Source organism: Anastrepha obliqua, chromosome 1 (genome assembly GCF_027943255.1).
Source record: "Anastrepha obliqua isolate idAnaObli1 chromosome 1, idAnaObli1_1.0, whole genome shotgun sequence".
Classification (NCBI taxonomy): domain Eukaryota; kingdom Metazoa; phylum Arthropoda; class Insecta; order Diptera; family Tephritidae; genus Anastrepha; species Anastrepha obliqua.
In genome coordinates, this window is record NC_072892.1 from 134,742,367 (window position 1) to 134,854,668 (window position 112,302).

Consider the following 112,302-nt stretch of genomic DNA (forward strand, 5'->3'; position numbering starts at 1 on the left):
CTGGGTTGATCAGCTAGACAGGCGATGCTGGAGAGGGTTGCAGCGCAAAATTGGATTGGGGTTCCTTTAAATACTTGTGGTTTGTTACTGGAAAGATAGGCGTAGGTGCCCATGCGGTGAGACTTGGGATTCTTCAAGTCTTTTCTGCAGATGCTGTCTGGAGGACGAGAAGGAATCATCTCAGTACTTTCTCATCAGCTGCCCTGCTTTCATCGGGCAAAGGTTTAGACATCTGGGCTCTCACTTTTTCGCTACACCTGCGAATATTGCGGGTTTAAATATCACACATCTGGTGAAATTCATCACTAGCTTGAAGCGGCTAATACGAACGTAAATCGCCCCTGAAGGAAACCGATAAAATGGAATAGAATTTTCCAGATTCTTTGATGAATCTGAAAATATCCTCCAGTTTGAGAGAACGAATTTTACCTGTTTCTCATGACATCGGAACCCAAAATTCGTAACCTTTCTCTAGCAAATGCGGGACACTCACTGAGAAAATGCTCAGTGCCATCCGCCCATGGATTGTGTCCTGTAATAATATCGAACCTAAAGCGAACATCTTTTCTTCCAAATTTTAGAAGAAAGTTCGACAGTTTTCTGTTCGGGCTTGTCATAAACCACTTTGCAGTTCTGCAGCGTGCGGGGAAGGGGACTGAATTGGTCTCAGAGACCTCTTACCCGGTCATCAACATCTCTTTGACTGTTGTTAAAGACTGTGTTTACCGGTCACTGGACGATCGGCACATATGCGGTAAAGCGAGGGTTACCATTTAACATTCATTGCAGAAGCTGTGGGGACCTTTCAGAGAAGGAGACTGCAGAGAATTTTCTCTGTTAATGTCTGGGTTTGGCAGCTAGACGACTAAGGTCACTGGACGCCTCTTTCTTCGACAGCCTGGGGCTTTGCTCCCACCAACCTTCTCCGTTACACTACAACTCTGGTTGGCTGTAGATATCTGCCCGTTGGAGGTCCTATAATGGTATCAAAACGGCGCTTTAATGCTACTTGGGGAGTACCAGAGTGATACTTCAACCATTTCACCTACCTACCTACCTCAGTGCGGGACGCCGTCAACTTGTTTCAGGTTGGGATTTATATTTTAATAATTTACAAATCATTGTCGGTGCATAACCCATAATATCCTCACGTTCTTTGAAAGATTTTCAAACAGTTTTTCACAAAATGATATCGAAACACATCAGAAAATGCTGTACTTACCTTTTTATAAATTTTTTACACAAATAAATATTTTATATGACTTCTTGCACTACTATTATTTTGACTTACTCATCAATGAAAATAAATCAAATTACGACAGCAAGCTCTGACGTATACAGTTATAACGACACTTTTTTTATTGAACTCTGTCTATTAGATTAGATTCTTTATAAGGTTTGCACTTCGACCTCTTGGTCTTTTGTGCCGTTGAACTCTGTCTATGCAACAGTGTTTTAAGGACGACACACCACAAAGAAGACAACGAAGGAAATAGAAATATCGAACTATGTTCGGTCCTGCCACTACTATTATTTTGACTGCAACTGCATTTGAAATAGAACGAAATTATCCCGAATAGCTTAACAAGATTGTATTTTATGGTTAGCAGTTAAGCGGGCTCAACTGCACATAGAATAATTGTTTCCTGAATGTAGCTGGAGGCGAATGACGGCGCACATACTCGTATATACAAATGTATGGGTGTATACACGATATCTATTTATATACATACATACATACATACATCAATATTTTGACGGTAAATGAATGATGATTATTCTCAACAGTACAATATTCACCTGAAAAGTTTTCAAATTAAAGTTTCTGTTTAATAAGAACAAAGTTAATAAATAGTAAATATAAGAAAAAAAATTGCTACATACATACATTACATACACATATATACATAGAAACAGGCGTGTGAATACGTATAAATGAATATAGTATTATTAAAAGATTTATTAGCTTAGAATAATTAGCATACAGTGCTTGAATAAGTCACAAGTACGGAGCTACATAAGTTCAAAATTAATGAATAGTGATTTTTAAGTGAAGTGTAAACTTGTTTGTATGTAACGCTCTTGCCAACCTGATTATTTTTCTCAATTTTTATTTAAGTATTTTATATATTTTTTTATATAATTATATGTATTTTTATATATTTTGTATTTTTTTATATATTTTTATATATTTTTTGTGTTTTTTATATATTTTTATCTATTTTTATATATAATATTTTATATATTTTCTCTATTTTTTTATATAGTTTTATATATTTTTTATATGTTTTTTATATATTATATTTTTATGCATTTTAATTTATTTTAACTTTTTTTTATATTTTGTTAATATTTTTTATGTATCTTTTATGTATTTTTATATATTTTTTATATATTTTTTGTGTATTTTATATATTTTTTTCTTTATTTTTTCTATTTTATATTTTATATTTTTTATATATTTTTATGTATTTTTATATCTTTTTTTTTTCTATATGTTTTTTATATAATATATTTTTTATGTTTTATAGAAGTTTGAAAAAATTGATCTCTGCGAGCGATTCGTCAAGATGAAATGATCAGAAACGACTCAAGTATTTTTGTTTTTAGTTAGAGATGTTTAGTGCATTTGTCTTCATTTGTCTTTCCTATTTTATCGCTAATTAATTGCATTAACAGATAAATAGGCATTTTATTATACTTTATATTAACATTATATAAGAGAAATAGAAGATACGAGTTTACATACAAACATTTTTGCAAATATGTGGAATTATTTTCTTCATCTACTCGCAGTTGCCTGCTTTTGTTTCGAATAGTTTGGCCTGAAAAGAAGCTACGAAAAACAAAAAAATTAAAAATAATAATAATTATTAAATAAAAATACATATGCACACATCTACAGTCTTGACCAAAACTTAAATATTATCTTAGTACAATTTTTAAGAAAATCCTAATATTGAGGAAAGAGCAAAGAAGGCCAACGTTGCATAGGTATATACTTCCAAACAACTGTCGGTATTAAATAGGGGTTAAAACCTCGTGTTACTCTTTGGCTCTATACTTCGGTAGTCAGAGCAATCTTAATATATGGAATACTTGTATAGTGGCTATACACTAAATCTTCTAGGGCCTCGGCGCTTACACTTAATAGTATGGCGCTTGATATTAGGTTGGGGAATAAGTTCGTGGTGTTTTTACCGAAAACTTTTATATAAACAAAAAAACATTAATTATATCAATAAGTTAATCAATTATACATATATTCACCGTTGCTGGAAGAGATTGTAGTCCCACTTCCCGGCATCAACAACGTTTTGCCAAAAATTGCCTGGTCTGATGTCAAAGAAGTTGTTGAGCCAGTTTTTATGAACCTCTTTGGTATTGAAGGTAACGCCCTGCATATGGTTTGACAGGGAGCGGAAAAAATGGTACGGCGGATACTGAAGAGCCTCCCATTTCAGCTCTTGGAGTGGAGCTTTGACGACTTGTGCAACATGGGGCTAGACGTTGTCGTGAAGGAGTAGGTCGATGATGTCTTTTCAGTGGAATAGGCTCATTGACGCAGTGTAGCTGAACAATGTAGAGCTCCTTGTTGATCCTGACATTCTTTCGAGTATTTCCCAGTGCATCATGCCCGAGTTCGACCAAACTCACATCACGATCTTCTTTGGATGAAGATCCGGCTTGACTCTCGACTTTGGTATTTTTCCTGGATCCACCCACTCCATTCTTTGCTTCATATTGATGTATAGGCACCATTTCTCATCTCCCGTGATGATTCGGTACAAAAAGCACAGTTTATGACCGCGTGTTGCTCGATGGCGAGCGAGTTGCTGAGAAGTAATATGAAGGCGAGCTCGTGAGGCACCCTGGCATCCACTTTTTCGGTAAATCCCATTGAATGAAGGTAATTGAGAATCGTTTTTTTCCGCGACCGTCCTCCTTCAAAAGAGATTGGAGACCTTCTTCATCGAGTTCAGAAGGCCTTATGCTGCGTGACATGTCATCGACGTCAAAGTCACCATTTTTGAATCTTGCAAACCATTTCTGTGCTGTAGACTCGCCTATGACACCTTCTCCATACACATCGCAAATGTCCCGAGCTGCTTCTGCAATTTTTTGACCTCGATGAAAAGCAAAGAAGAGCAGGTGTCGAAAATGTTGATTTTTGCCTGCTGGTTATTACATTTCTAAGCCTCAGAACTAATAAATAATTAAATAACTCAAAAATACAATTAACATATTATAGTTTTGTAAAGCAAAAAGTGTTCTATCGAATTCTCGAATAAATACTTAGCCTTTACCGAACAGCAAAGAAATCGTTGTAAAATAAAAGAAAATATAAAACCGCTATGAACTTATTCTCCAACCCAATAGTATTGGCTGTGCCCCTATTTAGTCACAAACAAGAAATGACTAACAAGACTACCCCGTTCCTAGACTCACATTCGACAGACTCTTCGAGACGAGCATATGAAGAGAGTGGCAAACACCAAGACCATGGAGAAGGGGGGAATTAAATTTCTATACTTCGATGGTTCCAAGCGAGACGATAAGGTTGGCTATGTAGTACTTTCGAAGGAATTAGGACTTGAACTATCCGTTCGACTACCAGACTACTGCAGCGTTCATCAAGCGGAAGCTCTAGCTATAAAAGAAGTGGCTACATATCTGAATATGTATGCGGTGACAAAAAGTACTATAAATATATTTTCGTATAGCCAGGCGGCCACTAAATCAATGAATGAGGTTATCCTTAAGATCAAAGGTTGCACAAGAATGCCGGGCCGCTTTTAATGTTATTAGTGTCGTATTCAAGGTCAGCCTTATTTCGGTTCCGGGGCACAGAGAGATTTAGGGAAATTGTAAAGGCGAGGAAGTAGCCAAGAAAGGTACTACTCTTCAACTGCTCAGTGATAGAAGTACCATTTGGATACCTATGGCTACGAGCAAACTTATAATTCAAAACAACATTGTCCAAAGACCAATAAATTTTGGAGAGATGAAGATACATGCGTCACAGCTAAGCTATTGTGACCGCAAATAAATGAAAAAAAAACAAAGGAACTGCTTAGCCTGTCAAGAGAGGATATCTCGAAGGTCGTGGCTTGTATAACCAGTCATTGGCCATTTGGCAGGAGTTCTTTGAGAATAGGAGATTTCTTGGTAGAAAGAGTTGGGTACTTCCTTTGCAACTTGAGCACTTAATTAATTAAATTCCGAGCAGGTTTTTAAGGCACATACTTTTTCAATTCTCTTACAGAACTGTCTGGCGTGAGATGGGGCCAATGCTGCGCTTATTCCTAAGAGCCACAAAATGGTTCCGCGAAGAAACATATTATAAATGAGGTTCCCATGTCGCCCAGTGGTATCACAACAGGATCTGTACGGTCTAAGTGAGTTGGTTGTATAGACTGACTGCCAGCATACATAAACTAACCTAATCTAGATGAGGGAAATGGCAAGTAATAAGTGCTCTAATTAATTTAAAAATAAAATTATCAACGAATGGATGAATGGCTCATCATGAAATCTATTCAATCGAAAATATTCAATCAATAGATTGATTTCAAAGATTTTGTGGGGAGGACGGGCATTGACTGTATATTCCATAAGAAGAGTAAAACTAAGCTCACCATATACTTCTTAATCGAAAAGATTTTACAACCTGTTCTAGCTAAGTAAAAAAAGTCGACGGCCCTTCATATGTTTAGTCAAAGGACAGGAATGCCAGACAGAATTCGTCAAAGCCTACCTAAACTGGAATATCTGATGATGGAAGACTTCAATGTCGTCTGGCGAGTCCAAATACAATGTGGAGGTTTGGGATGTAACACTCTTAAGGCGGGACATATAAGCAGAAAAGAACTTTTTTCGTTTCTTTGCTGTCATCTTTTAAGATATGAAATTCTGAAAAAATATGACTTTATAAAATTGTTTTCGTAAAAAATATACTAAATGGAGCTTATGCTTTGGTCAATATTGTATGTGCATACATAGCATATAATTATTGCTTAATGCAATGTAATTAAAATTTAAGAATAATGATTTAGTGCAAATAATCTTTAAAGCAAATTATTTATGGCAATGCTAATATACCTGATTTATTTACAAAATACTTACGCAATACGCAATACGCATATACCATAATTACATACATACATACATACGCATATGCAGTTCAAAATAAGTTGAGTTCATAAGTATATAAAGGGTGGTCCAAATGCAATATTATTTTTGAAAACGAAGTAAAATAAACATAAACTATTTATAGCTTTTCGGTACATACAGGCTTTGCTAGCAAGATTTCTTTCAAGTGGACACCTGGGCTGATTTCGTAATTACGCATCGTGTTGCCCACTTGGATGTTTTCTGTCCCAACTGTTCATAAGCCTGAACTTGCTAGGAACCTGAGGGTATTCTCTGTAGCCAAATTTTGATGCTAAATAGTAAATTAATCTATTCATTCGAGATGCCCACAATACTAGCAAACTCACGCACCTTCACTCTTTTGTCGTGCATCACCGTATCATATACATATATATTTATTCCTTCCACTCCATAGTGAAGCATAATGGCCCCTCCACAGCTCGTCATCGAAGATGCTGGCCGATTTCTTTGTGTTGTTGCAATTTCAGTAATCAGCACTGATTTAAAGGTTGCTCTTAACCTGGAGGCAGACGCCTATCTGGGGGCTTCATCATGGATTTATCAATGATTTCTGGAGTAGTAACCTCAACAGGGCGTCTAGAACGTTCAACGCCACTTGCGCGCAAATGGCCAATCCGAAATCGTTGAACCCACGTAAAAACTGTTCCAATCGAAGGTGCAGAGTCCTCATAATGTTTATCAAACTTTTTTTGAGTCTCTTGTGGTGCTTTGCCCCTCATAAAGTGTTGTTTAATCACCACACGAAATTCTTTTTCATCCATTTTTTGAAAATCACTCGACTTCCTCGTTTCATACGAATGCCAAACTCAAAGAAATAGATCAAGCTGGCTGAAACTTGGCGAGTGTTCTTCCAAGAGATGCTACTAACCAAACATTAGCTTGATACGCGCCAGTAGTTGGATCTATCTGACTTTGTACGGACTTTTCAAACGATCTTCGTATTTCATTATTTCATTCAATTTTTTGCTAAAAAAGTTATAAAACACAGTGGGCCATTCTACTGAATTTAAAATTCACAAAAAGTCGGTAATCGTGGCTCTAATTCACCGAAATAATTTTCGTGAAAAAAAAATTAATCAAATTAATTAATACAAAATCCACCTCAAACAGTAACTCTGCGGATGCATTGCCCTCCCGACAGTCGCGTGCGAACAAATTTGTTTGCTACCAAAGTCGCTGAGATGAAAAGCCAAAGCCGTAGCCCAGACTTCTAACTGGAAGGGGTGCAGTACTAAAACATATATTTGGACCACCCTTTACATACTTATAAATGTACATATGTATTTGTATCTAATCAAATCTAATGATGGTGCTGAAATATTAGTTGCAAACTTCTATTTACGTGGAATGAGTTGGAAAACAGTAATGGAATATAAAATCAAAATCGCTTGAAGAAAAAGCAAAAAACAAAAAAAAAAACAAAAAAAAATTATTACATATGGGAAAAGCAAGAGAAATGGAGCTTCTTAAGGTTGTTTGCCTAAAGCAAACCTACGTACGAGTATAACGCAAACTTGTTTTTGGAATATTTCAAATACTTCTATTATCATTTCTTATTTATTTATTAAGGTTATGTTTTTTTTTCGATAGCGAACCAATTGAATTGACCTCCGCGTTAGATTGTTATTTAACATATCACTTACATGTAATGGAAAAAATCATATATTTTTAAAGTGGTATACGTACATACATACAGATATCGATTAGAAACACATTTTAGTTACTCGAAAAAGATTCGTATGTGTACTAATAATTACATTCTGCAGTATTGAATAATTGAAAATTATATTTTTTATAAATCTTCACACATGCATCACATCGCACGTGCGTGTGCACAAATAAAATTTTTACAAAAAACAAAAAAATAAAACAAAAATCATAATAAATGAAATTATTCATAAGGTGACATGTAAACAAATTAAATAGAAAATAGTAAACTTCTAAGGATCACTTTTGCATTGTACAATATTTAGAAGTTCTTTTTTAAGTGCAAATCATTAGGCCAGTTTAAGAAAAAAACAATGTAATGAAATTGTAAAATTAAATTTTTGATGAAATTTTAAAATTGAAATAAATTCATATGCATATACACTCACACACACAGGTACACATACAGAAATGTAAAGTTGTACAGTATTCAATTTTCATAGATGCACTTTTGAGACACAGCAGTTCGCAGAAGCAGTTGTGGTGCTCACTTTCACCAACGTAAACGTACGCCAATACGCCCGTGTCAACTGACACAATGAAACAACGATCTACGTTACTACGGAACGGAACGATGGTTGGAAATCATTTACATGGGGCTCTCATATCTTTCATCGTATGTTTACGTTGGTGTGTATGAGCACCATTGGTTGGACTTTTTCACAACGCTGAGGTGATGAGTACTGGGAATGAGTTTGTGGATTGCGACGGCGTACGAAATTTTTAAATTAATATAAGAGGACATTTTTGAAATGCTGCGAATGAGGCGAGCACATTCAATAACACATTTTATTGGTGGGAAACTTATTGTTGGATTGCAAATACGCGTATGCTGACGATATTACGATAATCAGCACAAATATAATAAAGGGTGATCAGATTGGAGGTACTTTTTCCAATAGGGTTTTTTCGATAGATCACACGAGACTACTGTCAAACTATTGGGTTGGTAACTAAGTAATTAAGGATTTTTTTTTAGAAAATCAAAGACAATTTTATCATGGAACTAAATAGCTTTATTCTGTAATGTATTCCCCATTTTGATCATCTTTAAGGCAGCATCATAATCCCACGTTCACAAAACTTCTGGTTTTTATTAGCAAAAAACTAAATCAGGTATGATTTCACATCATGATCACAATTGAAATTTTTACCATTCAAGGAGTTTTGTAAAGATCGAAATAAAAAGTAATCAGATAGTGGAAGGTGAGGACAATATGGTGGATGTGGCAAAACATCCCAACCCAGCTCTAATATTTTTTGCCGAGATGTGCGAAAGATGCCAAAGATGTGCATGACCTTGCATTGTCATGATGGAATACAATACTTTTTCGATTTGTCAATTGATCAATTAGAAACAACTTTTTCTTCGCTTCACCGAGATTCGAACATACGATTATCTGAACTCTGAATGGTAGTCACGCACCAACGCATTTGGCTACGGTGGCCGCTGATTTTCTTCAACTGCATTGTTTAATTTCATTACTTGTTCAATGTAGACAGCAGAATTGATCGTTCGGTTGGGTGGTAAGAGTTCAAAGTAGATAATTCCTTTGTAATCCCATCAAACTGATAACAAAACCTTCTTTTGGTGAATAGCAGCTTTTGATGTTGTTTGAGTTGGTTCACCTGGCCTGCTCCACGATCTTTTCCGCTTGATATTGTTGTAAACAACCCATTTTTCAGGTCGTTTTAAAAATGGTTTTACGTTTCTTTAGCAAATCGCAGCTGTTAATGTGTTGCGTTAAATGCGTTTCTTTCAGTTCGTGAGGAACCCATGTATCGAGTTGTTTTAAGTGATTTTCAATGCATGTATGTGATACATGAAGCTTCTCTGCAATCTCACGTGTTGTACTGTGATGATCCGAATCGATTATTGCTTTGATTAGGGCGTCATCAACTTCAACTGGACGACCAGAGCGTTTTTCACCTTTGAGTGAAAAATCACCAGAACGAAATTTGGGAAACCAATTTTGACACTGTCATTCTTTGAAGGCTTCGTCACCATGAACAGCACATAACTTTTTATGAGCTTGCGATGCGGTTTTCCCTTTGCGGAAATAAAAAAGCAAAATATGACGAAAATGTTCCTTTTGATTTTCAATTTTTCAACGAACGCCAAACGAAAACTACGCAACTGATCAAAAAACTTCTTTTACTGATTGACAGCTGAATTACCAACTATCAAATAACAAAATATGTTTTACATTTGTACTACGTCTGCAAACCTAAAAATTCAACTGCATTTTTTTGAAAATTTCCCATTCCTCTGCTACTAACAGCAGGTACCGCATCGAACACTTTTAGAGCCGGATCGTTTGTATCCATTCGGAGGACATTATTCGCTGCTCTATGTTTATGTCGTCGTAAAGCTCATACAGCCCATAGTTGCATCACCTCCGAATCTTTCTCTCAAACACTCCAAGCGACGCTTTATCGGATGTTTTCATCGCCCACGCTTCTGCGCCATACGTTAGAACGGGCATGGTGAGAGTCTTGTAGAGTGTTAGTTTTGTTCGTCGAAAGAGGACTTTACTACTCAATTGTCTACTGAGCCTAAAGTAGCACTTGTTCGCAAGAAAGATTCTTAGTTGGACTTTCAGGCTGACATTATTATTGGTGTTAATGCTGGTTCCTAAATATACGAAGTCTTTAACTTCGAGGTTGTTCATAACTGTTAACAGTGACGTGGGTGCCGATACGCGAGTTAGTAGACCGTTTGTTTGATGTCAGGAGGTTTTTCGTTTTGTCCTCGTTCACCACCAGATTCATTGGTTTATTACACTTTGACTTTTTTTAAAATTCAGCAACGACTTTTCTATATACCTCAGCGCCACCGAGGATGCATTTATTCCAAAACTATCTCTTCTCAGAGGCTGCCGTAGCCGAGTGGGTGTATTCGTGAATATCATTCGGTTAGCCTGAAGTCATAGCGATCGCCCTCAACTTCCGTTCATAATTGTAAACTAAATTAAAGACTTTAGACGATTCCACCAAGAGCCTTTCAGTTAAGGTTCTATCTACGAAAAATGCATATTTTCTATGGTTCTAAATAGATGGTTCTATCATTGTTTCATACTTAAAAAAAATTTAATTTAAAGTCGATATTTAAATTTCGAAATTATCCAAATTTAAAAGCGCATCGAACGAAATCAGCACGTAAACCCCTAAAAGAAAGTGAATTTCTTTAGATCGAGCAGGCCGCTTACAAATGGTTTATGACTCAAAGTCGAAAATATATGTCTGCTACTGGGAAAAAGTTTCATTATAAATTTTTCGAGGTCAATTTTTTTTGCCAGTGATGGTTGGTGGGACTAAATTCAAAAAACGCTTCGGAAAACACCTTCTTAAGGGGTAACACCACTGTAGAAATTTCAAAAAATTGATTTTTTTTTATAAGCTTAAAACCTTTTAAAATACAGAACAAAAAGTTTTATACGTTACCGAAGTCTATTTCATAAATATTTTAAGCTTTTAACCAAGCGTTAGTGACTGCTACCTAACGATTTCTCCAAATTTCCAAGTTTAGAAGCGTTTTTCTCAAAACACGTTTTCTGAAATTGGCACGCAGCATAACTCAAACAATTTTAAATATTTTTAATCAGGTTTCTCACTACGTCTGTATAATAACCTTCTTAAGAGAAGAGCGTAGGGGATTTTCGATAGATTAATTTAAACGATTGTTATAATTATTTAAGTGCCGTTTTTTAAGTCCAAAATAGAGTTTTTTCTTTCAAATGCTTGCTAATTCCACAAAAATAAATATTTTTTAAATTTTAAGGATATTGAGTCCAAACAGATAGCTCTATGTGCATTTATTGACATATCAGGAGCTTTTGATAACACCTCCTATGAGGCAATCTATAATGCCCTATATCTAAAGGAGGTACCTGAACCCATCACTAGATGGATAATATTCATGCTGAAATCTAGGACGATCAGCACCGAACTAGGAGGAACAATCAAATCTATTAAAGCCACAAGAGGTTGCCCTCAAGGTGGCGTACTCTCACCTCTTCTGTGGACTCTAGTCATAGATGAACTTCTCCACAAACTGAATAACCTAGGATTTCACACTCAGGGTTACGCTGATGACCTAGTAGTTTATGTATTAGGCTGGCATGAGGAAACCATTTCGGATCGCATGCAGCAAGCCCTTACAATAATAAACAAATGGTGCACGGAAAAAGGGCTCTCCATCAACCCATCCAAAACAACACTTGTACCGTTTACTAGGAGAAGGAACATAAATCTCAAATGTCCGACCCTTAATAGAACAACACTTGAACTCTCGACAGAAGCGAACTATCTTGGCGTTAGTCTTGACAAAACGCTTACGTGGAACTCCCATATTGAGAGGTATGTGTTGGTATTACAGGGGCTATGAAAACGTGTCCCACGGATGCATTGGGTGTGCTCCTGAACATACCACCGCTTCCAATTCTAATTGAAAGGGAAGCTCGCTCGAGTGCATTAAGACTAAAAGGTATATCTGAACTTAAAAGTGGGGATATGAAAGGACATTTAAAGATCTTAGAAGACTTCCTACATAGTCCCATTCTTCATAGGGATGATATACTATCACCCAAACCAATACTCTTCAGGAACTTCCAAGTTATAATCAATAAACGAACAGACTGGAGAACTAACTCTATCACCTTCAAACCTGGCTCCTAGCTATGGTTTACTGATGGGTCCAAATTGGAAAATGGTAGAACAGGGGCAGGAATCAAAAAATCGATTCCGATGAGATCCTACCCAACAATATTCCAGGCAGAAATACATGCCATTGAAATATGTGCGAGAGAATGCCTTAGAAGGAAAATGAGAGGTACTCACATCTACATACTTTCAGATAGCCAAGCGGCTTTAAAAGCCCTTCTATCAACAACCATCACCTCTAAATTGGTAAACGATTGCCTAAACCTCCTAAACACGTTAGGAAACCTCAACACAGTAACACTATGTTGGATTCCGGGACATGAAGGACATGAGGGAAATGAAATGGCTGACGACCTTGCAAAACAAGGAGCAAATATGCAACTTACTGGTCCTGAGCCTTTCTGTGGACTGAAAAAAGGCCACATTAATGAATTCCTTAGGAAATGGGAGGAAAGAAAACTTGCCGCACACTGGCTAAACTGTGCCGGTCAGCGTCAAGCCAAACTATTCCTAAGTCCCAACAAAGGAATATCTGACAAACTTCTCTCACTAAACAGAGTAGATCTGCGTCTTTTAACCGGATACCTTAAAGGTCACTGCAGCCTGAGGTACCATCTAAACAATATTGGTCTATCCAAGACCAATGTCTGCCGCTTTTGCGAAATGGACATAGAAAGCTCAGAGCATGTGCTTTGTGAATGTCCTGCGTTGGGCAGACAAAGACATCACCACCTTGGTGGTATCGTAGTATCTCCATGCAATCTTTGGAACAACAAACCCAAAACTGTGCTAAAATTTCTAAAAAGCCTAAAACTCTAGGGTTACAAAATGGGCCTTTCACAATAGATCAACTCTGGTCGCAGTGCGTAATGGCCTTCTAATAATAATAATAAATCCCCTACGTGTTTCTCTAGCTATTCTTATCTAGATTAAGAAAAAAAATGTTTCTTTGTTCCAGATTAAAATTTGCACCCTCTGTGCTGCGTGCCGCGGAGCTCCTTCAAGAGAAACCACATTACAAAAATGTCTCCAATGCCGCCATTTTGTAAAATTTTTCGATCAAACTTTGTAGTTTTGTATTTTAGTATATAAGTAATAACTTCCCAAATCAGAGTGATTGTTTTCCCTTTCCTTCTATACAAAAAAATTCTTTAAAAATCGTGTTTATTTTACGCGTGTACAGTGGTGTTACCCCTTAAAGAATTTGCTGAAAAGCTGCCATCTAATTTGTGTGGAAATAGTTTGGATCCACTTATAGGAAAGCTAGTGGACGTAATAAAACATAATGAACTTTCGAGCTGATTAGGTGAAAACGTCATTGAATCGACATTGACTTTGACAGCAGCAGTTTTTCCTGATGTAAGACTTTGACGTTGGTTGTATTAAAAGTAATCAGTTTTTTTTTACAAATTAATTTTTCAGTGCTCAGTTGGAATCGCAGATATTCATGATGTGCGGATGGTTTCTCATATTCCGATGAAAGTAAAAATGAAGATGAGACGGTGAATTACGTTATCAAAAAGTTATTAATAAAAGCTCGAATATGTCTTTCGAGTATTTGGCTTATTATTTAACGCGTGGAGAAGAGATACTGATCCCTCAAACAATGGATCCACGCTTGCTTCGGGATAAGGGCAATACTTTACATTTGGCTGCAGGGGAGTCCCAAAACCTATTCCGTTTAACTCCAGACTTGGCTGAGAGTATAATTTGTCAGCTTCACAGTAAATTTTGAGGTTCCAGAACAACAACGATTGAAAGTGGAAAACAGGTGAATCTTGTAACCTGGAAGCTAATTTAATTATAAATTCTGCCTTTATATTATATGACTGGGTTTTAGCTGCATTGCGACTTTTTGCAACTGGATGTTATCACCGACCCGTGGGAGAGCAAATGGGGAATAACCATGATTCAGATGTCCGTTAGCCGTAGCATACGTCGTGTAACAGAAGCAATCAACTGATCCATGTTTTGCGCAAAGGTGGGGTATCTTATGACCCAGCTGAGCGATTACAATGTATGGCCAAAATACACAAGACTGAGCTAAAATAGAAACCACAGGAGTTTTGTCCTGATAAATTCGAGTTTATTTATTCAAAATAGTCCCCTCTGGCCTCGATACACTGTTTTGCGCGATATAAAAGTTTTTCGAAAGAGTGTTTCAAGTCATTGACCGGAATGTCATTCAGGATGTCGGTACAAGCCACTGCGGACGCAAAATGTTTTTCTTGATTGGCCAAATTCAATTTTCGGAATAGGTAGAAGTCACAAAGAGCAATATCAGGCGAATACGGTGAGTGATTGATAGTTAAAATGCGATTTCTAGTCAAAAAATCAGTTACAGGAGTGGATCGATGAGCTCGCGTATTATCATGCAATAAGCGCCAGCTTCCTTCTTAGCGGTATTCAAGCGAATTTGACGAATGCGATGCAACAAACATTCAAAACGTCATGTTGGAAAACTGCATTGACGGTTTGGCCCGTTGGTACAAACTCCTTGCGGTACAAATGAGCATCGACTTGATTTGTGACTTCTCCAAACGCGATTATTTGGGTGGTGGCTCATCTGGGACATTCCATTCGGCACTTTGACGCTTAGTTTCAGGTTCATGTTGGAAACACCACGTTTTGTCACCAGTTACAATGTTGTAAAAGAAGTTCTCGAGTTTTCTCGCCTCTTTAATGAGGTCTTTCGAATGTGGAATTCTGCGCAATTTTTGGTCCTCAGTTAACTTGTGCGGAATGAAACGTGCACATACCTTTCCTAAGCCTAAATGATCAATTAATATGCGTAAATCGATGTTTTGGAGATATTCAACTCCGATTTCATGAATTTCAACGATGATTTCTGTTCATTTTTTTATAAATTTAAGAAAAAATTCGATGGAGTTTTCGTTGATTACTGATTTTGATTACTGATACTGAACATACAGGCTGTTCATTGTCATTTATGTCCTCACAACCTTCTCTGAAACGTGTAAACCACTCATGAACTCTGGCACAAGATAGGCAATCATCGCTATAAACTTTTTTCATCATTTCAAATGTTTCAGTAAACGTTTTACCGAATCCGATTCTTTGTTCGAAACTCATTTTTGTACTGATGACACAAACATACTGACACTTTAGACGCAATAACTTCGCTTCCACTGAACCGAAAGTCTCCAAGCTTTCTGTGGAAGTCAGTTAGGGATGTAACTTCCAACGCATTAACTCATTAAAAAGATGGCGCCATCAAAAATAGTCTTGCTTATTTTGGACTTCACCTTGTATAATATATTTGGAGAAAATACTAAAAGCTGAATTTAGGTTTTTACTATTCAGATGCCACTCTCTATCAGTTTGAATAAATAGAAGAAGACAGCTGTTAATGGGTTGTTCAATTCATTCTTTGCTTACAAGCCATTTAGTATTGACGTGTCACAGGATTTTCTACAATGGAAAAAATCAAGTATCGGCCAGTGATTGAAGTTTAATTTGGAAGGTTTAAAAGCAAAGAAAATTGATGAACGAATGTTAAAAGTGTAGAAGACTTTTCGCCATCAATTAGTACAGCAGAAAGAATAGCAACACATAAACGTGGTCGTATAAACCTTTAAGACGATACACGCCAAGGACGTCCAAAAACAGCAACAACACCAAAAATCGTAGACAAAATACAGGTTATCGTATTGGAAAATCGTCGAGTGACTGAAAGAGATTGGGCAGTGTAAGCAATATTTTGATTGAAGTATTGGGCTTCAGAAAGCTGTATGCACAATGGGTGCCGTATTCGCTAACGATAGAACAAAAACACATTCGAATGCGATTTTCTCCGTAACATTTAGAGCGTTTTTGAATAGTTAAAGTAGATTTTGTGCGTCAATTCATCACCATGGATGAGACTTGGGTCGATTACCGTCATCCTAAATCAAAACAAGAGAATAAAAAGTGGTGTGAACCTGGTTATTCGGCTCTGAAATGAGTTCGAGTGCAGAAATCGATCCAAAAGATTTTAGCATAAATTTTCTTTGGGATGCGAAAGAAATTTTGTTTGTGGATTACTTGCAAACTGGTAGAACTATGTTCTGAGTATTATTGTACCTTTTTATAATAGTTAAAGGAACAAATTCGTGAAAAAGACACAGTTTGCACAAGAAACCAAATTTTTCTTCAGGGCAATGCAGGGGTGTCACAAGAGCATTTTGGCAATGGCTAAAATGCATGAATTAAAATATGAATTGTTGGAACGTGTACAGTATTTACCAGATTTGACCCCAAGCGACTTTCATCTCTTTCTAGACATAAAAAATACATGAGAGTAATCCTAGATTGTAAGATGACCTGGAAGAAACACGTCGAGCAGAAGGTCTCTCGAAAACTAAAAGTCTTCTGGCAGTGTAAGAGAACCTTTGGCAAGACATGGGGTCTAAGAGCGGCGATAGTACACTGGTTGCACATCACCCTGATTAGACCCATTATTACATACGCCTCTGTTGTACGGTGGAAGTTTACAATAGTTAATTCCAGAGTAAAACCCCTTAACAGATTACAAAGAGTGTGCGCTTGAGTACGACACATGGCGATGCCTTTAATGCCATCAAGAACTTGCAACCTCTAGGCGGCGTACAGGTTTAAGGGGGGACCCTCATTTAGACGGTCGAAAAATGCATCATTTTTGGGAATTTTTTTCTCAGGTAAAATAACTTCAAACGTTTTGTAATTCATAAAGTACTTTAATAAATGTCTTGACTGTCTACAAAAATTTTCGGAGAAGAAAAAAAACATTTTAAGTATGGAAATATACACCTCGTCCATGGCACCTCATTCTATCTGTGTACATTCTAGCGCTCTGAATTTTTTTCTGAAATAAAAAAACCAAATTTTTTTTAAAACTTTAGGATAATACCTTCGATGTGACATTTTGATTTAAAAAAAAAATGTCGAAATTGATATTTTTTACCCAGTTTTATGTTAAAAGTGATTTTTCATGCATAAAAATTGACTTTAAAATTACAAAAAAATATGAAAATCTTTTTTTTAAAAAAACACTTAATGTCACATTGAAAACAATTTAATTATCTTTAAAATGAGCTATTGTAAAGCCTGATTGGTTCAATACAGCGTTCTCAATTGTGTACACAAAATCGAAAAATGATGTTTCGAGAAAAACGCGTTTAAAGTTTTGGATACAGGCGATCAGGCCACCCGTCGCGTCCTGTTAAAAATTTTGTCACTCCTTCAAAAATACAGATATCGACTTGAAATTTTGAAAGTATATTCTTAAATAGTTGTAGAATAGATTAAAATTATTTTATAAATGAGGGTCCCCCCTTAAGCTAAATATAGTCTGGAGAAATGAAGAAAGCACTGGCCACTGTCAGATATACCACCAGTTGTCGGAGCGGAGCGTACTGCCCTCGATACCAGTGGACAATCGGGTGCCTTTCGTTAGCTTCGGTAGGAAGTATGATGTTTTGATCCTAGATAGAGATCAATGGTTAAGTCCCAGAGAACCTATTAACGGGATATCAGCACAGTTTCTACACCGACGCATCCAAAGCCAGTGATGGTAGCGCCTCTGGATGGTGTTTAGACGAAGACACTAAGTACTCCTATGCCACAGGACAGATGGCCACGGTATTCTTTACGGAAGTTTATGCCATCTTGAACGTGGCATACTGGTTAATTGAGAAAAAGTGGCGGGGCAACAGTATTGGAATTTGTAGTGCACTGAAAGCCCTTGCTAAACCACGCTGCTCTTCGAAGTTAGTCGGTGAATGTAAGACAAAACTGAACAGTGTTGCAAAACAACACAACAATGTTTGTCTTATTTGGGTGCCTGAACATTGTGGTATTATAGGGAGTAAGTTAGCTGATAAACTGGCTAATGAAGGCTCTGCAAGTATGCCACAAGGCCCTGAACCCTTTCTAGGTTTCAATTCTGCAGCGATTCAATTATGGATTGACGATTTCATGAGGTCTACCCATAGAGGACGTTGGTCTGAGTTGAACTCGTGCAGAGTAGCCAAGTGCTTGTGCCTGTCTCCTAAAACTCAGCAGAAAGGACCTGAGCGTACTGGTGGGTGTAATCACTGGACACAACGCCTGTAGTCACCATATGGCTGCCATAGGGTCGTCGACAGCCCGTCTTGTGCTATCCTGTCTTGAGGATGACGACACTGCAGAGTATTTTCTCTGTAGCTGTCCGGTGTTTTACAGAATCAGACTTAGGATATTGGGTTGCGATATACTTAGTATGCATAAAGTTCATACTCTTCCTCTTCCGGAACTCTTAAGATTCATCAATGAATCCAAGAGATTTGTGGAAGAGTGACCTCAAAATAATTTTTCCGTCTTACCATCCACATTTTACTACATCTACTAAAATCTCTCCGGGTGTCGTACAACGGTCTCCTGACTGAATGCTTGGACTTGTCCAACCCCTTACAAAGCTAATCTAATCCAATCTAACTACTCACTTGCCAAATATTTCTTGAAAATTTTCCATAATCCCTATTTAATAAGACAAACACAAGTTTCCTGCTTCCTTCTGCATGTTTACGAAATGTTTTTTTTTTTTTAATTTTTGATTTTTATATATATTTTTATTAATACGAAATATGCTTGTACGCACTTGCGGTATATGTTTATAAGTATGTTTTATATCGTTTATGTTTCAGAAAAAATCCTATCATATTTACTCGCACCTGAATATTACAATAAATACTTTCTTTATAGTTATACTAAGTTGTTAAGTAGTAACAAATATGTTTACAGGAAAACTACGTTCTATAAATACATACAATGCATAATATGTATGCTTATATACGCCTCTAAGTCGAGTATATGGTTTAGTATAAAGAGTAAATAGTAGTGGTTATAACTTATTTTTCGAAACAAATTTTTAATAATCCATTTCCTCTTAATTTCTGAAGTCTCTCTTATATCGAAGTCTTTACATTGTTAGCTTTCTTTTACAAGTAGTTATGCTTTTAAAAATGTTCTTTTTTTGTTTTCGTTTTTTGGTATTAATGATTTTAAATCAACTTTAATGGTTAGTAAATTTTCTTTTGTTAAATGTTTGGTCGTTCAAAACAAAATAGATTTCCGTTGAAGATTATTGTACCTAAACTGGTGGAGTAACTGAGTATCTCTCGTTATTATGATGAAATTGAATTTTATGCATAAGTAAGTCTGTATGGATATTGATTAGTGCCTTAATGCTAATGAAATAAATTTACATTTTGTGTATTTTCTTGCTGTTTAAATATTAGCAGAAGTATCTAGTTTTTGTACGATATGTTCTTCTAGTACCTTCGAGATAATACAAAAAAAAATTTCACTGCCGTCAAACCAATCACATATTCTACGTATATTTGAGGAATCATTCCATAAATAATTACAACTTCTTCAATTTACGATACGAGACCGCTTAGTTTGTTGTAGCAAATCGCTCTGATATACGCGCATTATTTTGCTCCTAATGAAGCTGATTTTCAACTTAGAAATTGTAAAATTTTCCAGCTGAAAAAAGAATTATATTTATGCGAACCCCTTAAGGGGTTAGGGGTAGTCAGAGGCCCGAAAAAATGATGATTTTCACGAATTTTTTTTTGCTACTTAATTAATTTATTTAACAAAAATAAAAACATAGCATAAAAACATCATGTTTTAACTTGACTTCACCAAAATTTCAAAAAAAAAATTAATAATTGCAAAAGTTATCGCTGTTTGTGTGAAGCCCGTTTCTCCAGAAGTCCCTTGCGGTGAACATCACAAGTCCTTGCAGATTCATCCAAAACCAATCGGACAAGAAAAATTAGTTTTATTAATAGATAATCTTGTGCCTGATCGAAGCTTTTTTTTTTTCAAAATGAACAAAATGGCGGCCTCAGAAAATTTTTTTCAGATTTTAGAGCAAAAAACCAACAGTTAATTGTTAAAAAAAAATCGAAATTTTTGAAAAAAAAAAAAAATCCTTCGATCAGGCACAAGTTTTTTATGTTTTTCAAAAGCTGTATAAATTTTATTGAAATCTACGTAGCGGTTTTTAAGTTACAGTGTTCACCAGTTTGAAAAACATAGTTTTGAGAAAAACGCATTTAAAGTTTTGCTATCGGCTCCGGAGCGGCTGAGCGCCCTTTGTTAATTGTTGAATAACTTGAAAAGTATTTGTCGTATTCACTTCAAATTTTTACACAATATTTTTAAAACATTATACTTTAAGAAAATGCAAAAAAAAAAATCAATTTTTTGAAAATTCTGACTACCCCTAACCCCTTAAGAAAGCACCACATTTCTATCAGTATCTCAAGCACAAAAAAATTGTTTAAGTATTAAGATCTAAACGAATAATTGATAAACATTTTAGCACATAATTTTCAGCGCCCGATTTCATAATACCAAGTTAAGGGGTTACATACATCCAGAATTTTCAAAAAATCGATTTTTGGTTCATTCGGTATTTCGAAAGTATAGTATCTTATGAATATATTGTGAAATTTTCATGCGGAAACTCTCAAAATTATAGCTTCTACAGCCCATTAACTAGGTAGAGAGCGGTCCGCGCGCTCCTGTACGTCAAACTTTAAACTTGTTTTTCGCGAAACTACTTTTTCCGGCACGGTCTGGAGGATAACTCATACAGTTTCTAATAGTTTTTGAAGCGGTTTTTTTTTTAATATTCGAAAGTGTTTTCTCTATAAATCTGATTTTTGATATTTTTATTAAAAATTTTGGTAAACATAATTAAAGTGTGACATTTATGACGTGAAACACATACTTTTTTTAAATGCCGTAAATTGCAAAATTTTTCGAAATACAAAAATCTGGCTCGACTTCAACTTTATTTTACAAGATTTTTTTTACAGATCCATCAACATTTCATGGAGAAATGATGCAGACCGTGTAGCAACTCTTTTCTCATTGTACATACTTTGGGTCACGTGATTTTTTAAATACAAATTTTTGTAAAGAAAAATTAAAATAAATGTTTTTATAAAGTTTAAGTACTAATAAACAATGTATGAAATTTTTTATATTTATTTCTATTGTTATTCCTTCTAAAAACAGTTTTTCGTTTAGCGCATTTTTTACGCTGCTGGACGTATGTAACCCCTTAAGTTAATTATCGGCAGGCAAAAGTGGTTTTAAATTTTACAGCAACCAATTAACTTATGATTATTTCCTTTTAATATTCGTAACATTATCTGCAGTTAAGTGAGAGTAGAAATTAGCTGATTTTGAAATGTTCGTTGAAATTAGGCCCGTTCATGAAGCGAATATTACGTTTTGGAGTTTATGCACTCTAAAAACTTGCAGGTAGGGGAAAGTGAGAGAGCAAAATGACACTATATTTTGAGGGGAAGTACAAGTTTTTACTGGACAAATTTGTACTTGTAAGAATTTGCAAGTGAGAAAAACAGCTGATCGCAAAGTAAAAATAAACACGAATTAAAATTTGCGAATTGAGTGGAAACTCTAAATTCAAATAAAAAAGGTAATTAAAATGGAGAATGTAAGTAAATGTTGTATATTTTAGATGAAATTTATAAAGTTTATTTGAAGTCATACATTAAATAGGAATCGGCCAATTATATACATAAGTACCTGTACATTCGTTTAAGTACTTCTGCCACCAGCCTCCAGTTACTGTTGCTGCAGTTTCCCATATACAAATCGAAAGCATTGGTTATTAACTAATTGGCAATAGGAAGCAAGGAAAATATGAAGAAAGCTGTGATTGCCACAACAACGCAATTGCTTATGGAATTATTTTCAACTGACAGCGATGATGAAATGGAACACATCAAAGAAAAATCATGTGATCTTAAGGTCATTATTTTGCATTTTGTTTGCTTCGTTGTTTTGTTTTTTTGAATTTAAGGTAGCTCAACGGAAAATATTTTTAATTTTTGTGAATTTTCGCGCCAAAAATTCAATCAGCTGTTCGTAAAACTTGCAAATTGTTACTGGTTTTGCGTTCATGTACTTTTTTGCTATTTTTCTCTTTGAGAGCGAATTCTCGGAAATTAAGTCACTGGCATATTTTTATTACTGGATAATTTTTACATGAGGAAACCTATTGAAATACAAGAAGTTGTGAAGAGATATTTTAAAATTTTTCGCTACGTGTATTTTCATTAAAATGAATTATTAGCGCCATTTTCTAATCTGAACGGAGCACACCTGCCAACATCCTAACTTATTTCGAATTCACAAATTGAAAACGTTGCCCGAATTCTGAAGCTTAATAAAAAAGTTGTTTCACAACAGGATTTGATGAAAAATATTTTTTCCGTTGCTCCTCAGAGTTTAACGTTTAGTTTTTACGTTGCCTGATAAATAATAAGCAAGAGAATCTTTTTTTTTCGTTGCCAATCTGTATCCATATCTATATACGTATATAATATGATATATATACTTATATATTTTGTGATTTAATTTTTCCCTTCAAAACTGATCGCGACGTTGTGAAGTTTCGCCAAAGTAACGTTATTTTTGTATATAATTTATTATAATAAAAGTTATCAAGCAATAGAGAAAACAAAAGTTGGTACGAGTATAAAACTCTTATTGGCGAAATCATATAATTACAAAAGAATATTAATTGTACGTTATCTCAATACTACAGGGTCCGGCACTCGAAGCGTAACCAACTTCAGGCAGCTGTCTGTAGTTGACAAAATGACAGTCCAGAATATTGTTGACAAGCGCGCGAAGCATTTTCCCGAGAGTAAACGCGAAAAAAGAAAATAATTAATGGATTTCAAAAGTAATTTTTTTTTTCCTTGTTCACTCATGTCGGGAGCATAGCGCCTCGGCAAGACGTGTCTTGTGTTGGTTTCGTTGATCTATTTAATTTCTGACAGGGTAGGTGATTAGCCTGCCGCTACTAATCCTAAAAAGTGGGAATGCCCACCTGTCGTTGCTTACGAACAACGCCTGCTTACTGCTTGAAGCACCATCTGTGTGACACATGTTTCTGGCAGAAGGATCACACAGATGGTTGAAGACTTCGCTAAATTTGGTGTGTCTGCGCTATTATCGCGATTGCCCGCTTCCTCTTGCTGGCGCCACTGATGCATTGTGTAACTATGTCTTTTTCTTTGTTTTTTTGCTTGTTTTAGCAGCTACAATGCAAGTAATGCGCTGACTTTTGTGCGGAAGTAAGGATTGGAAGGATAAGGATTTTGGGGTTGAGGAATGATTTTTTTATTATCTTATAGAAACTAGGAAAGTAGGTAAGTTTGAAAAAGTGTGAGGAACGTGGTTTACGTGGGATTCGAACCCACAACCTCTGGGATGGCAGGTTAGTGCACTTACGCTAGACTACCGAGGCCGCAAACTTAATAGTGTGATTGAGTTATATTTACTTGAAAATCACAGTCAGCGATTGTTCGTGAGCTCGAGCACCTTAAAGTAAATAAAATTTTTGTTTATCGCACCATTACTCGTTTCTATGATACTGGTAGCTTTGCGAAACGTCATGGAGGTGGTCATCAAAAGACTGCAACGCCACGTGAAATGGTTCAAAAAGTGAAGAAGCGACTTGAGCGAAATCCCCGACGAAGTGCCCATCAAATGGCGAAAGAACTGAAAATATCTGACTGTAGCATCCGCCGTATACTGAAAAATGATCTCAAAGTCAAGCCTTACAAGATCCAAAGGGCACATGATCTCACAACAAAGCAGCAAGAAGTCAGACTTGAGAGAGCGAAGCAGTTGGTTCGCTTGGCCGAAAGCGGTCAATTTCCGAACATTGTGTTTTCTGACGAGAAAATTTTTCAAATTGAGCAATTCATAAACTCCCAAAACGTTTATTTGGCCGACCGTTCGTAGGAGAATTTGGGTCATCGATTGACCGCCAGGAAGCAGCACCCGCCACCGGTAATGGTTTGGGCCGCTGTAACCACAGATGGGCGCTCACAAAACTCGAGTGAACCAAGAATGGCTAAAAAACAACGTTCCAAAATACCTGCAAGTCACATAAGGGCAGCTTGCGATTCGCTTCTGGACCGTCTCGAGGCCATAGTCAAGGCAAAAGGCGGTCATATCGAGCAAAAGTAAATTGATTCTAAATTTGTATTATTTTCATTTTTTACTTTGAATGGAATAAAAATAATTTTCCAAAATAAATTTATGGCTTTTTTAACTGGTTACACTTTGAGTGCCGGACCCTGTCCATATACTTATATACAAGTATATATATTTGCTTGAGCGTTTTCGTTTTGACATTTTGACCGCTAATAATAATTAAGTTGTGATATATATATATGTAATTAATAAAGTACATTAATATGCATATTTTATATGCTTCATTATTAACCTAAGCCTAACAGATTGCCAAAAATATTTCCTACCATCGCATTTTAGCATAAAAGAAAATCTATACCGTAAGTATACCAATTCAGAGTTTACTACAACAATGCTGAATTCGGTAGGTTTTGAGAAACTAAGTGCTAATCTCAAAAGCTTTCCGAATAAATAAAAAAAAATCACAAAGAAAAGTTATTAAAAACACACAAAATCAATTTGCACCACAAAAAAAAATCATTAAAAAAAAATTTACAAAAAAAAATTAAGATCTACAATTCATATAGATTTTTTATCCGCCCCAATGCATCATTTGGAGACATACGAATATCGAAATGATTTCTAAAGTCTAACTGTCGTTTGATAATTATAATTATACCTATAAAAATTCTTGTATGTATGTATGTGTGTATATATTATACTAAATATATGTATCGTTTTTCTTATGTATAAGAATCGTATTCGTATTTTGCAGAGTGAGTATTAATTTTACAAAGTATACAGTTACATATCATCAAATTACACATCCTTGAGCTGAATGGCTTAATCCAAAATATAATATAATATATATTTGCATGTACGCAGAGCTCAATAACTAAATGGAGTTGTGAGTGACGACGGGCAAGTTTGAATGGGTCGCACCAGTTTTTTGTAACATACTGTAGTATAACTGTTTATAATCGAGAAAATCACCTATACAATTGCTACATATACATACATACTATAAATACATTGTTTAATAGATTCACGAAGGTCAATATACATATAATTGTGTGTGTGGTTTCGATTATATGCAAGAATATAAACACGCCGATACATATGCAACACCTCAACACATACAAGTGATTACATGAAAAATATATATTCATCTATGGTTCATATAAATTTTATTATTACATAGTATGCATTTGCAGCTATTTTTGTTTGTTTGCCATTTTCCTTCCTGATAACAATGCGATCTCTGCATGCTTGTCCCTGCTTTAGCCTGCATATCTTCCTTTCCCCTACCTTTAGTAGTTGTCACCAGTGCTGGACACACCACATTTGGAGCGCAAAATTGCTGCGAGTCGCTGCGTCAACGGTTCCGTTGGTGATTCAGAGTCGCTGCACGATGTTGATGGCAGTTTGTTGCCTACCATTAAAATATAAATAAAAAAACCAATACACATACACATTAAAACACCGTAATGTAATATGCTTTAGTTCACCTACCATTGCTGACATCCAAGTCGGGTGATGACAGTTCTTTGGTGAATATCAAATTAACCGGCGCTATGTCGTCCTCTTCCTCGAGCAACAAACTCGAATAGGAGTGCGTTGTATTGTCGCTTCGACTGCGTCCACCGCCACCGCCACCGCTCGACGAGTTACGCGATGAGAGTGAATTGTTGCCGGTGCCAGCTGCAGCGCCAATCGAATTTGGATCATCGATTGGCAAATCATCACCGCTACTGCTAATGGCATCTTCCACATCATCGTCGTCATCATCGTCGTCATCGTCATCGTCATCTTCATCCACATCGTCATCGTCATCGTCATCATCGATTTCACCAACATCCTCATCATCCACCTCCTCAACTTCATCATCTACTGATTCACTCAAACTACCACCCGCGGAATCGCTACTGTCACTTTGACTGCTCACATTCAGCTCATGGCTGTTCGTTTCACCCAATGAATTGCAATTGTCCTCAGGCAATCCGTACTCATCAAGCCCATCGTCCATTAAACCAATCGGTTGGTCCTCAAAGGCCGCCTCATCACTTTCGCCTGCTGAAGGATCCGAGGATTGCAGTTCTAAAACTGGTTCGGGTGAAGAAGATTTATTATAATTTTCATCACTGTCGCTGGCTGCAGCACCTACGTGTGCGAGTGTGCATGTGTGTGTGTGTGTTTGTGAGGATAGTGGAAAGCAAAATTTAATTCGCAATTCAATAAACTTGACACCATTTCAAAATTATACTTGCCAAACTTACCTCGTAATTTTTCGATTATAAGCGGATAGAATTCTTTGGCTGTTGCGTTGTTTGGCTCGTATTGTAAAACTGTTGAATGGTTTGTGCGTTGTCCACCGTTCACCGTTCACCATTGACAGTTGCCAGTTTGTTAGTGGGAGAGAAGTAGAGATGTTGGTAAAAGTTTACGAGTTAATTAAAAGTTTTGATTTATAGGTGCGTCTTTCTTTTCTGAAATGCAAATATGACTTACTCAGTTTGCAGTATTTCAAGGCCTTTTTGTAATCTTTAAGCATCACTGCTGAGAGAAACTGTAAATGAACGGAGATTGAAATAGAAATGTAATGCATTATTTAAATGAAACTCAAATAATAATTAGGGAACAGCTTATTTTTTTTTAGTTAGGTGAATTATTTGGTTAGAATTTTCAAAAAATTGTTTTTTTTAATTTTATTTTATTAATGTACGTATATCTAAGAATACACACAGAAAATTTAATATCGTTCCGGTGAATATTTTCGAAGTTACACGCAAATTTGAAAAGGCGTTTCAGAGTGCTTGAAAGTATAAGACCGGAGCAGCAGCGCGTTTTTCTCAAAATGGTGTTTTCAAACTCGGTGACCAACATTACTCGCAAATGGCTAAACTGAATATATTTATAAGTAATAAGATTTTTTCTCACCATTTTGTTTTTTATAAACAATTTAAGGCCGAAATTTTGGTCAAAAATCGATTTGTTTTTTGAGAAACCGTCATTTTGTCAAAAAACAGTTATTTTGCTTATTCCTTCAATTAATTGCTAGATTTAACATTACTTTAACGAAATCTGCTTGGTTTTTTAATTTCAGAAGATTCAGCTCAGAGATATAGTGGTCGCCGCAAAATGTCTCTTTTGAGAGAAGCACCCGGAGATCAACTATATCTTCTTTTCAAATAAATATTTTTACTAATACTAAGTCCTAAAATACAGTTAAAAACAACATAATATGTATACAAATTTTTAGATCAATAAATTTAAAAGTTTTCTCAGAAATGTTTTCGGAAAAATCGTTTTTTTCGACTTTCTAACTGTATATAACCCCTTAATACAATTTATAAATTTTTCACTTTTTTCTACCCACTTGTTTTTTTTCTAACACCGTTTTGTCCTATTTCAAATTGTAGGTAAATCTTATTTGATTTAAAACTATAGCCCAGAAAAGATTTATTACACTTCCCATAAAAATTAAGGGAGCAGAAAAATTTCCTAAATTTCTTAGTTATTTTTGAAAAGCTGTATCTCGATGAAAAAAAGGTCGCACGGTGATCGTAGCAAGAATTCCAAAAAAGCGAATTGAAGCTAAATAATCAAGCTAATTGACTGAATGGCTAGTTTTGGTCAAAAAAAAGGAAAAAATTTCGAAAATTTTTGTGTCGCCCTTTAACTGACGATTACAAAATAACCGTTGAATAAAAAAAAAATTTCCTCAAAGATCTTAAAACTAGAAGTTTAAAGCTTCTAAATGATTTTTGTCGGAACTCCGTGCGACCATTTTTCACCGAGATACAGCTTTTCAAAAATCACTAAGAAATTTAGGAAATTTTACTGTTCCTTTAATTTTTGTGAGAAGTGTATATTTGTTAACAGGCGTGGGAGCCTCAAGGCTTTATATCCAAAGATTTGTTGTATGGATACAATTTCCGTGTAAATGTGACCACACTTGATACCTGTTTCTAAATGAATAGCAAAAGTAGGCGAACAGCTTGGGAGCTTAAAAAATTTCTTTGCGAATTACAGTTCTAATTTGTCAACCTTCTCAATTGCGCCGTTGTTTCTTTTTTATAGTAAAGTATGTTGTATAATTGGCGCGTACACCATTTCTGGGTAGCGTTTGGCTTGATGTTGTCACACAAATGGAGGGACCTACAGTTTCCAGCCGATTCCGAACGGCAGATATTTTTTATAAGGAGCTTTTTCATGGTAGAAATACACTCGGAGGTTTGCCATTTGACTGCCGAGTGGCGACCATATTAGAAAAAAACTTTTTCTTCATTCTGGTGTTGCACCGAGATTCGAACCTACGTTCTCTCTGAATTCCGAAAGGCAGTCACGCACCAATCATTCGGCTACGGCGGCCGCCTAGTAAAGCACTCATCTGTGTATAGGTATGAATAACCGACTGATTCGCACTTTTCAATGAGTGCTGCACAGTGAAATCAGTGAAATCATTAGCCCGCATTCTGGTTTTCGTCCGAATCAAGAATTTTATAACGTACATATTTTTTGCTATGAACGATATACGACATTTTCGATACCTACGAAAACAAGTATACGGCCTATTAATTTAATAAAATAAAATAAATCATATTTTCCTGTAATTTTTAGCACTACTTAGCCTCATTAGGGCATTTTGCTTTTTTCAAGTGTTTTGTCAATGAGTTCACAAATATTTCTCTCGTGCCAATTTAGATCACCCATTCATTACTACTGCGCATCATACTTTACATACATACATACATATTACTGAATGACTGTTTCTTTTGTAATTTGTATTGAATAGAATTTGTATTGAATTGAATTGAACAAAAAAAAAAAATGCTAACATTTTGGAGCCTTATACTCGTACATATATATATCTATATATATATATATATATATACATACATATGTATGTATATTGCAATCATTTTATTTGTGAACTCATTTTCTCATTTTTCATTATCCTCTTAAAATCTTGAATTGAAAGAATCAGCTCAACGACCTGTAATTTCCTGACTGCACATAATTTCGTATTCATGTCCTGTTTCGTATACATGTATGTGTATGTGTGCATGTATGTATGTATGTACACACTTATGTATTAATGACAAAGAAGCTGTTAAGTAGGATACGAAAGAAAATTGGAAATTGGCACGCATCAATTTTTATCATGACAAACATACACAAACATAACTATACGAAAAATGAGGTCTGACAACATGGAGAGGTTGCTTATGATATTCGTATAAGTGCGGCTGAACATATTATATATTATATTATATGTATGTGAGTGTGTTTAGAATTGTATTGACATAAGGATGCAGTGCACACTATGTTGGAACTGTGACAAAGGCGTGCGAAATACGGTCAAACGGATGGTATTGCATCTCTTCCTGATCCTTCAAATTCCCCTTTGCTTTTTGGTACATTGACCGTAACAATGGATGACATTCAAAAATCGTTACGAGGGATATTGACGACGAATATTGACAAATATGTTGGAAAACACCAAAAAAAATGAAGTAGTTTGTTAAGAAAAGTAGAGAGAGAGATTCTGGTGCAACGTTCGACTGTTTCATTAACAGCACTAGTTCTTGATGTATTTCACATGTCAAACGGTACAGAAATAATTTGAACAAATTATAGAAAAGTCTAAACGAATAAACTATTAAAAATAAATCTGTCAAACAGTTCTTTTTAGAACTATTATCGCCTAAAAAATGTCGGGAAAATCCAGAAGAGATCGAAATTTTTTTTATAAAAACTGTTCTGGGCAGATGGGGGTGTCCGGTTGGCGAAGAATGCCCCATATATATATACATATATATATATATATATATATATATATATACAAGGTGAAGTCCAAAATAAACAAGACTGAGCTTAAGTAGAAACGACAGGAGCTTTGTTCTGATAACTTCGAGTTTATTTATTCAAAATAGTCCCCTCTGGTCTCGATACACTGTTTTGCGCGATCTAAAAGCTTTTCGAAAGAGTGCTTCAAGTCATCGATCGGAATGTCCTTCAAGCTTTTTGGATGGCCTCTAGGGACACTAAACCTTTTCCTTTCATGGCCAAATACAATTTTCAGAATGGGTAGAAGTCACATATCAGGCGAATACGATGAGTGATTCTTGGCAAAAATGCGATTTCTATTCAAAAAATCAATCCCAAGAGGATGTGGATGAGATGGTAATTTTCATGCAATAAGCGTCGCGAATTCGACGAATGCGATGCAACAAACGCTTCAAAATGCCAAGATAGAAGAATTGCATTGACGGTTTGGCCCATTGGCACGAAGTCCTTGTCGACTGTTCTCTTGGAATCGTAAAAACAAATGAGTCGAGCCGATGAATTTTGGCTTATCCAAACGCGATTATTTGGGTGGTGGCTCATCTGGGGCATTCCATTCGGCACTTTGACGCTTAGTTTCAGGTTCATGTTGGAAACACCACGTTCATCACCAGTTACAATGTTGTAAAAGACGTTCTCGACTTTCTCGCCTCTTTAATGAGGTCTTTCGAATATTGAATACTGAGCAATATTTGGTCCTCAGTCAACTTGAGCAAAATGAAACGTGCACATACCTTTCATAAGCCCAAATAATCAGTTAAAATGCGATAAATCGATGTTTTGGAGATATTCAACTCCGATTCCATGAATTTCAACGATGGTTTCGGTTCATTTTTTATAAATTTACGATAAATTTCGATGGAGTTTTCGGTGATTACTGACTGTTCATTGACATTTATGCCTTCACAACCATCTCTGAAACGTGTAAACCACTCATGAACTCTGGCACAAGATAGGCAATCATCGTCATAAACTTTTTTCATCAATTCAAATGTTTCGGTAAACGTTTTACCGACTCCGATTCTTTGCTAGAAACTCATTTTTGTACTGATGACCCAAACATACTGACACTTTAGACGCAATAACTTCGCTTCCGGATGTAACCAAGCTTTCATTGGAAGTCAGCTAGGGATGTAACTTTCAACGCACTAACTAATAAAAAAGATGGCGCAATCAAAAACATTTTTATGACGCCAGTCTTGTTCATTTTGGTCTTCACTTTGTATATCCCAACGAGCTATAGCTTGCAACATCAGAGAGACCGACCAACATCAGAGACCGAAATTTAGTCTTAATACCACACACAAAAGGTTGGGGAGGTTTTTTTCGATCCCAATAAAATTATGTCGGATCTAAATAGGTAGACATAAGAAAACGTAGGCTATGCTCTTTCATTTATATCCCTACACAGGTTTATACTGTTCTCGGTATCTATAATGCGATCTCAAAGACCTTGACAACTCAATTTATTTCTCAAGCTACGTAAACACTCTGTCATTAATTTTTCTCTAAGCTTTTGTTACAAGGTTATTTTCATTGGTTCGAAATCTCAGGCATGAAACACCAAATTATACAAAAGTGTTTTCTAATAGCGGTCGCACCTCGGCGGGAAGTGGCAAACCTGCGATTGTATTTATGTGTAGGTATATATGGTATGTACAGCTGTGCTCACAATAATAGTAACGCGACATATTGCAAGGAGTTGATGATTTATTTATTTCTTATTGAACTTCTTTTATTTTTTACAATATAAAAACACAGCTCATACTATAAAAAAACCATTAACTTAAAAGGTTTCAAACTTTGTATAAACATAAACTTAGAAAAAAGTCAACGAGTCTTGAATTCTCGTATAATAAAATGCAAGTATAAAGTGGCGTTGATTCCTTTCGATCAATCGTTATAGGAAGAAATTGCATAGCAGCGTCAAATAAAATATAACCAAAAATCATACCAAATCTTGAGCCATTTCAAACTTATACAGTAATATACCATATTAATAGGGATACACATTTGCATGGAATCCGATCAGTATGGAGCTGTTAGACGACCTTGACTACGCCGATGTCATCACAGTCTTATCACGGAATGGCGGATACATGCAGAGCAAACGTAATGACCTAAGCTCCCAAGCCAAAAACGTTGGACTGCGAATCAATGTCAAGAAAACTAAGTCCAAGGAAATCAACACCTTGTTACAAATCCGTCCTACTATATGGCTGTGAAACATGGTTGGGTTCTGTATCTGCAACGCGGAAGCTCCAGACATTTGTGAACCGATGTCTAGGACAATTCTACATATCTGGTGGCCCGACAATTGGATTTCAAACGGATAACTCTAAAATCGAAGCAGAGAAAAACCAATTGACATTGAAATACGGAGCGCAAATGGAATTGGATAGGCTACACGATGCGCAAGCCAGCACCCGACATAAGTATCTAGAATTGCAGTGGACTGGAACCCACAAGGATCGCGCTCTAAGGGATCTTGGCGACGAGGCCTTAATGAAGAATTTTTATAACTTGACGAATCTTCCTTATGGACCCAAGTTAAGACGAAAGCGAGAAGTAGACAACATTGGAAAGCATTTGTTTCCTCACTATGCGTCCAAAGACAGCGCGATAGCAACTAATGTACCCATATTTTTAATAAAAAGAAAAAAAAATTCTTTGAAAAGTTTTAGACTTTTTTTTAAATTTTATACAAAGTTTGAAGCTTTAATTTATAGGGTTTTTGTTGTAGTATGAACTATATTTTTTGTAAAAAAATCAACAAAATCAAATAAAAATAAATAAATAGGCTAAACTGTGCAATTTGTCGTGCTGCTGTTATTTGAACATAGGTGTAGGTATAAACATAAGCACTGCAGCTGATCTATGTACATATGCAGTTATTTGTTGTTGGGAACTTTATTTTGCCTTTATCTCATATCTTGCAAATAGCAAAGTGGTAGAGGGCAATTGGCAGCAAACCACTATATATTCGCTACAGTGAATAGACTTGGCAATCAGTGGAGAAAATTGTGATGCTGCAGACATTACACCCCCCTCTTCACTACCCCTCTTTTTAACTACGTTCTACTCGCACTTACATACCTCAGCAAGAAACTCGGTCGGTGCTGATATGCTTTCGTCGGCATCCGTGTACTCCGATAAACTCTGGCTTAGATCCTCATTGGACACGGATGTGGGTAGTGTGGCTGACACGATGCCGGTGCCGGCGGCATTGGCGTTAGCGTTGACGTTGACGTTGGCGTTAGCGTTGGCAACCGCTGCTGTCATTGTCACAGTCGAGGCCGCCACATTCATGATGTTAATGTTGTTGATATTATTTGTATTTGTGTTGCTTATGATGTTAGCAGTGCTGTTGTTGCTGTTATTACTATTGCTCATACTAATATTTCCTGCCAGTATAATATTGTTGCCGTTACTGATGATGTTGTTGCTTGCTGATGTTAGTGTTGTTGTCACACTGTTGACTTTGGATGCGTATACGCCATTACAATTCGTTTCATCCATGTAGAGCAGCTAGGCGTTTGCAAGTGTGTGTGTGTATGTGGAACAGGAAATTGGCAATGGCATTGAGTAAGCGGATTATTGCAATTAGAAATGAAAATAAATAGAAAAAAGTATTTGCAATAAGTAAGGTAATAAATATTGATTTTTTAATCTTTTATCGGGCGGTAGTGGATGCTAGCGGCGGATTTGATATACAGAATAAGCGTTTTCAAGAGAGACAATTTAAAAAAGTAAAGCATAAAAATTGCTTGCTAGCAAGAAAATATTATTCAGCTAAGCTTTATATATATATTCACATTAGCTTCTATATTTAATAGTCGACGGTGAATTTGCTTTCAGCTCTTTGCAGCTGCAATGAATGTGCAAATACTTATGTACTTATGTGTATATTCATGTATTTGAAACTCTATTTTATGCATCACCAAAGGGCCTTTGGGGTCCGTTGCGGCACTTTCTCTCTTTTTTAGCATTGAATGAAACTGGTACCCAAAACGCTAATGAAAAACTAAAACAAACCTAACTAGCCTAGCCGGAGGGCCCTCAAACTGAGAACTAATGAAATTAAAATTGTGCAAGTTCAGCGTTCAACGTCAATGCGATACATATTTGCCATTTGTAATATATTATTCAGCTAAGCTTTATATATAGATTCACATTAGCTTCTATATTTAATAGTCGACGCATCCAAAGGCGCACTGTTTTTCGTGATGATTTACTTATTGTAGTTTTCGCTTTAAAGTGAGAATTCGTTGTCTTCTCTGTACCAGTTCATACAATTTATGTAATTGTGATGCATATAGCAGAAAATATCTTAAACTTTGCTACTACTTTTTCAATTTATCTCCCGTGAAAACGGCTATTATTGACGAATATTATTATCTCTTCGTGTTTTTGATTTTGGTGAATTTTTTCCGCTTTACCTAGCGGACATTTTCTATGCTACTTACATTCGACATTTTGTTTTCCGATAGTGTTCTGCGACTCTCTGTCAGCTGCAGTCAAACCCTTCACAGTAAAAACTTTAAAATAATAGTGAAATTCTCCTTTGCTCTTACGACAGCTTTCCTAACCGCTTAGCACTTTGATAAGTTTTTGAAGGATGTTTGGAGTCTTTGAAAAAAGTTTGTATATGTACATATGTATATTGTGGTTGCTTTGCTGTTTGCGATTTCGGTTTAGGTGCGTTTTTTGCATTTATTGCATTTTTGGACAGAAACGAGTTTCATTTGGTAGATTGTCTGAAAAGAAAGGCATTTAAAATTAAAAATCTTTGTTTAAGCTCATGAATTATGTACACAAAACTTTAATAAATCTCAAAAAATTATCATAAAAATTGAAACGTTTTCTTAGAAGCGAATTTTACGAGGAATTTTAGAGAGCTTCCGAATATGCATTTAAGTGAAATAAAGTGCGGGTTTGAAGTCGCTTAATGGTAGAAAAATCTCAACATCGTTTGCAAAAAGAATTCTTAAAAAATCAACGGGACTTTTAAGCTACTTCAGATCTACACTTTCTTCTTCTTCTTAATTGGCGCGATAACCGCTTACGCGATTTTGGCCGAGTTTAACAAAGCCCGCCAGTCGTTTCTTTCTCGTGCTAACCGGCACCAGTTGAACACACCAAGTGAAGCCAAGTCCTTCTCCACGTGTCCTTTCCAACGCAAAGGGGGCTTTCCTCTTCCTCTGCTACCACCAGCTGGTACCGCATCAAATACTTTCAGAGCCGGAGCGTTTGTATCCTTTCGGACAACATGACCCACCGTAGCCGCTGGATCTTTATTCGCTGCGCTATGTCTATGTCGCCGTAAAGCTCATACAGCTCATCGTTCCATCGCCTGCGATATTCGCTGTTGCCAATGTGCAAAGGTCCAAAAATCTTACGCAGAATCTTTCTCTCGAACACTCCAAGCGTCGCTTCATCGGATGTTGTCATCGTCCAAGCTTCTGCGCCATACGTTAGGACGGAGAACGAAGTCTTTTACAACCTCGAAATCATACTACTCAATTGTCTACTGAGCTCAAAGTATCTCTTGTTGGCAAGAGAGATTCTCCGTTGTATTTGAAGGCTGACATTATTATTGGTGTTAATGCTGGTTTCTAAATAAACGAAGTCTTTTACACCCTCGAAATCATAACTGTTAACAGTGACGTGGGTGCCGATACACGAGTGCGCCGACTGCTTGTTTGATGACAGGAGGTACTTCGTTTTGTCTTCGCTTTCCTTCTTTATACAGTTTGGAAAAGGCAGAACTAAGGTCGATGATGTCATATCATCGGCATACGCCAACAATTGTAAATAAATTGTGCCTGAGCGATTAAGTTCTGCGGCTCGCACGATCTTTTCCAGCATCAGTTTAAACAAGTCACACGACAGCAAGTGGCCCTGTCTGAAACCTCGTTTGGTATCAAACGGCTCTGACGGGGCTGCTGGTATTGAGCAACGTCATCTTGCATAGCCGTATTAGTTTTGAGGGGATACCAAAGTCAGACATCGCGGTATAGAGGCAACTACTTTTCGTGCCTATAGCCATATTGATAAAATTCAATCAATTGATTGTTGGGCTTGAGCTTTTCTTGCTAGGACCTTATATGCGATATTTAGAAAACTAATCCCGCGGTAATTGGAACAGATTGCAGAATCACCCTTCTTGTGGATTGGGTACAGCACACTTAAATTCCAATCGGCAGACATGCTTTCCTTCGACCATACTTTGCATAGAAGCTGATGCATGCACCTTACCAGCTCCTCGCCGTCATGTTTGAAAAGCTCAGCTGGCAGTTTCAGTAGCGTAAAAATGCATAAGAGTTTAAAAAAAGAGCGAACAACTTTCTCATAACAGGACGCGTATACTTTTTCCCCCGCCAAAAACATTTCAATCCCCTTACAAGCAAAGAGTGAAAAATTGTTTCAGGAAAGCGTGATTTGGTTTTCTTTATACTACAGCGATCTCAAAGGCGTTGAATTGCTTACAAATCTTCAAAGACACAATCAAGATATTGAAATTAAAGGAGAAACTCACCAAACCTATGTGAATACTTTGCGTAACAAAACTTTTTTCAACATTTCTCGTATTAAAACTGATTAAAACTTAAGATCATTAATAATTTATTATTTATCTTTTTACAGTTTCCTCGCAAGCGGACAAATTTTACACTTCCTTAAGTGTCCACTTAGGAGAGAGTAGACTGTATACAGTGAAACCTGTGTGGACACCTCTATTAGCCCGACATCTCCCTTGAGCGGACATTTATACGAAATCTTATTTATCAGAAGAAGTTACCCTCTTTTGAGCGAACGGGCAACAGCTGACTGACAGTGAGTGTTCGCCCAAGAGAGGTTTCACTGCATAGATGTTGCTTCAGAAATGGAGAATCCTATTGTTTTATGCCGTAGAAAGCCATGCGAAAGCTTGTCGAGGAACACCTGCATTTTCTCATGGAACTGGTAGTGCTGCTAAATGTAAATTTAAGCAGCCCAACGACCGAATCTTTCACACACTGCGCTCGATAGAACTTAATATTTGTTCAGAAGACTAATTTTGTGGTCGTCTTAACCGAGTAAGTTTGTGCGTGACTGTTACTTGATTCTTCCCGGACTCGATGTCCGGGACATATGAACATGATACATCAAACGATAGAGAAATGTGTGCAGGCGACTACTACATTCATTTATCCCTTTGTAGAACAGCATCAAGGTGAGCCATACCAAACAAAGGTTCTGCGTGCCCTTCATGACTTAGGGGTGTAGGTACGTGTTTTATATTTCTTTATGTGTATATTACACATACACACATGCATACATGTGACGTGCTCAGTCACCATTCTATAATTATGGCACTCTAAAGCTCTCCTAAATATAAAGTTTGGCCAACATTTTGTTTCGCTTCTCACCGAATAAAAACGCTACGCCTTCTCACATGACGGTGTATTTGTTTTCAGCTCTTTGCAGCTGCAATGAATGTGCAAATACTTATGTACTTATGTGTGTATGCATGTATTTGAAATTCTATTTTATGCATCACCAAAGGGCCTTTGGGGTCCGTTGCGGCACTTTCTCTTTTTGTAGCATTCAATGAAACTGGTATCCAAAACGCTAATGGAAAACTAAAACAAAGCTAACTAGCCTAGCCGGAGGTCCCTCAAACTGAGAACTAATGAAATTAAAATTGTGCAAGTTCAGCGTTCAGCGTTCAACGTCAATGCGATACATATTTGCCATTTGTATTTCATGGTTCACTGAGTTTCAAAGGTTTCGTCGACCATTTGCGCAAATCCAATTAATGATAAGCATTTTTTGCTCGCATTGCGAATAGGCTAGTAAAGAGACGTGAGAGGCCAGTTTGACGGGTGAGTGAGTGAATAGAATTTACTAACAATCGATTGCGAAAGGGTATTAGCAAAAGGATAAGTAGCTCAGAGTCAAGTGTTCTCAAGGTGAGAGGTAGACGGACCGGAAAAGACTATCCTAGCAACAATTGGCCCAACGACGCGTGAACTTACAGAAGTAGAAATGTATGTGGCACTTTTTATTACATACTTATAGACAAACAATTGAACGCTTCGGTTAGCTACAAACAATTCAAAATGGAAAGTCAAGACGTGGAAGGAATTTAAAGTAATATTTTTAAACTTGTAATACTATAAATGTGAAAATATACTCGCATTCAAAATAATAAGAGCGGGACGAATTACCAAGTCTTAACTAATTTCTGTGTACAAAATTTATAATATATTTATATTTAATTAGGTATTTAATTGTTTTTTAATTATAATTTGTTTTTTTTTATTTCATATTTTTATATTATGTATTTCATATTTTTTATTTTCTATTTTATTTATTTTGTTATTTTTTATACTTCGTTTTTTTGTTTTAATTTTATTTATTCTTTTTATTGTAGTTTTTAATATTTCAAATTTTTATATTTTATTTATTTTTTATATTTTAAATATTTTTATACAATATATTTGTGTTATTTAGGTTTTTTTATTTTCATAATTTTTTATTTTTATTTTATTTATTCATTTTTTATGTATCATTTTTTTCATGTTTTTATTTTATCTATTTTTTGATTTTTTATATTTTATCGTTCATATTTTTCTTAATTTTAAATTTTAAATTTATTTATTTTTTTTTGTATTTTATGTATTTATATTTTATTCTTTTTTAGTATTTCTTATATTGAAAATTTTTTTATATTCTTGTTTCATTTATTTTTTTTATTTCAAATTTTTTATTTTTTTTTTTATTTTTATTTTATTATTTATTTTTGTGTATTATTATTTAATTTATAATTTTAGTTCATTTATATTTTATATTTTATATTTTATATTTCATATTTTGTTTATGTTTTATATTTCATATTTTTTTGTGTTTTTGTATTTCATATTTAACATTTTCAATTTTTTTATATTTGGTAATTTTTCGTTTATTTATTTTTTATTTCATGTTTCTTTATTTTAATTTTTTTTATATTTCGTATTTTTTTATAGGTTTATTTTATTTTTTTATATTATTTGATTTATATTTTTTTATTTTGTTATATTTGTTTATATTTTTTTTAATATTTCGTATTTTTTTATATTTTTTAATTTTTATTTTATTTATTTATTTTAATTTTTTATAATTCATATTTTTTAATTTTATTTGAATTATATTTAAAACTGTAAATGAAAAAAAATTCTAATTAAATTAAATTACAGCTTAAAAAGATCACTCTTGCATTTAAATCTAATGAAGAGAAGATTTCAGGGCTATTGAAAATTCGTTGATTCTTAATATTTTTTTTGTTTGAAACTGCAGGTCTAATTTTTTGCTCCTTTTGAGGTTATGCAAGAATATGGGGTCTATTTCTTGTCAACTCTTCTTAACATTTAAAAACTTTTTCTATATTTTAAAAAGTCTGAGGAAACCACAACGACCTTTTTGAAAAAGAAGCCTCTTTTCTTTTTTATAACCTCAAAAACTGTTTTTCGGCCTTTTTTTTAAAGAAATTCGCGTAACATAAGTTTTAAATACAAGGATGGATTTTTAAAACTCTTTTTTTTCAGAACAGTTTATTGTACAGAACCATAACAAATTTATTTAAAAATACAGAAACAGTAAATTTGTTACGCATACACAATTCTTTAAGGAATTCAGTAAAAATTTGGTATTTTCTTTTCTTTAATTAGGCATTTTAATGCTTTTTCATATCCAAAACTAGGCAACCCTGCAGCTGCGAGAGAAGATTTGACTGCTCGACAGAGAAGAACAAACTTGCGCGGAAATGTCATAAGAAAATAAAGCAGGCCGCAGACGGGAAACTAATCGAAACAATCGGTTGAAACTCATTTTGCCACACAGAATTTTTTTTTAATTTGCGTAATTCATCACGCTCCTATTATTTTGCACTCTATGTAAATTCCACTTGCGCCTTAGATACTACCGTTGCTGTACACTCTACTATGCAAGCCACCGGACTCGGGCACAATTTGCTTTCCAGCTAAGCAGTACTCGACCTCAAATCGTTTGGGATATTCATTGCCAAGTTAGTGTTTGTAGTCAGTTATTCGCGCATTTTGCAGTCTCACTCATATCTACAAACATTCCTACACACACTGAATATAAAAGTATCACTTCCTTTCAGTTGAAGCGACTGGCTAACCCATTTTGGCTTTGTACATTTCAACAGTATTTAAAAATTTATGACTAGGATTTTCTAGGGTTTGTTGAAAAGTGCTGGTAAATTATTATATTGGGTGCCATTTATTTCAAAGCACATTCCGGCCATGCCACACTTTATACATTTTTAATCACTCAAGCTCACAAAAAAAAAAAACACAAATGAAGTATAACAAAATGAGGTATGAGAAAAGTTGGATTTGCCATTTTGAAGGACATTTTTGGTGTAGTTCCAGTTAATGTTAATTTATATTACTAAAAAAAATTTATTACGATTACTCTGGTATAATAAGTTCTTGAAGTTGTGCATAGAGAATGCAAAATTGTCGGCATTAAATCACAAAAGCGAAAATATACGCAGATACATACATTTGCTCATTTGTGTAATAAAATAGGACGTACAGAAATTTTTATGTTGTAAAAGTAAAAATATAAATAATGAAGAGCTAAAAGGTGAAAAGTACATACGAGGGCGTTTCAATAAGTATCCGTGTTCGATGATAGAGTTTCTGAGGGATGTTGGTGTTAACATCGTGTGCTGCTATATATCAAACGACAACAAAACAAATTTCAGACTGATTGATAGGTTAGTTTGGATTTGGCAGCTATTCGAGTAAGACGTGTTTCGTAATTTTCGCTAAGATGGAAGAAGAGTGGTATAGTTCGGTGATAAAAGCGAGCAGATAAAAGCAAAGTTGGATGCTGTCTATGGGGAGGCTTCGCCATCTTTGCCCACAGTTAGATATTGGTTCAACGAATTTAAACGTGGGCGAATATCCGTTTTTGATGAGGAGTGACCAGGACGCCCGGCAGACGAGGTTACCACGGAAATCACTTAAAAAGTCTAAGACATGTTTGTTGCTGATCGACGTGTGAAAGTGCGCCAAGTAAGAAAGGCCATAGCTGTGTCGGCCGGAACGGCAATTAATATTTTAAATTGTCGCACCGATGGGTGCCGCGATTGCTCACATCGGACAACAAACGGATGCGGCTGTTAACTTGGTGTTTGGAGCAATTTAAGCGAGATCCGAAGGAATTTTTGCGTTCAGTTCTCACCGTTGGTAAAACCTGGGTTCATCATTACACATCAGAAACTAAGCAACAAGCAAAACAATGGATTTCTCCTAGTGAATCTGCTCCAAAGAAGACGAAGACAGTCCCATCGGCCGGAAAGATCGTAGCGACGATTTTTTGGAAGAACGATAACTGGACAATACTATCGTTAGTATTGGACCGCTTTCACAAAAAATTGAAGGAGACACGGCCGCATTTGGCATAAAGAAGGTGCTGTTTCATCACGATATCGCACCAGCACATTCATCCGGAGTTGTTGCCGGCAAACTGCATGAATTGCCTTATCAATTCATCCGGTCAGAGTCCCTGCGACGCTTTCTTGTTCTCTAACATTAGGAATTGGCTCGTCGGAAAAAAATGTAGTTCAAACGAGAGTTTGATATTTTGGAGAGTTTGACAAATCCTATTTTTCGGAGTGCCTAAAAAATGGCCCGAGCGTTGGGAGAAGTGTATCTTTCTAAAACTGGACTATGGTGAAAAATACAATTTTTGATTTTAAATGCTCTTCATTTCTAACACGGGTACTTATTGAACCCTTCTGGTACGCCACCGTGACCAAATTGAAAGATTTTTTAGGTTATAAATTTGAATTTTTTATTTTCTTCTGAATCTACATACGCATACATATTTTAGGTTTGGAACACTTGCAGTCTGCCTAAAGAAAGCGTGATCACCTAGCTTACAAACTATTTGACCAATTCGATTCTAACAAACTTCTAATATTAGTTTGTGGAAAAAGAAATCCATTAAAAAAAGAGAAAATTCGGTACAATGTACAGTTAATGTACAGTTTTTTTTGATAATTGCGAAAATGCAAGTTTAATTTTAAACAAAATTTAATGAAACTTCAGGATTTTTTTACACAACATTAACTTATTATAAATCTATAAACTCATTCAATAAAATTTCCATTAGATTGCATGTCCGATTCAAATGCTTCTTATTCATATTGACCATAACGATATTAAGTGCAGCCTTCAGAGAAGAAATGGTGTTATGGTGATGCTTATAGGTTTCACGCTCAACTGCGCCCCATACGTAGTATTTCAGGAGATTGAGGCGGCCATAAGTTCGATGTTCTAAGGCGCTTCAGGGTCTTTAAGTTTGTTTCGAAGGCTTTTCTCGTGTTTGCTCCGACATAAACTGTCTTCTGCGCATAACGTAGGTTTTATACCGGAGATTTTCAAGTGCAATAGAGTTCCTCAGTTAGGTCAAATTGTGGCTAAGGGGGAAGCTCTCAAGATTTCGGAAGACCCTAAGTACTTGGGACCAACTATGGATAGGACATTGACTTGGAAGTCAAACATCTTAGGAAGAGTTAGAAAAGCTAGACTAGCTTTTTCTGTATGTAAGAGAGCTTTATGTAAGGCCTGAGGAATTACACCTAAGGTTGCTCATTGGCTTTATACTTCAGTTGTCAGGCCCATTATTTTAAAGGGTGGTTAAGTTTCAAGGGCCGGTATTGATTTTGAATAAAATATATTTTTTTATTTATTGTCATTTCTCTCTTTTATGATAATATTGGTATGGCTCAATTACGTATGGAACAAAATATTGGTCAAATGGTCGCCGCGGACTCAGCGGCACACCTCCATCCGATGGTCCAAAAATTCGATGACGCTCAGGCATAATTCAGGTTCTATGCCGTTAATGTGCTGAATTATCTCATCCTTTAGTTCTTGAATTGTTGCTGGCTTATCGACGTACACCTTTTCTTTCAAATAACTCCAAAGAAAGAAGTCCAACAGTGTCAGATCTTGGCGGCCAATTGACATCGCCGCGACGTGAGATTATTCGGCCATCAAATCTTTCGCGCAAAAGAGCTATTGTTCCGTTAGCTGTGTGACAAGTGGGACCGTCCTATTGAAACCACATATCGTCCACATACATATCTTCCAATTCGGGCCATAAAAAGTTCGTTATCATCTCACGATAGCGAACACTATTCACCGAAAATTGGCCATTCACTGTTGCCATTTCCTGCCACCATTCTGACCATTGACGACGCTTGAAATAGTCAAAAGGCTTTAGTTCTTGAGTCAATTGCACCTTGTAAGCGTGTAAATGCAAGTCTTGGGTACGACGACGAGTTGAGGCGGACGGCTCTTCAACCACACTACGAGCTGTACGAGCATGCACTGGTGTTTTCACATCTCCTACAGGCCCGATTTGCTCAAACTTTTGCGCAATTTTTCTGATTGTTCGCACATTTGGACGATTAAATTGACCGAAAAAGTCACGAAGTGCGCGATATGCATTTTGATTTGAACGCCCGTTTTCATAATAAACCTGAATAACTTTAACGCGTTGCTCGATTGTGTATCTTTCCATGGCTAAAATTGAGTTAGTCTGAAATTGAAAAACGTCAAATGAAATGCAGAAAAAACTTGACGTTTAGGTGTGGTTCACATTCTACATCGGGCCTTGAAATTTAACCACCCTTTATATGGGAATGGCCTGATGGTGTGCTTTGCAGAAAAATACCTATTCTAATTTATTGAGTAAGGTGCAGAGATCAGCGGAGCTTTTTATCAGTGAATACTTTAAACTATCGTATTACTGTAGTGTATTCATGAAGCCTTAAGATGGTTAGAGATAAACAGAATACAGGTGTATACCTATTAAATGAGAGTTTCAGCTATTAGTCCATAGATATCGCTAGGAGTATTTTTAAATCTTCCCAAATATCTTGTTTTTTCGTCTGTCATCTGTCAACAATATTCAGTTCATTGTTTGTTACGTTTCATAGAACAATGCATTTTTGTCGCTCTTAAAAATGTCGAATTTCGTGCCTTCAAACTACGATTTGCGGACATCGAAAAACCACTTGTGAAATGCTGTCTTTTTTGCATCGAATCGTAATGGGTGATGAAAACTTGGTGTATTTCTCCAATCCCAAGCGTAAACGATCGTATGGCCCGCCCGGCCATAAGCCAAAAACAACGGCCAAACCAACGCAAGGCAATGTTGTGTGTTTTCTGGGATCAGCGTGGTATGATTTGCTACGAGCTATTAAAACCAGGTGAAACAGTTGACGGTGCACGCTACCAACGACAATTGGCCGATTTGAACAGCGCTATACACCGAAAACGCCCAGAATATGCCTATCAGCCCAAGGTTTCAAGCCCGGGCACTACCGAACGGTAGTCACGCTCTAAGCCTTCTGGCTACAGCGGCTACGTCTACTTTGTAAAAATAATCTACAAAAATGCATCTAAAATTTAACCGCAACTTCGCCAACACTGTGTTATGAATATCGCGTTGTTTCCCTTACAATGCAGCTAATTTAAATGCAAATCAATTCAATTTCTTTTTTTGTTTTATTCTTCGTGGCAAGAGGAATAAAGCAAGTAAGAAAATAATAGCCGCAAAATAGAAAAGTATTTTTACTAAGCTTTCTAAAATTCCATGCGGAAGTATTTCCGCATTGTTTCCAAGTAATTTATTGCACTGAATTAAAAAAAAACAAAACAACTTACAAGTTCTTTTATTATCACCGCGCAGATTGGACCAGCGATGAAAAAAACAAAACGAACAGCTACGTAGGAAGAAATAATGCAATTTTTATGGGTATCCATTTACGTAAATAGTACAAAAACATTCGAACAAACTCAGAAATCTATACACATACATACTCATGTCTCTACAGACATGTAAATACAGACAAATGTCAATGCAAATAGTGATTTATTATAAGAAATTTTGCAAAAGCGCAATAATGAGCTTTTTGATCCTTGAATGTCACAACTACAAGCGCGATTCTATTTGTAGCTGAGTGCACTTTTTGTTCGCAAATATCACATAAGAAAATTACGGAAATGACCTGCTTTTTGATTTTGCTAGTTTGCAAATTTTATGGTATTTAGTTTTTATAAACTGTTTCGGGCAAAGGGCTATAACGGCTGGGCATTGCGGAGAGCTCTTCAACTCTGTTGCATTTTCCTGTACAACCAGCCTTATTTCGTTAACAATGCACTCGGCGCATTTTACTGGCTTTCAAGTTTTTGTTGTAGGCCTATCAGCGCAGACCAGTGATTAACAGAGTACAACTACTTGGTCTAGACCAACTGACAAGTCATTTCTTAAGATGACTGGGAGCTATTTATCACTGAGGCAATTTTCTCTGATGGAGGATGGTTCCATATGTAGAAGACCACGCAAGTGGGGAAAGTTATTGATCGCCATTCACTTGGGAGTGGCCAGGACGATTCTTCTGCATATGGTTCAAGCTCACAACGTCCGGGATTAGCCCACGCATCCTCTGGGTAGCTTCCGAACCCCCGTTCGGGAGCGAGCTAACGTGAGAAGGCGAAGCATTCCAGGATAGCTAGTTGCGCGCTGGGTTTGGGACCCGCCACTTAAACCCCAGCGAAAAGCGTACATCAACTACGCAAAGAATGTTCGACATCGAAAAGCTGTAATCACAACAGACAGCCAGAAGATTCGCCACCCGATTCTCACTCCTACTCTCAGAGAGTACTGCCCAACAAATCGGCATGCATGGAGCAACATTTCTCGTTCTCTACGTACCGCCGCCGAAGAAGAAATCGGATTCCGTCGATCCCGAAAAAACAATTGGTATGACGAGAAATGTCATGCTGCCGCCGAAAAAAAAAGATGCTGCCTATAGAGCCACGCTGCGATCGGGCGCAACGCGAGTCATGTGGGATCGCTGCCGAGAGCTAAGAAAGGAAGATAGACGTATTATCCGACAGAAGAAACGAGAGGCCGAAATACGTGAGTGCGAGGAGCTTGAGATGCTGGCCAATAGGAACAACGCCCGAAAATTCTACCAGAAAGTTCGGCGGCTTACAGAAGGTTTCAAGACCGAGGCGTTTTCCTGTAAGAACAAAGACGGCGATCTGGTGACTGACATCCAGAGCATTCTTAAATTATGGAGGGAACACTTCTCGAACCTATTAAATAGTGACAGCTGCGCATGTCACAGAGAATGTGAAGATCCCGATACCCCAATCGTTGACGACGGAATTGTCATAAGCAGAGAGATCCTGCAATCTGTGCCAATTACCGCGGGACTAGTCTTCTAAATATCGCCTATAAGATTGTAGCGAGTGTATTGTGTGAAAGGCTAAAGCCCACCGTCAACCCACTGATTGGACCTTATCAGTGTGGCTTTAGACCTGGAAAGTTTACCATCGACCAAATATTTACAATACGCCAAATCTTGGAAAAGATCCAGGAAAGGAGAATCGACACACACCATCTTTTCGTTGGCTTCAAAGCTGCATTCGACAGTACGGAAAGGAGTTACTTGTATGCCGCGATGTCTGAATTTGGTATCCCCACAAAACTAATACGGCTATGCAAGATGACATTGCTCAACACCACCAGCGCCGTCAGAATTGGGAAGGACCTCTCCGAGCCGTTTGATACCAAATGAGGTTTCAGACAGGGTGACTAGCTGTCGTGTGGCTTCTTTAACCTGATGTTGGAGAGCATCGTACGAGCGCAGAATTTAATCACTCAGGCACAATATTTTATAAGAGCGTACAATTGTTGGCGTATGCCGATGATATCGATATCATCGGTCTTAACAACGGCGCTGTTAGTTCTGCCTTCTCCAAACTGGATAAAGAGGCAAAGCGAATGGGTTTGGTGGTGAACGAGGACAAAACGAAGTACCTCCTGTCTTCAAACAACAGTCGGCGCCCTCGCGTATCGGCACCCACGTCACTGTAGGCAGTTGTAACTTCGAGGTTGTAAAAGACTTCGTTTATTTAGGAAACAGCATTAACACCGATAACAATGTTAGCCTTGAAATCCAACGTAGAATCTCTCTTGCCAACAAGTGCTACTATGGACTAAGTAGCCAACTGAGCAGTAAATTTCTCTCTCGACGAACAAAACTAACACTCTACAAGACTCTCATCATGCCCGTCCTAACGTATGGCACAGAAGCTTGGATGATCAAAACATCCGATAAGGCGTCGCTTGGAGTGTTTGAGAGAAAGTGCGTAAGATTTTTGGACCTTTGCACGTTAGCGACGGCAAATATCGGAGGCGATGAAACGATGGGCTGTATGAGCTTTACGACGACATAGACATAGCGCAGCGAATAAAGATACAGTATGTCCTCCGAATGGATACAAACGCTCCGGCTCTAAAAGTGTTCGATGCGGTACCAGCTTGTAGTGGCAGAGGAATGGGAAGGCCTTCTCTGTGTTGGAAAGAACAGGTGGGGAAAGACTTGGCTTCTCTTGGTATGTCCAATTGGCGCCGGTTAGCATAAGAAAGAAACGACTGGCGCGCTTTGTTAAACTCGGCCAAAATCGCGTAAGCGGTTATCGCGCCAATTAAGAAGAAGAAGAATTTGTTCTGATGCGGCGAACCAAGGCACGATAACTTCAAACTTACTTACGAAACTATATACCAGTTATTCAGAGATGCGGTTAAACAGAAGCTGCTGACTTTCGAGAGGAAAGTTCTGTGAAAAATTTTTGCGCGATATGTGTATGGATTACCCACCTCAGCAAATACTCTTCGGTAAATGCCATAGACAGAGAAGAAGGCGCTGCCCGCCGCTTAGATGGATCGACGGTGTAGAAGAAGGCAGAGGCATATTGGGATCTCGGGCATGGAGGCACGAAATCGAGACAATCGGAGGCATATGCTACAGCTGGTCAGGGTTGTCCAGTCAACACTGATGATGTTGATATACCAGTGACACATGCCAGCTCCTTGAGATAGTAATTTTTTCGGTATGCAATGAGGTCTCTAGAGTCTGATGAGGTTTAGTCTCACTTCAAATACAAAACTCGCTAAAGGTTGGGTCTCGAGCTCAAGATCGTTCGCTTTGGAGAAGCATTTTGAAGGATGCTTTCACGCATCCCGCATTGCAACACTGTGAAAGAAGAAGACGAGAATTACAAATTCAATGTCAGTATCTCAAAATTCAAAATGGCGGGAAATGAAAATCTCAGAGTGTTCAGTTCGATGATCTTAGCTCAACTGTTTGATTTTGCGTCCACCATTTTTGAATCCGCGATCCCAGGAAAGTGGTCGTTGCTATATTTACCTTAATTTTATTAACGATACGATGGATAGATAGATAGATTTCTTCGCGGTTTGCACTACGACCCTCATGGTCTTTTGTGCCCTCTGCTCATCGCAGTACCTCATCCAGACCCAGTTATCTTATTAAACTTAGGATAGAGCTGGGTTGGACTGAGCGTATGTGCATTTCTTCCGGCTGCAGTTGGCCGAGATGTCTCAACCTTCTCCGCGCTATAGCGCTGCATTCCAGGAGAAGATGCATTGGAATTTCCTGGGATTGGTCGCAGAGACGACAATAGTTAGTAGCGATAAGCTGACTCAAAGTTGGGTTGAAAAGTCGAGAAGCAACTTTTTAGTGTCACCTTAAATTTGTGCTTTCCTTTGGCTTCCTTAGCGCGATTAAAAATCCTCTCAAATGAAAACACAAACAAAGGCTCGGCCCGTTATTTGTTTCTATTTCTATTGATTGTATTACTTTAATCAACTCAGTTTGCTATTGACAAACATTTCAATTAACCCCATTCAAAAAGCTCATCTCAATGCAATTTTCTTGAATTTAATAAAATCTGTATTTACCGAAATAATTACAAATTAGTTATCAGAGATTGAAATCTATATTAAACCATCGGTTCATTTTGCTAGCAATACAACAGCAATCAGTGCATAAACCATATGCAGTCACACTAACCACCTACACACATACATACAAATGCATGCATAGATACAATCAGCGACTGTCTGTCTGCCTGTCAGTCTGCTGTCGGTGTTTTGGAGTTCATAATGAAATTCCATGTAACTGCCACCACTGCTGTACGGGAAGCGGGCAGAGCAGACCAGTAGCTGTGTTGGACTGCATATTTGCAATAACAAGAACTTAAAATTGAGTTAAGGGCAAAAGTTCATTCGATTTTCATGGATGGACTTCGACTTTTGCCAACTACCGCAATCGGATAAACCACAAAATGCTATAAAACTGGTGGCTGCAATGTTCATGCTTATGTGTACACAGTTACTCACAAAATTGATCATGCCACCCATTTTAACACATACATATGCAATAAATAATTCTGAAGCGTTTATATGTTTTTTAATAAATTATTTTGGCGAAAAATTAGTTTTGCGTAAAATTCAAAACTTTATTTAAGATATTTCGGATTGTCCGCTTTGGGTCAAATATGCATCGTTTAAAACTTCGTTTCATATGTTCAATTCCAACGAACACGGCTAAACTTCTCGAGCAAAAGCCCTAAAATTTATATCCCAGGCCCCCAGCGTTAATATACCACGGTGCAACTAACGCTACTTCAAGCACTGAACCACATACATTTTAGTAAATTTTGTACCTGGTTATTCACGGATCTCATAATTCAGATTGAAATTTATTACGAATAAAACCGTTACTCGGCTGTGAGTCACTGTATACACAAGGTGGCGCAAAATTAATCACCCTAGCTGAAGATTTATATTCTTTTCAAATTGCATCGAATGCCAATCGTATTTGACACTTGTGAACTACACAGCTGCAGTATACAAACAGACAAGCAATCCAGCGCGTAAAAGTCAAAATAAATATTTCCATCACCCAAAAATTGTTTTTATTTAGTAAAAAACTTGTTTTTATTTCGTAAAAACTTCTAAAGCAAAATTGGATGATTAGTTTTGCGCCCCTTGTACATATATATACATACTTTTACCCTAATATGTAACTGTGTTTAAACCTGCCTAAGATGAAATGCATTCGTGTGTATAGATTTTTGTCCGTCACAAATGCGGCTAACGAGTGAGAAAATCGATTTGAGATTTGCAGCTGTAATGACATTGTGCAATTTACAACAACAATGCACAACAGCAACAGGACTTAATTGTATTGTGTTTGCAACACGTTTCGTAGATTGCAGACGCGTATTTGTTCGTCTAGCAGTCAGCAGGAGAAAAAATGACGCCTCAGTGTTGATAGAGCTGATAGAGTGATTCCATTATGTTTGTGAAAATATGTATGTCAACGGCAACAATATTTAAAAATACACAAATGTATATATGGACGTATATACTATGAAGATAGAACAGTATTGCGCGACGTCACACTGGTCTAGTTGTGCAGTCTTGCCAACCCTTTGTTCTTCGAAATAAATCTAGTGATTTTTTATACCCAAAATGCGAAAATGTTTGAGTTGAGGTGTTTCTTTCTTATTCTAATTTGCAGTTACCAAAATTTTATTTAAGATTTTAGTGATATTTAAAACTGGTTGATTCTTATAAAGTTTGATGGTTTGAAAGTGCAAATCTTATTTTGTATTCCTTTTGAGGTTATGCAAGAATATTGCTTGATATTTGAAACCTTTTTATTAATATTAAAAAGTCTTTGAATTTACTGAACACGAATTAAAGCTATAGGGGTGTAATTATAGTAAAAAAAAACACAAAAGAAAATACCAGGTAATACTGAAGAAACCACAACGACCTGTTTGCAAGAGTTACAGGTTACATAACCTCAAATATGGCAAAAATGTGTTGTACGGTCTTTTTTTTAAAGAAATTTTATTAATATAACTTTTAAATACGAGGATTACTTTTAAAACTCTGTTCTTTCAAAAAAATTTATTTTACATAACCATAACAAATTTATTTAAAATAGCGCACACAGACAATTTATCACGCGTACAAAGTTTTTTAAGTAATTCAATAAAAAGTTGATATTTTCTTTTCCCTAAATGGGCATTTTTGTGCCTTTTCATATCCAAAACTAGGCAACACTGCAGTTGGGAGAGATAGATTTGAGAGAGAATAATCACCAACAGCAACAATAATCGCAATTGGCGATAGAGTGACCAGCTGATAAAAACAAAAGTAAAACTATCAGGTCAGTCCATAAGTTCGTGCGTATTTTACCCATAATTTCACTTTTGTACAATTTGTGCATACAAAAAATTATTCGCGGAATATAGCGGAACTAGTTATAGTTTCTTTGATATATTGGGCATTCAACAAGTAATTTTAATCGCGGATAGAAGCACGTGTTGTTAAAAAATAAAATGGAATCTTCGAACGCGTATAGGAGGCATATTTTATATTTTTTTTATAAAAGTGGTAAAAATACAACAACTGCTGCTGCAGAAATAAACACTGTTCCCGGAGAGGATACCGTGAGTGTAAGGTCTGCGCAAGAATAGTTTTCAAAATTCCGAAGTGGTAACTGCGACGTGGAGGATGCCCCGCGTGCTGGTCGTCCCGACTCCGACGCCTTGCTTGAACTGATGGAAGCTGAGCCAAATTTGACATTCGATATGATAGCTCAGAGGCGTATTGTTAACACTTCTTCTCCATACACATCGGTTAATTTCTTTCTGGCTTGAACAGCATTTTTACCTTTTCTATAGTAAAAAAGGCGGCCGCCGTAGCCGAATGGGTTGGTGCGTGACTACCTTTCGGAATTCACAAAGAGAACGTCGGTTCGAATCTCGGTGAAACACCAAAATTAAGAAAAACATTTTTCTAATAGCGGACGCTCCTCGGCAGGCAATGGCAAACCTCCGAGTGTATTTCTGCCATGAAAAAGTTCCTCATAAAAATATTTGCCGTTCGGAGTCGGCTTGAACTTGTAGGTCCCTCCATTTGTGAAACAACATCAAGACGCACAACACAAAGAGGAGAAGGAGCTCGGTCAAATACACAAGAAAAGAGTGTACGCGCCAATTATATACCATATATGTATATGTATATATAGTAAAAAAGTAAAATATGACGAAAATGCTGCTCTCCATATTTAAAAGGGCACCGACGAAAAACTGCTGCGTAAAATCAATTGAACTTGTTCACATACAAGCCTTGCTATATCAGCTGTCAAAGCATATAATGCCAATGCGACTTAAGTGTGAAGTTTGCTGTGAAAAAAACAATTAAATCCTCTGTCGGGAAAAACGAAATTACTTTCCGAACAACCCAATAATTTAAAAAAATTAAAATTTTACGTAATTCTAAACATTACATTTTAATTAGAAGAGGCCAGAAAAATGTCAGTAAGAACGAACTAAAACTCCGAGGCTAGAGAATAGAAAAAAACTAAATTAAGTCGCGAAAATGGTAATCTGGCCACACTGATCACCAACTGGGCTAGTGTAGCTGTAGTGTAGAAAGACGCCATTTGCACAAATTGTAAAACTTCCAAAGGGTGATTAATTTTGCGCCACCTTGTATCAATTTGCATTTCATATTGAGTTTCTAATGGGGCATTTTTTGAGTCTGGCTTGCTTAGAGTATTTAGCGCGGACTAGTATCGCTTCCAAATGGGGTAGATTTGCGTTACACTCGACGCAGTTCGATTTACTACAGCGCAGATATGCACCTGTAAATATATGTACATACGTATGTATGTATGTGTGTATATACATAAACGCATATGCTTACAAAAAGTGCTGAGGTTTTTGTTGACGGATGAGTTGAAGTGTACTGGATTTCACCCCTTGCACAGTGTGCCATCTTGTACAAGCTGGCTATACAAATTTTTAGTTTATTTTATTTTTTATTTTAAAAAGCTTACGTGATAATAAATTATTAAGTAAACTGAAGCAGGCGAAGTGCTAGCAGCATAGACTTTCAGCTGGAGGCTATACAAAATTATATAAGACTCATACAATTTTTTTAAGCATTGCAATATAAGAAACACTTAATTTCTGGATCTGGATGAGCCAGAACTGAAGTTTTGTACATATTGTATTACACTTTACGTAAGGAATATTGTTTACAGAGAGCAAAATCGATGAGTAACCATGCCCTAGTTTTCCGTATAAAGCAATTTTTTAAATATAAAAATGATAATATACATTCCTCTCACTAATACTGAAAAATGGGATGAAAGAAAAATGCAATTTTGCATAATTTGATGCGTTTTCCATCAACCGCTGTGCCTATTTTAATAACGAGATATTCAGCCCTATCATAGAACCCGTCGTAGAAAACCTTCGAATACGAATGTGTTGTCATGGGTTTCATGTGAACACGAAAAAAAGCTGCCAAACTCAAATGTCAAATTTTGAAATTTCGACAACAGTTCACTTCAATGCAAGCAAGACAATTTAGCAAATATTCTTTAAGTTTTTTGCCAAGTTAGCAGAATTTTCAAATTAAAAGGTATTCGTTGAAATGTGCGGCTGTGTTAATGGGGAAGGAAAGTGAAAGTAGCAAACGGAATCTCAGAATTGAGCGAAAAATATTGAGAGATGCAAGCAACCCTCTGGACGAACCAATGTAAGTGCTCGCCTTTTTGTTAAAGAAAAAGTTTACTTAAATAGGGTTTCAAACAGGTTTATTAAAAACTTCCGGTTAAATAAAACCGAATTTACATACGTTTTCAGTTTTATTGAAAGTAGCGCAAGCTCAGCGAGGTCGTCGTCCATAACTCCAGTTCTCCGACTATCCTCTATTTTACGGTTTCTTGCGGAGGGAGGCTATCAGCACGGAGTTGGCAAAGATTTCGACGTGCCAATGGGGCAGTCGACATTTAGCTATGTACTAAAAGACGTATTGGTGTCACTACAAAACACGATTGTGTCCGCAGTGGGTAAATCTCGACATGAGTGCCAATGAAAAACGGCAATACAACGTGGAATTCTAGCAAAAATAGAGATTTCCTGGCATCATTTTGTGGGTGGATGAGACGCACATACAAATTATTTCCTCCACTAAAGAAAAATTCCTCTACTACAACCGAAAGGGCTACTACAGTATCAATGTCATGATTGATTGCTCCTTTATTAGATCCTACAAAGTGGCATACTGCTGTCATGTTGTTACAATTTTACACCTGTGGAAGTCACATATATGTACTCCAAAAATTTCTTTTTATTTACAGTTTAGTTAATATAGGACTTACATTTTACAGCTTTTTTATTTGTTTCCTTTTAAATCCTCTTTTTATTAATCGCTCTAATTTTTGTGCGTTAGTCTAACGTCGTCGTAGAAAAATTGTACGAAACTCCAAGATTTGACGTTACGAGTGTATTTGGTAATTGCTACTCTACGAATTTCGAATGTACGTTCAGAGCTATTCGAATTGTATGATTACAATTTCTTAGTTTCTTCGAAAAATAGTCTACGATAATTTGCATGATAGGGCTGATTATTTTATAATGCATAGTTTATGATACAACTCATATCCTAAACTATAACAAGTTCTAAATATTGAGAATTTTCTTAAAGCTTTAATGGCTGCGAAAACTTTAAAAACGATTAGAACAATATTTGTAAAATATGTAATAAATATTGTCGAATGTGTTTTGAATTGAATTTGTGGTGAACTGAAACTTGTGGTTATATTTGACGGACCTAATTCGGGGACGATTTTTTTGAAATGTTTCATCTTTTGCCAAAAACGTTGCTGATTAATGGCCGGTATTTCCATATTGGTTTAACTGTGTTTCAACCTGCGAAATTTTTAAATACTTAGTTTAAAAGGAGTGTTAACAAACTAAATTCAGATTTTAAGAAAACTATATGTTTTTTTTTTTTAAACAATACGCAATTTTAAAAATACTCATGTCTTAAAGTTAAATTTGTCCACCTATTTGCTAGACGGCATACTGTACTTCGTCTGTGCTTGATTTGATTGTTTGTAATGAAAAATGACGATTGTCTGTTGCAGCTCTTTTCAGCTCTATTCAGTGTTGATTTGATTTGTTTTTGTCAATTCACTTAAACTTCTCGACGGACATTGAAATCTATTGACTTTCTTTTACATAAACGGTTTAGCTGCTGTTGAACTTGGTGTGTAGGTGTAATCCTTTGGTAAAAGCTATTAACCACTTTCAAAAGCTATTGTGGTTAGCCATTAGATTAGAAAAGGTGGAATAAATAGAAAAGGTACATTCAGCAGAGATTAAACTAAAAGCGCATAGTGCTTAACTGAAAAGCCAAAGTGAATGCCAGGAAAGAATGAAGCGCACTATTCGTAAAGGGTCCATTAAGTTCGTACTTCTTTTTTAAAGTAAAATTAAACGCATTTTTTGAATGAAAGTTCACAGTCTACTTTATTGACATGATTGATTATAGCCCCAACTCGGAGATTTCGCACCTAGTTTTATCCTTTTACATTCAATTGTTTCTGGTTTATTTATATAAACTCTGGCTTTGAGGGCGCACCACACAAACTGGACGAAATTTGACTTGAAGTAGAGTCATGTACAGATTTGATTTGTATATGCTACTACATTAGTTTTGTTGTATCACAGCCTGCTTCTTCACCATATTCCTTTAAAGTTAGACTTGGGATTTTTCCTAATTTTTTGAAATCAATCCTGATAGCGCTCATTCTTTTTTCAATTTTGCCGGATGTGATTTCCAAACTCTTGATAACGTTTCACGTGAAATTGGACCATACTGAAATTGCAGAATGCTTTAAGATATTTAAGACTTTAGTCTTAGATCTATGCTCTAAACATGTTCCAATATTTAAGCGTGTAAATTATGAGATTCCTTGGTGTACGAAAGAACTCAAACATCATAAAAATTTGAGAAATAAGTTTTTTAAGAAGTTCAAGTCAACTAACGAAACCCGTTTTTATGATTTTTTTATCTTCCACAGGAATAAGTTTCGTACTTTAAATAAGTCTTTGTATAAAGAATACATTCATAAATTTGAGCTTAATATAAAAAGTAATCTGAAGAATTTTTGGCGCTATATTAAATCGATTAAAAAGCCTCTTGTATTCCTAATACTGTTTTTTATAGGGACATAACTGCCTGCTCTGCCAGTGACGCAGCGAATTTATTTGCCGATTTCTTTTCATCTAATTTCGTGTCTGATGAAGATATTCAGGAAGAACACAGCCATTCGCCATAATTTCTTCCTGGCACTTGCTCTATCAGATGATGATGTCATTGAGGGATTGTGAAAGATTAAAAACTCTTCTCATTCGGATGTAGACAGTCTTTCTGTAACTTTGTTTAAGGGGGCAGATACCTGTAAACGACCTAATTTTCCCTGATTTTCATTAAAATAATTTAAAATGAAAAAGTCAATATATTTTTTTCAAAATTGGCATACAGTTTATTTATACATTAAAATAATATCATTTTTTTTTTATATTAATCATTTTAAATGGCGGATGTACACTCAATTCTTCCAGGAAGGTCGCAGCGGGACTTCTCAATCGGCGGGCATTGTAATATCGGCGTCAGTGACCTGAATACAAAAAACCAAATTTTTTTTTGTTTATTAATGTCATAATTTCTATATGAATTAAACAAAAATGGAAAAAAATTCGCGGAATAAATTGCTTAAAAAAAATTAATTTTCTAAAGTTTGAATACAACGTAACTATACCTCTCCCAGCGTTCGAACGCAAAGAATAGAGTCGTCACGGTTGACGTTCTATAATACAAGAAATACTGAGATTTACGTCCTAAAATTTTTTTGACATATTCTCATATTAACATTTTATAAAAAAAAATGTTTTTTGGAAGCTGACTTCCGTCACTTAAATTTTTTAAAGCGGTAATAAAAGCGATATTGCAAATTATAAGCCAATTTCTAATTATATGCTGCATCTAAACTTTTCGAATGTGTTGTCAAAAGCAAATTATATTTTAGCGTTAAACGTTTTGTAGTTGCAGGATCTACGTTATTCAACTTATCCGTTTTTTCTGAAGATTGCCCCGCAGGCTTCCAGAATGGTTTCCAAACTGACGCGATATACACGGATTTCTCTAAAGCCTTTGATAAAATCTCCCATACGATTTCAGTAACTAAAGTGGCATGTCTCGATTTTCATTCAACGTTCCTTGATTGGATTCGATCCAATAATAATAAAGAGATGTTATCGTAGTAATCGATGGAGCATCTTCGAAACAGTACACCGCCACCTCTGGTGTACCTCAGCATAGTATTTTAGTACCTTTGGTATTGGTTTTGTTTACTAAATTCTAGTGATTCAGCTGTTCTACTACTTTGGGCAAAAAGTAAGGTGAATTTATTTGTCAAACATCGCGGGATTAAAATTTCACTCTAGTTATTTTTTTCATGAGTTGGCAGCACTGTTAATAACATCTGGGACAACTTTAATGTGAATGTCATTATCAGTAATATATTTACGCTTGTGTTTACCAAACGACCGACCAAGAGTGCATTTTTCGATTTTTACAATGTCTGATTTGATTGAGCAGAGAAGTGCCATCAAATTTTGTTTGCGGAAACGTTTAGTATGTTGCAGAAGGCATTTGGAGGTTCGACCATGTCACAGAAAAATGTTTATAAGTGGTACAAAGACTTCAAAGAGGGTCGAGAACGTGTTGATGACTTGGAGCGCTCCGGACGACCATCGACGTCAACAGATGACCAACACGTCAATAAAGTGAAGGAGTTAGTGCTCAAAAATCGTCGGTTGACTGTTAAAGACCTTACTAATATGATCGGAATATCAGAAGGATCTGTGAAAACCATTTTGAAAGACCATTTGGGCCTACGAAAAGTCAAATCTCGTTTGGTACCGAAAACTCTCAATTTCTTGGAAAAAAGTCGTCGCGTTGATGTGTGTGAAACAATGCTTTCAGACTATCAGGACAAGCTCAAATGCATCATTACGAGAGATGAGACTTGGATTTATGCTTACGACCCTGAAACAACCGACCAATCGAGCGAATATCATGCTAAAGGCGAGGCCAGACCGAAAAGAGCACGTCAAAGTCATTCAAAAATAAAGGTCATGATGACAGTTTTTTTCGATTTTCGTGGTGTGGTGCACTATGAATTCCTTCCACCTGGCCAATCTGTTAAAAAGGAATATTATTTGAGCGTTATACGTCGTTTACGTGAAGCAATTCGTCTAAAAAGACCAGAATTATGGGCCAACAACTCTTGGTTTTTGCATCACGATAATGCATCGTCTCACACTGCACTCGTTCTTCGTGACCATTTCGCCAAAAATTCCACGCATATCGTTCCGCAACCACCGTATTCGCCTGATTTGGCTCCGTGTAACTTCTGGCTGTTCCCAAAACTCAAGAGACCACTCCGTGGAACGCGTTTCGAGTCGATTGAGGAGATAAAAGCTGAATCGAAGAAGGTGCTGATGGCTATACCGGAAATGGACTATTTGGCATGTTTCGGGGATTGGAAAAATCGTTGGCATAAGTGTATTTCATCGAGAGGGGATTATTTTGAAGGGGATGAAATTGATTTACAAGAATAAATAAAGATTTTTCATTTTACAACCAAATTCACCTTACTTTTTGCCCACAGTAGTATAGTCCGAGTTGGAGTTTATTTGGAGACCTTATCATGCAGTCCATATAAAACGAGCAGAGAGGGTTCAAAAAATGTTTATGCGTTTCGCTCTACATTCGCTCAATTTCTCAGACCTGAAACCATCATATGAATCCCGCTGTCGTTTGATTAGTCTCTTTCCATTAAGTGACAGAGGTACTTTTCAGGCATATTATTTATCTTTGATCTTATTAATGGCAAAATTGACTGCCCTGCCCAGTCCTTCTAGAAAGAATACAGGTTAATGTTCCTTGTAGAAATTTTCGCCGTAGGGCAATATATAGTGCCAATGCGCCACTCGTTAGAACGTTGCCTGACCTTAATTATCTCTCAACCTTTTTGGATTTGGACCTTTCTACGGCCAAACAAGTATTTCAAATGCAATTAAAAAACTATTTTCTATGAAAGAAATCAAAATAATACCTTGTATATATGTGTTATTTTATTGTTGTTGTGGTTGTTGAAGTGGTTGAGTATTTTCCCTGAAAGAATCTTAATTAGCGACCAGCACCGTTTTACTACCACCGTCCTCGTATAATGATGTTTTTTCTTTTTTTTTATTGTTCTAAGTCAGATGCATTTAGTGAGGTCCAAGCATAGCAGCAAATTCTTTATCTCGATGCCTGAGATCTCATTAATTTGTTGCAAGAAAGGCTTACCAAAGGAGCGGAGTCCTTCCCTAGCTAGCTCTGGACATTCACATAAGTAGTGGAAAAGATTTTCCTTCACCCCTCCCTTAACAGCTTCTGCAGATAGGATTGAAGGGTAGGTTGAGTCTAGCTGCATGATCCACTACTTTCCAGTGGCCTGTAAGGGTTGCAGTACTGCGTGAGATGTTTGGCGGAGAGCATCCTAACAGATCATTTGTCCTTTGGATTTTGTATGACGGCCATGTGTTTTTTGTTGTAATACATGTAGTTACTTGCTTCCATCTTCTTTCGGCTAAAGCATAATAGCGTGTAGGAATGGCTGCCTTTATTGTGTTCAGTGGGGTGAGGACTGCCACCGCCTCTGTTAAGTCTAGTGTCGAATCTTTTCTTGCTAGCTCATCCGCTATCTCATTACCCCGTATGTTCCTGTGACCGGGAACCCATATCAAGGTGATTTCAAGCCAATGACTAAGCGTTTCCAGCTCCTCTCTACACTGTAAGACCACTTTGGATGAAATGGAGTTGGTCTCTGAGGCCTTTATAGCTGGTTGACTGTCTGAGAAGATAGCTACTCCTGCACCAACTTCCTTGTAGAGTTTTAGTGATTTGCATGCTTCTCTGATCGCCAACAGTTCTGCCTGGAACACGCTGGCATGGTCGGGAAAACGTATTGACTGAGATAGGTTGAGCGGCTCCGAATGGAAGCCAGCATCCACACCACAGTTCATCTTAGAACCATCGGTATATATTTCGATATCGTATCTTCCAATCACCTTCCCTTTACTCCATTTCGGCTCTCGGTGGAAAACGCACCATAAAGCCTTTCTTAAAGTTAAGGTCGGGGACAGTGTAGTTGATGCTCTGAGTCCAAATCTGGCCTCAGAATTGCTCTATCAGCTCTGGTTTTCGAGATATCCTAACCTAAAAGTGCAAAAAACACCGTTTTTGCCCATATTTGAGGTTATGTAGCCTTGCAGATTTTTTCTTTCACCAAAATTAAAGGATGGCATCTTTAAATACAAGCCTTCTTTTTTTCAAATGGCGTTGAGTTTGCTCAAATATCATTTTTTTTCGCAGAGATATCGCATTTTGAAATTTTCATGTTTCTAAATTTTCCTACACCTGAAAATCGATTGAGATAACATAGACTTGATATAGTCGATTACTAATTTTCTTGAATTGAGTCTTATTTTTCTTAAAATTTTGTCTCACACCATAAGTGTGCTAACTCACCAAACCCCTACACTACACCATTCTGAGGCCAGATTTGGATTCAGCGCATCATAAACCTTCGGAAATATATAGTCTGGTTTCTGGGTCTGAATGTTGGTTAAATTTTGTCGGCCTGTGTAATTGATATACATTGTTTTTTACAAAAAACCCCATGTACAGAAATTCAAGCCTCCATATAAAGATGCCCATTATACTTGATACCTAAGTTAGAAAATATGGTTGCGAAAACAAGGAGAGACAGAGGATATTCAAAGCTTAAATCCCTTTCAAACTTCCCCTTCCACTTCATGCCTGTGAGAAATCTGTTTAGTAATAAAGATTGAAATTCTTCAGCAATGAAAAGCTGCCTCCATCCTGGACAAAAGGCATCATAGTGAAGCTGCCCAAGAAAGGCAACCTGCGTGACTGCGGCAACCGTCGAGGAATAACCCTCCTTAATACCATCTACAAAATTGTAGCCGTGATCATACAAAGCAGGCTCAAAGCTATCGCACGCGAAAGCTTCTGCTACCTCGACTGCATCATCACAGCAGATGGTGGAGCAGATGAAGATGTCAACGGCAGACTAAACAAAGCAAGGTCGGCATTTGGGTGAATGCATACAGTATGGGGGAGTTCGCAAATCTCCAGGCGCACTAAACTACGAATATTTGGCTCATGCATGGAGTCCGTATTGGTGTACGAAAGCGAAATATGGCTGGTCTCTAACACCATTACACAGAGGCTACAATCCTTCATCAACTAATGCCTCCGTATTATCTGCAGAATATTCTAGCCAAAGACCATCAATAACGATGCACTGTGGAGATTAACGAACGTGAAACCCATCCTTAGGCAAATCAAACGCAGAAAGTGGCGATGAATTGGTCACACATTGAGAAAACCATTAGATAGCATCACGAGAATGGCACTGGACTGGAACTCGCAAAGGAGCAGAGGTCGCGGTCGACCAAAAAACACTTGGAGAAGGTCGATGCTGCGCAACTAGCAGATGCCGCCATCTCATGGGACAGTGCAAAAACAGCAGCACAGCACTGTGTTCGATGGAAAAGTTTTGTTGAGGTCCTATGCTCTCGAGAGGAGTGAACAAGGAAAATAAATAAATAAAGAATGAAGCTTATTTATTTCCAATAAATCTATCAGATGGAAACATATTTGCCCATCCTTCTTCCGGTGAAGTGTTCGCTTTTCGTTTATGATTAAGGTGCCTTATGGATGTGATATGTTAATGTTAACCCAGATGGATTGTGCTTCTTTATAAGCCCCTGCACTATCCCACATACCCATGGTGAAAAGAATTCTGAAGGTGTGTGGGCCATAAAAGGACCGTAAACCGGCTCTCAGCGTATTTGCAGGAATCAGCTGATTTGCTGATGACCACGCCTTGTTTATGATAAAACTGTGATCGTGTTGGTGAATGTCACTGCCCATGCCACTTCGTTGCAATCTGAGCCATAGATGACAAGATGGACAAGATGTTAAACTCTTTCATTTTATGTGAGTGCACGCTCAGGAACACTTTTATTTAGAGGGCAACACTGGTTTACATTTTTACTTTGTTTTTGCTTTAACATAGTCTTTTCGTTGTTTTACAGACTTGGTTTTGTGACCCATTTCTTGTATTTTATTTCTTTATAATTGTGTTTCCGCTCTGCGTTATTTTTGTATTTCAATGTTTGATCATTTCATTTATATATTAGTTTTTGTTTATGTATAGTACTTTATACTTCTTCATCTCAACGTACGTGGTGAAATGGTTGAAATGCCGGTTTTTCATTTCTCAAGTAGCACTAAAGCGTCGTTTTGATACCAATATGAGGCCGCCAACAGGCACATATTTACAGCAAGTCACAGTTGTTGATATAATGGAGGAGATTGATTGGACTTAGGTTGGCGCACTGTCCCAGGCTCTCGAAGAAAGGATCAGTGACCTTAGTCGTCTAGCTCCCAAACCCGGACATTTACAGAGAAAATGCTCTACAGTTTCCTTCTCTGAAAGGTCCCCACAGCTTCTGCAATGGGAGTTAAATGGTAACCCTAGCTTTTCCGCGTATGTGCCGATTGTCCAGTGACCGGTAAACACAGGCACGGGTTTGGAAATTGAATGGCGAGGAGTTCAAAGGACTTTCTGAGTCATCCGTATATCGTATTGAGACTAAATGGTTTTCGAAATAGCACATGAAGAAATGGAGCTCCATCTTTTCTGCGCTTTCCTGAGAAATAATTTGTGCAATTCCCCTTTAACAACTGTCAGGGGATGCCAATGACCTGGTAGGGGGTCTTTGAGGCCAATTCAGTCCTCTTCCTGGCAAACTCATCAGTAACTTCATTTCCCTCTATGTTCCTATGTCCTGGAACCCAGATGAGAGAAATGTTACTTACACACCCAAGATATTTGATCTGACCGGAACGACCCGGATTTATATCCGGCCAAGGACTGTCACTTCAGCAGCATTCCCCGTATATGTATGGGGAATGTTTATGCTGCTACTACAACAACAACATCTCCTCCTTACAAGAGTTTACTAATTTCGTTCTGCACCATGGCGTCGTCAAAACCTTGATTGCGATTTGACTATCGGAGAAAATGTTAATATCTCCCTCGCTCTCGCGTTCCCTAAGCATGTGGCATGTCGGCAGGATCGTAATGAATTCTGCTTGAAAAACACTAGCAGTGTTCGGCAGTTTAAAGGAGATAGATAAATTGGCTGATTTAGCGAAAACCCCTGCTCCGACTCCCGATTCCATTTTGGAACCGTCAGTGAAGACAGAGGTATAATGGGAGGTAAGTTCAAAAGGATATTCAGGGCAGCACTGGGGCAAGTTTTACATGCTCCGGTGATGCTAATGCATGGAGTCCATTGTACCCTCCCAAGTTTAGTGTTATTATAGCCTTTCGAAGAGCTTTCCACCAAATTAGGCGTCCATACGTTAAAATTGGCAAAATCACTGCGTTGTACATCCACAGCACGACCTGTGGCTTGAGTCCCCATTTTTTATCGAACATAGATTTGCAGGAGTAGAAGGCTATACTGGCCTTCTTTACCCGATTTTTATTGTGTAGCTTTCAATGGAGTTTGGAGTCAAGAATCGCTTCAAGATATTTACCTTTCGATGATGTCAACGTAAAAACGAACTATTTTAGTCGGTTATTTTATGTGAGTTTTCTTCGTTTTATTCTAAAATATTTTATAAGCACAAATCATCTTCATGCATTTTCTGAAAAATTACAAATTTTGAGTTGTGCCCCGTTTGAAAAGCGTATGCCACATGCACAGTTAAATGATATAATAAAATGTAAATAAAAATAATACCATTCCAAATAGTTTATGACAAGTTGATAGACTGCCTACCGCGGCAAGTAAATTTCCCTTATTAGGTAGACCATGGGAAGTCCTCTTAATGGCATGCAGACCGACAGATAGTCTCTAATAGAAATGTACATTTTTAATACAAAAATAACAGTAATTTATGGCAAGCCGACAAGGCGCGATGTATTGGTGAAAGTTTGAAGTAAAGTGAAATGAATTACGACTCTCACCAGCTTTCACTCATTGCATGTCAGAGCTGGCGCTACAGGGCTGACTATGCCGTAAATAGGTACCCAATGCTTATGTATTATATGTTGCTTCTGTATGTATGTATATGTGAATTTTATTGCATGTTTAACGCCGGTAGCTGTTGCATTCTCGTAATTTTGCTGCAATAAATTTCACTAACCGGATGGAAAGCAGTAACCGATTGGACAAAAATATTTGAAAATGGTAGTTTGTGCGATATGTTTTATTGGTGAGCATATCGGAGGTATGTATATGTATACATGTATGTGTATGTATGCATGTGTATGTATGTATGTGTTGTGTCTGGCACGCAAGCTTCCGATTGCCAGGCAGTGTCGAATTAATCCTTTTATTTTGACTAGACAGTTCGCATACACACGCACATATCTACACATACATACACTAATATTTGTGTGCTTTCGTTGCATATTCCTGTGGGTATTTGCTGCTTTTATCTTAGTTACTGCCGAAGGCAAACATGCAATTGTTTTATAATTTTCATATTGCAATTTAGTTACTTCCCTTAAACTTTCGTCTATTACATACATCCGTATAGTAGGCTCATATGTATGCGTGTCTGTGTTTTAATTTGCATGTTTTCGCGTGTGCCTGAACTTTTACTAGTCCACCACTAACGGTTGAGTATTCTTTATATTTAAAACTCACTTAACGCACACAAAATATGCAATACTTGTTAGCGCTACTGTGTAAGGTTCTTTGGCGCTCCCCTTGCCATGCATCTTTGCCTTAAAACTGAAAGTTTTCGTGACAAGTTGCAAGCACTCGTATCTCTAGTTGACATGTGCTGCAATCTCTTGCGCTATTCTCAAGTATTTTTGTATGCATTTTTAAATGACGCAGCAAATACAACAACTAAACTCGTGACTAGAAGTGGAATTTGCTGACACTGCTAGTTGAGGCTCATACAAAATGCTTATGTTATTCTTTATATAAGTACAATGTATGTATGGGGATACTTGGGTGGGCATGCATATAACGGGTGATTTTTTTGCTATTATCCTTTTAAACAGTTGGTTTAAACAGCTGACGCACGTTTTGTGTTTTGTTTCACTGTCAAACATCTTCAGTTTGGTCTATAATTTAACCATGAATCGTCTTACAAACGAACAATGCTTGCAAATCATTGAATTTTATTATAAAAATGCGTGTTCTGTTAAGAAAGTTTAAGATCCACTTTTTTATCGAAAAATTGTGTTCAGCGACGAAGCTCATTTTTGGATCAATGGATACGTAATTAAGCAGAATTGTTGATTTTGGAGTGAAGATCAGCCAGAAGAATTGCAAGAGCTACCAATGTATCTAGAAAAGGTCACAGTTTGGTGCGGTTTATGGGCTGGAGGTATCATTGGACCATATTTCTTCAAAGATGCTGCGAATCGTAACGTAACTGTGAATGGTGAGCGCTACCGTGAAATGATATCCAACTTCTTTTTTGCTCAAAATGCAAGAGCTTGACTTGTGGTTTCAGCAAAACGGTGCCACATGCCACACAGCACGCGTAATAATGGACTTGTTGAGAGACGAGTTCGGTGAACATTTTATTTCACGCTCGGGACCTGTCAGTTGGCCACCCAGATCGTGCGATATAACGCCTTTAGATTATTTTTTGTGTGGCTATGTTAAAGCTCATGTCTATTCAGACAAGCCTGCTTTAATTAATGCATTGGAAGACAACATTAAATCATTTATATGTGAGATACCTGCCGAAACATTGGAAAGAGTATGCCAAAATTGGACTAAGCGGATGGACCATTTGAAGCGCAGTCGTGGTCAACATTTGCATGAAATAATCTTCAAATATTAAATTATATGGACTGTACTATCGATTTAAATAAAAATTTCATGCATTTTTTTGAATTTTATGTGAGTTTTTTTCAAAAACTTTCCTATAGCTCTTAAAAAATCACCCTTTATATATATATGTATAAAGGGTGTTTTTAAGTTTGGTGTTTTGGTGATTAATTTTACAATTCTTTTGTGTAAACGAGGCTTTCACTCGGTTTTCCTTTTATGATTACAATCGTACCTAAGTGAAAGGAGTTATCTTGTTACATTTGAGAGTGAATCTTCTGCCCCTTTCATTGCCACTTCTGGGGTACTTCAAAGTAGTACTTTAGGACCCTTGAAATTGAAATTTGAAAAAATCTAGTCAAGAAGCACCAAGAGATTTGGTAACTCCTAAAACACTCAGGCTAAAAAGTCCATTATATAAGGTTGTCAAAAAAGTCTTGCGGTATTTTTATTGAATTTTCAATTGTTCATAAAATTGGTTATAATAATGCGATTTAAGTCAAATATACGCCGTTTTTTTCGATGACGAGTTACCAACGAGATGCCAACTTCATAATGCCCCTCTCATAGAAGCTCGCTTCCCTATTGTCAAAAAACTCGGAGAGCCAATTTTCACAGGACTCTCTTGTGGACAACTTCCGACTACCAAGCTCGTTCGCCATGTACAGAAATAGGTGGTAATCACTTGGTGCGAGATCCGGACTACACGGTGGATGCAAAAGAACCTCCCATCCGAGCTCCCGGAGCTTCTGGCGCGTCACCAAAGATGTGTGTGGCCTGGCGTTGTCCTGACGGAAGACAATTCGGCCTCTGTTGATCAAAGATGGCCTCTTCTGCATGAGTGCTGCATTCAAGCGGTCCAGTTGTTGACAGTACAGGTCCGAATTGAGCGTTTGGCCATAGGGGAGCAGCTCATAGTGGATGATTCCCTGCCAATCCCACCAAACACACAGAAGAACCTTCCTGGCCGTCAATCCAGGCTTGGCCACCGTCTGGGCAGCTTCACCGCTTTTCGACCACGACCGTTTGCGCTTCACGTTGTCGTAAGTGACCCTCTTTTCATCGCCAGTCACCATCCGCTTCAAAAACATGTCGATTTTGTTGCGATTCAGAAGCGATTTTTTTTGAATCCAAGCTTCTTCAAATGGTTTATAACGGTTTGATGACTCATGCCCAGCTCTTGGCCGATGCTACGGCTGCTACTATGCCGGTCTCTTTCGATCAATTCAGCGATTTTATCGCAATTTTTGACAACAGGCCTTCCGGACCGTGGCACATCTTCGATCACCTCTGCACCAAAACGAAAACGTTGAAACCATCGTTGTGCGGTGGAAATGGAAACTGTATCGGGTCCATAAACTGCACAAATTTTATTGGCAGCATAAGATGCATTTTTGCCTTTATCGTAGTAGTACTGTAAAATATGCCGTATTTTCTCTTTATTTTGCTCCATGTTTGCGACGCTATAACTCACGAACGACTAAAAGCAAACAACAATTAATCAAACACGTGTTAGCACGTGAAAAGAGCTTTCCAAAAAGCTCTAGCGTGAACCGATTCGACGAATAAAACTAGAACTACGCGCTTGCAAAGACAAGCTTGCGGAAATACCGCAAGACTTTTTTGACAACCTTATATTTAAAGCTCTGAAAAGTAAAAGGGTAGATAGTCTAGGAGGAAAGGAGAGAAGTAGCAAAAAGAAAGAGATAGAATCAATAGAGATAGAGACATAGATAGCTAGACCTGAGAGAATTTTCCACATTCTCTGGTAAATCTGCAAAAATATCCTACAGTTTGAGAAAACGAATATTACTCATACTCAAGACATCGGAACCCAAAAATCGCAGCCTAGCAAATGTAGGATATTCACAGATAAAATGCTCACTGCTATCCACCTCCTCTAAGTAAGATAGACAAATCAGGCACGCAATAATTCCAATGGGTGGTCATATGCTGACTCCATGGATTGTATCTTGTAATAATACCGACCATCAACCGAACGTCTTTTCTTCCTTAGAGGGCGTTCGACAGTTTTCTGTTCGTGCTTGTCACAAAACACTTTGCAGTTCTGCAGCGTTCTAAACCGGACCATCGCTCTTTATGTAGATTGCATACATAATCGCTGATCCAATTCATGGTTGCTGCAGAACTGATTCCGATTATTGGCTCTGGTCCCTGTAGGGGAACCCTTGATCTACAGTTGGCCAATTCACCGGAAATTGCATTGGCTTGAACCCCGCAGTGTCCTGGAACCCTGACTTGCAACCAAATTAAGCTTCTTCTTACATTATTGAACCATCTTTGAGATTTGCATTGCTTTCTCCAGAGCCTTTGGTGCAGCCTGACTGTCACTAAAGACTCCAATCTGTTTCCAGCTCCATCTCCTCTCAATTATCCATTCTGTTACTTTCAGGATGGAAAAATTTTCCGTTTGAAATCAATCGTAACAGTTCAAACTTCTCAATCCTTTATACGATGAACTACAGCTTATCGTGTTTGTTTAATTTAAGTTGGAATATCATTTATTTATTTGGATACGTTATCACCAATTTGCTATCAGAAGAATAGGACAGGTACAAAAGATGTTTCTTAAATATGGCCTAAGATCATTAAGATTTTCTGTCCCAGTTCCCTCTTATAGCTCCCGCTTGTGATTAATTGGATTAAAGTCACTTGAGCGCGGAAAGTCGATTCTATCACTTTCTTTTGTGTTTAGTTTAATTCAAGGTGACATTGATTAGGCACTTCTTTTGTAGCGCATTAACTGTCGAGAACTTTTCGAAGTTCGTACCCATTTTATCTGAAGATATGCAAAAGGAATTTCGAGTTCAATAGATCTTTTGCTTGGACTCTTCACAATAACTGAAATTTTGAATTCCACATCGTGAGATTTTACAATAACTAAAAATCGATTCTCTTCTTTGTCGCACCATTTAAATCATGAATATAACTGTTATTGTTTTGATCAAATTATATTTCGGTTTTAGCTCATTTTATTTCTTATTTTATGAATATAGTACGGTTTATATTAGCACTAAGTCAATAGTCAGTAAGACACTTTGAGTTTTTTACTAAAATTAAATAAATAAATTAAAAAATTTGATATCCTAAGTATTTTTTAACGTAAAGCAGAGTCTTACACTAGAACAGCATTTACAATTTTTGAAAAAGTATTCCAATGGTGATCGGTAAAGGGAAACGATGCCAGACATACGTATCCGGTCCGTTGATCAACCTGTACTCGTATGAATTAAAACAAAATGCTGAACGATACACTACAGAATAATGCCCGTAGCTCCCTTAACACTAGAAAGTCCAAGTTTTAAGTTACCTAGAAGGAGAAATGTTTTACTTATGTGTGTTTTGTGTTTTATTCATTATTCAATTAAAGTAACACACAAAAGTAATGAATTATTCAATAAGAGAAAATAGTGATAACGTCGTTAAGGTATCGACAAAGTGAAGCCTACGCGGGATACATTTCAATGTGGAAAACGGCGTCCCTAAATGGGAGCCAAAGGACCTCAAACCATCAGTCCCGAAACCATCATACGAGTACGAGTCTCGCTGTCGATTGACTGGTCTTTTCACATTGACAAAGGTATTCTTCGAGCTGTATTAATTATCTTTGATCTCGTTAATGGGGAAGTTGAATGCCTGGCTCTTCTAAAAAGAATACAGTTTAATGTTCCTTGCAGACATTTTCGTCGTGTTAAGATTTTTCGCGTAGGCTTTAGTAGGACATTGCATATGTATAGTGACATCGTAAAGATATCAAAACAACGTGTTGGCTTTCTGACTAAGAGAAAGCTCTGTTCAAAGTGGGTATCGCGTTTGCTCACTGTTTTGTTTCATAAGACAACGCACCGTCTCACAAGTGAATCAGTGGCATGAACTACATGAATTGAACTTCGAATTGTTCCTACATCCACCGTATTCCACTATTACGACTATTGGCTATTCTCAGACCTAAAAAAATGGTCGCCGGTAAGAAATTTTGCTTGAATGAAGAATTTATCGCTGAAACTGAGACTATTCGTTCGGATAAATCAGAGCATCTCACACATCACTAAACGTCTCTCGATATCTCTCTCCTTCAATTGATGTGTCAGCTAGTTACCGGCTTTCTAGACCATTCCCATCGCGTGCAAACGTTTGCCGTCGGTTGATCTGTCAATATCGAACTCTTTAGACATATCATCAAGGGTTCGACATGCGACTTCATCCAATAATTGTTATAGTTGAGTATCTTCGAGTATCTTTCGGTGCCCCTTCGCGACCTTTATCACTCGATCAAATTGCCACTATGGAAGCGTCGAAACCACTCCACCAACGTGATTACTGTAAATACTGGTTTTTCGGAACGAACGTAGACATTTTGAACATCAGATAAAAAAAGAATTTTTACGCTTCAAACGAATGTCAACTACTGTGATCGAGACCTCACATATACACCTTCAAAACACCAGTATAGCAAACCACTAGAGCGAACAAAAATAGTATCAGCAGCGACACCGCTTTTACGAGGGCGGAAACTTATTCCCACAACCAATCATTCTTCACCAAAAACTTTTGTCACTCAGAAGAGGAAAGGCTTAAAAGCTTCTTCAGGTGTTGAATGACGTTGGCCTCGCAGTTTATTTTTGGTTTGCGGGAGCAAAAAGAAATTGGTCGCATTCATCCTCATCTTGGAGCACCCATACTGTCGAGTGCTTTTTTGTTTCCGGCTCATATTCACAAGACTTTGAACAACCGCGGCTGAATTTCTTCAACATCTCGATTTGGTAATAAAATTGTGTCCAAGATTACGTAATTAGATGCCTCTGAACAATTTATTTTTGAAATCACTGTTCCAGCCGAATAAGTTATCAAGCATTACAGAGTGGAAAACCAACAATAGATAGCAGATCGGGTCGCAGTGCAAAATCTTCTCATAATAAAAATAATAAAACTCGTATTTTTCATTTTAATTTTTATTCAAGCACCTCTTAAGACACTCTTTATCTGTGAATATGTAAAAGCTTTTGTGGTAGGTCACGTCGACAGTCCGTTGGCGGAATTAATTGCAAGAAAATATGCAAACTTATACGTTGGCTGTTGCCAAACACAGTGTTGTTGCTGCGCCAGTCATTGCTTAATTCTAACAGGCATTTTGCATACTCTTGTCTTTGCCGCATATTCACATGCACCTTTCACCACAAAGGCCGTAATTAGTAGCTGTCACTGTGCTTGCGACAAATTGCTACAGTTTTTCTGTTACTTGATACACACTTGAAATCTAATTTTGTTTTTGTCTAAGCACGGTAAAACGCTTTCACTAGCGCCACGTTTGCAATTAAAATCATATTTTACACACGTTGACAAGTACGTACAAGTGTTGTGGCGACAAGCATATGCGTGTGTGAATAAATGTGTGATGGAGATGGCAGTATTTCCATAAAAATGATATCTTCATCTATATTTTATTTCGAATACTTTTATGATTTGTGATAAAGTTTTTTTTCGTTACCCAAAACATTTTTTTTATTTAGTGAAAAGGTTGTGCAAAAACGAAATTGGATGATTAATTTTGCGTCACCCTTTATATATTTAGTTTCAATTAAGTATACCCGGTGAATGCCATCTGTCTATATGCAGAAATTAACATAGACTGAAACTTCTGGAATAAGCGAATCGCCATTCTGAGCGACAGTCAAGCCGTATGCAAGCCTTTGTCGTGCTGTGGGACAACACACCATCAAGGATAAGGGAGTGAAGAGCTAAGAGAGGTAAGCTGGCACCAAATTTTGCCAGGCGAAATCCTTATCCTGAATTTAACATATATTTCTATTATAGCTAACGACTTGAGTGCCCAGGTAGCTTCCTCAAATGTAATTTTCTGTCGATTTATGGATATCAACTTTTAAAAAAGGTCCTCAAATAGGACAAAAGAAGGCCAGACTCCGGTGTCAAACGGAGGTGTCCAACGGAGGTTCAACGCCAGCTCAACGCTTCTAAATTGTGGAAATGTACTTTAAAAAAAAAAAGAGTATTTTTGTCGAAGTTCAAAGAGCGAAGTGTTACAAAAGAAATGCCGATTCGTCGTCGTTCTCAACTTGTTGGCCTTTGTGGAAAATTTTACGTAAGGCCCTTGGCTTAAATGCCTATAAAATACAGCTCTTGCAAGTATTAAAATCAAATGGCCATCGTTTGCGTTGTATTTTTGCTGATTGCACTCATTTGGATTTATTATTCAAATTTTTGGTAGGAAATAGTCAAAAACTGGACAAATCAATGGACCATTTAACTCGTCGCCGCGGCGGACATATGTCGAATATCAAATTCAAAAAAAAAAAAAATGCCATGAAATAATCTACCACATTATAATAAAAAATTTCTGTTTTGCATTATCATTTTGAGTTCTCAAGCTCTTAAGAAAACAACCGCTACTTAATAAAACCCATCCAACTTTAGTGGATGAATTGCATCTGACCTCATTTACATCCAACATAAATATATATAACTGAGATTAAATAAATAAAACCACGCTCACTTTTATTTATATGTTAAGGGGTAGTCAAAATTTTCAAAAAAAATGATTTTTTTTCATTTTCTTAAAGTATAATATCTTAGAAATATTGTGTGAGAATTTGAAGTGAATCCGACAAACACTTTTCGAGCTATTCAACAATTAACAAAGGGCGCTCGGGCGCTCCGGAGCGTCCGAAAAACTTTAGATGCGTTTTGTCAAAACTATGTTTTTTGAACAGATGATTACTGTAACTTAAAAGCCGCTTGGTTGATTTCAATAAAATTTATACTGCTTTTGAAAAACATAAAAAAATTGTGGCTGATGGAAGAATGTTTTTTTAATTTCGATATTTTTAAACATTTAACTGCCGGCTTTTTTCTCGAAAATCTGAAAAATATTTCCTAAGGCCGCCATATTGTTAATTTTGAAAAAAAGCTTCGATCAAGCACAAGATTATCTATTAATAAAACTAATTTCTCTTTTCCGATTGATTTTAGATGAATCTCCAAGGACTTTTGATAATCACCGCAAGGGACTTCTGGAGAAACGGGCTCTACACAAGCAACGATAACTTTTACAATTGATAATTTTTTTTTTTTTAAATTTTGATTAATTTTGTTTTTATTTTTGTAGAATAAAGCAATTGACTAGCAAAAAAATTATTGAAAATCATCATTTTTTCGGACCTCTGACTACCCCTTACCCCTTAAGACTACACTTCTTCCCATGCCAGTCTGGTGTTCGAAGCGATATTTCTCATTGTCTATAAATCTTTTTGATTACAAAAATTAACAGCCAACCCAAATAAAATTTTACTAAAATGTGCGCGGGAATATAAAGTGCGGCCCGAACTAAATTACTTGCTTTAGTATATATTTTCAATTTAATTTTTGTAAATGTTTTCATATCATTTTAAACTCGCAAATATTACCGAATTTTTTAAAATCTTCAATCCACTTGTACCTGGTAGCACACTGAAGGACGCAGCTGAATTTAATTTATTTATAGCAATCAAAAAGAGTGTAATTTTTGTGGTAAATGCCAATTAATTGCAATCACCGGCGCATGTGAAATATGGATACGTTTCCCGCCAAAGGTAAACTGCCAGGTATGCATAACAGAAAAACGTAATTCACTTCAATGTCACGCGCACACTCGCACGTATACGCTGTAGGGACTACGAGTAATTCTTAGTACAATAATATTTTATTTTATTTATTATATTACTATTTATTAGAGTCAGTTGCAAGCATAAATATTAGCTGTAAGCATATAAATAAGCTTAATTTAAATTAAACATTTTTTACATTCGGTTTTTAGTTGTAAATAATGTAAATATTTGGAGGGTGATATATTTTTTGAGGTAAATATGTGCATATGTAAAGAAATGTAAGTAGTAAAAAAAAATGTAAATATTAGTGAGTAATTAAATAATTTAATTTTCTTATTTTGAAACATTTTGGGGTACCCACATTTAAGTGTACGGCGGTCGCCGTTTACTAGTGGGTTTGTGCCTGACTACTATTTGAAAGACCAACAGTTTTTTCTAATGGTACTCGCCACTCGGCAAGCAATGGGAAATCTCAGATTGTATTTCTGCCATGAAAAAGTTGCTCATAAAAAAACTATCTGCCGTTCAGAGGCAGCTTACATCTGTAGGTTCTCCATTTGTGGAACAAAATTAAGGAGGAGGAGGACATCGGCTAAACACCCAAGAAGGGCCAATTATATAATATATATAAAATATATACTTAGATATCTGTCCGCCCATGCGCATTGAAACTACAATAGGTACTCAAAGTATACTTTGCCTAAGGTTGATTGGTATTGAAAACGGGCGAAATCGGCTTCTCGCCTTCTCCCGTATAAGGATATTTTTCAAGAAGAAAAAAGTTATACACTATATTTGCTCTTAATAAAATAAAGAAATAAAACAAAGAAAGACTTTGGAAAAAAAAATACAAAATGGCGCGGTTTTGAAATTTGACACTCTAAAAATCAGGTTTTTTTCAGTTTTTTAATAAAAAAATAATTGAAATAATAATATGACTCTAGTAGGGCAGTAGCCGTTGATGTTGTGAAAAACATATTAAAATTTCAGACGATTTGAATAGTTTTTTTTTTGACAACACCAGGCCGAAAAAAGTCGTTTCGAGATAAATGAGTTTAATTTTTTAGGTATAGGAGCGCGCGGTCCGCTCTCTAATATTTGGAGTTTCCGCATGAAAATTTCACAGTATATTCTTAAGATTCTATATTTTCCAAATATCGAATAAAACACAAATCGATTTTTTGATATTTCTAGACCAGTTGATGCTCAGTTGAAAATGAAGCAGCAGACTTTTTACACCTTCACCAGTTTCTTTTGGCAACTTCCGTTACTGATGAATCTTCGAAAAGAAATTGACTTAGCTAGTTTTAATTTTTTTTCATTACATTAAGCGGGTTTTGCGGTTCTTCCTATTGTAAAAAACAAAAAGTACACCATTACTTCGACTTCAAATGGAGTGTAAACAAGGAATGAATTAACATACAACTCCTGATACGAGAAGCAGGTATGTGTGCAAATTTTCCAATTTTGAGTTAATGGGTTGACTTGATTAACATTTCGATATGCTTTCAGAATTATTTTTTTAGGGTAATAAACTTTTACACTTTACTTTCATTTTTACAGATTCATGTTACTGTCATAAGGGGGATGATATGAAACAAACTTTTTTGTGTGTTTAAATGAAAAATGAAAAATTAAATCGCGTAAACCTTTTGGATTTCTGAACTGGCCAATACTTTTCAACCAACCTGTACATTATTTATATTAATACCGCATAAGTAAATGTGTTTTCTACATATCTACACCCATTGCAGATGTATTTACTTATGTATGTATGTATTTATGAGCTCCTTTCCCTATACCACAAAAATTCTGCTCAAATGTTGAAAGCTTTTGGCATTTGAAGTGGCTGCATAATTTGCAAATTAGATTTTGCGGGCAATTATGGAGCGATAATGGTTGCAATTTTATTTTGTGGCAAAAGCAGCAGTACTTGCATATACTTACACATACATATAAATAGCAGCAGGCTTTTACTGAACAATTTTTAATTTAATCAAATCATATAAATTCACCGCCCAAAAGGAAGCATCAGAAATGAAATAGAATTCGCTGCTATTTAGTTAAAGAAAAAAAAAAAATACATGCATATATTGTATCAGGTGTTTTTTTAAAACCTTGAGAACTTAGAATGATAATACAAAACACAAATATTGTTGCAGTGTTTTTTTTTATAATCTGGTATTTAGGTAAGGTTAGGTTGAAATGGTTCCCCATCCTCCATTCAACTGACGCCAAAAGAACTCGAAGTAATGTATACCTCGTGGCCAAAATCCTGTAAGGGCACCCACGAAATTCGAGAGCACAGATCCGCAGGTAGTCAACCGAATCCCAATCCTCTTATTTTCCGGGGTAATTACCTCGCAGGTCTCTTGTGTAGCTAGCTCATTTGCGTCGCAGTTTACTGCGATGTCACTATGTCCAGGTGCTCAAATGAGCTTTATGTTGAAAAATTCGGATGCTATTGAAAGTGAAGTCAGGCATTCCTTAACTAGTTTCGAATGCACCATCATTGAGCCCAGGGCCCTAATTGCCGCTTAGCTATCGAAGTATATATTAACCTCCGCAGCAGTTATTACATAAGTGAGCAGCCAACTAACTAATTTTTATATTGCGGATTCTTCTGCTTGGGACACACTGCAGTGGTTCGGTAACCTAAATTTAAGTCTGATGAGGAGCTCCTTGCAGAATACTCCTTCGCCAACCCTTCCATCCAATTTTGAGGCATTCATGAATAAGTTCACCTGGCCCTGCCTCCAAATACTGCGCCCCGCACACTCTACCCTCGCGGGGTAGCAGGAGTGCGCATTGATCGGTCGCCAAAAGGATGAACCCAAAGTTCATAAGGCTACTTGAGTATCTGAGCCTAAGACCCTCAGTCTCATTACGCGTGCTGCCGCAGATTTGCCTGCAATGTGTACAGGTACCACATTTTTGCATTGCATTAAGCGCTGAGTAGGAGTTATTCGAATGGTTCCACTGATTCCAATGAGTGCAGTTCTTTGAACTCTCTCCAGCTTCTTCACCGTAGCCATATTTTCCAGCGAGTTCCACTAGACTACGAGTTCATGCAACAGCTTTGGCTTTATAATGTTATTATAGAGCCAAGAAACAACTTTAGACGAGAGGCCACATCTCTTTCAATAGCGCCTTTGCATCCGTAAATTGCTATTGTTGCCTTCCTTATCATCTCCTCAATGTTGGGCTTCCACGTTAGTTTACTGTCAAGGATTAGACCTAGGTACTTCACCTTGTCAGAAAGCACCAGCGGAGCACGCTCTATTGAGGGAAGCTCTGGGTATTTTATATTTCCTCGTGAATAGGACAAGCTCCGTCTTGAGAGGATTCACCGATTGGCCGCGATCCTGTGCCCACCTAACAACTACGCTCACATATCTCTGCATCAAATCGTACAACGTATCTTAATCTCGTAGTTAATTTCATGGCATTTATATTTTGGCATGAATATTGCAACAAATCGATTGGCAAGCGCGCTGTATGGCAAGTTGCGCCGTCTTGTTGAAACCAATTTCTCGTCCATGTTTAGCTGATTAATTTAGAAACAAAAATTCACCGCAACGACAGCTCCTTCCTCATTTCGTAATAATTAAGAACCGATGATGCCGCCGTTTCTTAGCTGTCAAATATCGATATCGATAGTTCAGCTGCACGAAAAAACACCCGATACGTATTATACAAATAAGTATGTAAAAGTGTTGTTGTTGCAGTAATTTAATGCTTCTTGCTTCAGAATCACTGCGGAAAATATTTCACATTTTCATATGATTGCATAAAATGAGTAGTTATTGATTTCATTTTCAATAACTGCATACCGCACTCAAATTTCATATTCATTTCAATGCATTCATTCCGCGAAAATTGCATATTTACTATGCCAATGCATTTCTATTCGTTCTTTGTGTGACAACGAAATTGAATTGGCTGGGATCTCTTTGAGACGCGAGGCACGAACTTGTGGGCGGTCGGCAGTGAAGTAATAACTAAATATGTATGTGTGCCTGTGTACGTGCATACACCTACATATGTGTGTGTATCTACAATACGAAATATAAAGTAGTGGACTCACGTGACGCTAATCGTTGCATGCAATTTAAAATTTATGAAGTTGCTAAAAACTTTCTTGGAAAGTGTCGTTACCGCAGCGCACAGAGAAAAAATTAAAACAACAAAACTAATATGCACCTTAAAAATATGGTGAAATGGGCATTTTTACTTTTACAAATTTAAACGCACAATTATACAAGTATAGTAGGAGCAGTTAATAAAAAGCAAAGCTGTTCATATACTGATGATTATGGGTCACTTCATGCCTTTCAATGCCAAGTGCGATTTGCTGCCGGTAAGCGAAGCATTGCACCTTTTTGAGCTCGTGCCAAATCGTGTGCATAAAATATTCCAATTGAGTGCCATTTCGCTAATATTAAGTACCATTCATGGCACTTGAAATGGGTTGTTGTTTATACCATTCCTTTTTTCAGCTACGAAGTGGTGGGTTTTTATATAATACTCGTATCTGGCTGTTAGTAAAAAAAATAAAATACAAGAATACTTAACTTTAGTTGAAGAATGAAATGCATTTTGGTTTGAGTTCTTAATTTTACAAAGTTGCATGAGCCTTTAATATAGGGGAATCTTCAAAGGTTGCCTTTTAACAGGTTCGCAATTGCAGCAATACGCGTGATAAGATGTAGCAGGAGGAAGGAAGCCTGCTATAACAGGGCCGCCGTAGCCGAATGGGTTGGTGCGTGACAACCATTTGGAGTTCAGAGACGTAGGTTCGAATCTCGGTGAAAGACCAAAATGAAGAAAAAGAGTTTTTAATAGCCGTCGCCCCTCGGCAGCAATGGCTCCGAGTGTATTTCTGCCATGAAAAAGTTCCTCATAAAAATATTTGCCGTTCGGAGTCGGCTTAAAACTGTAGGTAACTTCATTTGTAGAACAACATCAAGACGCACACCACAAATAGGAGGAGGAGCTCGGCCTAACACCCAAATATGAATATATCAGTTAAAGATGATACTGCCCAGTGAGAACAACCACGAAGTTCGAGAGCTGAGATTTGGTCAACTTCAGAAGATTGCTCGACCAGAAGGATTTAGCGACCTTAACAGGTTTGTGTACTCTCGCACTCGCTGAGTTGACGTGAAGCTCATTTTTCCAGGAGCAAATCGCAGTTGGCCAAGGAGATCCCAATCCTTTTCCTTCGCGGGCAAATCACCTCACAGGTCCCTTGTCTGGTCAGCTCATCCGCCTCACAGTTTTCCGCAATGTCGCTGTGACCAGGAACTCAGATGAGCTTTATGTCAAAGAATTCGGGTGAAATTGAAAGTGAAGCCAGGCATTCCTTGACCAGTTTCGAATGTGCCATCATTGAGCCGAGGGCCCTAATTGTCGCTTGGCTATCGGAGTTAATATTTACTTTCTTGATAGTTACTACGCATGTAAGTAACTAATCAGGTGCTTCTCTGATTGCGGCTACCTTTTCTGTTGTGGTTCGGTAACCTGAACTTGAGCCTGATAGGGAGCTTCTCGCAGAAAACTCCTCCGTTGGAAGGAAAAACTTCGATCCATGCCAGAACTGATTCACCAGGCCGTGTCACCAAGTGTAGCCCCCCATCCACTCCTCCCTTGCGCTCATAAGTGAGGTCAAACCTAGTCCAAATGTCTCTGTCTGATTGCGGTAAGGGCAGGGTCAATTTTGCGTGCCATGTTTACAGGTACCACATTTAACTTTGCGTTAAGCTAGAGTAAGAGTAGATAGAAGAGCCCGACTGATTTCAATGAGTGGAGTTCTTTGAATTCTCTCCAGCTGCTTCACCGATCCCATCTTTTCCAGAGAGTTCCACCTGACAACGACTCCATACAACAGAATTGGCTTTATAATGGTATTATAGAACCAAAAAACAATTTTAGGCGAGAGTTCCCATCTGCTTTCCTTAGCATCCCCTCAATGTTGGGCTTCCGTGTTATCTTACTGTCAAGGACTAGGCCTAGGTACTTAACCTTGTCAGAAAGTACCAGCGGAGCACGCCCTTTTCAGGGGAGTTGAGTTCTAGGTATTTTATATTTTCTAGTGAATAGGACGAGCTCCGTCTTGAGAGGATTTACCCATAGGTCACAATCCGTTGCGCACCTAACAACTATGCTCAGATATCTCGCATCAAATCGCCTCCAACAATTAGTGCCACGTCATTCGCGTATGCAATCACCCTGAAACTCCTTCTCACCAGCACCTCCATAAGTACTACTCAAAAAATTTAAAATTTTTTATTTCACGTGAGGTTGTTGTTGGTGTTGTCCCAGTATAAACATTATCTATATATGCAAGGGGCATGCTGGGGCATTCTTAGTTCCCAGAAAAAAATCAAGTCTAAAATAACGACTTTTTTATAAACTAAAATATTCACATTTATTGATGTTTGAGTGGAAACGGCAATTCTATGGCGTGATGGAGTTGACTTTTGTTTATTATTGGAAGGAATCTCTCATAAAGTTGCAACAGTAATCAGTGAGCTTAGTGGGCTCCCATCTTCCTTTGTAACGCTTTTCGAATGCAATATCACCTTGAGCAAAGCGCTCTCCGTGTTCGTCCGTAACTGAACCCATATATGTGGGAAAACCTCTAATGTAAAATTGCATTTCTGCTCTAAAGAAAATGAAATTTCAAATACATGTTTGATCCCATTTTATAATAGCAGTCCAGCAAGATTTTTATTTTTAGTTAAAGTTAATGGATTTGTTGTTGTCAAAGAAGCTTTTCGTAACGTGGCTTGTTTTCCAACACCGCGTTGAATGCAAACCGGTAGCCAAAAATTCAAAGTATGAAACTGCACCAAACCAGTTGCTATTTAACTGAGTAAATAAAATAAATCTACAGCTTAAAATGTACACAATAGGCCTGCCGATTTTGCTCCATATATGCAATGGCTGAAGCGAAAGATTTCTCACCAAAACAAATGAAAAGTGAGCAAAAAAGGCAAAAATGTACAGTAGATTCTGTTTTTATGCGGTATATACGTTCCGCAAGAAACAGCATAAAAAAACATAAAAAAAGCTACCAGTTCTATAGTAAAACTATAGATAGGTTTCAAAAGTGCTAAGAACCGCATAAATCTGAAATAATGTAATAAAATCGCATAAAAAAATGGTACTAGTCCCATATTACAACTATAGATACGTTCCATAGACCGCATGAGTCTTAAATAATTAAATAAAATCGCATAAACAAAAACTTGTATTTTTGAAAATTTTATCTTTATTTAAGAAACGTCAGAATCGAAAAATAAATTTACATCGTCAGAAATAATATAATCAAGTTACGCCATCCGTTGTAAAACCGCACGAACTTATTCATAGTCCTATTAGAATCAGACAATACCCGCATGTTGCGCATTCGTTTAGGATTTGGCGTAAAATCACTTTCGTCACTTGAGGAAATGTACACGTCTGATCTAGATGGTGATGCAGGCGGTTCCATACTTGTAGGGTTAGCATTTTTGATGTAATCTGTGATGAGTTTTTGCTTAGCTGGTTTAGAATTTTGTTTATACAATTCCCGATAGGTCGACATGCATTTTTTAATTTTTTTAAAAACCGCACTATTTCAAAACCGCATAAAAACAGAATGTACTGTAGTTCCATTTACATATTCAAATATACACCCATAAACGTGTATAGTATTGGCATTTATATTAAATTCTTTGACTTACCATACATTTAATACCTTCATTCATATGGAGCGTGCGAATGTTGCGTATACGCCTAGTGGTCGCATAGAGAATTATAATGTAGCACTTTTGGTTGTTCATTGGAAACTAATGTCAAATGCAAACCAAATTCAAACTCAGCATGAGGCAGTTGAATGTGTAAAAGTAATATTTGTGGTGGGTTAATAGCCGTAAAGGAAGCTGCTCTGTGGGTCGGGAACTTGTGTGTGTGCTATAAAATCTCTAGCAATTGAATGTAGAGCTATCCGTATTGAGCTGGCTAAGCGCGCACCGCGAACTTTGCCTGGACTCCTGCACACCGAGACCGTCCTGGAAATTCCATCGGGGATGAGTTGCATGGGAGGAGAACAGAGCTTAAAGCGGTCAATTATGCCGAAATGTGTGCAATACTTTATCCTCAAGCAAGCTCTGGTTGGTCTACATCGGGCAAGCCGACAACAGATGGGCCGTGGACTCCACTTGTGAGACAGCTGAAGAGACTTGGGCCAGAGGGAATGAGCACAGAACTACATACTTCATCAATTTAGACCGGCCTTGGTCGATATCATTACAGGTAGTTGGTATCATCACTGAGCACTACCTAATGGGAACACATGGAAAATGCTTGGGGCTTCCCTCAAATGACTTCTGTCGCAGATGCAGCAACGGTGGAGAGCAATGAACACTTCCTCTATCACCGCCACGCTTTTGCGAGAATACGATATCGCTGTCTAAGCTTGTACGTCTTTGAAAGTCTAGCAGATTTGGATGTCCACCAGACCTGGATGGTCACAGTATTTCATCGTTTACCCGATAGACGAAGTGGTTTTACCACATTGGGAATTAGAGGGAGGACTTGAGCCCAAACTAAAGGTTTCGCAAGGGACCTTCAGGCCTAAGGGGGTTTCCTCTCTACTATTGTAAAGTGTGGCAACCACCTTAACATAACCGAACCTAATATTTGCACAAAGGTACAATACGATGTTTGATATGCAGAAACACTTACATACGCACCAACACAATGCAAATATGTGGACATGCAATAAATGGACATTTTGTTCTGCTATTGGAATTGTGCGCATTTTTAGACATTTCACATTGCAGACTTTTCGGTGTAAAATGAAAGTTTTCCAATAGAAGCCACACAAAGCAATAATAGGGACACTTTGAAAAAATGGAAAAAAAATTGGTGTAAACACATTTAAGGGGGGCATAGCGCTCCACAATAAACGAAAGCCAATTGCTCGAGCTACAAAACATTGTGAAACAAACACGCATTGGCCATCGGCGTAAATTTACGCATCAACAATTTTGAATTTCCTGCAAACGAATGCCGTTGGGCTCTTCGGCTCTGGATATTTGAATTGTGGGTGCATGAGAATAGGTGGGTTGGCCGGCCGGTCGGCTGGTTGGTTGGCTAGTTAGTCAATGGAATAACGTTCGGAGTGCCACTATGATTAGCCTGTATTTTTGTTGGAATATCAGTCAGAGAATGTAAGCGATTGCATATTAAGGATTATCGACTTGTTTGCTGTGCATGAGCCTTTCATGTGCCGTGCATAGTGAAATTGGTTTTTGACCACGATTGCGGTTGCTTTTGGCTGTTGCTTAGAATCATTTCTGTTATTATGACATTTTGGCTTTGTTGCTGTCACATTAAGTTCGTGCTAAGTGAGGCATGTTATTGTGTGGCCTTTGAATGGTTAAGAGGGCGATGATATTAAATCATAATTAAGATTTGTGAAAGTGTCTAAAGACTTTTTATTTCCAAAATTATTTAAACACAATTTCAATTAAACCCAAAAACGGGGAAAATGTGTGTCACCGTTTGATATCTTACACATTTTCTAGTGATTTGAGAATCTGAATTTGTGTGGGTTATATTTGTTTGTGTCATTTAATGAGAATTTTAATTATTGTATGACACCCCATTGTTATTTCTCGTGAGAACCTCTGCGTATGTATATTTGTGGACTCATATGCGGGTATATGTATATACATATGTACATGTATGTGCATATGTATATGTATAGGTACATGTATATGTATATGGTTGCACACGCATGTGAAATTGTCATTCGGGCATATTTTATAAAAAAAAAAAAATTTAATATCATTTTTTTATTTTCATTTATTTCAATTATCCGTTTTAATTTTTTGTTGGTATTTGTACTCTACTCGACATGCGATTTACCCTCTTTCTTCAGTAAACTGTTGTTATTGCCGCCGGCAGCTGCTGCAAGTGTGGTTTTTTTTTTGAGATGCAGTGCTGGATAAATTTAATCAACGCAAAAATGACTGAATATTTACTTACAACGAGACAATTTTAATCAATTCGCAGAAAAATTATTTTTAAGCCGTTTGAGAGCGAGTTATATGAGAAGAAATCTGGCAGTAGGTATAAAATGTTTTTTTTCTTTCTAAAAAAAATGGTCGTTGATATTTCTGCACGAGGTAATCCACCTTTGGGAAATCCTTTCTTCGAGCAATCAGTGGCTCGGGCATCGGATGAGCAGGCGGCTTGAGACCCACATCCCTTTACGATCGGAACTGACACCCCGGGTTTCAGCCACAGCGGTGAAAAATGGCACATTGACTATGTTAATGGAGCGCCGAGGGTGAGAAAGATATACCGATGCCGAAATCGTCCGAAGCAACTGAATAACCTGAGGCAAGTCCTCAAGCTCCGTCAACAGCAACGTGAGGGCGTCAACAGCAACGTGAAAGGGTGTGTGCCAATAGTCGGGAAGAGTGGAAAGCCTAATAAAAGGAAATTCGCGTGACTGAAATCGGAAATGCCTGCATCGTCGACCCATTCGAAGGCACTGGCTAAGGGACCTCAAACGTCGAATGACACTCTTCAGTCAACATCTATTGAACCATTCGCGAGAATGGCAGCTAAGGCCATGACAGTAGAGACACATACCGCCAAGCAGGACGGTCTACAGTTTCTAGGGCAACAAGACTATATTGACAGCTATCTTTGAAAGGTCATCGATGAGTTGAAAGACGCAATAATAGCGAAAATTCCAGCTTGCGAAAACAGCAAGTTCATTCTTGTTGAGAGTAGCAAAGAAAGGTTGGTACCAGTGGGTGACTTATTCCAGGACCTTCCCGTAGTTCAGCAGAACTACTAACACGCATCCTTGCTCACACTTCAGAAGCGGGTTCTCACCTGGTGCTGGGTATCCTTCTTGAGTCACTGTAGGTTCTGAAGCCGAAGTACGGGTGCTTACTAAAAATTCGATTGGATTGGTTAAGCTCCTGGCCCAAAAACCAAAAACCGTGTAAGCGCCAATTATATATACAAAGTGGCGCAAAATTAATCACCCTGTCGGAAGATTTATAATTTTTGCAAGTGGCGTTAATCATATTTCACATTTGTGAACTGGACGGGTGCAGTACTCAAACAGATAAGCAATGGAGTGCTGAAGGTCAAAATAAAGATTTCTATCATTCAAATTATTTACTGTTCAATTAGTAAAATGTTTATTAGAATTAAAAAGAAAAATATTACATATATTATAAAAAAAATATTAAAATAAATTGATGATAATACCACCACCATAACACTATTCTTTCCCAAAATTAAAAAAAAAATCGAAACGTTACTCGCATTATTCCGACTTTTTGAATTCGTCTTCCTCATTAATTTTAACTTTAAGTGCCACTCTTATCTATACTAATATTATAAAGAGGAAAACTTTGTTTGTTTGTTTGTTTGTTTGTAACGAATAGGCTCAAAAACTACTGGACCGATTTTAAAAATTCTTTCACCATTCGAAAACTACATTATCCAAGAGTAACATGAATTACATTTTATTTTGGAAAAAAATAGGGTTCCGTAAGATATTTGGATTTTTCGGACACAAACTGAAAAAAATCTTATATATAAAATAAAGTCAACTTTATGTGTGTGTTCGCTAACCGGCCGTGTCTGCACCGAATTAAACCAAACTTACACACATTGCTAAGAAGGTATTGAAGTTTGGATACCTATTGGTGGATAGGGCTCGAGATATAGGTCAAAACGTGGACCCGGGTAACCTTCGGATGTGTATGTACAATATGGGTATCAAATGGAAGCTGTTGGTGAATGCTTTAGTTCAGAGTATTTTTCATGCCGCTCCGTGACTAGAGTCTCGAGATAGAGACCAAAACGTGGACCCTAGAATGTGTTTGTACAATATGGATATCAAATTGAAGCTGTTGGTGAATGCCGTAGTACAGAGTATTTTTCATGCCGCTACGTGACTGGGGTCTCGAGATATAGGTCAAAACGTGGACCCGGGTAACCTTTGGTTGTGTATGTACAATATGGGTATTAAATGAAAGCTGTTGATAAGTGCTTTAATACGGGGTAATTTTCATACCTATAGATGACTAGGGTATGGAAATATATGCCAAAACGTGGACCCGCTGTGTCTTTGCACCGAATTAAACCAAACTTACACACATTGTTAAGGAGGTATTGAAGATGGTTTCCGTATAGTTTGGATACCTATTGGTAGATAGGGTCTCGAGATATAGGTCAAAACGTGGACCCGGGTAACCTTCGGATGTGTATGTACAATATGGGTATCAAATGGAAGCTGTTGGTGAATGTTTTAGTTCAGAGTATTTCCATCCGCTCCGTGACTAGGGTCTCGAGATAGAGACCAAAACGTGGACCCTAGAATGTGTTTGTACAATATGGGTATCAAATGAAAGCTGTTGATAAGTGCTTTAATACGGGGTAATTTTCATACCTATTGATGACTAATAATTAAATTTGAGAATTTAATGTGAAATCCGAATGAAATTATGTGTTCGTGGAAAAAACAATTTTTTTCGTTTTTTTTTTTTTTTGAAAAATATAAATGGATAATGGTTAAAAAAGCTCCAATGCTTAATAAAACATATAAATTGAAACGAAAAGTTCATGGATGATCAGGAAAAAAGACGATTGTTTCTTAGTTATTCATATGCGTTGATTTGAAATTTAAAAACAATCTTCTTTTTTCCTGATTCTCAATTTATATTTTATATTTACTCAAAAACAAATAGAAAAGCAAAAAATATTGTTTATGCCAAAGCGCTTGAATAAAGAATAAAGAAATAAATAATATGAAAACCATATATTTTCTGTTCTAAACCATATCTATTCTATTTAAGTGTGCCCAGCGAAGGGGGCCGGTTTGCTAGTCTTTATTAAAATACTGAAACATACTTGCATATGTAGTTGTATACATATAGGTATACACCTTCATTTATAGCAGAAGACAATGGGAGCGTGATATGCTTTGTAAAACCAGCCACAATTGCGCTGTCAATTGTTGTAGAAAAAGAAGAAAAAATCGGTAAAGTTAAAATAATGCATCCCAAAATTCATTTATGTGTGCGCGTAGGTGTTTCACTATACTGCAACGAAAACAAACGCTTTCTTTTAAATGAAGCCTCTCCTTCATTACACACGCACGCACATGCCGCACATATCCTCTTTTCTGGTTTGGCCGAGCTTTTGCTCTAATTTGTGGTGTGTGGTGGCTTGGGGTTTGATGATGCACTGCAAGTGGATGAATCAGTTTTGCACCACCTTCGAAAGTGGGCCTCTCCTGATGGGCGCGCCGAAAATCAGATCGACCAAATTTGTATTAATCGCAAATGGAGGCGTAGCATCCATGACGTTCAAAACAAGCGAAGTGCTGATATCGCATCTCAGGTAGGGGAATCCTCTGGAATCCTATAAGTATGGAGCATTTAGACGAATTTGACTATGCCGGCGACTTCGCACTCTTATTACGGAATAGCGGACACATGCAGAGGAAACGTAGTGGCCAAAGCTTCCAAGCCAAAAGCGTTGGACTGCGTATCAATGTCGGGAAAACTAAGTCAATGGAAATCAACACCTTGCCACCAAAAAGGGTCACAATCTATGGGGAACCCATTGATAATGTGAACAGCTTCACCTATCTAGGGAGCCAAATTACCCTGGACGGTGGAACAAAAGATGATATCGATGCAAGAGCCAAAAAATGCAGCTTTTGCAAGCTCCAAAAGAGCAGACAATGCATTTTTTTGTTTTTGTCGGGATAGACTAGCAAGTACAGCACTCAGACACAATTAATTCTTAAGGTGGTCGCTTTCTAACACATCAGTGCCAAAGACATCACGCCTGATTCAAGCAAAGGTGGGTTAGATGCATATAAAGTGGTCTACCGTATGGCTGGGAAACATGGTTAGTGTCTGTATCGGAAGCTGTAGACATTTGTGAACCGATGCAAATGGAATTGGATTGGCAACACGTTGCGCAAGCAAGTGACCCACATAAGTAGAATGGCAGTGGACTGGAACCCACAAGGATCGCGCCACAAGGGAAGCTCTAAAGGATTTTGGGGACGTGGCCTTAATGAAAAATTTTTAGATATTGAGGAATTTCACTCACGACCCCAATTAAGACGAAAGCGAGAGGTATACAGCATTGGAAAGTAAAGGGTTTTACATTAATAGGTGTTATATTATTTCGAAAACTTTTATTTTCAACAAGACGGCGCTACGTGCCATACAAGCAACGAAACCATTGATCTTTTACGGGAAAAGTTTTCGGACCGTGTTATCTCTCGAAGAGGTGATCACAATTGGCCATCGAGATCTTGTGATTTAACACCTTGTGACTTTTTTCTTTGGGGCCACGTGAAAGAGAAGGTCTACGCTAACAGCCCAGGGTTGATTCAAGACCTCAAAGAAGGAATTCGTGAGGCTATCGAGGACATAGGGCAGCCACTTTGCAATTCGGTTATAGAAAATTTCATGAAAAGGATATTGTCCTGTAAGCGTGGTCGTGGTGGTCATTTGCCTGATGTTATTTTCCACTACTAGCGGTATGTCTTCCTCTTTATAATGAAAAATAAACATCCGATTATGTATATTAAAAATATAATTTTTCTTTGTGAAGATCAAAATAACACCTCTTATTGGTAAACCGTATATTTGTTTCGGCACTATGCGCCCAAAGACGGCGCGAAAGCAACTAATAATAATAATAATTGAACGGCAGAAGAGTTTTTTCGCAAGCTTTTTCATGGCAGAAAAGCAATCGGATGTACGACATCGCGGTCGACCTAATATGATACTCGTACTCGAGGTCAGCCTTATTTGGGTTGAGGGGCACAGAGATATGGAGGGAAATTGTAAAGCGGATGAACTAGCCAGGAAATCTACTCTTCAACTGCTTCACGGTAGACGTACCATTGGGATGCCTATGGCCACGGCCAAACTAATAATTAAGAATAATATTAACCAAGCGGCCAATAGGTCATGGAGAGATGAAGGCACAGGCGGCACAGTTAGGATACTGTGGCCGTAAATAAATATGTATAGTAAGAAAAAGGCAAAGGAACTGCCTAGCCTTTCAAGAGAGAGCCTTTCGTGGCTTGTATAAACGGTCTTTGGCTATATTCCTTGAGAATGGGAGTTTTCTCCCATGAATATTGTAGAAGTTGCAGTGATGAGGAAGAGGAAGAAACTGTTGAGCACTTCCTTTGCAACTTGAGCACTTAATTAAGCTGAAATCGGAGCCGGTTTTCTAGGTAAATATTTTTTCAATTTTCTTACGGAACTGTCTGGCGTGGGAATGGGACCAATACTGCGCTTCGTAAGAGCCACAAAATGGTTTTACAAAGAAAAATAAATGAAATTCGAGAGTCGCGCAGTGCTCTAAGGGAGACCGACTACCCCCATAACCTAACCTAACCCACTATGAATCAGACTAGATATTTCTATCCGTTATTGTGCCAAAGTGTGCATTGAACTTTGCTCAAACTGAACGGTAGTCACGTATTTGGTTTTTTTTTACATTGTTTTTTTTTTAACTTTTTTTTTGCTGTTGGATTAAAAGAAATGTAGCAGCTATTCAAATAATGAAATACGCGCACTCAACGCCGTTTTATAGCGACAGCTCAAAATTGGTACACATGTGAGTGTGGTTGTACACACACAAGATACGTAGGTATGTGGCACCATGGCATATAAAAAGTGTTAAAAGTGCCATTGTCTCATTTTTAGTTGTGCAACACGTCACCACCATCAACCTTTACACCAAAACATAGCAACCACAAGATCTCAGTTTCAGCATACATTGCCACATTATCATGCAAACATGGGGTTTGTTGGCAGTGCTTGGGTTTGGGTTTGGGTTAAGCTTTGCTTTTCGCGACTTGTCACTACATAGGCAGATGCGCGCTCATACTGAATTGTATAGCATTCGACGGTTGCTGGAATAATGCGTTCACTATGAGTGGTAATTAAGAATATTTTAGTCGCTGTTGTTTGCTAAGTGCGCGTCGGTAATATGGTCGCTGTGGCTGGGCTAGCGCAAAGTTTGTGTTTCTTTGGTGGTGGCGGAGGCGACGTTGCGAGTCCTACACGTGCAGAATTTGCCAGCCATAAAAATTGAGATATGACTTTGTTACTTTAGTGCTAGTATGCGTGTGTGTGTGTATGTAACTTGTGGCGTATGAGTGCCACTAATAAATATTAACACGCATCAGTGCCCTGTGTCAATTTGACCACAACATGGCTTTATTTTGTTTGAAAAATGTAAGGCACAATTAATATATATTTTTTATTTGGTATTATTTCTTCGATTTATATCATTTCTTTCTCTTTCTCTTACTTTTCAGTTCTTTGTTTAAATTAGATTTTTGAATGTTGAGGCAAATTAACATTTTTTGGCGAGGACTAAAGCGTGCTAACATACAGTCGAACTTTTATAACGGAGTTGCAAAATATTCGTAATACATACTAGGGTTTATCTATAAAGACGTATTCAGGCATGTATTTTTGATGTTCTCTAACATTTCAAATAATCGTCATTTGCGGGAAGTGTTGATTTTCCTCTTTCATTCCAAAAAAAAAATGGCGGCTGAAGCCTCGGCCGAATATTCACGCTGCGAAGGTTATGCTATGTATTTGGTGGGACCAAGTTGGTGTTATTTATTATGAACTGTTAAAACCAAGGGAAACCGTCATTGGGGATCGGTATCGACTGCAATTAAGCCGAGCACTGCACGAGAAGCGGTCGCAACACCCGAAGAGGCATGAAAAAGTGATTCTACAGCATGACAACGCTCGGTCTCACGTTGCCGAGCTCGTTGAAACCTACCTGGAAACACTGCCATATTCTCCAGATATTGCGCCGTCCGATTATCACCTATTTCGATCGATGCCACATGGACAATATTTTCAATGACTCACTTGTAACCATTTTTTCAGAATACGAGGGGTGCCTTTTATGTGTCGGGATTTGGTAACCCTGGTGTTGCAATCTGGCAACTGACAGCTGTATCGCAAAGTTTGACATTTTTTGGCTTTTACGTACTCAGAACGTTTTGAAATACTAGCGCTATTTGTGTTGTTTACAGTAACTTAAAAGATTCATCTCGGTCCAAACATGGAATTAAATCGTGAACATTTTCGTGCGATTATTTTTTACAACTTTCGACGTGGATTAACTCAGCAACATTGCATGGATGAACTTAATTCATTTTTTGGCGATGAAGCTCCATCAAGGACCAGTGTTTATCGATGATATGGTGAATTCAATCGTGGTCGTAGTTCACTCCAAGACGAATTTCGTGAAGGTCGTCCAAAATCAGTTGTTGTTCCGAAAACCATTGATGCTGTGCGCGAACTGATATTGCAAGATCGTCATGTGACCTATCGTGAGATTGAGACAATCTTAGGCATTAGTGGGACCAGCATACATTCAATATTCCATAAACATTTGACTGTCAAAAAAATTTGTTCGCGTTGGATCCCACACAATTTGTCAATCGCTCAAAAAAAGGCTCGTGTCGATTGGTCGAAGGAAATGCGGGGCTTCGAAACACGTCTATGACATCGTGACAGGTGATGAATCATGGATTTACGCGTATGAGCCCGAAAGTAAACAGCAGTCGACTGTATGGGTGTTTCAAGATGAGCCAAATCCAACAAAAGTTGTTCGCGCACGAAGCACTTCCAAGCAAATGGTCGCCTGTTTTTTCGGAAAAACTGGATATGTCGCAACCGTACCACTAGAACAACGCAGAACAGCAAATTATGAGTGGTACACAACCATTTGTTTGCCAGTTGTCTTCCAAGAAATTAGGAAAACCAATCGCCAAAGACGGATCACTCTTCACCAGGACAATGCGAGCTCTCACACATCGGCTCAAACAACTGCATTTTTGAGCACCCAAAACATCGAATTAATGGGTCATCCGCCGTATAGTTCTGACTTGGCACCGAATGACTTCTTTTTATTCCCGTACATAAAAAACAAACTGAGAGGTCAACGTTTTTCAACATCTGAAGAAGCGGTTGCGGCATTCAGAATGCATGTTTTGGAGGTACCTCATTCAGAGTGGCAAAAGTGCTTCGACAATTGGTTCAAAAACATGCAAAAGTGTATAGATCTTCATGGAGAATCTTTTGAAAAACAATGAAGTGATTTTCCATGATTAAAATTTGTTTTTGTTCTCTAATCCCGAAATATAAAAGGCACAGTTGTATTTTCATCAAAAAACAGCTTGAACTTAGTTGCGCACCTAATAAATTATCGGATGTTTATTTCATTATAAAGAGGAAGGTATGCCGTTAATAGTGGAAAATAGCATCAGGCAAATGACCACCACGACCACACTTACAGGACAATATCCTTTTCATGAAATTTTCCATAACTTAATTGCAAAGTAGCTGCCCTATGTCCTCGATAGCCTCACGAATTCCTTCTTTGAGGTCTTGAATCGACCCTGGGCTGTTGGCGTAGACCATTTCTTTAACGTGGCCCCAAAAAGTCACAAGGTGTTAAATCACAAGATCTCGGTAGCCAATTGTGATCACCTCTTCGAGAGATAACACGGCCCGGAAACTTTTAAAATATCAATGGTTTCGTTGCTTGTGTGGCACGTAGCGCCACAAAAGTTGTCCAGATCAATACCATCCAATTCCGGCCATAAAAAATCGTTAATCATCTCTCGATAGCGCAATCCACTAACCAATAACACGTGTTATTGGAAAACTCAATATTAAGCAGTAGCTTAAGTGAGAACGATAGTTTGTTTAATTTTTTTATGCCAACTTGTCTACCACCACTTGATGTTTTCATCCAAGGAGAGGCTTCGAAGGTCATCTGCAGGCTGAAACACAATGGGAATTGGTACGGCCCCTGACTAGCATTGTACAACAGAGAAGGCATGGACTTCGATCCAACGATCCTTGTGCTGCTAGAGGCTCAACTGTTGTCAAACTCGGAAAATAAGCCCGGCAAACCTTGTTTTCGCATTTTCATGGATGGCTCCAGGACTGAGCACGGCTCCGGCTCCGGCTCTGGGGTCTACGTGGAATCCAGCATGACAAAACTGCACTTTGCTCTTGGAATGCATGAATCTATGTTTCAAGCGGAGGTGTATGCCGTTCAAGAAGCAATGAACTTTGTTGTGGAAAACAGATGGAGAGGCAGATCTATATGTGACTGCAGCGATATCCAAGCTATGCTTATGGCCTTAGACAGCCCCCCAACCACTTCAAGGGTAGTCGAGTCCTATAAATGCAGGCTAAAATATGTCGGTAGACATAATAGCCTGATGCTAACGTGGGACACGTGATTATCGTGGGTAACGAGTCCTCCGACTCTTTAGCTAGTATGGGCTATGAGGCTACCTTCTTTGGCCCGGAGCCCGTTCTGCCAATCCCTTCTGCAGCCATCAAAGCCACGGTTAGCAAACGGGTTACTCTAACCCACAAGCGAGCTTGGCAGGCTGTGAGAAGCTGCAGATGGACAAAACTGATGTTACCTGTCATGTCCGACGGACTGTCGCAGTCCCTCCTGCCACTAACTAAAGGGGATTGACGGGCGTGATGACGGGCCATTTTCTATGGAGAAGCACATGGAATAGATGGGCATCTCACACAGTGCACTTTGCCCAGCATGTGGAGAGGAACATGAGACGCTTGGTTAAGATTCAAATTTAAAATGAGGTCTTTGGTTAAGATTAAAATTTCTAAATAAAGAACTTGCTTTTGTCTTACCAGCATTCTTCAAAAAAATATAATTTAATGTAGGTATAGGGTAGATTACCGCCGATGACGAACTGGAGCTGATGTTAATCATAGACTTAAGAAAGAAAAACAGGCCTTTGAGCGACTACGACCAGTTTGAAGGCTCTTCTTTTTGTCAATACGCGTTAAAATAAAAATTTTCAACTTGACTGTAAAGTCAGTACTCTTATGGGATAGGACTATGGGAGATAACGCAACAAGATGCTATTAACATTGAGGTGAGAAGAAGAAAATAGCAAAGGATTGGCTACGTCTTGACGTAACGAAAATGACCATCGAATCCCCGGGGCAGTCGTAGGCCAAAACGCCTAGCAAATACCTGGAGAACGCGGGCCGAGCTCGAGCTTGGGCTTGCAGCCCAAAAAAAGGGAGAGAGATGAAATCCCTAGCGTAAGATACAAAAAACGGTCTTATGATCAATGGGAATATATATATAGATTAGATTAGCCTGGAATTCCCATTTCCCATAGGGATTATTTGTGACCAACTGAAATATTTATGCATAACGCTTTTCAGTCACGGTAATGCCATTGCTGTGGTTGGCTGATCTTTGCTGAGTCCACCGCGAAGGTGCCACATTAAAGCGCAGCAACTTGCTTGCCCAAACCCCACACACTCATATATACTCGTACACTTCGCCATTTATAGGCGCATGCAGATGAGTACAGCGCCAGGTCCACGTAGTGTAAATATACGCGCCGATTTCAAAATGCAAACACAAGACAAAACATAAAAAAATGGTGAGCTTGGTACAACTTTTTCATATACGAGCACATCCATTTGCGTATGTGTAAGTGTTTGTCTTCTTGCTGCTTGCCGACTGCTGTGTGGCAAAGATCAAGGACATTCTTTTTGTCGTTGGCCTGAAGAGCACTGTGTGCGTTCTTTTTATAACCTAGTACATATATATATGTATATACATATATATGTATAAGTGGATAGGCGTGCATGTGTAGGTGCTTGCAAATTTGCGCACACTTATTTTGATTGCGATGCGTCAAGTATAAGGCGAAGGCAAGTGGAGGCCACATATCAGAAGAAAAAGGAAAAAGAAAATATTAAATGCTAAACAAATAGTTGCAGTCAAGCAAAAATACAAAAGAGAAGATAATAAGAAATAAATATGCGAGTTGGATGTTTTTATATGCCTACATAAGTGCATACAAACGAACGAAAGCACAAATATTTGTTGTCATATCATAGAATGGTGCCCCATGGGCGAATTTACAAATGCGTCACTTTGACACGCACACTGCGGCTTTTCGAATGTCAGTGTAAGGGTCAGCCAGAGACATGACAAGGAACGCGCGTTTTATTGTCTAAAATGTTAACTTTTCTGGGTGAAAATAAAAAAAGTAGTTTATGAAAGTTTCTTGTATTGTCTGACTGCAGTTAGCACTAGGAAAATCCATTTGGATAGTTGCTTTCAACTTGTTGGCGGAACACTAGCAAGTTTTCTATCCTCAAGAGACAACTGTCAGTTAAATCACTTGAGTGGTGCCATTTGACACTCTCGGTGAATTGATATAAAATTTGATAAAAATAATTTTTCTCCAACCATATATTTAAGATGCTATTGGCATATGTAAAAATTTAGAAGCCCCTCTCCTCGTTCCACGGAGGCGTCCTCTCTACCATTCTCTGCATTTTGGCAGTGAGCTACTTGCTGCTGACTCTAGAGAGAGGGCGTTGCCACGTCACAGCTTGCGCAGACAATTTGACAATCGCGGTTAAAGGTAACTGAGCTGTAACCTCTGAATTTGCGAAGCATCATTCTACAGTTTTTAAACCTTTCCCCAGCCAAAATCCAAGAGGAGATAGCAAAATATATGAGTTTTTCACAGCACCATTCCACATGGATCTCTCGGTCGCAGGATTTAAATGGAAAGAGGTTAAAGATATAATAAATAAAGACACGAAGGTAAATAAATCCCTAGGACACGACTTCATAACGAATAAAAGTCTAAAAGTATTACCTTTATGCGGCTACAAATTTATCACCTAAGTTTTCAATGTAATTTTAGGAACCGAGTATTTTCCTGTGTAGCCCAAATAAATCTAATACCAAAGCCAGGTAAATGTCTAGATATGGTTTCCTCCTATCGGCCTATAAGTCTACTATCTGCGGGATGAAAAACTTTTGGAAAACTATTTCAAAAAGGTTTTTATCGGTTATATTTTACATTTACTTATAAGTACAGTTGCTTCATTTTGTTTCGTGTTATTTGTGCATCCAGCAGCTGGATGTTTCATTCTATTCAAGTTGAATTCGTTATCATCTCACAAAGAGTTCTTGCGTTCTTGTGTTTTTTGTATATATTTTGTTTTTGTAATTTGGTGGGTGAATGTCAAAACTTCAAACAGAATGTAAACAAATGAGCGAAACAACAACAAAAAGCAGATCACTTTGGCATTGGGACCCCCAAATCACAAGAAAAAACAAATCAGCTATTCAACTGCGTAGTATGGATGGGCCTAAAGGCCCTAAATAGCTTAAGGTTTAAAAGCCTTTGTAAAGTAATAAAGCACTCAACAAAGTGGCGACTCTTAATCAGGTCTCCCTGATTTGGATACCAGGATATGAAGGAAAATCTGCCTGCAATAAACATATCAATACAATAGGACTATCTAGCACTGATTGATGCAGGTTCTGCTGTGATGAAGAGGAGTCCATGGACCACTTAATCACCAATTGTGAAGCTTGAGGTCACAAGAGACACAGAATCCTGGCCACGTATTTACGAGAGAATGAAGACTTCCAAATGCTCTCTCCAAAGAGCTGGTTCGATTCCTCGCAATGCTAAATAATTAAAATTAAGCCCCTAGGGGCGCACATTAGATCAATAGATCTGGTCGCAGTGCCTAATGGCTTTAGCCTAACCCGTACATCCATTACCATTACCATTGCCATGGATGCGGTTTGGTTTTATTTACAGGGTCCGGCACTCGAAATGTAACTAAATTCAGACCGCTCGCGCAGCTAATGCACGAATATCAGCTGTCGGTTAGTTGGCCAAATGACAGCCCATTTACAAGCGCGTAGAAGCATTTTGCCGAGAGTAAACGGGAAAAAAGAAAATCAGCAATGGATTTCAAACTTAATAGGGTGATTGCATTAAATTTTGAAGGGAAATCACAACCAGCGATTGTTCGTGAGCTCGAGCACCTTAAAGAAAATAAAGTTTTTGTTTATCGCACCATTACTCGTTACAAAAATACTGGTAGCCTCGTGAAACATCATGGAGGTGATCCTCAAAAGACTGCAACGTCACGTGAAATGGTTCAAAAAGTGAAGAAGGGACTTGAGCGAAATCCCAGACGAAGTGCCCATCAAATGGCGAAAGAACTGAAAATATCTGACCGTAGCATCCACCGTATACTAAAAAATGATCTCAAAGTCACGCCTTGCAAGATCCAAAGGCGCGTGATCTCACACCAAAGCAGCAACAAGTCAGACTTGAGAGAGCGAAGAAGCTGCTTCGCTTGGCCGAAAGCGGTCAATTTCCGAACATTGTGTTTCCTGACGAAAAAAAAAATTTTCGAATTGAGCAATTCATTAACTCCCAAAACGGTAGGGTTTATTTGACCGACCATTTATACGAGAATTTGAGTAATCGATTGGCCACCAGAAGGCAGCGCCCGCCATTGGTAATGGTTTGGGTCGCTGTAACCGCAGATGGGCGCTCTCCAATCGTTTCCATTGAGCCTGGCGTCAAAGTAAATGCGAAATATTATCGGCAAAGTCTTCTGGAGGTTGCTTTTAAGCCGTGGGTTGACAAACATTTCGGTGGCAAACAATGGACGTTTCACTAGGACTCGGCATCGTCTCACAAAACTCGAATGAACTAAGAACCGAACTTCATAACGTACAGTCAATGGTTCTCAAATTCCCCAGGCGCGAATCCGATGGATCATTTCTTTTGGGTTCCGAAGATTCACCTGTCTCGAGGCGCTGAACAAAGCCATTGTCTGCAAGCGGGCCAAAATACCTGCAAATCATTCATTTCTGGACCGCCTAAGGGCTATATATAGTCAAGCCAAAAGGTGGTCATATCGAGCAAAAGTAGTAATTCCTAATTTTGTTTTATTTTCACACATTTTTTACTTTGAATTGAATAAAATTAATTTTCCAAACTAAATTTATGACCTTTTTAATTGGTTACACTTCGAGTGCCGGATCCTGTATATATCGAGCAATTTTCTTTTTAGCTAGAATTTATCAAGTACTTCACAGCGGTCCATACACAATAATGTATTTTTTCTACACTATGACTACACTATGAATCAGGTCGTATATATGTATGTATTTATGCGGCTTCACCTCAAACCGCTGCTTTCCACGTAATTCGTTAAATTTTCTAGTGTTTTTTGCAGCCGACCAGCAAAAGAATGCGGTTAATATTCTGAATATAATATTATACAATTTAACGATTCACTTCCATTTTCCAACCCTCGCCCTCATAGTTTCAAAAATAACACGAATATTTGAGAGTCCTTTCGCAGTGCAGAAAAAATGCGTCATTATTATGAGAAAAGAAAACACCATAAAACTATGTTGCTGCCAGAATCTCGTAATACAGCAGTTTGATGCCGGTACCTACCTTAAATAATTTATAAGCGGTGGTTGTTTGGATCAAGGTTCCTTTTGCTTAGAATTTACTGTTGTCGATGCCACGTTGTGCTGCTGGGTTCTTCTATTTATTAAGTTATTTATTTATTTATTTAAATGTTTATTGTTTTACTTTTTGTGCATCAAATTACATATTTCCAGCTGGAACATTTATTTTCCCATATTAATATGTATATGGGAGTCTTTTATTGCGCTTTCACTTTAACTCGTTTTTTTGTTTATTTCTTTTATTTTATTCCTTTGGGCGTACTTAGCTCAGCGAAATTTCATGTATTTAATTTGTTTTACTTGCATTCGCTTTTAGTTGAGTTCAAACAAGTGTTAATTAGTAAGTGCATGTTGTTTTTTTATACACCTGCACCGACACAAAAACATAGCTAGAGAAACTTTATACACATATATGCATATATAAGTATACACAGACAGCACTCGGTCTCGGTATGAGTGATTTTAGTGCGTTAAAAACTTCGTCAATTTCATTGAAAAGTTTTCAGTGTGTATTTTCGGCGAGCATACGACACAACACAACTGTCTAGCCGAACAGGTGTGAAAGGACAAAATGTCGTCTATTTCGCCAGCAATGCTGATAACGACTAAGGCGAGCCTTACGATGTTGATGAAGGCAATGACAATGACGATGTTGTCGTCTATGCTGAGCGCAAGCAGTGACGACTACGCCGTTGAACTTTTACTTTTGTGTGCCAAAATAACGACTGCAAGAGAGCGAAGCTCCAAATGGTTACAACTGAGTGTGCAGTATGCAGTGTGAGGTGTGTGAGGTGCGTGTGGCGGCGCAATAAGTCGGGTTTGTTGTGTTTGTTTTTTCTCCTGTTTCATTTCCACTACAGTTTTATTGTTTGTTGCTTGTGTTTTGTTTCTGTTTTCCTTTCGTTTGTGCTGTTGCTTTTGTGAGTGATTTGAAATTTTCACTACATTTATTTTTGTGTTTTTTTTTATGTGTTTCAATGAAAATACAGCGACACTGGCTACTATTGCAAGGCAAGTGTTGTGGTATTATGGTAGTATTGTGTAAAATATATACGGTCATTATCCTTGTACTTTCGTTTCAAATTCTTTGCGTACTTTGCTAATGCTGCATGCAGCAATGCGTAATTTTTTCCTGCATTGAAAGTGCTACAAAATGTATTGCGTGATATTACCTGCATATGCTAATATATGCACATATATGTATGTATGCAATGCATTGCATTTAAAATATTACAAAATATAAAATCTGATGGTTTGCATTAAGTTTTAAATTTTAAATCTTCACTTGTTTACACTCTTATTATTTTAGTGGAATTGTCATAACAACTGTTGAATTGCAATTACTTTAATATTTGTGAAATTTCCTGAAAGTGCTTATTTTTATCAAGTTCTCTGTTTTAAGTTCCACTGCATTTTCTGCGTCGCTTACTCGTTTAAATCACAATGAAAACTGAATATTCTGTCTACACTACAACCACCACTTGCTCAGTGGCTGTGCGCTCAGCGCAACATAGTCAAAGCTTTTCGCCTCTCTTTCGTGCCACTTGATTTTTTGTTTGTTTTCTTTTTGCAAGCAGTGGGTTGCGAGAAATGCAATAGATTGGCTGAGAGTTTATTTGACCAATCTCTATCTCTACAAGGGCAGTTAGAATCGCAGGAGCATTGAGGTAAATAAGTAAATTTCAATATCCGACACCAATACCCGAAAACTTCTCATACCTTTAAATAAATATTAAAACGGTTGAAATTCGATCCTAAGTTAGATTTTGGAGCATTGAAATAATGAATTAAACGGTGAGCTAAGAAATTCAAAATTTTTTACTACATATTACCAAAGCAGTATTCCATTACTCGAAACTGTTCTTACTTCGTTTTTAATTTGCTCATAATTTTTTCCCTTCGATGATAACGCGCTTAGACCACTAAATACTTTTAAAGCTTGTTAGATAAAATTGGTCTTCTGAGCTTCTCTACAAATTGATTCCCTTCTGCTGGGTTTCAATAAATGCGACTCAGACGCAAATCAGTTGCCAAAGCCAAAGTTAGAAACCTTTTCCAAATTTGATAAAGAAGCTAATTGAATGGGCCTGGTGGTGAACGAAGACAAAACGAAATACCTCCTGTCATCAACAGTTGGCGCACTTGCGTATCGGTACCCAGGTCACTGCTGACAGTTCTGATTTCGAGGTTGTAAAAGACTTCGTGTATTTAGGAACCCGCATTAACATCGATAACCTAGTCAGCCAGCAATCTTTACCGAAATGCATTCTCTACTTGTGTCCAGATTTATGGATCTCGCAAACTCAATGAAATAGTTGACTAGTGTTCTTTAAATCAACAAACATCAATTCCCTAACTCTTAACCTTAAGAAGTCTGAAGTGCTTGTTATTTCAACAAAGCCCCTTCAACTTTTCCAAAAAATTTACTTGACGGCATTACTATTAATTACTATATGTGCGTACGGCTAAAAATCTCGGAATCATTTTCTACCAAACCGTTTTTTCATCTTTCTCACAGAATCTACTCCATGTCCTTGGATAAGCATTTTCAGTTCAGATCGCTCTTACTTTTGCACTTCTCGAAAGTGCCTGGGTACGTCGCCGTCAGATAACTGCCATGAAGTCAAAACTTTTTTGCTGCTAGATACAAAACACTAGCGTCAGAAAGACAGTTCTTGGTGTATGTGACTCGACTTTGGAACTCTCTTCCCCAAAATTTAGTATCTGTATGGAGTATGAACACATTTGGATAAGACCTTCAGAGATATACTTGCACTAAGAGAGATAAATTTAATTTTAATCATAAGTAATGTTAACTTGATTCTTTTTTAATTTGTAACTTTAAATATCTTATAAAGTTTACTATGAAAATGGTAAGCTATTGTGAATAGCACTAATAATTATAAGGTTTATCCTTGCTGTGTTGGGATCGAATCATTAAACAAATACAATGAAATAAAATTTGAATTATTTCATTGTATTATTAAAACACTATCATATTTGTATATTCTGTATTTCAAACATCTGAGGTACTCTTTGTTCTCTTGCATTGAGAGCGTCACACTCCCCCATAGAAAGAGGGAATATAATTTAACGCCAACCAATTTTTATCCATCTCAATCGCAAACAACGAGTGCAATACACATCAGCTGCAATACTCGCATAGCTACGTTTAAAGAGCATGCTAATATACGAGTACATGGCGACCGGAAATCTGTGTGGAAGCCGTTGTCGTTTACTACCATACGTGAGCGTTTCCGCTACAATGACAAACCCTGCAGGTGGTAGAGATGCGAAATGCAGCCCAATAGCGGCTTATGTTGACCAGCTGAGACACTTATTATATATGTATGCATTTACTAGGGAAGGGAAGGCCAATGAATGTGCATACAAACATACGCTGTATACGTGTGTATGTATGAGCATATACATGTAATATTATATGTGTAGCAAAATTTTTTAGTTTAGCTTAAATTTGTATAATGCCACATAGAGTGGAAGACGTGAAGTACAAAAGTAGTCAAGCGTAGATTTTCCTGAAAATGAAAGCTGCACTAGCAGGCACGAGTGAGCGTTTCGTACGAGAAACATATTCACACGTATAGCACACATTTAAAAAAGTTTTTATTCGCATACTCGTCACACAAACACTTTTACGTGCAATAACAACTAAATAGAAAAATGTGCCGGTACTATGCTCGATTTCGTAGTATTTCTTTCTAGTAGTAGAGAGTGGAGAAGAGAAATGATGTATACGAGGGGAAGTGGTAGGAGAAAGAGAAAAACGTGGGGGATTAACGTTTATGCAGCGAATCCACTTGAACAATTTTATAAGCTTCAATATTTATGCTTCAGTATGAGTGCGCTTTTAGTGGAATTTCCGTTAGATTTACAGCTATTTAAAAAATTATTTTGCACCTATGTATTTAAAACTTTTTCGTTGCAATAAAAACATAAATTAAATACTGTAAAATTTCTGCTGTGTATTCTATGAGGGACTAGGTTTCTGTTTTAACAATTTTTTATTCATTCATTTTTCTATTACTGTGTCCCTTTGCTAATTTATGCAACGCCTTTTGCGGAGAAGTAATGAGTGGAATAAGCATTACAATCCCACACATACAAAACATACACACGTTTTCATGCACTGCTGAATGCAACCACAAGTTATCCATTCCCTTTTTCTGTTCATTTTGTCTTACTTTAGTTTCCAACGGCTGATCAAAGTGAATGCACAGCGAGCACAGCAGCCATTCACCATTAGGATTGGCGAAGTGGAGCTACAGCGCAGTGAAACACTGGGAGATTTTGTAGGGGAAATACAGTTTGTCAAGAAAATATTTTGTCATACTAAAGTCTTTAAGTCATATGGAGAGTTTTTCAAAATTAATTAATTAATATAACTTACAGACTTACCAGTACTTCGTAAAGGTAAACTTTTTGAATTCACCAAAACAAGCAAAAACCAAACAAATGTTTCTCTCAGTTTTCAAAAAATCGTAGACTGGTATTATCCTCTTTACCAGTTGGAGGAAGCTTGATGGACTCGTTCTGCCTAAGCTAAAAGGAGTCAAAATCCAGCTATCCAAGGGTGTCTTTGAGAAAACGTGGATAAGACCTATTATCACCTATGCATCAGTGGTCTGGATGAGTAGACTATCCCTCGTGGGAGTCAGGAGGACCTTAACGAGGCAACACTGTGGCCTTCTGTTCCATTGAAGCATTTCCTACTATTTCAATCCAGCGGGACAAAACTACACTTTGATTTTGGAATGTAGGCATCTGTGTTTCAAGCGGAGGTGTCTGCTGTTCAAGAAACAGTGAACTTTGTTGTGGAAAACAGGTGTAGAGTCAGAGCTGTATGTGTCTGCAGCGACAGAAAAGCTGTGCTCTGTTTTCTGCAGAACTCAGATCTTCCAACGCATTAAGGGGGGAGCCTGGTTTATAAGGTCAAAAAATCAACTTTTTTTTCGTTTTAAGCGATTCCAATATATTTCAGAATATTTACACAAAGTTACAGAGCCTAATTCTCAATACGTAGATACAAAGCCAAAGGTAGGAGAGCGTTAGGTAGTTACGCTGTGACCGGTCAGCTATAGTACAAACTTTATCTTCTTTTCTTGACTTTTCATTTTTATGATTTCTTTGAATTGGCGTACATGAATGAAAAAAAAACTAATGAACCTTTTGAAATGAATCATAGCTTGTTCCCTTCAGTATTAAATTCTCTTCTATTTGAACTAACAAAATAGATGAAAAAAATTGTTCAAGATTTTTATACCAAGTTGAAGTGAATTTTGTTTTATAGAAAGGGATTTTTTTCATTAAAACCTCCAAAAAGTTGAAATTTTGGAATTTCTCTCAGTTTTCTTAGTTCATCTAGAATAAAAAATCATGATAATTAGAAATCCATTTGAATTTTTTGCTTTAGATAATGCATTATGTATCTTGTACGCCAGTTGGAAACTCCAGCGTTGCAGCGCTCTACTAATTTCTATGTTAAACATTTTTTTCAACTTATTTAAACCAGCACAAGAATTTTTTATACTTTTTAAATGTTCATTAAAAGATAGAAAAAACTTTGCAGTGCTAAATTAATTTTTCCCTAAAAAAAAAAAATTGCAAAGAGATGCAATTTTTAGACCTCATAAACCAGGCTGCCCCCTTAAAAAATAGTCTGGATAGAGTAGGACAGGGGCACAGTAGGTGCGATATTGTCTCTTCATCGTCCTCATCTCGACAACTTCTACAGAAGTCATGTGTTTGCACACCCATCCTTTGGGCTTGTCTACCTATTATGACTGAAATCAATGTGCTAAGACTTCGGATATTTTGGCTTAGTTGGGATTCTGTGCGTTTAGCATTGAGAGTCGGCCACAGTTGACGGGCGATTTTGCAGGTGGCTTCATTACGCCATCTTTCTCTACAGTTACCCGATGGCTAGAAACCCATGTTACCTTTAGGTGAAATGACTCAGCCATCTCGTTAAGAGATGTGTGGCATTTCATGGTTACCTTGGAGGTTGTTGAATGTTTTGTGAGGGATTTTATCGCTGCTTGGCTATCAGTAAAAATTTCGATATCATTTCCGGATATCGCATCACACTGTATCAGTGTCACGGTTTTCATTATTGCCATAAGTTCAGCCTGAAAGACACTACAGTAGTCGGGGGCCGAAAACTGAAGTAGATCCCCAGATGTTCGGAGTATACACCTGTGCCCACCCAGCCCTCGAGCTTTGAGCCATCTATATATACATGGATGGGCTCGCCCTGTCTTACATCGTCCCGTTCCTACTCTTCCCTTGAGGGTAGGAGGGTTGTAAACGCTGTAATGGTAAGTGCAGGCCTTAGACAACCCTTCAACCACTTCAAGGATAGTTGACTCCTGTAAATCCAGGCTGAACTAAAGGGTGGTTAAGGTTTAAGGGCCGGTGTTAATTTTGAATAAAATATAATTTTTTTAAGAAATTATTGTCATTCCTCTTTCGGCGGCACACCTCCATCTGATGGTTCAAATTTTCGATGACGCTGAGGCATAATTGAGGTTCTATGTCGTTAATGTGCCGAATTATCTCATCCTCTAACTCTTTGATTGTTGCTGGCTTATCGATGTACACCTTTTCTTTCAAATAACCTCAAAGAAAGATGTGCAACGGTGTCACATCACATGGTCTTGGCGGCCAATTGACATCGCCGCGACGTGAGATTATTCGGCCATCAAATCTTTCGCGCAAAAGAGCTATTGTTCCGTTAGCTGTGTGACAAGTGGCACCGTCCAGTTGAAACCACATATCGTCCACATCCATATCTTCCAATTCGGGCCATAAAAAGTTCGTTATCATCTCACGATAGCGAACACTATTCACAGTAACTGCCTGACCGGTCTCATTTTGGAAAAACTACGGCCCAATGATGCCGCCGGCCCATAAACCGCACCAAACAATCACTCTTTCTGGGCGCATTGGTTTTTCGGCAATCACTCTTGGATTATCATTCGCCCAAATGCGGCAATCCTGCTTATTGACGAATCCACTGAGGTGAAAATGTGCCTCATCACTGAAGATGATTTTCTTCACGAAGTGCGCGATATGCATTTTGATTTGAACGCCCGTTTTCATAATAAACCTGAATAAATTTAACGCGTTGCTCGATTGTGTATCTTTCCATGGTTCAAATTGAGTTAGTCTGAAATTGAAAAATGTCAAATGAAATGCAGAAAAAAAATTGACGTTTAGGTGTGGTTCACATTCAACATCGGTCCTTGAAATGTAAAACCCTTTAGATGTAAAACGGGTGTGCTGAAAAGCCAACTTTATGTCCAGAATGTTTTGAATCCTATCATTTGCTTCATGCGTAAAATGTTTTCTAAAACTAAATTTATTAGCTCTAACTAACTCGAATTTTTCTTAGGGTGCTAAAAATTTTTGTTTTTTGATTTTGGTATTAAAAGAAAATGTATGTACAGGGTGGGCCATATAGCGTTTGCTTTTTGAACCACCTATTTTTTTGAGAATAGTAACACAAATGACATGTCAAATGTGTTCATAATTTACTTAAAGGTTTGACATTTACGAAATGGGACGCTATACGCTTGAACAAAATTGTGAAATATTGAAAACCTATTTCCAAAGTGGTGAGTCTTCTTCTTCTTCCGCGGTTACAGTAAATGGCGAGCGTTACCGTGACATGCTCAACGAGTTGTTTCCAAAAATTGAAGAGGATGACATGGACGACATTTGGTTTCAACAGGACGGTACAACTTGTCACACTGCCAAAGTTACACTCGAACTTTTGGCTACCGTTTTTTAAAACCGAATAATCAGCTGAATTTCCGATATCAATTTGCCGCCTCGGAGCTGTGATTTAAGCCCGTTGGACTATTTTTTTGTAGGGAGCCGTTAAGGATAAATGCTATGCGAACTATCCAGAGACGATTGATGCTTTAAAACACGAAATCGAAATTGTCATTCATGAAATTGGAGCCCAAACAATCGAAAATGTGCTTAAAAATTGGGTTGATCGAATGGCCTACTGTAAAGCCAGTCGTGGCAGTCATTTGAACGATATTATTTTTCATTCATAAATGACAATGTTCAATCTTCAAAATAAAAAGGAAAATTTGAAAAAATATTGATTAGTTTGTTTTTTATAGCCAACTAGCTTTAACCCGCGGCCCCGCTCGCGTAGAAGTAATTTTGAGGGTTTTAGGATATGTATATAAAAGAATTACAAACAATAATTTCATATAAAATTTTTTTTTATTAATAACCATAATATTACAATACCCGGCATCCGTTTGCTATGCCTCGTTGAATAAAATCAAAACAACCAATCAGAAAAATATCAAGCAAAATTATTTTTATTAATTTTTTTTAACTCAAACCGTTTTTGAACTTTTCATTTGGGTCATAGTTGAACAGCTTATGCGGATTATGAAGTCTAGGGTGTGCTATAAATAGTGGGAAATAGGAAAAACTAAGATTTCTTAGATTAAATTTAAGCAAATATTCGATTATTAGTGACGAATGAGAGTGGTGGCGCGGCCTGGGGTGTGGGAAGGGCAGGCCCGACGAGAGGGGGGGGGGGGGGTACTTTTTCCCCCGAGCCCAGAGTTTTCAGAGGGGCCCGGACTCGAGGCTCACTATAACATAATACGCATTTTGATAAATAAAAAAAATTTTAAGGGGCCCGCATCTCTAGTTTCCCCCGGGGCCCGAATACTCTCTCCACGGCCCTGGGGAAGGGAGTTCCATCATAAAAACATGCCTATAACCTTCATTGGGTGAAAATATGAATGTATAAAAAAATTTTACGTCATTTGGTGTTGTCGTTTCGTAGTGATGCGCGGACAACGTACAGACATTCACCTTTATAGTATAGATTCAAAAAGCAAATTTTACATGGCCCACCCTATATATAAAAATAATGGGAAAATAAAGTTATTGTTTAAAAATATACCTTATTCATTTTTTTGCTACATTATTTTCAAAAACAACGCTAAATATTATAACGTCTATAGCCCTTCTTTGCTTTTAAGAGAGATTGAAGCTATAAAAAACAAAAGATGGCTATAGACGTATACAATTTTTAAAGAAAAAAGACAAAAAATATAAAAAAATTTATTTGTAAGCATGATATCTTCATTAAGCTCCTCAAGAACTAACTAATTGGTAAAAAAAAGAAAAGTGCGTTTTTAGAAGTACGCACTGATTTGCAACTGAGCGTCAACGTGTTAACATGCAAGAAGCTGGTCGAATACATGCCAAGAAGACTGAATGCTGTGAGAAAAAATAAAGGCTTGTCGACTAAATATTAATTATATTGTTTAATTATTATTTATTTATTGTTTAATTATTATTTGCCTAACTCTACTTTACATAAATTTCCGAGTTCTTTTTTGCCATGTATTTTACTAAGTCTTTCTTGGTTGTGTTTTCTATGTAGATACGAATGAGTTCAAGTTTGTTTATGTTTTTTGTAGTTTTGAAAAATACGCTTAAAGAAAATAAATGTGACATATAAATGCATTAGATTTGCATTTTAATATATATTTTTTTATTTAAAACCATAACACTTGGGTGACCGAATTCTTTATTGAGCCACGTATATTTTTTACATGAAAAGCAATATAACCGCAAAGACTTGCAAAGTCAAAAAATACATACACAACGTTTACCATTGAAAATCGTATATACATACATATTTTGCAAAGTTCTCCAAGCAAAGTCATCTCTTTAATTTATTCTTCTTCTTTAATTTATTATAAGAATAAAAAATACAGTTAATATTCTCAAACTCTAGTAAAACGGCAACAACAACTCTCCAACTCTTTTAAAAAATTAAATGAAATTAAATTAAAGTAAAAATTGTGTCAAAATTTCAAAGCATTTGAATCAGATTTTTAGAATTTATTCCGGATGGAAGTGGAGGAGAAGTGAGAACTATCAGCAACTTTTATGTTATGAGGTTTTCCTGTAAGCATTTCCTCCACAGAGCGCATTCACGTAATTTTTGTTTCTATGCACAGTAGCTCAAATTACCACTTTATCTGTGCAAAATTATAAAGCCTTCGTATTTGAACTCTTACCAATTTCCAGGAATGCTCAATTTTTCAAAATGCTCAATGTACTTCCGCCCTAGCCGTAGTCTCTACATATATGAGTACCATTCGGTGGACCTTGGCTCGAAACTGGCTATCATCCGCCATCAAAGATATGAAAAGACAAATTTTTCTAAGACCGGTTGCCTCTAAAATTAATTTTTGAAAAAAGTATGAAAAATGATCTGGATTTCGGAGGGAGGTTAAATCGTTAATCCCCACCATTTGTGGGTAAACATTAAGGCGTACCACACAAATTGAAGAAGAAGCTCGGTCGCACACTTAAACACTTAAATAATACAAAGAGCGCTTAAAATCTTTAATCTTTGAGCTCTCTCTCAGCCAAATTTCAAAAGGAATATTTTTGTGTGGATCCGGTAGTTATATACAAAAGACAATATGGAGTACACTTATATCCATTAAAATAACACCGCATGTGCCAAAGGCTATTTTGTGCTATTCGCAAAATGCAAAAATTCGAAATTTGAAATCAAGGAACTCTTAATAAAAGGTGATCAATTTAAAGGTTTCGGATTTTAAATTCAAATAAAATAAAAAAATTCAAATTGATTGGACAATCAATATACTTGTGTAGAACCAGTCATGATATTTACTTTACAAAGATAATCCCTTTCAAATGTTAGCCGCAACTGCGCCGTAATTCGACCATCCGTAAGCATCAATTTTAAATGACTCGCGACTCGCTGGAGGACTTTGGTCGGTATGTCGTGAATATCTTTGATGATGTTGCCTTTTAATGCCTCAATCGAAGCTGGTTTATCCACAAAGCATTTCGACTTTACATACCCCCACAAATAAAAGTCCAAAGGCGCAATATCGCACGAAGTTGGTGGCCAATTCACTGGTCCGAGACGAGAGATAAGTTGCTCACCGAAACGACGACGCAGAAAATCCATTGTTTCACGGGCTATATGGCAAGTAGCACCATCTTTTTGGAATCAAAAGTTGCTGAGAACACGGGCTTCGATTCGCGGCTTCAAAAAGCCGTTTATTATGGAGCGATAGCGTTCGCCATTCACTGTTACATTGGCGCCAGCCTCGTCTTTAAAGAAATATAAACCGATGATGTCTTCAGCCCATAGGCCGCACCAAATGGTTGTTTTCAATAGATTTAATGGGTGTTCTTGAAGGGCTTTGGTTTGTTCTTTAGTGCAAATATGGCAATTTTGCTTACTGAAGTAGCCATTGAGCCAAAAAAAACAGAAAATTAGAAAAAATGCATAAGGTATCTTCTAAGCTTTAACTAAATATATCCGAGGGGATTTTTTCAAATTTTTTTATTTTAATAATATTTTATCATAAACAAATGGTATGAAACATGCACCGTGGAGTAGTGTCATAAAAAAATCATGATTTCTTAACGAATTGGCCCATCGCCGAAAATACAGCTAAATTAGACTCTGTTGAGCGGCCCGGAAAGAGCCATGCTGCTCCGGATGCACCATGTTTTTGGCAGCAAAAAGCAAATTCTTCTCGATAATGCATTCGAAAAGCTTTGCAGTTGCGGAAAGCTTCGAAATATACCTGAAGTTACTAACAGAGTCAAACCACGTCAAGTGGGCCCCGAATTTTCCATCAAATTCCCGATTTTAAAATCAAATGCATTTTTGGATAGAGAATTTGTCACATAATAATTGCTGTGAATAGTTTTTTTTTATTTCGCTTTTTGTTTATGTTATTAACAATTGAATTTTTTTGCATGATATTCGTGTAAAATCAATATCTCAGAAACTACAATTGATAATTTAATGAAATTTATTTCGGTTACCGAAAAATGTTTACTCTACCGATTTAACGTTTAAAAACTGTGTATTTGTTGAAACAATAATTTTTAACAATAATTTTTATGAAAAATCGCCATTATTTTTGCGTTCTTCACGCTCTAAATGGACAATATTACAGTCAGATTAAGCGCACAATGCTCACCTTTAATAATCTGTAAAAAAAACTTTGTTCATCCAATCCGTTCCGAAGATATCGAATTTTTTGTCAGTCGAGGCACTACGCACGAAAACGAACTTGCATGAACTAGCTGAATTCAATTTTTTTTCCTTGTTGAATATTTACTCTCGCTGTATTTTTTTTTTTCGTTGATGATTTCTGCTATTATCTCTTTGACATTCATATCACTTAATTTTGAAAAACGTCGTTTTTTTATTGGAGGTTCACCAAGTTCACCAGAAAGTCATAATTTGTTTAAAAGTTTGTTAAAAGTAAAATAAAGAAAAGTACAAATACGAAAAAGACTGATTTTTTTGTCTTGATACAAATTAGAATAACGAAGACAATAATTTGTGCAAATTAAAAACTGAACCATTCCTGGGCAGTCTGAGGTGTAATGAATATGATACTGAAGTCTGTTTACAAAAAATTTTTGTCACCGGGTCTTATAAGTTTTTTTTGGCATGGATGTCGGTACAAAAGCTAACTTATTTTTTAAAACGATTTCTGCGATTTGCATTAACTTTTTCTTATTTATTTATATATAAAAAAATGTTTTTCACTGCTTCTGTGATTTTATTGATAATGTGATCTATGCTGAAGAAAATAAGCTAAACCGGATTAAAAATATTAATATTTAAAAAAGTTACAAGGGTTTTTAGAAGTTAAAACTTTAACTGCTGTTTTCTCGAAAACTTGTTTTCGCACGTAAGATACCTTTTCGTAGACCAGGTCACATATATGTATCTTCATGACACGACATGATTTGCAAACGTATTTACCGATATATTGTTTGAATTTTACATCCCAGTGAGCGGTTATTTGGAATAAATTATGACGTACGCAATTATGACCTTCTTTTCCCAACGGATTGCAACACTCATCAGGTCGAACCATTTTCATAACAATGCATAATCATTTTTTTCTAACCTCAAAGCATAGACAACATACTAGGAATCACAGCACACTGACACTAGAAGTTGCGGCGACTGTACGACTCTGCAAAGCCATGTTTATGCAAGTTCGTTTTCGTGCGTAGTGCCTCGACTGACAAAAAATTCGATATCTTCGGAACGGATTGGATGAACAAAGTTTTTTTTACAGATTATTAAAGGTGAGCATTGTGCGCTTAATCTGACTGTAATATTGTCCATTTAGAGCGTGAAGAACGCAAAAATAATGGCGATTTTTCATAAAAATTATTGTTAAAAATTATTGTTTCAACAAATACACAGTTTTTAAACGTTAAATCGGTAGAGTAAACATTTTTCGGTAACCGAAATAAATTTCATTAAATTATCAATTGTAGTTTCTGAGATATTGATTTTACACGAATATCATGCAAAAAAATTCAATTGTTAATAACATAAACAAAAAGCGAAATAAAAAAAAACTATTCACAGCAATTATTATGTGACAAATTCTCTATCCAAAAATGCATTTGATTTTAAAATCGGGAATTTGATGGAAAATTCGGGGCCCACTTGACGTGGTTTGACTCAACATCGTTTTTATTACTGCTCTTGAAAATAGGTGAAATGAAAGCCAATTTCCAAGCATCAATAAAAGTACCCGGAGTTAGTGATTTGTTAAAGATTAACGACAGAGGGTATATTAAAGAACAACACCGCAGACAAACCATCAAAATCAGTGTTTGAGGAGGGTTTAAGCCGAGTAATGCCTTGGTCGAGGCAAGGAGCACCAAGAGATATGGTGGCTCTAAAATACTCAGGCTAAAAAGCCAATTGTATTTAGAGCTCTGGAAAGAGCGTATATAGTCAAGGGGGAAATGAGAAAAGTATCAGAGAAAGAGATAGGAAAGAATAGAGATGGAGACAGAGGTAGGACACCGGAGTGTTCTGGAATCCATATAAGTACAAGCCCGTTCTGTCTTGCAACAGAATTAAGCTTCTTTTTACATTCTGGAACAATCTTTGAGGTTTGCTTCGCATTCTCCAGGGCCTTGAGTGCAGCCTAACTGTTACTGAAAACTTCAATCTGTTTCCCGCTCCATCTCCTTTCGATTAT

The 112,302-nt window shown here is 37.3% G+C and overlaps 1 protein-coding gene across 2 annotated transcripts; it reads right to left on the minus strand.

Moving 5' to 3' along the window:
• Positions 1–25,403: 25,403 nt before the first annotated feature.
• On the minus strand, positions 25,404–98,816 carry LOC129236219 (probable serine/threonine-protein kinase ifkA). Of its 2 annotated transcripts, none has more exons than XM_054870470.1 (7): positions 98,196–98,816; positions 34,854–35,144; positions 33,484–33,866; positions 27,049–27,106; positions 26,817–26,885; positions 26,053–26,700; positions 25,404–25,972 (listed from the first exon to the last, which is right to left on the minus strand). In XM_054870470.1, exons 3-7 carry the CDS (start codon positions 33,778–33,780, stop codon positions 25,851–25,853), a joined length of 1,194 nt encoding a protein of 397 aa, XP_054726445.1. In that variant the 5' UTR covers positions 33,781–33,866; positions 34,854–35,144; positions 98,196–98,816; the 3' UTR covers positions 25,404–25,850. The 2 variants fall into 2 exon arrangements, with proteins under 2 accessions (XP_054726445.1, XP_054726444.1); XM_054870469.1 differs by having other exon boundaries at positions 33,484–33,915.
• Positions 98,817–112,302: the final 13,486 nt, after the last annotated feature.

Coding starts and splice junctions, on each gene's coding strand:
- LOC129236219 (XM_054870469.1), bottom strand. Junction 26,886..27,048: donor CTTGAAATACTGCAAACTGA/GTAAGTCATATT, acceptor ACCATTCAACAG/TTTTACAATACGAGCCAAAC. Junction 25,973..26,052: donor CGACTTGGATGTCAGCAATG/GTAGGTGAACTA, acceptor TTTTAATGGTAG/GCAACAAACTGCCATCAACA.